This window comes from Bubalus bubalis, chromosome 13 (genome assembly GCF_019923935.1).
Source record: "Bubalus bubalis isolate 160015118507 breed Murrah chromosome 13, NDDB_SH_1, whole genome shotgun sequence".
Lineage (NCBI taxonomy): Eukaryota > Metazoa > Chordata > Mammalia > Artiodactyla > Bovidae > Bubalus > Bubalus bubalis.
The window spans coordinates 74,267,327-74,411,505 of NC_059169.1; the positions used below are offsets into that span (position 1 = coordinate 74,267,327).

At 42.9% G+C, this 144,179-nt stretch overlaps 2 protein-coding genes and 1 non-coding gene across 9 annotated transcripts; 2 read left to right on the forward strand and 1 right to left on the reverse strand.

Moving 5' to 3' along the window:
- Nucleotides 1–3,176: 3,176 nt before the first annotated feature.
- GPALPP1 (GPALPP motifs containing 1) lies at nucleotides 3,177–32,483 on the reverse strand. 5 transcript variants are annotated; one of them, XM_006053390.4, is made up of 9 exons: nucleotides 32,200–32,482; nucleotides 25,139–25,271; nucleotides 23,804–23,911; nucleotides 20,334–20,439; nucleotides 17,973–18,107; nucleotides 16,898–17,062; nucleotides 12,388–12,486; nucleotides 5,551–5,769; nucleotides 3,177–3,331 (listed from the first exon to the last, which is right to left on the reverse strand). In XM_006053390.4, exons 1-8 carry the CDS (start codon nucleotides 32,405–32,407, stop codon nucleotides 5,551–5,553), a joined length of 1,173 nt encoding a protein of 390 aa, XP_006053452.3. In that variant the 5' UTR covers nucleotides 32,408–32,482; the 3' UTR covers nucleotides 3,177–3,331. The 5 variants fall into 5 exon arrangements, with proteins under 5 accessions (XP_006053452.3, XP_025118799.3, XP_006053451.3 ...); XM_025263014.3 differs by lacking the exon at nucleotides 3,177–3,331 and adding an exon at nucleotides 3,345–4,672 and having other exon boundaries at nucleotides 32,200–32,483; XM_006053389.4 differs by lacking the exon at nucleotides 3,177–3,331 and adding an exon at nucleotides 4,744–4,931.
- NUFIP1 (nuclear FMR1 interacting protein 1) lies at nucleotides 32,427–71,017 on the forward strand. Of its 3 annotated transcripts, none has more exons than XM_044926829.2 (10): nucleotides 32,431–32,912; nucleotides 33,915–33,997; nucleotides 35,605–35,703; nucleotides 36,296–36,358; nucleotides 36,996–37,087; nucleotides 52,666–52,758; nucleotides 59,028–59,221; nucleotides 65,996–66,112; nucleotides 69,204–69,436; nucleotides 70,736–71,017. In XM_044926829.2, the coding sequence occupies exons 1-10, from the start codon at nucleotides 32,510–32,512 to the stop codon at nucleotides 70,850–70,852; spliced, it is 1,494 nt and encodes a 497-aa protein (XP_044782764.1). In that variant the 5' UTR covers nucleotides 32,431–32,509; the 3' UTR covers nucleotides 70,853–71,017. The 3 variants fall into 3 exon arrangements, with proteins under 3 accessions (XP_044782765.1, XP_044782764.1, XP_006053455.1); XM_006053393.4 differs by having other exon boundaries at nucleotides 32,434–32,912; nucleotides 37,011–37,087; XM_044926830.2 differs by lacking the exon at nucleotides 65,996–66,112 and having other exon boundaries at nucleotides 32,427–32,912.
- A 20,369-nt stretch (nucleotides 71,018–91,386) lies between these two features.
- Nucleotides 91,387–91,458, forward strand: TRNAE-UUC. The gene has a single exon. It is a non-coding gene; the product is annotated as a tRNA-Glu (tRNA).
- Nucleotides 91,459–144,179: the final 52,721 nt, after the last annotated feature.

A 144,179-nucleotide genomic window follows, 5' to 3' on the forward strand; every position in this document is an offset into this window, starting at 1 on the left:
GTTCACCACTGTGTTCTTAGCACCCAGAATACACCAGGGTATTTAACAAATGTTTACTGAATGAACAAGTGCAATATTTCCTCAAGAAATACTTAGGAAAATACTATAGGAAAATGATCTGAAAATTCAAAGGCTCTTTCCTTGATACTCTATGTCCAGATTCCTATCATTTAATGCTTAGCTTTTGTATTGCCAAGTATCTCCTTTGGTCACTTCCCCAGTTAAGGAAGAGAGAAATCCTGAGTCCTGTCTCCCTAGTCGTTTAGTTTCTGACACTGTGTAATACAAAATTAGAACTTAAAAAAAAAACTCATTTCTCCCTGGGACTATAAAGAATATATGCTTTCTGGAAGAATCTGAAAACTAGAAAAGGCAAACAAAACAAAACAAAAAAAACCCCTCAAAACAAAAAGCAAAACCCACAGAATCTCCTATCAACCAACCCAGGAAAAACCCTCCACTGTCATATAATCTTTCAATATGCAGAACGATGAAATTTTGGTTACAAAGCTAGTGTCAGCCCCTCTTGTGCCATCGTGCTCTTAAGAGCATTTCCAAATTGTCTATCTTATGTTTTTAAATAAATAGTTAATTTTTTATTTAAGGCTGAGCTATGTGGCATGAGGAATATTATTTCCCCAATCAGGGCTCAAACCAATGCCCCTTGCATTGGGAATATGAGTCTTAACCACTGAACCACCAGGAAGTCCCAAATAAGTTAATATTTGCAGTTATATTGGGATAATGAAAATCTGGCAAGTGAGTTGGGTTGAAAGACTTTACCCCCACAATGATCTGACTGGTTAGAATAAATCTTTACAGGACATTCTCTTTAAAAACATTGCCTGCTTCAGATAAGCTAATTAACATTAAAACAAATAAAGCAAAAATAAAAGGCCACAACTTCTCAGATATAGATGCATCTTTATTCATACATAAAAAATAACACCTCAGAAATACTTCTTTTCTAAAAACAGTCTTTTAATCATAAACTCAAAATGAAAAGATTGAAAGACAGTGTATAGCTTTTTAATTTTGCACACACTATAGTCACGGTAAATATTTAAGCTGCAAAAAAATATACCTCTCCAATAACAGGAAATGCATGACCTTCTGGAGCTGTAGACTAAACTTACACGATGGTTTCAGAAGTTAAACAACAACAACAAAAAATTAACATTCTCAAGTAGAAGACTTGGCATTGCTGTTTTATGGGTGACTCTCTCTAGCGACTTTCCCCATGTTGATTCTTCCTTTTAGGTATACAACTCAAGAGAGAATTTTCCTTTCCCTAATAATACCTATCACTGCCATGGAAAACAGGGAAGTGAAGTGATATGGGCTCCTGTAAACAGTCTAAAAACTATCTCCCATGATCATATGTTTCTAAGCAATAATGTTAACATCATCTACCCTATATAAGAGACAAAAAGTACCAAGATGTTTCAGGATCAGTTAATTTATATATAATGACTGATTATCTCTTCTGGAGCATGGAGCATGTAGGCCTTGGTACCATGTAAAGATCAACCTTATTTCTAAAAAATATCATTACTTCAAAGAACCATAAAACGTTCAAGTGACAAATGTCAAGAAGCTGCTACACCCAAACAAGATAAAAACTTCTTAGTAAAACTGTAGCTTTTCTTTTTCTTTGGGCATAGAGATTAATTTATGATATTTTTCCCGATACAAAAAAAATGTTATCTGATGAGACAGCTTTATTATGGGTGTAGCTACCACCTCTCACCTTTTGTTTCTTCTGCCAATTCCCCCACTTGCTAGAGCCATTGATTTACCGGTAATGTTGGTATTATTTGAAGCATCAAAATCTGAGATGACAATTTAGAGAGTGGAACAAAAATCATATAATTTCAGGGACAATGAACTTAAAACATCACCTTCACCAAACAGTAAAAAATGTTAAAAGTGTCTGCTTCACTCTTTGAACTTGAGTTGTTCTTTTTTCTTCTTTATTTTTAGGTTTCAAAAGAGGTCACAGTTCTACAAAAGTGGGCCAAGAAGTAAAGAAAATTAAAAGTTCTTAGAAAATGTCAACAATCCCAATTTTCTGCCAGGTGGAGCACAGACTTGATTTTTCAGGCCTTGGGCAGCTTTGAAGAGGGGAGGAGATGAAATGAAGACCACTTTTCCATACTGTGCAAACAGCTGTTTTGTTCTTTTATTTTCAGTGTTGTTATATTGGGTTTAGTGTCTCCACAGGGCGAAAAAACTCTGATTTGGCCTCACATTTTGTAAAACTGTCCTCAGGGCGGTATGAAATAACATTAGACCTATGGAGAAATCTGTATGCAGGTCAGGAAGCAACAGTTAGAACTGGACATGGAACAACAGACTGGTTCCAAATAGGAAAAGGAGTACATCAAGGCTGTATATTATCACCCTGCTTGTTTAACTTATATGCAGAGTATATCATGAGAAACACTGGACTGGAAGAAACACAAGCTGGAATCAAGATTGCCGGGAGAAATATCAATAACCTCAGATATGCAGATGACACCACCCTTATAGCAGAAAGTGAATAGGAACTCAAAAGCCTCTTGATGAAAGTGAAAGTGGACAGTGAAAAAGTTGGCTTCAAGCTCAACATTCAGAAAACGAAGATCATGGCATCCGGTCCCATCACTTCATGGGAAATAGATGGGGAAACAGTGGAAACAGTGTCAGACTTTACTTTTTTGGGCTCCAAAATCACTGCAGATGGTGACTGCAGCCATGAAATTAAGAGACACTCACTCCTTGGAAGGAAAGTTATATCCAACCTAGATAGCATATTCGAAAGCAGAGACATTACTTTACCAACAAAGGTCCGTCTAGTCAAGGCTATGGTTTTTCCTGTGGTCATGTATGGATGTGAGAGTTGGACTGTGAAGAAGGCTGAATGCTGAAGAATTGATGCTTTTGAACTGTGGTGTTGGAGAAGATTCTTGAGAGTCCCTTGGACTGCAAGGAGATCCAACCAGTCCATTCTGAAGGAGATCAGCCCTGGGATTTCTTTGGAGGGAATGATGCTAAAGCTGAAACTCCAGTACTTTGGACACCTCATGCGAAGAGTTGACTCATTGGAAAAGACTCTGATGCTGGGAGGGATTGGGGGCAGGAGGAGAAGGGGACGACAGAGGATGAGATGGCTGGATGGCATCACTGACTTGATGGACGTGAGTCTGAGTGAACTCCGGGAATTGGTGATGGACAGGGAGGCCTGGCGTGCTGCGATTCATGGGGTCGCGAAGAGTCAGACACGACTGAGCGACTGAACTGAACTGAACCAGTGATGTGGTCACTCAAGGAAAGTATCAGTATTTTCTCCCTGTTGGTGAGGTTACAGACATTCCAAGCATTATGGGAGAAACAGTCAATACTACAGGAACATCCCTCTCTATTTTACAGTGAGGAAAGCAAAGCAAAAATAAGTATTCAAAGACCACATTTTTATCTTAAAAATGCCAAAAGCTTCTCAAAAAATATATATATTAGGAATTTACATGAGGATGAGGAACTAGAAAACATCTCATCCGAAGAAAAAACATTATAACAAAATCAGTGAAAGTAACAGATACTTTTCTACAAAGTTTTGTGTTCAGAAAATATCACCCACTAAAAATGACATCTTCAATCAAAAGGCAGCTCTGTTCAATTCTGCTTAGACTAGGAACCTTTCCAATTTGCTCAGGAGAAGAAAATTCATCTTTTAAACAGTAACACTCTTGAGTGGGTTACTCTTATGGAAGTATCATTGTATTTGTATAGTCTAAGAAGTCTAAGAAGAAAAATCTGGCCCATAATCTGACTGAACAATTTACTCAATTTTCATGAAGCCTAAATGAACTAGGACTCAGAATCTTTCCCATTAAAACCATGTGCATCAAAACTAGAACACAGAACTAGCAGAACAATTGGGATTAATCTGTAAGAAAGTGTAACTTCCAGAATTTGAATTTAGGCCTAACTGTTGAGCACTGTCTGTTTAACATCTTCAGAGGCAGTGCTTGAAGCATCACAGACTTACCATCCTCCATCATTGAAATCCTTCCATTTTTATATCTGGGGAATAGGAGTTTGATTTTTTTTTAAAAAAGTTATTCATGGTTGATTGCAGAGATCTGTCCACAATGAATTAGCTAAAACATGTTACATATAAAAATGGGCCAAGTCAGATCATCCCAAAGCAGTTTCAAGACTTACAAAGCTTTGGTGAAGAACACAGAGCCTGGGTCTCAGACTTCACACCATCAAAGGTTAATGGTGTGACCTCTGAAGGCATCCTCTAGGATTACTTACTAAGGTTGGAAAAATCAAAATGGTTTTTCCTTAGCACATGAAATAATGCACAGGTCCCTCTTTGTGACACCAACCAACCAAAAAACCCAAACCACAAAGAAAAAGCTCTGATAGCCCAAACAAGCAAACTGCTAACAAAATAGAAAAAACCTTCACACCCTCTGTTTTCAAGTAAATGTTGTCTGTTCACTGACTGCAGTTTAGAGGGAAACCAAAATAGCTTCAAATTCATGGATTCACTGGGAGGATCCCACTCAGTCTCTCAGGGCAGGCTGGTGACATCTGATGGTGGGTTCGGGCTGTGGGAGAGACGCCCTGGATCGGCCTGAGCAGATCTTATGGAGCACTTGTGAGGGTGGGTGGGAGGATCCTAAAAATGATTATTTGAAGAAAAGCCCACATGTCCTCAGAAGCCAAAGACACATAAATAAAATTCTCCTCTAAAAAGACACACCAATTTTATGTTTTCATGTGACTTTAAAGGATGCACAGAACAAGGTAAATCTTTTTGGTTTTTTTAGACTAAAGTCATCCTCTAATCTTAAGAAACTCAAAAGAAAGGAATAAAGGTGGACAGACAGAAAAAAAGAGTATTCTTCAACTCTTCTTCATTGCACAGGGAAATCCCCCTGAAGTAATAAGAAAACTCAGTAAGTCGGAAAATAATTCTCATCTGAACAGTATTTTCCCTTAAAGCCACACTTTAATACTGATGTAGGTTTCATCCAATTAAAAATCACAAAGATTTTACGAAGCAACCTTAGCTTTTACGCAATCACAATTATGAACCCTTGTCAGTTTGGGCTATGTACGAGTGATGTAATGGCTTTGAACCTTAACTTGCACAGAATTTCTCAAAAGCAATGAACATCTTCTGTGATCTTATTTAATAACATAAGAAAATTGCTAAGAAACCTCATTCTTTAATAAAGCATGCATATTTACTCAAGCTTCAAATCACACTTTTCTTTGCTGCTTCTCACAAATGAAAAGCTTTTATTTCAGCATTCTGAATAGTAATGCCCCGTTAGGTTATTATCAGGACAAGTCTACTTTCCCAGGATAACATATTTTTTATTCCACAAGGCTGAATTTTCAAAATTCACACTTATTTAGAAAAAAAAAATCTGCAGGTTTATAATCTTTATTATAAAAGGAAATCAATTTTTACAGTTATAGGTAACAGTATTTAGAAAAAAAGTTCAAAATTTATCAATATGAAAATATGCCTTACTGATAGATACTTACTTATAAAAACATATTGCCTTTGCCATGTGAAAACCTGCTGTTTAGTTCTCTAGATTTCTTTATCAAGGCTTTTTTCTGAGCTTCATCAAATCGATGAACTTTGAGATCTGTATCACGGTCAAATGGTATTCTCTCTTGGGGCTTATTTTTATCTTCGGCAGCCTTATTCTTTAATTTTTTATGATGAATGTCCATAAGAGATTCTGACCTTTTTGATTCCTGGGGAGAGCAAGACAGCAGAAATAAAAATCTTAGTGTGGATATGTCATTGGCAGAATATAATAATCATGAAACAAAAGAATGAAGTGGTAATGGTGAACATTAAGGAAGGCTATTTACAAACCCCAATTGTTTTTCTTCTTTTTTAAAAAATTTTTTATTACTTTTATTTATTTGGCTGTGCTGGGTATTAGTTGTGGCATGTGGGATCTAGTTCCCTGATCAGGGATTGCAGCCAGGCCCCCTGCATTGGGAGCACAGAGTCTTAGCCCTGGGACTACCAGGGAAGTCCCCTTCTTTTTTTTAATACTTAAAAAAATTTTATTTATTTTGGCTGTGCCGGGTCTTCTTCACTGCATGAGGACTTTCTCTACTTATGGCGAGCGGGGGCTACTCCCGACTTGCAGTGTGAGGGCTTCTGAAGTGGCCTCTCCTGCTGCAGACCACGGGCTGCAGCATAGGCTTCAGGAGTTGTAGCTCGTTGGCTTCAGGAGTTGCGGCTCCCGGGCTCTAGGGCATGGGTCCAGCAGCTGTGGTGCACAGGCGTAGCTGCCCTGCAGCTTGCAGCATCTTCCTGGGCCACGGACTGAACCCATGCCCCTGCATTGGCAGGTGGATTCTTAACCCCTGGACCACCAGGGAAGTCCCTCAATGGTTTTTCTAAATTCGAGACAGCATCTCTGAAGAAAATATGTATCAGAGGCAAATTCAATTCAACCACAATAAAGGTATCTATGAACTCATGCCACATGATCAAAAAAGAACAAGATGGACATGAAACTAATGTTTAAATAACCATCATGCAAAGCATCGTATGATGAGTCAGTGTTAATGGGTGAGAAAGGAGCAATTACTTTCTCTCTTGGGAGCCTGATTAAAGCTTTGTGGATGCGCTGGTCCACGAAGCCTTTGTAGGTGGAATGAAAAAGACAGGCACCGCCAGCCTGAAGCGAAAGCACACTCAAAGCAGAAAAACAACGGCACAGAGAAGACAAAATCCAAGGCTAGTGCAGGTCAAGTCTGCATGGTCCTGGCATAGACTGTGTGCCAAGAGAATTTCTGTCCCTTTCAGCTTTCCTTATTGCCCTCATTCTCTTTCTTTTCAGCTGGGGAAGGTGCTCACATTTTCTTTTAAAAAAAATTGAAGTATAGCTGATTTATAGTATGATATTAGTTTCACATTTTCAAATATATCTAGGAGGATGAGGTTCGAGCAGAGGCAACTGGTTTTATAAATTAGAGATTCATCACAGACCTTTCAGTATTAGTTAAAGGACAAGACAGAATAGCCCTGGTTTGGAGGAGCAGGGCGTGAGACGCAGGAGTACGTGCAGGCAGTACAGACGAGCAGCCGCCCAACTGCTGTGTGTGTGTGTGTGTGTGTGTGTGTGTGTGAGCAGGATGTGAGATGTGGGAGTAGGTGCAGGCAGTACAGACCAGCTGTGTGTGTATCCATCCCTGGGGGCCACACAGAGTGGATTCCAAGGGGTATTGAAGGCACAGGGAATTTCAACGTTCTCTACCTGTGATTCTCAGCTTCTTCATGTAGCCTCACTTAAAATGGACTCGCCTGATAATGCATCTTGTGAGGATGTCTACCCTTTTATTACAGCCCTTTTCCATTGAATGAAGAAGAGGCCTTTCAGAATCTTATTAGAGAACACTGTCTTGGGGAGCAAGGCTCCAGAGCATCAAATAAAAAAACCTGCAATACTGGTATGAACGAAACTTCTAATCAAGGAACGGTAAACCCAGGAGGCTTTGAGCTATTATTCTGTGTCTCAAACATAATTTCTCTTAAAGAGTGTAATATCCTTTTGGAATGGTATTTCTGCTGCTGTTGGAATGTTTCTGAATTCAGATACACTGCAGAATGGGACAATGAAAGACAGGGTAAGTTTTGCTTAACAACCACATCTCTTCCACACCCTGTCTCCTGTCAGAGAACACATTTGAGAGCAAAGACATGAAGAGAGCTCAGTGAAAGCAAAATAACTGGTAAGAAATGTTGAAGGCAGCAGCATCTTATTTCATTAGAAGACAAATTCATGGCACCTACCCACCTACGGTACAATTCAGAAGTGTCATAGAAATGATCATAATCATATTTATTTGAACAGAGAAATGAAGTCAGACTTTTTCACAGAAAGCCAGCCTCACCTGTCTGATGTGACAATGAGATCTGACTTTGTCAACTAGGTTATGTGGTTATTTCCTATAAACTTAGCTCTAGCTGGATGCTGTAATAGTTAAGAATTTATTTAAATGAGCACTATTTCCAACTTCTCAATCCCTCTCATTTCATACACTGATCATTTCATACATCTTTAGGAAACAAATTGATTTGCAAGTTAAGTGCTTTCTAACTCTTTATTTTTCATGAAAGTGGAGGTGAAAAGAATCAAATATCGCTAAGAAAACATACCCTATCAATGCACAGGGCATGAAGAGACAGCTAAGAACGTAGCGCTGAATCTGGAGGAACCAGAGCAGCACGGACGGCGCTGACGCTCCCCACACTTGCTGACCACAGGCAGGTGACGATGCCCAAGGTTCCCGGCTGTGAAATTATGAGCCCTAGTAGCGATAATGTCCAAATGTTTGGATGAGGCAGGAGTTAGGTCATCTAAAGAATACAAAGGATCTAGTACCATATCGGGGTATGTAAGCATCAGTCAATAAATGTTAAGTATTCAATTTACTGAGCATTTACTATGTTGTAATCTGGACAACATCTAAATTTATAATCACTATAAATTAAATGTTATTATTGCCATTATGCGGATTTGGAAAGTGAGACTGAGAAATAAACCCTGTTCGGGGGCTGGAGAGTCGGGCACTACAGTCCTTCTGGTCCCTGTTCGCCCCGCCCTTCAGCATCCAGTAGGGGGCAATGCTGCCAGCTTGCACCCTTTGGAAAAAGAGGGAAACAGCCCTCAGCTGAGAAGTTACTAAATGTCAAGCTGTCCTAATTGCAAAAGAAAACAAAAGGGACTGATGTGAAAGAAAAATAAAAGTTGAGGCAGACTGAAAGTTGGGATATCATTAATAATTTTTTGTTAACAGATCATTCTAGGTTTAAGTACATAAATAGAAACTGTTTAAAGAACTGAATGACATCATGATAATGAACCGTGTTCCTTTCTTACCCACTGCTGTATGTGAACATGGTTTCCTAACTCTTAACCATATGACTCTTAACTATACAAATGAACTAAATAAAGAACATATTTGATGCTGAAATCTGTCTTATTCTAGCAGTAAGTAACATTCATCGAAAGACCAGAAAGTAGCTGGAGAAAAGGTCTTTCATTAAGATATAAGGTTTACATTTTACTTTTGACATTTAATAATTGCCAAAATCTGAGATATGTTTATATTGTTTTGATCAACTGAATTTACAACTTAATCCAAAAGGAAAGAAAAGTGTAAACATTTAGACTTTAGATACAGGAAATTAAAACCTTTTGGTTTCAATTTATGTGCATAGATTTGCTGAAGTGAAATATGACTTATCAAGTATAATCATAAAAGACTTTCAAGCGTAAAAGTGGATTCCATTAAGATAAAATTTGTGGCATAAGAGAAATGAAATTATGTATTCAAGGAGAAAAAAGGATGAAATAAAATTTCCAACTGTTAAGGAAGAGCTTGTTCATACATATTTTTAAAGGATAATAATAGATAATAAGTTGCTAAGGCATTTAGATTCCATCTGAAACACTGAAAAGAATAATAAAACAAGCTATAAATTGTATCTCTGCAAACTACTGAAACTTATAATGACATCCAAACTATTTTTGGATGTCCAGGAGAAGTTTTCTGAGGGGACAATACTCGGTAAATACTGAGTAAAAACACTTGAAAGGCCATCTCTCTCCACCCTTGACTGGTTGAAAAGAAAAACAGCTTCCTGAGCCCCATGACAGATGCAGTGAATCAAAACTGCCACCGTGGATCTCAGGAACCTGTGCTGTGAATATCCACCCAGGTTCTCACACAGGTGTCCCGTAAACAGATGGTTCTGTCTGGTGGTTTAGTATTAACAGAGGGGGAAAGAGAATGGAAAGCACAGGAGTAGGGTTAATCTGAGGATGGAGAACTATAATGGAGAATAAATATAATTATATGTGTACATATAAATGTAAAACATTTATACTGTAAAATTTAACCTTTTAGTGCAATTTCTCCACATTTTCCCTCCCTTCTTCCACTAATGAGATAATAATTCACTAATGAGACAATAAGGATGAAGGCAGACAGGCTATCAAGAGTTGGATGGGAAAGGCTGAAGATTTAAGAAAGAGCTGGAGGAAACAGAGAGCAGAGTTTGGAGAAACTGTGAGAAGCGGCAGAAGTCCTGCTTGCACTTCCTACAGCTGGTGCTGAGGAAAACGGTCTACGCTGATGGGCGAAACTGCAGAAGGTAACAAAAAGCGAGCACCAATGGACAAAGAAAAATGGTCAGTTTCCACTGACTGACCCCCTGAAGTAGTAAACTGAACACCAAGAAAGACAGAGGAATACATTAAGCCAGTAGACTATTATAGTCAATTCACACAATTCAAGTGGACTGTTGTTATGATAAAAGAAATGAGCTGTTGTATCAGTTTGTTTCAGGTGTGCCGTCTACCTGGTTTAGCGCAATTGCACTCTGTGGCTGACACAGAGGACCGAACTTATAAGTAAGTAATAAAAACATCTAGAAGCAGTTAGTTCACAGAAAATCACACCAAAAGCCAACTCATGTGAGATCAGTTTGCTACACAACCAGTTTGTTGATTTACCAAATTTAATAATTTAACAAAACGTGTATGTTTTATACTATTTTGTAAAAAGCTAGGGCAATTAATTTTGAATGTGATAGTTTCTCAGAAGCTTAAGAAAATTCATGCTAAGATTCTAATTGTTTGGTTTTTCTTTTGCCTTCCTGTGCTTAGTCGCTCAGTCATGTCCGACTCTTTTGTCTTCATGATCATATTTTATAAAGATTGTTCAATTTATCAATACTAGGAGGTGGTTCAGCCTGTAAACGGTATTAATATTTTGACAAGTAGGTCTCATAAGTAACCAAAATTTCACCATAAGACTCAAACCCTAATTTTTGGGAAGCATTTTAAAGTAAATTGCAGACATCATTACATGTTCTATATTTGTTTACACTGTTTTCTTTTGAAGTAATTTACATAGAATGAAATGTGCAAATCTTAACACTGCATCCACTGAGCTTTGCAACTTGAACTCCTAGCAATATGTGGGACGTATTTCCATCACTGCAGAAGCTCTGCATGTTCCTTTCTCGTCCATCTCCACACTCCCACTCCAACAACAACTATTCTGATTTTTTCCCACCACAGACATATTTTGCTTATTGTGGAGCTTCATATAAATGGAATCATACAGTGGTACATGTGTATGAAATCTTGGGGACAACTCCCTGCACTCAGCATAATCACTTTGAGATTAATCCACAATGTTGCATGTATTTGTAATTTGTTCCTGTTTATTGCCAAGTAGTATTTCATCATATATACACTCCCCCTCGCCCCCCTGCTTACTGATAGATACTGGGCTTATCAAAGAAATTAGATGTTATGAATAAAGCTCCTATGTAGATTCCTACAGAAGTCTTTTTAAGGCTATTGTGAGTGAAGCACTCTCAAGTCTGTGAAAACTTTGCTAACTATATTTTTAATGCTTATAGAACTTTTCATAACTAATGCACTGGGGACAGAAGGTAATTTTCCTAAATACCTGAATACCTTTCAGGAGCTGAAGGGTTCAGTGGTTTATTTATTCTTTGAGTGAAATACCAGGGTTTTTTTTGCTGTTTTTTTTTTTTTTTTTTTAAATGAGTAAGAGATAATTACAAAAAATAATTTACCCAATGAATCCTGACTGTTTTCAAATTTAAATTGAACCATATTTTAAAGTTTCATACTTTTATTTAAATCTTTACATCAAATATTCCAAATTGGCTTATATTTAGAAATGTATGAACTGGGATCTCTAGGAGTTAATAGGGCTCTTACTTTCTGATCATGTGCCACCCATCTCCAGGAATTGAATTTCTGATATATGAGTCAAGTAAAAAATGAACTGGGGTGGGATGATTTGGGAGAATGGCATTGAAACATGTATATTATCATATGTGTAATGAACTGCCAGTCCAGGTTTGATGCATGAGACAGGGTGCTTGGGGCTGGTGCACTGGGATGACCCAGAGGGATGGGATGCGGAGGGAGGTGGGAGGGGGGTTCAGGATGGGAAACACATGTACACCCATGGAGGATTCATGTCAATGTATGGCAAGACCAATACAATATTGTAAAGTAATTAGTCTCCAATTAAAATAAATAAATTAAAAAATATATATACATAACTAAAAAAACCTGAAAATATTAAGAGATGCATTAAAAAAGCCCACAACACGAGGATTATACATATATGTGTATATATATATGTACACACAAGAGTATTTTTCAGAACAGATGTATAGAAAAAGACTGAGATGAAAAACATATAAAAGAAAGAGAAACAAGAAAAAGAGAAAAAAATGAGAAGAGCATTAAAAGATGTAAAAAAAAAAGCAAGGTTATGCATTTTATTCTGACTTACATTGTATGAGGATACTTGCTCAGCCAATCTCTTATCCCTTCCTGATGGTATATACTCTTCATCCTTCTTACTGAATGACTTTCTTGCTTCTTGCATCTCCTGAGGAATGAACAGATAACACATTACGGAACCACATTATCAGGAAAAAATGAACAAGAAATACTATCATTTTAATTCAGATTAACAGGAGACTAGACAAAGCCAGGCCTGTTGATTCTCTTCCCACTAGAAATGGTAATATTCTTGGTAAGGGATCTGTTAGTCTCCTACTCTAACATTTTCCTGAAAACAAGAAAAAAAGCCCACAAAACCTCCATCCAATCAACTAACTGGATTTTATCAAACTCGGAGATGAGTCTGACAAACGGTAATAAAATGCAGATGAGAAAATAAGGCTTAAGAAGAAATCTTACATTACTGTTTTCAGAGCCAGGAAAAGCACTTTTGAGGGGAAAAAATAAAGAGAAAGAAACAAAAGGGGTATAGAAAAATAAAAATAAAACTATCTTTATTCACAGAAGACATATGAGTGTCACTGTAGAAAACTCCACAGAATCTGTTAAACAACTCTCAGCATTAATAAGCAAGCATAGCAAAGCTGGGGCTTCCCAGGTGGCTCAGTGGTAAAGAATCCGCCTGCTGATGCTGGAGACCGAGGAAGTGTGGATATGATCCCTGGGCCAGGAAGATCCCCTGGAGAAGCAAAGGGCAACCCACTAGAGTATTCTTGCCTGGAAAATCGCACGGACAGAGGAGCCCAGTGGGCTACTGACCATGGGGTTGCAAAGAGTTGGACATGACTGAGCACACACAGATGCGTGGCAAAGCTGCAGGATACCAGGCCAACAAACAAAACATACCAGCAAGGAACAATTAGAATTTGAAATTTAAAAAGATATACCATTTACTATAGCACACACACTGATGAAATACTTAGGTAAATTTCCAATAAATTTTGGTTAGAAAAAAAAAATATTCAGCAAAATACAGCCTCAACCAGGAATGAATAAGGCTCAGACAAAAACAACTGAAAACTATTTTTCTCAAAGCATGTTTTTATACTGTTGCTATTTGCTTAAGAAAGTCAAGTGAAGTGAAGTCGCTCAGTCGTGTCCGACTCTTTGCAACCCCATGGACTGTAGCCTACCAGGCTCCTCAGTCCATGGAATTTTCCAGACAAAAGTACTGGAGTGGGTTGCCATTTCCTTCTCCAGGGGATCTTCCCAACCCAGGGATCAAACCCAGGTCTCTCGCATTGTAGGCAGATGCTTTACCATCTGAGCCCAATTTTTATCTAAATAATGGACTAAAACAACACTGTACTTAATAAAGTAATGTTAAAAAACGTAGGAGTAGCTCATTTCTCATTTTTCCATAACAATTTTCCCAGAAACAGATTCTTTACTTGTAATATTAAGAGAAAAAGGATGTTCTGATAAGATGGAGGTGAAGACCTGACCTTCTAAGAGTAAATCTAGTCAAGACTGGGAGGTGAGATTATAACAGATCTTATTCAATTAGTTTATGCATAACACTTTCATTTCTTTCTAATCTTACTTCATTTAGGCCATGTTGGCATTAGTGGTAGGGAGATGAATGCTGGGGAATCAAATATAACAAGTAAGATGATAAAATAAATTTTTTAAAAAAGGAGGGAAATGATGGAAAAAACATACAAAAAGGATATTTGGAGAGAGAGAAAAAAAGGAAACTTGATGAAGATCCATTACAAAAATAAAAAATTAGTCATGACCTTTATAAAGGATTTCCCTGGTGGCTCCGACGGTAAGGCATCTGCCTACAATGCGGGTGACTGAGGTTCGATCCCTGGGTCGAGAAGATCCTTTTGAGAAGGAAATGGCAACCCACTCCAGTACTCTTGCCTGGAAAGTCCCATGGACAGAGGAGCATGGTAGGCCCATGGGGTTGCAGAGTTGGACATGACTGAGCAACTTCACTTTATAAAGGACAGCTCTGTGATACTTTCTGTGATAAATTCTACCACAAATATAAGTCTGCAGTATTACATGCTGTGATATAGTATCACATAAGATCTAAGGGGTATTGATAATCCCTTTGTTAGTCTGTTGTAAATATACAACAAAACACTTTCAACCATAAAAAGAATGACTAGATCTAAAGAACTCAGTCACAGGACCTAAAATCTTAAGTTCAAATTGTACTGGTTACTTTCTCTTCGTTCCATTTTTCTGTTTTATTTTCCTTTGAGGAAGACTTCTTGCATATCTAGCTGTAGGCTAGACATGTACTCACACACAATGAGGAACAGGAGGTCTGAAAAAAGCACAAATAAAAAGTCCATGTAAGGGATTTTCCCGGTGGTCAAGAATCCGCCTTGCAATGCAGGGGACACAGGTTCAATCCCAGGTCGGGGAACTGGGATGCCACAGGCATGGGGCAGCTGAGCCTGCACGCTACAGCTGCAGAGTGTGTGTGCTGTGATCAAAGATTCCACGTGCCATAGTGGAAGACTCTCCACGCAGCAAGTAAGACCTGAGTAAGCCAAATAAATAAATATTTAAAAAATATTTTTAAAAAATCCATGTAAGCAAGGGTATTAAGTTGTCTTTTTGGAGACAATCTTAAAGGTGAAATTATAAAAATGCCAGTAAGTTATTTTTATAAAAGACCAGTTAAGAAAGAGCAGGCAGGCATTCCAACACTAGTCATTCATGGTGTTGGCTCCCATCTTTTTTAAAATTTATTTACTAATTGGAGGATAATCGGTTTACAATACTGTGTTGGCTTCTGTCATATATCAACACGAATCAACCGTAGGTATATATATGTCCCCTCCTTCTGGAACCTCCCCTGACCCCTCCAGGTTGTCAGAGCCCTGGTGTGAGTTCCCTGAGTCATACAGCGAATCTCAACTGGCTCCCTATTTGACATGTGGTAATGTGTGCTTCCAAGCTACGCTCTCAATCTGTCTCACCCTTCCCTTCCCCTGCTGTGTCCACAAGTCTGTTCTGTCTATGTCTCCACTGCTTCCCTGCAAATAGGTTCATCAGGACCATCTTTCTAGATTCCGTATGCATGTGTTAATATACAGTATTAATTTTTCTCTTTCTGACTTACTTCACTCTGTGTAACAGGCTCTAGGTTCATCTACTTCATTAGAACTGACTCAAATGCATTCCTTTCTATGGCTGAGTAATATTCCATTATGTATATGTATTAATACCATGAATTCTTTATCCATTCATCTGTCGATGGACATCTAGGTTACTTCCATGTCCTAGCTATTGTAAACAGTGCTGCAGTGAACACTGAAGCCTTTCTCCATGGCGGTTTCCTCAGGGCACATGCCCAGCATGGGGCTGTGGGTGTGGCTCACTTCTATCCCCCATCTTCTGTTGCCTCTGCCCCCAGGTGTGGTGGTTCACCTCACCTGTCCATTATAACTCTCGGATTTCCTTGAGTCTTCAGGGCAAAAGAGAACGTATGGTTTTGCCACATATTCTGCTAAAATGAGGTGATTTCCACACATCACCCACATTTTAAGAACAACACTATTTCACAACCAATTCTTCATGAAAATCTAAGTGTCTTAAGGAGCTTTCTCTGTGACTTGTGACCAAACATGATGCTTGCCAGAGGAGACATTCAATTTTTGGTTATAGAATGAAAATAGAAATCTTCATAATTCCAGGTACTAATGAACAAGACAAACAGAGTTAGGGGCATGAATTAAGTAAGGAACTGTTTAATTTAAAACTGATAAGTTATAATCATAAGGCGCCAATTAGTCAAGCATTTAAGACAGCATTCACAACTCAAGGAAATTGGAATTTCTGATGAAGTGAATTTAAGGAGTTAGTACTGGTTGGATTCTTAACTTAACAATGGAATATTTCATAATACGTGTAGAAATCCAAGAAAAGAAAATCTAATAATAATGATGTATTTTATGCATAGTTTTTTCTTTTTTTGGTAAATTATTCAATGTATTAAGCAAAGGGCTTTTTTGCCTATCTTGACAGTAATGTGAAGCTCAGTGCACTGGAGCTACTGTTATTTTCCGAGACAGTCACTACCTATCACTTAACTTGCTAGGTTAATCTGTGCCTTGGTTTTTTCCAAGATATTTTAAAAGAAACTTTCACGGAGAGAGTATGACGTATAAAGACTGGGGGATTTGGAATCAGAAAGGTCTAGAACGGAATTACTGTTCATCACTTACCAGCATTTAATTCCAGAAAAAATGACCTCATAGGGGACAGTGTCTCCTTTCATAAAATGAGGTTAATAAACTTATGTCTCCAGGTTCTCTTGAGGTTTAATGAGAAAATTTGTTGGGAAATAGTATAAATGAATACACAGGAAGCAACTGGTGTCGCTTTCTTTTCTTATAACTTTCCTTCAAGGGAAATCTTTTCCCTTTGGAATCATAAGCTAAGAAACAGTACCCTGGAATAATTCTGCCTTCTATTTTTTTCAAAATAGAGCCAACATGGACAGAAATACAGGAACACACAAGCCCTCTCACCTTAGCTTTCCTTTCCCTGTCGGCTGGCGTGTCGGTCCAGACTGATCGGTCTCCAGATTTGCCATCAGCTCTTCTCTTGAAAGTTCTGGGCCCAAGACCAAAGTCTTTCATTTCTGGAGGAAGTTCAGTCATCCAAGATTCTCTCGTAATTGGTTTAGATGAATCCTTTAAGAGAAATAAAAAGTTAAACAAAAAAAAAGTATCCTGGAAAGTGTGGACATGTGTGCATATATGTGTAGAATACTACCTAAGTGACTATGCTTCTCAGCTGGGGCAGATGTTAAGAGAAAAAGACATTAGGAGAAAGACAAAGGCCCGTCTAGTCAAAGCTATGGTTTTTCCAGTAGTCATGTATGGATGTGCGAGTTGGACTATAAAGAAAGCTGAGCGCTGAAGAATTGATGCTTTTGAACTGTGGTGTTGGAGAAAGACTCTTGAGAGTCCCTTGGACTGCAAGCAGATCCAACCAGTCCATCCTAAAGGAGATCAGTTCTGAATACTCATTGGAAGGACTGATGTTGAAGCTGAAGCTCCTTTTAAAACTATGGCCATGTGATGTGAAGAACTGACTCCTTGGAAAAGACTCTGATGCTGGGAAAGACTGAAGGCAGAAGCAGAAGGAGAAGAGGACAACAGAGGATGAGATGGTTGGATCGAGTCGGCATCACCGACTCGAAGGACATGAGTTTGAGTAAGCTCTGGGAGTTGGTGATGAACAGGGAAACCTGGCATGCTGCAGTCCATGGGGTCGCAGAGTCAGACACAACCGAGCAACTGAACTGAAGAGAAAATGATTTAATAGATGGATAATTTTTCTTGTCAAATATGTTATAAATACTTTCATCTAATTTATTGTTCTTTGGACTTAATGTTCTCTTTTGCCATACTGTCATTTTTAATTGTGAAAATTTGTCAGTTTTCTCCTTTTATGGCTTCTGAGTTACCCTAGAGACCAAATTTTTATATACATACACATGCAGAAGGACATTTTTTAAATGTCTGTTATCAAAATTGAGATTTTTGATCTATGTGGTCGATTTCTCAGAGTAAAGTGTTCTGTGTATTTGAAACTTACGTCATCTCCTTTGGTCAGTTTTTCTTTCATTCTCTGGGCCCTCTTTTCAAACTCCGCTGTTACACTGGAGTTAACTGGTCCTTTGGCAGGCATCGGCCCAACAATGTCTTCCTCCTCACTGCTACCCATTTCCTTCTGAAACAAGACAGGACCTTTAAACCAAGAGTGGAGCGACACATTACAGAAAATGATCCTAAATTACTCAAAATTTAACTGAGATCGATAATCTGGAAACAGAACGAAAGAGCAAACACCGTGTCACTGGCTAATCACTGAGCACCTTTCCTGTGCCTTCGTCAAGCGCACCCAACAGGGACCACAAACCCAGGGCGTGGGATCTGTCCCACCTCGGCCCGTGTGTCCACGGCAGAGCTCATTAACTCACTTAGCTCTATTCCTGATGGACACAGATGTGGCCTCACAATTCCTCTGTAATACTCCAGGGAAGTGTTCAGAGAAGACAGAGTTGAAGCCATTCTCTTTCCTGGTACAGAAAGAGCTCTTTGGAAGAAGCAACACATGAATAAGACATTCTTGGAAGCTATATTAGCCTCCATGATTTCGTATGGTCCACTGAAACAGAAGTGCTGTGCAGTGCCTTCCAAAATGCTGGCCCAAATGCGTGCATTTGGTGCCCAAAGTGCTCTAGAGACACGATATTGTTGCAAAAATTGAATTCAAGTTGTTCTTGGTAAATCATTTTAATAAAGGGTTTTCACGTAAGACTCTGTGTTAGATGCTATATACACTAGGGTTTAAAATAGTCCTTGACCTTGAGAAGGAGAAAGGGTAAGATAAACAACAAGATGAATCACAAGATTCTTAGATCTTAAGATGTTTGTACTCCCACTGGGACCGGTAGTCTCTTCCTCTTATTTTTTCAACTACCAGGACCAGGTGAGTTAATTTGTGTTGTTTATACTTTCCCTGTTAACCACTCAATGGTAATTCTCTGTGGTTTCTTCTCTGAACTTTTACCGCAATTGTTCTCAGTACAATAACTGGTTAATTATACCTTGTCTTATGGCTGATTCTAAGCCACACACTCTCTCTCAATAACTGGATTTTGTCTCATTTGAACCTCATAATAAAACCGGGAAATAGCGGGCGTTTTGGAAGGTGGGAACAGAACTAGTTGTCAGATCGATTTCTGTGACTAATGCCTGACATACTTAGGTGTTCTACAATCATCTGTTGTATCATTCATTGAAAGAATGAGTAAATGCTGGAGTTCATGAGCTTAACCACTGAATTACATTTCCTTCAGTAACAACCTCTGTGGAACTGATGAATTCTCAGTGGAGATGCACAGGAGTCTATGAATTCACATATAGGATGGCACTGCAGAACAGCAGACTGAACAGTGATTTAAAGTCCTAAGAATTGGGCTCTGAGTTTTGGCTTTGCTAAGTAGAAACTGTGCTATTTGGAGTAAGTTACCCAATTTCTCTGGCTTTTAGCATCTCTAAGATACAGATTGTAATTATTTCATAAAGGCTTTGGAGAAGCTGAAAATAGTACCCATATATGGAGAAAATGCATTACAAAATTATATTCTTCAAATCTCAACCACTGTTAAGGACTAGCCCTCTGATATGGAGAAGGCAATGGCACCCCACTCCAGTACTCTTGCCTGGAAAATCCCATGGACGGAGGAGCCTGGTAGGCTGCAGTCCATGGGGTCGTGAAGAGTCGGACACGACTGAGCGATTTCACTTTGACTTTTCACTTTCATGCAGTGGAGAAGGAAATGGCAACCCACTCCAGTGTTCTTGCCTGGAGTATCCCAGGGACAGGGGAGCCTGGTGGGCTGCTGTCTCTGGGGTCGCACAGAGTCGGACATGACTGAAGCGACTTAGCAGCAGAAGCAACAGCCCTCTAATAAGAAAATAGACTTCCTCCTTGATTTTGGAATCACCGGCTCTTTCTTTTCAAAACATCATATACCCATGAGTGACCCTGTTAAATAATGGTACCAGAACTGGGTGGGACAAAGTTAATTTCAATATTTTACAATAATTATTTCACTATTTAAACATTTCTCAGCTTGCTCTCGTTTGCATCAAATCACAACGATTCCTTAAACTGTTCACTGTATTCTACTTTCTAGGACGTAAAAGCTTCCCTTTAAGGATGAGAAGCATGAATAGATCACACCCTGTCAACACATGACTGCCTTGTCATTTTCCTAACAGAATCTCAGGTCTGCGACAGCTTTTGACTTCGTCTACCTATGCTACAATCCTAAATTAGTATACTATGACACATCTTACATTACATTTGAGTCAAATGATTATAGTTATTACTATGTAAAGTCTTGAGTTCCTTACATCTTGTTCTTTAATAGAAAAATCCGCAAACCTCAGAGTTGAAACATGATGACACTTGTCCTGGATCACGTCTGCCCTTGTCACTCTTCTGTGGAGACTTAAGGAAACCAGGTGGTAGTGCAGGACCTATCATAGGCCTGAAAAATAAAACGTGCCTTTAAAAAGTCAGCTTTCAGTTGACTTTTACTTTTCAGTAAAAGCTCACACAAATAATAAAAAGCCAGATAATAATAACAAATGTGGAAAATGAGAATCTTATCCAATGTATTATTTTTACTCTGAAACTTAGTATTCATGTATGGATGTGAGAGTTGAACCATAAAGAAGGCTGAGAGCTGACGAATTGATGTTTCTGAACTGTGGTGTTGGAGAAGACTCTTGGGAGCCCCTTGGACTGCAAGGAGATCCAATCAGTCCATCCTAAAGGAAATCAACCCTGAATATTCATTGGAAGGACTGATGCTGAAGCTCCAATACTTTGGTCACCTGATGAGAAGAGCCGACTCATTGGAAAAGACCCTGATGCTGGGAAGGATAGAAGGCAGGAGGAGAAGAGAGGACAGAGGACGAGATGGTTAGATGGCATCACCATTAGACTTGATGGACATGAGTCTGAGCAAGCTCCGGGATTGGTGATGGACAGAGAAGCCTGGCATGCTGCAGTCCCTGGGGTTGCAAAGAGTCAGACACAACTGAGGCATTAAACAACAAACCTAGCATTTTTTCACTGAGTACCATAAAAAAATTTAATTTCTACACTTTAATTTTCTATTTATTAGTTAATGATTAGATGCTAAACCAGTAATTCTCAACCTTTGTGGCAGTGGTGTAAACCCACTTCCTAAAAGAACTATGGTAAATAAAAATAATGACCAAAAAAAAGAATCCTTATTATGTATTATGGACTCAAGTCTGTGAAGATCTTTTTATCTTGTGCCTTGGCTTTCAGTTTTGATAGTCACTGTCCACTGAAAAATACCTTAGTGGCATTTTAATTATAGTCAGAACTACTTAAGTACAAATGGAGTCTTAAGGACATATGTAGCGAATGCATACAACAGCTGTTAGTAATTTATTTATGGTTACATGTGTCAAGGCAGTATAAAAACCAACATTTCCTCCTCACTAACAACCCAATTATGATGTGGAAATGTGTTACAAAGAAAATAGTTCCTCTGAGACCCAGAGAGAAAGGAAAAGGTGGTATGCTAACCTCATTTCAACCAGAGAGTGCATTTTTCTGTTTCCCTAAAAAAGTCCTGGTTGGTGTAAGTTGCTCCATTTTCTACCTAAGCAAAATGATGCCCAAGGACAACACAAACTCATAAGTGGCAGACTGGAGCTTTTGCGTTGTTTGTTTTGTTCTCTTTTTGGCCACGCTGCATGGCATATGGGATCTTAGTTTCCCAACCAGGAATCAAAGCTGTATCCCCTGCATTGGAAGCATGGAGGCTTAACCACTGGACTGCCAGGAAGTCCCCAGAGTTGGAGTTTGAACCCCGGTCTATGTGATGTTAGAGTTCATTTTCTTTCAAGTTGCCCTATTGCCACAGTCTGAGGCAACTAACACTGTTCAAAAGAGAAAACTTGCTGAAATTCTGGGTCTTCGAAAGAGCAAGTGCTACTTTTTGTGTGGAAAAAACAAAAAGAGGAATGATATTTTCTACTCTTTCATACTGTTAAGTTTCTCCATTCTATCTTTGTTCTTTTCCAGACATGTCCCTGTGTTAGTGGAACCAACCAAGAGGGCAGCAATGTCCTAAGCTGAATTTTCCAGATGGCACTATGTTCAATCCGAGTCTTACACACAGGTTTCCCAGCAGGGCAAAAACAGCACTAGGGTCACAGGGTCTGGGTTCTGGTCCTGGCCACGTCGTTACCTCTTGTCTTGGTTCATAAAACTGCTATGAACCAAAACAACTGTACGTATGAAAAATGCGGAAGTGTGGTATTAAGAGATCAAATCAGTTGTCATTTATAAAGCATAAGGAAGTGCTGTAAGTTTTTTCTGAGTTTTTAGCAGATCTACAAATACAAGTACAGCTCAATTCTCTGGCCTCGGGGAATTTTGTGAGGATAAAATTACTAATACATACAATCTTAAAATATAGTAAAGGAACATAACCATGGCATGCTACAGGCTTATGGAAGGTTTTGCTTCCAATATATACTACCATCTGTTTATTTCAAACATATATTATCGTCAAGATAGAATTCTCAAGAAACTGCTATGCCTCTAATAACTGTTTTCTTGAAAGGAATGTTATATCCCAGCAGTCAGCAAGTTTCCCATAAAAAGCCAGGCAGAAAATGTTAGGCTTTGAGGGCCACATTCGGTCTCTGCCACATATTTGTCTTTGCATTTTAATGGCCCCCCTAATGATCATTCTTAGCTTGGGGGCCATACAAAAGCAGCCACGAATTGCCCAGCCCTCTTATTTCTTTTTTTTTTAATAATAAGCACCCTTTTATTTGCAGATACCATTACAAAAACTGTTTTATATTCACAACAAAAAGTGTTTTTTTGAGTTGCAGTCAGAGGTAATTCTTCCAGAAAGTTATATGAAAATTAGAAGCTGACGATTGTGATTACAACCTCTGAATATAAAATGTACCACAGCCTTTCCTACTTGTTCTTGTACACTGGGATATAGTGTTATGAATTATAAACAATTTGGTGTGCAATTTCATATTCAGCATTTAAAAATTTTGTAATTTCAAGAAGACAATATTTACTATATGTTTATTCTGTGCAAGGCACTACAGGAGAATCATATGTTTATATATGTATACAGATACAACATCTCAAGCAACATGACAATTCTGTAAGGGGTGTGTTGCTATCTTAATCCATGGATGACACATTTGAGGTTAACTGTGTAATTTGGTACATAGGGATTTGCCTGTTCTTTCAACAAATAATTAAGAAGATGTCTGAATTAGATCCCTGGTTGGGGAACCAGGATCTCATATGTCAAGTGATGGAGCCAAAAAAAGAAAGAAAGAAAAAAAAAAGATCAAATACCAGGATTCTAGTCATTGGCTATATGTGAAACTTTGTCAAAAAAAAAAAAAAAAGGGGGAAAAGGGTTATGTTTCACCCAGCCTATCACAAAACGCTGTTGTGAGTATCAAATAAGAGATGTGAGTGTTTTTCATGAATTGTTAAGTGTCATAAACGTGTAAATAATTAATTTTCTTATGTGGATTTTAAATTTTTTTTTCATTTCAAATTTATTTCAAATGTTATATAAACATATAAGTCAAAAAACAATTCCAGGGACTTCTCTGGTGGCCCAGCGGTTAAGACTCTGAGCTCACAACGCAGGTGGCCCAGGTTCAAGCCTGTGTCAGGGAACTAGATCACACGTCACAACTAATCGACCCAACGCAGCCAAAAAAATAAAATTAAAAAACAAAACAAACAAACAATTTCAGATAACTCTTTAATGAATTAACAGACATGAGAAAAGACTGTCCTGAAAGGGTACACATTCTTACCGTGGAGGAGAATCATCTTGCTTTTTAAATCCAGGAGGAAGAGCTGGTCCAAAAAACCCTTCATCATCATCATCATCATCATCGTCATCTTGATTTCTCCTTAGTTTTCTGAAAACAGTGTAATTTTATGCATGTATGTCAGAAGCTTTTTCATAGGGAAATTTTAATTTTTTAAAAATAAAATTTTATTAACTTCATTTATTAACATTTAATAACTTCATTTATTAACTTCAAAACATATTAACTTCAACTTTGGAGAAGGCAATGGCAACCCACTCCAGTGTTCTTGCCTGGAAAATCCCATGGACGGAGGAGCCTGGTGGGCTGCCGTCCATGGGGTTGCACAGAGTCGGATATGACTGAAGAGACTTAGCAGTAGCAGCAGCAGCAACTTCAACTTAGTTGTATAAACTCTGAAACAATAAATTTATCTTGCTAAGTTAAAAAGAAAAGCTACCACAGATCTTATACTAATCTTTTTCGGGAATTCACTTGAGGTCTAGAGACTGGTTACTTCTTTATAGCAGTAATGTATCAATTTTCTGTATTTTCTATGTTGATAAAGACTCTAATCAGTGAAATTTCAAATATTCTACTTGTGAGATATTTTTAAGCAAAGAATTTATGACATTGGCTTTTAAATTCACTTTCGTAAGGGTTGCTATTTTTGTCCCTTAGTCATTAAAATGCATTAAAAAAAAAAACCCTTGCTATCCAATAATAAAGATTTGATTTCTTATCTACATGGGCCACTGGTGAGTAAGGCTAGGTCAGAGGGAATTCTTCCTTTACTTAAACAAAAAGCACACACTGCACACATAAATTTTAAAAGCAGATGTATGGTTTATTCAGAATATTTAATCACTTCAATAATACCTTATGGAAAAATCCTTTATATAAGATGTTTATTGAAATTCTAGATCTCTCTGGAGCTATATACTACTAAGATACATTTTTCTGTAAGAGGTATAGTTCATGAGGAAATGAAATATGAAGTGATCTCTTCTTGTGCTGTATAAATGCAGGTTATGATAGCTCCTTGAGAAAGTAAAGTGTTAGTTGCTCAGTCGTGTCTGACTCTTCTGCGACTCCGTGAACGGTAGCCCACCAGGCTTCTCTGTTCATGGGATTCTCCAGGCAAGAATACCGGAATGGGTTGCCATTTCCTTCTTGAGGGTATGTTCCCGACCCTGGGATTGAACCTGGGTCTCCTTCACTGCAGGCAGATTCTTAACCATCTGAGCCACCAGGGAAGCCCCTTACCAGCTATTTACTCTAACCAATAAGTACCAGATTTGGAGCTTGGTTTACCATTTAATGTAAAAACGGACTGACCGTGCCGGTGGACCAGTGTCGTCTTCTTCAGATTCTTGATTTCCTTCTTCAGACAAAGAACTACTGTCCTCGCCGCTGTCTGATGATTCTGAACTACTGCTTTTATAATTAGGAGGCAAAGCCGGTCCTGCAACTGAAAAAGACGTCTTGTGTTTGTTGTAAGTAGTCACAACTGTTTCAGTGAATCTCTTAGCTCAGGGATCCTCAACCTTCAGGATGGAATGTCTGATGATCTGGGGTGGGGCACATGTAATAATAATAAAGTGCAGAATAAATGCAATGTGCTTGAAATCACTCCAAAATCCCCCCCTACGCCATCTGTGGAGAAACCGTCTTCCCCGAAACGGGTCCCTGGTGCCAGAAAGGCTGCGGACTGCTGCCTGAGCTGACATTTCACACTTTATTTCCTGAAATTCACAGCACTGGCCGGCTGTCATTTATTACGGACTTTAATCTCGTTTGCTCTTGTTCTGCGTATAGCAGTTTAGTCTTTGCAACTCCAGGAAGGCAGAGATCATGTCTTATACAGTGTTAACTATGAGAGTCACAAAAACTTTAAAACCTGAACTTACGGCAACAGCATGGAAGTTCCCTGATGTCTTACAGTTTTTGCACTGGTTGTCATTTTGGTTGGTGCAACTGCCAAATGGTTTCATGGTTTTTTGTTTTACTAACAGACAGCATATGGTAGATAATACATCACAGAGCTAACCAAACAACAAATCTGCCATTTCATACTTTAATTCGTTAAAAATAAAAATTCTTCATTCTGGTTTCTGACTAAGAATCACCACTTTAAAAAATATCTTTACTAGCATTAGCATACTTCTCAGTTAGTTTTCTGTTCAAGATGATTTCCAAGCAGACACAAGGGCAGACACACTCTATCTTTCCTGACAGAGACTCAGAGAAGGGAATGGAGCTGCACTGGGTGGGGATGCTGAGGCAGGGGTGATGGTCTTCTGGGCCCACGAACAGACCCACTGCTCTTTCTTTATGGCTCAGCAAAAATTATTACTGCGTGACGTTACACACATAAAATCGTCTCTGTCGATTCTGAGCAGGGATGCCAAAACTCTACTGCTGTAGTTCTCAAGCCCGGATGTTTAATAAATTCACCAAAATATTTTTTTAAAAAAGAGATTCCTGGGCCCTTGCCCCAGAGATTTTGACTCAGTTGGCCTGGTGGAGGACTTGGAAATATGATTTTCCAAAGAGCTTTCCAGGTATGTTATTCACTCAATATTAACAAAAACTTAAGAGAGACTTCTGTGCATTTACCTATTTAATTCTGACAACAATCTTATTAGGACAGTTGTATGACTTCTATCTCGCAGACAAGGAAACTGAGGTAAAGAGACAGTATCTCGCCCAATTTTACACAACTAAACAGAGGAGTTATGATATGACCCTCTTAGCCACTACACCAAATGACATTCAACAAAGGGTTAACATTCAACAAATATTTATTGAGTAAATACTTCTAGAGACATAACTTAGAAAATAAATTAAAAAGGTGACTGTGAACATGTGGGAGGGTAGTTTTAAAGACAGAGGTCTGGGAAGGTCCCCCTGAGAAGACATTTGTACGGAGACTTAAATGATGACAGTGGCCATGGAACAATCTGAGGGGAGAACATTCTAGATGGGGGAATCACCGCTGCGAAGGTCCTATGGAGAGAACAAGCCCGAAGTGCTTGAGGGACAAAAAGGCCTGTGTAGCTAAAGCAAAGTAAGCAAAGTGACAAGACAGAACCTGAGAGTATAAAGGTGTTAGTTACACTGTATGCTTTGGGGTCAGACTCTAGCCATCAATTCCAGCTCAGCTGCTTATTAGCTGTGTGATTTGAATGTTATTTAACCTTCCCATGCCACACCCTCCCTTTTTTCTTTTAAATAAGATTGACTGATTTTTGGCTGTGCTGCTGCATGTGAGATCTCCGTTTTCCCACCCAGGATTGAACTCGTGCCCCCAGCAGTGGAAGTGTGGAGTCTTCACCGCTGGACTGCCAGGGAAGTCCCTATCTTGACAAATTGGATGTTTTCCAACTTGTTCCATTTTCTTCTATATATCACTAAATAAAGGAAGGACTTTTAGAAAAAAAATGCTAAACTTGTAACACAGCATGCCTAGAAAAGAACAATCAAGCAGCAAAAGGCAGAAAACATTAAGAATTAAGGGACAGAACTCGTGTCTCCTACTGCTGTTTAAGATTGCAGAATAGTTAATGTCTTAGTATGTAAATGTTCCTCAACCATAAACGGAGATTACATATGACTTCTGATTGTGATGAATAATGCCTTTACTGATTTCTGGTTTATCTCTGTATTTAGTACTAATCCCAGAGAAAGCACCTTTTAGAATACAGCAAGAAGGGGAGAACACCACCTTCCACAAATAATCCTTTCTTCAAAATTCTAGGGGGTCATAGTTTAACATGAAAGAGATTAAAGTTAAAAGTTAAAGTGAAGTCGCTTAGTCGTGTCTGAACTGTGTGTGACCCTGTGGACTGTAGCCTACCAGGCTCCTCCATCCATGGGATTTTCCAGGCAAGAGTCCTGGAGTGGGCTGCCATTTCCTTCTCTAGGGGGTCTTCCTGCCCCAGGGATCGAACCCAGGTCCCTCACGCTGCAGGCAGACACTTTACAGTCTGAGGAATCCCTTGAAAGAGATTAAGAGATTACATTTCATTCCCATGATTGGTTCTTTCCATCTTCTTGTTTCTAAATATTAAGGAGGGAAGTTTTTTTCTTTTTTCCTTAATTTTTTTTCTCTTTTGCTCCTTTCTTTTCTTATATATGGGTGTTATCAATGTAATTTGTCGATTTGGCTAATTTTGGGTTGGTTCCAATCAAGATGAGGTTTTAATACTCTTTTGTAAAGTTCAAATGATTAAAAGGTTAAATGGGTTAAACATGTGCTGTATTATAACTAAGGGATAAACCTGCCTTGAATTTTTAAAGAAACATGTGGGATATATGTTTAAAGATGGGAATAAACAGATGAAGACAAAACTCCTCTGAGAAGAATGTAAGGCCTTATTTTTTTAAAAAATGATGCCAGGAAAAAGTAACATTCAGAATATAATTATTTATTTTTCCTCTGGGTTGTGTCAAAATAAATAATTATTACACAATAAAATAATACTAAGAAATGGTAATATTTAAAAAAAAATATTGAAAACATAAGTTGGTACAATATAAGCCCCATTACAGATTTTCTAATAAAACTGAGGATATGCCCGGCTTCACTTTTTTATAGGTATCATTCTTCAGAACCATAGAACGTGTCTCAAAATACTGTTTTAGGTGCCTGTAATGAACAACTCCATCTCACGCCTAGAGCGGTGATGTGCGTTATGAAGGCAGCTCTCCCACTGCAGTGGTCATTTTACCAACAGATTACAACTTCCGTAAGAATACAGATTACGCCTCACATATTCCATTACGTTCCCCTTGTAATATCTATCAGACAGAATTATGCAGACACAAAAAGAAGTACTCAGTATATAGCACATCAAACCTCTTTAGAGATCAGCGATTGATTATAACAGGAAACACGGACTCTGAACCCCAATTAAGCAAAATGTTATTCCCTCTAAAGCAATTCCATTCTTCTCACTAGTACATTTATACTACAAAAGAATTATATTATGTTTTCAATTTCAACAATAAAATTTTAGGGACTTGCCTAGTGGTCCCAAGCTTAAGACTGCACCTTCCGATGAAGGGGGTTAAATCCCTGGTAAGGGAGCGAAGATCCCATGTGCCTCTCAGCCAAAAAACCAAAACATAAAACAGAAGCTATATTGTAATAAATCCAATGAAGACTTAAAAAATTTGTGGAAATTTGTTTTCTCTTTTGTTTCATACAGACTTTCACAATAATCTTGATTTTGCCTGTTGATGGGCAAAGTCTAAAATATTTACCGTCTGGTCCAGGAAAAGCTCGCTGATCCTGTGACAGGCTTAAGTCACGGAAATATCAAGAAGGAGCATCCAAGTGTCTTTTGATGGGAGTAGGTAGTGACATCAGAGAAAGCTCCCTAGAAAGAGCGATGGGTGGGCTGAGGTCAAAGGACGAGACTGAGTTAGCTGGGGAAAGGGAGTGTGGGTTGGGGCAAACGTGGTCCATGCAGAGGGAAAAGCACCCGCAATGCACTGCAAGCCAAAGGGTCTGACGCATCCAGAAATGTGCTCAGAGTGGCTGGAGCCAAGAGAGGAGAGAAGGCGGGATCATGGAAGTGGGAGTGGGGTGGGGGATGTTGCTGTGAGGTCAAGCAAGGTCAGGACTGAAAAGAGTGCCTTGAATTTAGCAACAAGTTCCTGAGAAGGACTTCCTGAGTGGTTCAGTGGTTAAGAATCTGCCTGCCGATGCAGGGGACCTGGGTTCAATCTCTGGTCTGGGAAGACCCCACATGCCACCGAGTAACTAAGCCTGTGCACCAGAGCTACTGAGCCCATATTCTAGAGGCCATGAACCACAATGACTGAGTCCATGTGCAGCAACTACTGAAGCCATGTAGCCTAGAGCCGGTGCTCCACAATGAGAAGCCACCACAGTGAGAAGCCCACGCGCCGCAACTAGAGTAGGCCCGGCTTGTCACAACTAGAGAAAGCCTGCAAGCTGCAATGACGACCCAGTGCATCCAAAAATAAATAAATAAACAGAAAAAGCTATTAAAAAAAAAGGTGCTGAGAGACAACTGGTGGATTGTTTATTTTCACAGTGAAATTGGTGAGAGCAGTCTCAGTGGACTGGGAAGAACAGAAGCCAGGATGCAGTGGGTTAAGAAGAAAATGGTGAAGGTCCAGAGTTGGTCAGATAGACAGCAGCAGCTACAGGGGGTTGTGGAGTGCTCTTCATGAAGATGGGAACCATCTGAACGTTCCAGTTAAATGTCAAAGGCAAAGAACCTCCAGGAGAAATGAGGGAAGGGGTTTTGAGTAAAAATGGAATGATTAGCCTTGGAAGGAGGTAGTTCCCCTCTTCCACTACAATCAAAGAGAAGCTGAAAGAGCCAGGCAGAGATGCAGGCGAGTTTTTAGGCATAGTACCAGAAAAGTGAGGAAGTTTTTTAAAGATGGTATCTACTTTTTCTGTGATGGAGAGAGAGGCTAAAGAAGAAAGAGGAGGCTTTAAAAAGTTAAAGTTGATCCCTGGGGCAGAGAGCTATGTGGGAAAACATCACAGGATGGCAAGGCAGAGCTGAGGACCCAGCCAGGGAGGAGATTATGGTTTGTAGCAGCATTAGCCTGTGGAGGGGTGAGGTTTCATTTAGCAGCATGTGGAAGCCTGGGTGTGGTTCACTAGAGGTGAACATCTGGACTGAGCCAGGGTGGAAGTTTTGTCAGATGGATTTACAGAATTACTGGATGGGAAAAGGCAGTGGAAGACACTGACAAGAGAAGGGACGAATGGATGGACCACAGAGGCTAAGTTAAGCAGAGACAGAAACAATAAAAGGAAGAAGGCCCATCAGGACTGAGGCAGAGAGGCTCAATGAGACTAAAACCAAAAAATAAAAAAAAATGTGATGAGAGTAACTAAGCATATTAAAAAGCAGAGATATCACTTTGCTGACAAAGGTCTGTACAGTCAAAGCTATGGTTCTTCCAGTAGTCATTTGTGGATGTGAGAGCTGGACCATAAAAAGACTGAGCGCTGAAAAACTGATGCTTTCGAACTGCAGTGCTGGAGAAGACTCTTAAGAGTCCCGCAGACAGCAAGGTGATCGAACCAGTTAATCCTAAAGGAAATCAACGCTGAATATTCACTGGAAGGATCGATGCTGAAGCTGAAGCTCCAATCCTTTGGCCACCTGATGCAAAGAGCTGACTCACTGGAAAAGACCCTGAAGCTGGGAAAGATTGAAGGCAAAAGAAAAGGGCAGTAGAGAATGAGATGGTTAGATAGAATCACCGCCTCAATGGACATGAATTTGAGCAAACTCTGGGAGATAGCAGAGGACAGGGGAGCCTGGCATGCTGCAGTCCATGGGGTCGCAACGAGTCGGACACAACTTAGTGATTGAACAATGAGAGTAACCAAGGAAGACTGATGTACGAACGAGGGCTGAGAATGAGACTGAATTTTTCAGAGATGTGGAAAATACCTGGTGGTCCAGTGGTTAGGACTCCGAATCCGTGGTCTCACTGTGGAGGGCCTGGGTTCAATTCCTGGTCGTGGAAATAAGATCCCACAAGCTACGAGGTGCCTCCCTCCCTCCCCTCGAAAGTTTTCAGGAACGGAATAAGGCCCAGTGTGTGACTGCAAATGTAGCTGAGATGAGTGGTATGAAGGTCAGTGAAGATGAAGAGAATAAAGTCAGAGTAAGAAAGGCTCAGGTTCCACTCAGCTTCCACAAGGCAGTATCTGGATGTTGGGACTTGTCTCAAGAAAACATCTGCACCCCAGTTTTAAAACATGATCTCAGGGGACAATTCTCAACATTCAGTTTTCCAGAGTAGTCAAATAAAATTAATCTGGTCCATCTCAAACCTGTGGGCTAAATAAAAAATAGGGTTAACCCCACTTTTCTTCAATCATCGTTGAAGGGAACTTTCCTTGCTAAAATAAACACCCAACTTTTTAAAAACCATAGCGAAAACAAGATCTGGAAAGAAACCTCTAGGTGGAAACATGGCCTCTGGGTAGTCAAGAGTGCAAATTAGATTCAGGAATGGGAGGGTTATTCTTTCAGCTTTACTGTTTTCTAACTTCGGTCAGCCCCAGGCTACACATTAGAAAAAACACGAAAGGAGATGGATGCTCAGGGAGGGGTCTGAGAATCTTTTTTTTTTGGCAAATACGAGGTACCAGTTATGTGTTAAGACTAGAAGACTACTGAGTAATGGGTGGAGACAGCTATATCAACAAGTTATTTCAAAAATGTATTAAATACCCGTTGTATTTAAGTAGGAAAAAAAACAACAACAACAACAAACCCATGGGCAGAGAGGGGGCGTGACAGTTTGGAAAGGCTTCTCTGAGCTGACGCTGAAGTTAGGGCCAAAGGATGAAGGAGGGCCTGGCGGGCAGGTAAGTCGCCGGCGCTTACCGGGGCTGGAGTCCCGCTCCTCGTCCTCCGCCGACCCGCCGGCCTTGAAGCCGGGGGGCAGGGCCGGCCCAATCAGATCCCTCGCCATCCGCGGGGTCAGACACTGCAGACGCACAAAAGTGTCTCCAAGCCGAGTCAGAACTCCACGACTGGCAGCCAGCGAGCCGCCGAACGCTAGGGAAACTCTTCCGGCGCCGGCCGATGACATATCAGCTTGTGATTGGCTGATCCTTGCTATTGGCAATAACGGAAGTGACGCCTAAGGCTTGCTGCGCACTCGCACGCAGGGTTGACTACCAGGCGGGTGGCGATGGGCGAACCGGCTGGTGGTGCGGTTCCTCCCGCCGCGTGGTTCCCAGCCCCCGAGCTGACCCCCACACTGGGGCCTTTACGCGACCGAGCCTCGCGGCCGAACAACTGGATGCTGTGGGCGATGCCGCCGCCGCCGCCTTCGACGCTTCCCGCAGCAGGGTCCGAGCCTGCCTTAGAGGCACAGCCCCGCGAGGAAGCCCGCACTTTCCCCGGGGCACCTCCCCCCTTCGACGCCCATATTCTTCCCGGGGCGCAGCCCCCCTTTGACGCCCAGTCCCCCCTCGATTCTCAGCCTCAACCCAATGGCCAGCCTTCCTGGAATTTCCAGGCTTCAGCGTCACGGTACTGGACGCAGTCTCCTAGTGGTTTTCCTTGGCATCAGCAGCCCCACAGCACTCCAGGTAGGTTGTTAACGCCTCTCCGTACCACCCCTTATCTTTCTTTTCCATCCCTACTTCCTCCTCCTTTTCCACCCTTGTTCCCTCTTCTCTTCTGATACTGCCTTGCACTCTTGGAGTCCGGTCATTAATGTCTCACAGTTTGTTCCACAGTTACGTTTTCTTGACTTGTTCATTTAGTTCAGCAATTATTTGGTTAATTCCAACTATGAATCAGGACGTGAGGGTACAGCAGTGAGCAAAACATTCAGAAATCCTTATCTTAGGCCTTGACATCTCATGGTGTAAGATGACAGAGACAATAAACAAAATAAAGCAGTGCGTATTAGAAGGCAGTGAGTGCTGTGGAGAGAGAAAGTAGAGTCACAAGCAGTGAAGATTTAAATTTCAGTGTCAGTCATGAGTAAGGTGACATTGGAGCAGAGACTTAAGGGAGGTGAGGGATCAGTTGTTGTTTGGTAGCTAAGTCATGTCTGACTCTTTGCAGCGCCATGGACTGTAGCCCACCAGGCTCATCTGTCCATGGGGTTTCCCAGGCATGAATACTGGACTGGGTTGCCATTTTCTTCTCCAGGGGATCCCGACACAGGGATGGAACCCGAGTCTCTTGCAGTGCATATGTCTGGGGGTTAGCCATGCAGGCAGAAGGACTTGTAAGTGCAGAGCCTTGAGGCAGGAACTGTATGTGAATCACTATTCTTCCTAGAAAGGGTGAAAGTGAAAGTCGCTCAGTCCTGTCCGACTCTTTATGACCCCATAGATTGTAGCCTGACAGGGTCCTCTGTCCCTGGAATTCTCCAGGCGAGAATTCTGGAGTTGGTTGCCATTCCCTTCTCCAGGGGATCTTCCTGACCCAGGGATCGAACCTGGGTCTCCTGCATTGCAGGAGGATTCTAGAAATGGTGGGCTGCCACTGTTTTAACTCAAGTATTTATGACGTGCTCTAGCAAAATATTAAATAATCGTATAGTTTTTAACATTTATGAATCTCTTTTTGTTTTCCAGTTAAACACACTTATTTTCCACGAAAGCATGATGCAAGGGTCAATGACTTCAGTGTCTCTCCCAGAAGAAAACAGAAAAAAAAGGTATTTTTAAAGATGTTCTTAAATGTGACACTTTGGTCCCTATGTCACGGCTTCATATCTCATCTTTCATTACTGTTTCTGTTTTGCATTCATCATTGACACACCATAGCTTTGCTGTAAAAGTATCTTTAAGGGTCTTGGCTGTAAGTAAAAACTCAAGCAAAATCTTCTTGTGAAAAAGTGGAGAACTTGTACAAAAAGAAAACAGTCAATCCATTTACATATAGTATTAGGAGTAAATATGGGGAATTATGATTACAGATAAATGTAAATGTTATTGAACTTCAATGAAGTAAAAAATATATGCTGCTGTTGCTGCTGCTGCTGCTAAGTCGCTTCAGTCTTGTCCGGCTCTGTGTGACCCCATAGACGGCAGCCCACTAGGCTCCTCTGTCCCTGGGATTCTCCAGGCAAGAACACTGGAGTGGGGTGCCATCTCCTTCTCCAATGCATGAAAGTGAAAAGTGAAAGTGAAGTCGCTCAGTCGTGCCCGACTCCACTAGCAGCTTGGGAGGGGAAGGATGAAATGAAAAGTTTTTGTGTATTTTCAACCCTTGATTATATTCAGAAACTGAGCCTTAAAATAGACTTCCTTTATTCTGATGTAGCTTAACAATCTGGTCTTTTGACTTTTAAGATGTATAAATAATGTCATTATAATAAATTAAATAAGATCTATATCATGAAATTACTAACCTTCATTTTGGTATCAAAACTGTGTTGCTGATATTTACAAAATACTGTGAATGTGTAATATATTTAATAACATAATCTCAACATTGAACAATTGGAGTTTACTTCCTATATAGTCTTATCATTGTAATAATCTTTTTTGTTTTATGTTTAAACATAAAAATAGTAAATTGGGAATAAGAAAATAATATTTGCCTAGTTATTTTTTCTCATTTAGTTGTTTTATATATACCCACACACATTGTTTTATTTATCCTAAAGGAAGAAATGCTGTTTTTACCCTGAATATTTATTTTTAGGTTATTTTGACATACGCTCTACTGCATTTTAATTAGATTACCAATTTGAAATCTATTCATGGTTTATATTAACTTTGTTTAGATTTAAATTTTTTTTTTTTGGCCATGCCTTCTGGCATGTGGGATCTTAGTTCCCTGTGTGCCTGCTTAGTCACTCAGTCATGTCTGACTCTTTGTGACCCCGTGGACTGTAGCCCACCAGGCACCTCTGTCCGTGGGATTTCCTAGGCAAAAAATGAGGAGTGGGTTGCCATTTCCTCCTCCTGTGGATGTTCCTGACTCAGGGATCAAACCTTCATCTCTTGCGTCTCCTGTATTGTCAGGCAGATTCTCTACCACTAAGCCACCTGGATAGCCCTGAACAGGCAACAAACCTTGCCCACTGCATTGGAAGCACAGAATCTTAACTGCTGGACCTCCAGAGAAGTCTTAAAATTTTTATTAACAAACCAGGCTTTTTCTCATGTATGTGTTAAATAGAATCACCCCTTCATTAGAAATATATTCAGAAGTTTCTTCCACGTGTAAGAGTGTGTGAAAAATCAAAACCTGCATATTTTTACTGCTGATTGAGTTCTTAACCAAAGCCTAATGCTTCTTCATTTTTATTTGCAGAAAAGAAAGGAACCCATTTTTCACTATTTTTGTGATACCTGTGATCGTGGTTTTAAAAATCAAGAAAAGTATGATACACACATGTCCGAACATACAAAAGTAGGTTTCTTGGTTATCCTGATTTTATTTAGCAAAAGGGTGTATTTGGTAGAAATTCTGAGCTTTCTTCCTGTAAAAGTTTAGAGTTATCATAGAAATGTTGTTTGAAGACAAGTTGAGACAGTAACCCTGGGATTTGCAGTTTGAGGGTGGGAAGCCTCCACTTCAGGAGTTGGTGAGATGGCAGCAGAGGAGAAGGGAGGTCTGGCAGCTGTTGAGAAGTAAAAAAGCTAGGAAGTTCTTGGTTGGGTAAGTGCTCTTCAGTTTTTAGGAGTCATGCTTGACTTTAGGAAATAAGAACATTTTACAACATTGCTGATGTCCTGCGTTCACTCAAATGGAGAAGTGAGTGCTATGTGTTATTGTACTATATACTTCTAGAGTGCAAGTTAGTTTTGGAGTGAGTTTTGTCCTGCTATTTATTGACTGAACTGAACTGAACTGATTGTTGTAAGTATTCACGGATAATACCACATAGACAGGATACTAGGTAATAATGCCAGAATATGTCTGTATGTATAGTAGAAGGGTACATTTTTTATGGGAAATGTTGAATTGAGTCTTTTTTTTTTAAAAAAAAAACTCCTTACAGTGCCCTGAGGTAGAGTGCTCTTTTAGTGCACATGAGAAGATTGTCCAGTTCCATTGGAGGAATGTAAGTTGTTTTTCTTTTTGATACACGCTCTTTTTATTTCATTGATCTGTTATTGTCATAGCACTTTATTTACATAGCCTAATAATAAGCAACATTCATGAGCCTTTGTACTTGATAAGGCATTTTTATAATCCATTATTCAGTTTCGTCCTCATCATCTACTGTGGACTAGATAAATCTTGGCCCTGTTTCACAGATTTATAAAATGATTTGCCCAGGGCCTCAGAACTGATTCTTGCACTTGGGTTTCTTAGCTGCAAATTCTGTGCTTGTTTTACTAAACTGTGCTGTTTCAGATTGTTTTGTGTATTCATCATTTCTCTAGCTAACTCCCTCAACTATAGTCAGTCAGTCATATGAATATCTAATATTACTCAAGAAATTGATGACATTTGCTTTATAACCAAGATTATATCATGGCTTGCTTTTCTTTTTAATCAGTAGCACTAAAGACATGAAAAAAATAACTCTTTTTTCTTTAAAGGAAAAGTCATAATAAGGATGGATAAAACCTGCTTGCTTAGTTTTAAAATTGTCTCTGCTAGTAAATGTATTGTTGGGTACAGCGTCTTCATTATCCCCTGTAATTCTTGAGATCTAGTCAAAAGCGTACAGTATGCTTCCTGATATTCAGCAGGCCTTTTCCCCTCAGATGCATGCTCCTGGTATGAAGAAAATCAAGTTAGACACTCCAGAGGAGATTGCAAGATGGAGGGAAGAAAGAAGAAAGTGAGTAAAGAGTTCAGAACTTGTGCAGCATCTTTCTTTTACCCTGGCAGGGCTGAGTACTTCAAAATAAAGACCATCTGGCCCTAAGGAACAATTTGAAAAAGGAAATTTGGTCTTTTATAACATTGCAGATGTTCAGCTCAAAATGGCCAGTCCTAACTTTTGTTGTTGTTCTTCAGAATTGGCTTACAGTGACTTTGAGAGTATTGTTACTTGATGTATGATAATCACACAATTTTTATTATTGTAGTTTTGATTCATTGCATTCCCTTATAATCTTGCTGCTAGGAAATGGAACTGTCAACTGTATTATATGAGGCTATTATTAAATGTAGCTTTTGGTGGACCTAATAGGAACTCTTGATGAATAACTGATGTCATAATGGGACTTTGCTCTTTGAGAGGAGCTACTGTGTGGCCCCTCAGTTTTATGTTCAATACAAGGCAGTGATGGGTGGTGCTATGTTAAAAAAAAAAGGCATAATATTTTGCTATGTTTATTGTTTTGATTGTTTTTTAAAAAGTTGTTGAATGCTTGCAGTATGCTAGGCAGAGGGAGTATAGTGACAGGATAATCCAAGTGCCTGTCCTTACCTATAAAAAGACAGGGGACTTTCCTGGCAGCCCAGTAGTTAAGACTCCACGATCCCAATGCAGGCATCACGGGTTCGATCCCTGGTTGGAGAACTAAGATCCGGCATGCCACATGTCATGGCCTGGAAAAAAAAAAGGCAAAGACAAGAAATGTTTTCCTGTAATTAAAGTCTAAGAAATTTGAGCCTACCATGACAGCCTGTAGTTTTATACTTACCAGGGAGGAAAGCTTAGTAGGTATCTAATCAGAAATGGCAACCCACTCCAGTATTCTTGCCTGGAGAATCCCATGGACAGAGGAGACTGGCAGGCTGTGGTTTATGGGGTCGCAAAGGGCTGGACATGACTGAAGCGACTTAACCACCATCTCCAACTGGAACCTACCAGTGAAAAATCCCATGAAGATGCTGTTATATTGTCTTCTCAGGAAGGACCAGGATACCTCATCCTGAAGCACAAGACCAAATCAGAACTATTAGGGGATGATCAGCTGCACTTTTAGGTCAATAGCTGTTTTTCTGGAATTAAAAAATGAGAGCTTGAGATAGAAGGTTGTTGTTTACCGCTCTTTAGTTGCTAAGTCATGTGCAACTCTTTTGTGACCCCATGGACTGTAGCCTGCCAGGCTCCTCTGTCCATGGGATTCTCCAGGCAAGAATACTGGAATGAGTTGCCATTTCCTTCTCCAGGGATCTTCCCAACCCAGGGATCGAACCTGCGTCTCCTGCATCCCCTGCACTCTTTACTGCCGAGCCACCAGGGAAGCCTTAGTTAGGAAGAGTTATTCTCAAAGGTCAAAATACTTACAAATTTTAGACCAGCTGATTAAGCTTGTTCTTAGTTCAGCTTAAAGTTTTCAACTTAAATCCACTGTACGTATGCATACACAGTGCTATGTCAGGTGTTACACTATTATGTGAAAAAGCGAGTTACTGCCCTTTAAAGCTTTACAGGCAATTCTGAGGAAAACCAGCAAAAAGATTTAGAACCAACTGAGAACAAATAGCTTTCAGTAAATGCGTGTATAGATATCAGTTATTAATATTGTGCACAGACTTGGATGAGTCTGGACAACCAGAGGAAGTAAACCTGGATCCAGCCAGTCAGCATGGACTCAATGGATTTAATAGAATTTCAAGAGCATTTTTGGCCAACAAATGTAAGAATCTTGGCCACCAGGAGTAGGATGTACTAAAATGCTTTTTTCCTCATTATCTCCTGGCAGAATGTTATTTACCTTGTAAGACTTGCTTAAATGTCACTTCATTTGTCATTCTCTTCTTACTCTTCATTTCCTCTTAGCTCAGTGCTGTTGGAGCACCAGTCTGTAATGAGATAAGGAGCTTGTACCAGAATGTAAATCTATATTTTACTCCCTTCATTGAGAAAGTCTTGGTAAGAAGAGGTAGTCAGCTAACCTAAGTATTTTGCTTAGGGGCATAGTTGATTTATACCTGGCCTAGGTGTATGGATAGACTGCCAGTCCATGGACCAACCTACCATAAAGTATTGTTCACTACTTTGTGTATGAATACATAGCTCATTAATAGAAACAAAACAGCATTTTTTGCATTATAAGTGGCCCTAGTCTTCAGTCAGTTCAGTTCAGTTCAGTCGCTCAGTTGTGTCCGACTCTTTGCGACCCCATGAATCGCAGCACACCAGGCCTCCCTGTCCATCACCAACTCCCGGAGTTCACTCAGGCTCACGTCCATCGAGTCAGTGATGCCATCCAGCCATCTCATCCTCTGTCGTCCCCTTCTCCTCCCACCCCCAACCCCTCCCAGCATCAGAGTCTTTTCCAGTGAGTCAACTCTTCTCATGAGGTGGCCAAAGTACTGGAGTTTCAGCTTTAGCATCATTCCTTCCAAAGAAATCCCAGGGCTGATCTCCTTCAGAATGGACTGGTTGGATCTCCTTGCAGTCCAAGGGACTCTCAAGAGTCTTCTCCAGCACCACAGTTCAAAAGCATCAATTCTTTGGCGCTCAGCTTTCTTCACAGTCCAACTCTCACATCCATACATGACCACAGGAAAAACCATAGCCTTGACTAGACGGACCTTTGTTGGCAAAGTAATGTCTCTGCTTTTGAATATGCTATCTAGGTTGGATATAACTTTGCTTCCAAGGAGTAAGCGTCTTTTAATTTCATGGCTGCAGTCACCATCTGCAGTGATTTTGGGGCCCAAAAAAATAAAGTCTGACACTGTTTCCACTGTTTCCCCATCTATTTCCCATGAAGTGGTGGGACCGGATGCCGTTATCTTCGTTTTCTGAATGTTGAGTTTTAAGCCAACTTTTTCACTCTCCACTTTCACCTTCATCAAGAGGCTTTTGAGTTCCTCTTCACTTTCTGCCATAAGGGTGATGTCATCTGCATATCTGAGGTTATTGATATTTCTCTCGGCAATCTTGATTCCAGCTTGTGCTTCTTCCAGCCCAGCATATCTCATGATGTACTCTGCATAGAAGTTAACACCTTTGGTTCTGCTACCCTTTGTACAGTACCTGGAATTGAGTATGTAGAAAATAAGTATTTGTGGACTAAATGACTGTTAAAAGGTGCGGTATAGGAAGAATCTGGTGGCTCAGATGGTAAAGAATCTTCCTGTAACGCAGGAGACCCAGGTTCAGTCCCTAGGTCAGGAAGATCCCCTGTAGAAGGGAAAAGCTGCCCCCTCCAGGTTTCCGGTCTGGAGAATTCTATAGACAGAGGGGCCTGGTGGGCTACAGCCATGGGTTCAAAAAGACTCGGACTCGACTGAACAACTAACTTCAACTTAACATGAGAGGAACCCGTCTTGGCATTGATAAGAAGCCTTAGCCATGGCATAGTCAGACTTAGAAATCAAAGGAGTCAGGACCATGCCTTGATTTGACTTAATGAAGAATTCGAAGCAGTGCATGTAAAGTGTCTTATCTCCTCTAGGTGGCTTCTTTGCAGGTATAATGTTTTTCTCGTGATTCCACTTCACTCTAGCTGTTTTGTTTTTTGTTTGTTTTACTTGTTTGTTCTTTATCTGTTGGTTGTATCTTTTTCTCATTATTTTGCATGAAGGAGTGCTCACTTCAGCAGCACATATGCCAAAAAATTATTTTGCACAGAGGAATAATCAAACAGGAAGAGTTAGCTCCACTTCCTGATACTTAGTATTTGAGGCCCTGGTGATGATGGTATTGATTATATCCTGTTAGATGGATCAGAAGTGTCCTACCTGCAAAAGTTTTTCCCCACTGACTTTCTCCCACTGACTTTCCTCTGACTTTGGTCAGTAGGAAGTTGTTGCAGCTCAGTGGTGCTAGCCAGTGTTGTGCTGATAAATGTTTAATTCTTTTGAGGAGAATGATGATAGTTACTAGTTGGCAGTGATTATGAAGCAATTACCGGCTTCCCTGGTGGCTCAGAGAGTAAAGAATCTGCTTGCAGTTCTGGAGACCCAGGTTCGATTCCTAGGTTGGGAAGATCCCCTGGAGAAGGAAATGGCAACCTACTCTAGTATTCCTGCCTGGAAAATCCCATGGACAGAGGAGCCTGGCGGGTTACAGTCCATGGGGTTGCAGAGAGTCGGACACGACTGAGCGACCAACACACTACACTACACATAAAGCAACTAAGAAGTTAACTGTGTAAGCTGTTTAATCTCTCGAGTTTGGACTTCACTTAAGACAATAGGGAAGGTCTGAAATGAGTCGCTGATTTGCCATCTTTGGTTCTTTTATCTCTAGCAGTTGTTTAAATCACGTAAAACTGAGAAAGTTGTACCTATTATTAAACTTCTCCTCTGTCTGTAGCTGTATTACTCTCCCCAAATTCTCCACTCCACCTTTCTCCTCAGCGCATAAGAGGAAGGGCCTCATCTAGTCTGGAGGTGTGGGGTGTTCCTTGATGAAGGGAGGTTGAGCTGAACTTAGACCTAGTTGGGAAGAAATAAGGGGGGGCAGGGACTAGCGTTCAGACAGGTTGGCACGGGCATCAGTAAGAGACGATAGCAGCCTTTGAGAGATGGTAGTTGTAGGGACAGAGAGAAGGAGGTGGATAGAGAACACTTGGGAGATGAAGATAGGCACTGTTTGGCAACTGAATGATTGTGAGGTTGAGGAAAGAGGTTTGGAGGATACATCCAAGTTCCTGGGGTGAGGTGGTGCCTGTGACTGAGACAGGGACCCTGGAAGAGGATGGGGTGTGGGGGTGTTGCTCTGAGACATCACTGAGTATGAGGACATTCCAAGACACCTATTTGAAGATGCTTGCAGGCATTGTGACTCAGACCAGATTGGCTAGAGAGACGTTTGAAAATCACGAAGCCATGAATTCTGAAGACTTTAGGAACTAAGTTCCCAATCAGGTCCAGGCTCAATTCAACCTCGCTTTGTCAAGGAACATCCCACCCTTCCAGACTAGATGAGGGCCTCCTTCTTAAAGGCTAAAAAGGAGGGTGGAGTGGAGGATTGTGGGAGAGTCAAACAGCTACAGAGTAGAAATTGAAAAGTGGGTCCAGTTTTCTCAGTTTATATGAAAACTGGTTGGTTTTACTCTCTGTCAAGCTATATTCCCTTTCTACTCCACCTACAGAGAGAGGGCAGATAGTCTGACAGGGAGTGAAACCAAGCCTGCTGAGCAAGAGCCAGAGAAGTAGAAGAAAACTCAGAATGTGACCTGTCTTGAAAGCCAGGAGAGGGGAGGATTTCAAGACAGGAAATGTGGAGACAGTGCAGATTGCTGTGGAAAGGTCAAATAAAACAAGCCCCCAGAGTGACTGGTTTTGCAACCTGTAGGGCCGCCTTGATGCGGATTCCAGACAATTGCTCCTTGGCCCTTCTTGGGGTTTCCCGCCGTCTGTCTCTACAGCTTTCTGCAGCTCTCACACCCTTCCGCATGATTCTTAACAAGAGGGATTGCCATTATCGTGGCCACTGGGGTTGTGGTTCCACCGGAAGTGTGTATACTTTGAATTCCACTGACTATTTGAGACTCACAGTTTACCCTAGAGCTCATCTGGCATCTTTTTACCTTCCAGTTTCCAGGGTCCTTCATCTCCATGCAGTTTCTGCCGCTTACTTTCACGGTTGCACCATGGATATGATCTTCTGGACGTTCTGCCCTAGAAGTCCTAAAGTTGGGCTCACTCCTCTTTGAGCCTAACTTCTGTTCTGTGCAGCTCTCTCCCTATCCCTTCTGCCTCTGTGAACGGCACCGGTCCTGGACGAGTTGAGACCTCTCATCTCTTACCCCTCTTCCATCTTGGCCTCCTGCCAAGTTGAAATCACTTCCACTCCTCTCAGCAGCTCAGCTCCCTCATTCTGTTGCCCTTCATCACACCCACCGGCAAAAATCTCAGCTCTGCCTCGGTTGCTCAAGTGTTGTTGAAGAAAACCACACAGCTTAAGTGTGCTCTGCAGGTGAATATTCAGCAGTGTTATCACACTTAAGGAATTGATTTGACCAACAAGGTTAGTTTATTCTCTTTGCATTTGCTGTTTTTTCCCATGCAAAATTAGATGCTAATATGCATGTATTTCTTAGTTATATAGGTGACTATTTAGTATAAAATTTAAAAATAAATTTGTTAAGCTGATTTTATTTTAGCCAACTCAAATGCCAGTGAAAACAGAATGCCTTGGAACTGACAGTAGTATAAGGTGGGCTTCATACGTCTTACCTTTTCTGATTACCACACATTGCTTGCTTATAGGAACTCTTTGTCCCAGCCAGACTGTTTTTTTTCCTTTTATCATATCCCAAACAGGTTCTTTGAACTTTCAGCTTCAGTTTTGATCATGCTGCTGCTTCTAGAAAAATCTTACTTTTTCCAGCCTTGAAGTTCTGCTCACTGCTTTAGTCCAGCTGAAATCCTGCAAGCCTAAATTTGGGCAAATATTTTTCCTCATCTGTCTAGAGTAATATCTTTCCCTTCCTTGGATATCGTATCCCCTCTGCCTACCTGGTGTAGATGCCCCTTATTCTGGTACTGTTGATGAACTTTTTTGCTGCAGATCAGATCAGATCAGTCGCTCAGTCGTGTCTGACTCTTTGCGACCCCATGAATCGCAGCACGCCAGGCCTCCCTGTCCATCACCAACTCCCGGAGTTCACTCAGGCTCACGTCCATCGAGTCAGTGATGCCATCCAGCCATCTCATCCTCTATCGTCCCCTTCTCCTCCTGCCCCATCCCTCCCAGCATCAGAGTCTTTTCCAATGAGTCAACTCTTCGCATGAGGTGGCCAAAGTACTGGAGTTTCAGCTTAGCATCATTCCTTCCAAAGAAATCCCAGGGCTGATCTCCTTCAGAATGGACTGGTTGGATCTCCTTGCAGTCCAAGGGACTCTCAAGAGTCTTCTCCAACACCACAGTTCAAAAGCATCAATTCTTCGGCGCTCAGCCTTCTTCACGGTCCAACTCTCACATCCATACATGACCACAGGAAAAACCATAGCCTTGACTAGACGAACCTTTGTTGGCAAAGTAATGTCTCTGCTTTTGAATATGCTATCTAGGTTGGTCATAACTTTCCTTCCAAGGAGTAAGCGTCTTTTAATTTCATGGCTGCAGTCACCATCTGCAGTGATTTTGGGGCCCAAAAAAATAAAGTCTGACACTGTTTCCACTGTTTCCCCATATATTTCCCATGAAGTGGTGGGACCGGATGCCGTGATCTTCATTTTCTGAATATTGAGCTTTAAGCCAACTTTTTCACTGTCCACTTTCACTTTCATCAAGAGGCTTTTGAGTTCCTCTTCACTTTCTGCCATAAGGGTGGTGTCATCTGCATATCTGAGGTTATTGATATTTCTTCCGGCAATCTTGATTCCAGTTTGTGTTTCTTCCAGTCCAGTGTTTCTCATGATGTACTCTGCATATAAGTTAAATAAGCAGGGTGACAATATACAGCCTTGACATACTCCTTTTCCTATTTGGAACCAGTCTGTTGTTCCATGTCCAGTTCTAACTGTTGCTTCCTGACCTGCATATAGGTTTCTCAAGAGGCAGGTCAGGTGGTCCGGTATTCCCATCTCTTTCAGAATTTTCCACAGTTTATTGTGATCCACAGAGTCAAAGGCTTTGGCATAGTCAATAAAGCAGAAATAGATGTTTTTCTGGAACTCTCTTGCTTTTTCCATGATACAGCAGATGTTGGCAATTTGATCTCTGGTTCCTCTGCCTTTTCTAAAACCAGCTTGAACATCAGGAAGTTCACGGTTCACACATTGCTGAAGCCTGGCTTGGAGAATTTTGAGCATTCCTTGACTAGCGTGTGAGATGAGTGCAATTGTGCGGTAGTTTGAGCATTCTTTGGCATTGCCTTTCTTTGGGATTAGAATGAAAACTGACCTTTTCCAGTCCTGTGGCCACTGCTGAGTTTTCCAAATTTGCTGGCATATTGAGTGCAGCACTTTCACAGCATCATCTTTCAGGATTTGAAATAGCTCATTGGAATTCCATCACCTCCACTAGCTTTGTTTGTAGTGATGCTTTCTAAGGCCCACTTGACTTGACATTCCAGGATGTCTGGCTCTAGGTGAGTGATCACACCATCGTGATTATCTGGGTCATGAAGATCTTTTTTGTACAGTTCTTCTGTGTATTCTTGCCATCTCTTCTTAATATCTTCTGCTTCTGTTAGGTCCATACCATTTCTGTCCTTTATTGAGCTCATCTTTGCATGAAATGTTCCTTTGGTATCTCTGATTTTCTTGAAGAGATCCTTAGTCTTTCCCATTCTGTTGTTTTCCTCTATTTCTTTGCATTGATCGCTGAAGAAGGCTTTCTTACCTCTTCTTGCTATTCTTTGGAACTCTGTATTCAGATGTTTATATCTTTCCTTTTCTCCTTTGCTTTTCGCTTCTCTTCTTTTCACAGATATTTGTAAGGCCTCCCCAGACAGCCATTTTGCTTTTTTGCATTTGTTTTCTATGGGAATGGTCTTGATCCCTGTCTCCTGTACAATGTCACGAACCTCATTCCATAGTTCATCAGGCACTCTATCTATCAGATCTAGTCCCTTAAATCTATTTCTCACTTCCACTGTATAATCATAAGGGATTTGATTTAGGTCATACCTGAATGGTCTAGTGGTTTTCCCTACTTTCTTCAATTTAAGTCTGAATTTGGCAATAAGGAGTTCATGGTCTGAGCCACAGTCAGCTCCCGGTCTTGTTTTTGCTGACTGTATAGAGCTTCTCCATCTTTGGCTGCAAAGAATATAATCAGTCTGATTTTGGTGTTGACCATCTGGTGATGTCCATGTATAGAGTCTTCTCTTGTGTTGTTGGAAGAGGGTGTTTGTTATGACCAGTGCATTTTCTTGGCAAAACTCTATTAGTCTTTGCCCTGCTTCATTCCATATTCCAAGGCCAAATTTGCCTGTTACTCCAGGTGTTTCTTGACTTCCTACTTTTGCATTCCAGTCCCCTATAATGAAAAGGACATCTTTTTTGGGTGTTAGTTCTAAAAGGTCTTGTAGGTCTTCACAGAACTGTTCAACTTCAGCTTCTTCAGCGTTACTGGTTGGGGCATAGACTTGGATTACTGTGATATTGAATGGTTTGCTTTGGAAACGAACAGAGATCATTCTGTCGTTTTTGAGATTGCATCCAAGTACTGCATTTTGGACTCTTTTGTTGATCATGATGGCTACTCCATTTCTTCTGAGGGATTCCTGCCCGCAGTAGTAGATATAATGGTCATCTGAGTTAAATTCACCCATTCCAGTCCATTTCAGTTCACTGATTCCTAGAATGTCGACATTCACTCTTGCCATCTCTTGTTTGATCACTTCCAATTTGCCTTGATTCATGGACCTGACATTCCAGGTTCCTATGAAATATTGCTCTTTACAGCATGGGACCTTACTTCTATCACCAGTCACATCCACAGCTGGGTATTGTTTTTGCCTTGGCTCCATCCCTTCATTCTTTCTGGAGTTATTTCTCCACTGATCTCCAGTAGCATATTGCGCACCTACTGGGGAGTTTCTCTTTCAGTATCCTATCATTTTGCCTTTTCATACTGTTCATGGGGTTCTCAAGGCAAGAATACTGAAGTGGTTTGCCATTCCCTTCTCCAGTAGACCACATTCTGTCAAATCTCTCCACCATGACCCGCCCATCTTGGGTTGCCCCACGGGCATGGCTTAGTTTCATTGAATTAGACAAGGCTGTGGTCCTAGTGTGATTAGATTGATTAGTTTTCTGTGAGTATGGTTTCAGTGTGTTTGCCCTCTGATGCCCTCTTGCAACACCTACCGTCTTATTTGGGTTTCTCTTACCTTGGGCATGTCTCTTCAGGGCTGCTCCAGCAAAGCGCAGCCATTGCTCCTTACCTTGGACGAGGGGTATCTCCTCACCGCCGCCCTTCCTGACCTTCAATGTGGGATAGCTCCTCTAGGCCCTCCTGCACCGACCACAGCTCCGGGTAACTCCTCTCGTCGCCGCCCCTGGCCTCGGGCGTGGGTTGCTCCTCCTGGCCTCTGCCCCTGGCCTCAGGCGTGGGGGTGTGGGGTAACTCCTCTCATCGCAGCCCCTGACCTTGGACGCGGGGTAGCTCCTCTAGGCTTATGAGTCTTTAAAAAAAAATTGCAATCTTTAGAAATGTTAATACCCACACTTTATGTGACTGTTTATATCCCTTGGTGGCATAGATACAAGGGATGGTTATAGATGTTAATGCTGGGAAAGATTGTAAGCAGGAGAAAAGGGCAGCAGAGGATGAGATGGTTAGGTAGCATTACCGACTCAGTGGACGTGAATCTTAGCAAATTCCTGGAGATAGTGAAGGCCTGGAAAGAAGCCTGGTGTGCTGCTAAGAGTTGGACAGGACTTAGCAACTGAACAATAAGAACATAAATGTTGATATATGTAAATGAGGTTTGAAAATATTTTTATTGTGGCTGTAATTCTGTTTTGATACTTCAGAGTAAGTGGTTGGAGAAGTTGTACCGAGATTCATATTTTTAATTTATGTTATAAATTGTATATCATTGTTAAAGAAACTGGGCAGTGTTGATCTGATTAGTAATGCTAATTGGAATTAATATAATTAGTGGTACTTAAGCCACTGTGGTTTTGAACAGTAAATCCTCATCTCACAGGACAAGTTGTCCCTGAGGCAGACCAGACTGATGTGTGTTTGGATGCATTCCTTTCTGCAGTAGCTCCTCATGTGAATTGAGCTGTGGTTTTTGTGCAGCAAGTGCTTTAAAGGAAAAAATTCACTGGCTCGAGAAACTTACGGAATAGTAACACGTGAACTAGCTTAGGTAGTGTATGCTTATATAAAGTCCCTGGTGGAAGACCAGTTTGGTTTGCTAATATAATCAAGAAATCTCAGCCGCCTTTGAATTTATGTTAATATACATTATAGCTTCGAGTAACTTCCTGACAAGAGTTTAGTTTGAAATTAGAGGTAAATCTTCAGTATTTGGGGCTTCCCAAGAAAACTAAGATCATGGCATCCGGTCCCATCACTTCATGGCAAATAGATAGGGAAACAGTGGAAACAGTGGCTGACTTTATTTTCTGGGGCTCCAAAATCACTGCCGATGGTGATTGCAGCCATGAAATTAAATGACAGTTACTCCTTGGAAGGAAAGTTATGACCAACCTAGACAGCATATTAAAAAGCAGAGACATTACTTTGTCAACAAAGGTCCGTCTAGTCAAGGCTGTGGTTATTCCAGTGGTCATGTATGGATGTGAGAGTTGGACTGTAAAGAAAGCTGAGCGCCGAAGAATTGATGCTTTTGAACTGTGGTGTTGGAGAAGACTCTTGAGAGTCCGCTGGACTGGAAGGAGATCCAACCAGTCCATCCTAAAGGAGATCAGTCCTGGGTGTTCATTGGAAGGACTGATGCTGAAGCTGAAACTCCAATACTTTGGCCACCTGATGCGAAGAGCTGACTCTTTTGAATAAAGCCCCTGATGCTGGGAAAGATTGAGGGTGGGAGGAGAAGGGGATGACAGAGGATGAGATGGTTGGATGGCCTCACTGACTCAATGGACATGAGTTTGGGTGAACTCCGGGAGTTGGTGCTGGACAGGGAGGCCTGGTGTGCTGCGGTTCATGGGGTCGCAAAGAGTTGGACACGACTGAGCGACTGAACTGAAGTGGTGCTGGTGGTAAAGAGTCCACCTGCCAATGCAGGAGACGTGAGAGAGACAGGTTTGATCCCTGGGTCAGAAAGATCCCCTGGAGGAGGGCATGGCAACCCACTCTAGTATTCTTGCCTGGAGAATCCCATGGACAAAGGAGCCTGGTGGGTTGTAGTCCATAGAGTTGCAAAGAGTTGGACACAACTGAGGTGACTTAGCACAGTGTAGCATTCAGTATTTGAAAAGGCAAAGATTGTTTTATATATGACCAGAGTTACTGAAAAACAGGAGTAGACTCTTGCCCTTAAGATCCTCACTCTAGTAGGAGACATAAGAAGATCTATAAATCGCCAGGAGACCACAGGCACCAGAAGTCTTCATTTTTGTCACGTGGGGCTAACACGTCAGTCAAGGGATACCTGGTGTCTTTGGAAGGCAGAGCAATCAGATCATTTTGTAAGACTTCTTGTAAGAGGGGTCATGCCACCCCTCTCCCCACCCCAATATGTTTTAAGGTGGTATTTATTCTTTTTTGATGTGTAGTTCTGACAAACATATGGAGTTCTGTTCAATTAAAAACCTTAAGGCTTTCCACTAATAATCTGCAAAAAAAGAAATCGCAGCCATAAAAACTCAAAAGTGATTCTTTCTTCATTCCCATCTTCTGGGGGTACAAACGCTGTATGATTTGGCATGAGGGAAAATTGAGTGAGAGGTTCATTTCCCAAATCTGGCTTTTCAAGACTGAAACCCACTTCACAGCAGATGGGGTGTCCACTAGGTGGAGTAGTTCTGTGTTATTTATTTGAAGCAGTTAACTGGCTCTGAGGAAACGCTTAACAGTTGCGCCCCCAGTTCTTGCAGATTTCCAGCAGCGGGGGTGTGCTCCTGAAGAATGCTACATCTTTTTGAAGTTTGAAAAGACTTTGAAATAAAAATGTAGTCTGGTTGAAGCAGCTGTGGTTCAGTGAGAGTCCAGAGGGATTTTGTTTTTCTAGAAAACAGGCTTAAGGGAAAAGCCAGTGAGTGGGTGGAGGTTTGAGAAGGAAAGGGTAAGATGTAGCCAGAATGAGATGTGTGAAGATAATGATTGGTTCCCTGTTGCCCATGTATTGACTCTGGGGCTTAAGAGCTGTCGCTGGGGCCTTGTGGCTTAGGCAAGGGGAAGGCAAAGAAGAGTTAAATGAAAGAAAGGAAAAAAGTGTTATAGTTTTAGGGTAAGTTCCTTTTGGGGTGTTGGGGAAAGATGGAAGTAGGGAGAAAAGTGACAAAAATAGAGAAACCAACTGTGAAAATATCACTTCTCACAGTCTTTATAGCTTCATAACATCCGTTCTTTACCAGGAGATACTGAACTAAGCTTTATCATCATGTAACTGTGCGGTCAGTGTAAGACCGTTTGTGATATTTTGTGCAACAGTTCGCTGTGTTTTTGTGTACTTTAGACACCTGAGCTGTGTCTCTGTCCAAGATCCAGACTTTTCCTTAATCTTGTATCTCAGTAGTATGTTGCTGGAAGGAGCTTCCTGATGATCATATGTACAACTAGGTCTTATGTTCCTGGATTCCCATTTTGGGGAAAAATTTGCTTTCTAGTACCCTTGTTTTCTGTAGTTTTTAGTCTCTGTGTACAGAAGAGTGGTGTAACTTTGGGGAAGAAAGTTTTATTTAAGCACTGAAAAACAGAATCTTAAAACTTTGGAAGGGTTAGAAACAGCCACTACCTTTAGGAAAGTGATAACTTTAATCAGCCAGAAAGAAAAAGTGAGCTGTTTTAAAAGACTTCCAGCAAAGGAGTTTCCACAACATTCTTGATGTCTCATTTACAGGGTTCTTTCTTGTATCGCACCTAAAATCCATTTGCTGTAACAAATTCTCTATGTTCCTTATCATTGAGAAGCGCTTCACACCGTCGGCTTGCTTATTCACGCAGCACTGTAGGACCAAGTCCTTGGGTTTAGCATATAGCCCAACATGTTAAGTCAGGGTTGGTCTGCAATACTCAGAAGAGAAACGTTATAGAAATACAAGCAGTAAGAATAAGTGAATTTCAGAGATGTGAGAAGTGTTGAGTAGCTGTGCGTTACATGTGTAGACACTGTGGGGCCTGTGAAAGTCATCACCTTTTCCCTCATCATCTCTGCTTGTGTGGAGTTTGTCTTCAGATGGCGAACAGCTGTCGGCCATCTTCTCAGTAAGATCGTGGTGTTTTTGTCACTTCTCTTCCTTTTAAAGGCTGCAAGTTGTTCCAGTTCCTCTCATCTTTCTTCGGAGGTTTTATTTTTCATCCTGTTGATCATCTGTGAGTCCCTTCTGAATCCCTCCCAAGTTTGATTTTTCCTCAACATTCCTTTTCAGTTCAGCAGTACAAAGCTGGCTGTATCTCCCCGAGAGTTTCTGATCACTTTTGAGTGTCGTGAGAGGAGGACTTCACACGTACCTGTGCTGGAGTCCTTGTATTTGCTTTCTGAAAGTGTAGTCATGCGGTGCTGACTGGCTGTCAGATTTTTATCTCCTGTGACCTTGGTCTTTTCCTCTTATGTTTATTTATAGCTTGTACATTAATCATGTTTTATTTATGAAGTTTATTTTTCTTGGCTGGGTAGATTGCTTTGTCCTGTCCTCGCTGAAATCCACTGCTTTTTTTTTCTAATTACTTCACCGCTTACTCAATGTCATTTCCATTCTTATCTTCCAATGTGCCCAGCCCATGAGCTTCATATTGCGTGAGCTGTGCATGTCAGTGATGCAGATGTTGTAAAAAGAAGGGCGGAAACAGAGTCCTCGAAATAATGGCGGAACACCGTGTGTTGATGTTTCTCAGAATTCATTCTGATGAGCAGCCAGGCCGAGTGGTAGGAGAGCTGTCTGTGTTCGCCCTCCTAGGAGCTGTTCCTCTCGCCACCAAGGTTTGGTGCCTCCATTTCCACACAGCTGTGCCAAGGAACAAAGAAAGCTTTGTCGGAGCAATTCATCTTGCACGCTGCTGTCAGACTTAATCTCACTCACTGCCTTGTTCATCTCTCTCCCTGTTCGTAACTTTCAGTGGCTCCCCATCACCCCTGAATCAAAAATAGGCTTTCTAGTCTGACATTCAAGGCACAGTTGGGCCCCAGCCTCCCTTTCTGGTCTGATTGCCTGTATCTGTTTCATCCAAAATGAACCACTTGCCACTCCCTGGATATCTCTCTCACTTTGAGACCTTGGTTTGTCTGTGTTGTCTGCTCTGCTTAGAGCACTGACACTCTCCCATTGGATTTGTGTCTGTTGACACCATTTAAGGCCAGTGTCTTTCGTGTTCCTTTCTTTGTGGATTTCTTCATCTAGATAATGATCTTTCCTCCCCACCCTCCAATCTTTATGCTCCCAAGGGGGTGCTTATTTTATTCTGTACCTTGTTATAGTTGTTCTTTAGAAATAACCATGCTTTTCTTGTCCTTCTTGGTAGACTGTTTTTTGAGAAGTGTCTCTTCCTTATCCTGGTAACTTTGGATATACTTAGTAATTGTGTTTGCGTAAGTACATGTCTAAGAAAATACATTTTTTTCTTACGGTATTTATGGATATGTGCCAAATATGTGAATTATATCCGTTTTAGCACATTATATATTTGACTTGCATTCTGTTGTAAGTTGCTACCTGGTAGACGGACTGGCCACTGGTCTACATCATTGTAGACCTACTTTTTTTTACCCTTAAAAAAATCTAGAGTAGCATTGTGGTAGTCTACTTTTGTTACCCTTAAAAATATCTAGAAGGAATTAAAAGTTTATATTAATTTACTGTTAGTCATTTTTACTTAAACCAAAACTGTTAAATGCAGCAATTGCTTGACTGCATAATTAAAACTGTACTCTAAAAGCCCTTTTATAATGGATTCTTATTGTTTTCTAGAAACTACCCAACTCTAGCTAATATTGAAAGGAAGAAAAAGTTAAAACTTGAAAAGGAAAAGAGAGGAGCGGTGTTGACGACGACACAGTATGGGTAAGTTCCTGAAAATTGCTTGCACTCTCGATGCTCATTTAAATGAATGTACATTCTTACAAATAATAAAAAGAGGACACACCCAAATCCTAAAACCTCTATATTTTCAATTCTGAAATTTTTGCTTTTGTAACATTTTTGCTGAATTTTTAAAATTATGATTTAAAATAATATACCTATACTCATAGGTATCAGTTCAGTTCAGTTGCTCCATCGTGTCCAACTCTTTGCGACCCCATGAATTACAGCACGCCAGGCCTCCCTGTCCATCAGCAACTCCCAGAGTTCACCCAAACTCATGTCCATTGAGTCAGTGATGCCATCCAGCCATCTCATCCTCTGTCGTCCCCTTCTCCTCTTGCCCCCAATCCCACCCAGCATCAGAGATTTTTCCAGTGAGTCAACTCTTCGCATGAGGTGGCCAAAGTACTGGAGTTTCAGCTTAGCATCATTCCTTCCAAAGAACACCCAGGACTGATGATCTCCTTTAGAATGGACTGCTTGGATCTCCTTGTAGTCCAAGGGACTCTCAAGAGTCTTCTCCAACACCACAGTTCAAAAGCATCAATTCTTCTGCATTCAGCTTTCTTCACAGTCCAACTCTCACATCCATACATGATGACTGGAAAAACCAGAGCCTTGACTAGACGGACCTTTGTTGGCAAAGTAATGTCTCTGCTTTTCAATATGCTATCTGGGTTGGTCATAACTTTCCCTCCGTCTTTTAATTTCATGGCTGCAGTCACCATCTGCAGTGAGTTTGGAGCCCAGAAAAATAAAGTCTGACACTGTTTCCACTGTTTCCCCATCTATTTCCCATGAAGTGATGGGACCAGATGCCATGATCTTCGTTTTCTGAATGTTGAGCTTCAAGCCAACTTTTTCACTCTCCTCTTTCACTTTCATCAAGAGGCCTTTGAGTTCCTCTTCACTTTCTGCCATAAGGGTGATGTCATCTGCATATCTGAGGTTATTGATATTTCTCCCGCCAATCTTGATTCCAGCTTGTGCTTCTTCAAGCCCAGCGTTTCTCATGATGTACTCTGCATATAAGTTAAATAAGCAAGGTGACAATATACAGCCTTGACATACTCCTTTTCCTATTTGGAACCAGTCTGTTGTTCCATGTCCAGTTCTAACTGTTGCTTCCTGACCTGCATATAGGTTTCTCAAGAGGCAGGTCAGGTGGTCCGGTATTCCCATCTCTTTCAGAATTTTCCACAGTTTATTGTGATCCACAGAGTCAAAGGCTTTGGCATAGTCAATAAAGCAGAAATAGATGTTTTTCTGGAACTCTCTTGCTTTTTCCATGATACAGCAGATGTTGGCAATTTGATCTCTGGTTCCTCTGCCTTTTCTAAAACCAGCTTGAACATCAGGAAGTTCACGGTTCACACATTGCTGAAGCCTGGCTTGGAGAATTTTGAGCATTCCTTGACTAGCGTGTGAGATGAGTGCAATTGTGCGGTAGTTTGAGCATTCTTTGGCATTGCCTTTCTTTGGGATTAGAATGAAAACTGACCTTTTCCAGTCCTGTGGCCACTGCTGAGTTTTCCAAATTTGCTGGCATATTGAGTGCAGCACTTTCACAGCATCATCTTTCAGGATTTGAAATAGCTCAAGTGGAATTCCATCACCTCCACTAGCTTTGTTTGTAGTGATGCTTTCTAAGGCCCACTTGACTTGACATTCCAGGATGTCTGGCTCTAGGTGAGTGATCACACCATCGTGATTATCTGGGTCGTGAAGATCTTTTTTGTACAGTTCTTCTGTGTATTCTTGCCACCTCTTCTTAATATCTTCTGCTTCTGTTAGGTCCATACCATTTCTGTCCTTTATTGAGCCTATCTTTGCATGAAATGTTCCTTTGGTATCTCTAATTTTCTTGAAGAGATCTCTAATCTTTCCCATTCTGTTATTCTGTTTCTTTGCACTGATCACTGAAGAAGGCTTTCTTATCTCTTCTTGCTATTCTTTGGAACTCTGTATTCAGATGCTCCTATCTTGCCTTTTCTCCTTTGCTTTTCACTTCTCTTCTTTTCACAGCTATTTGTAAGGCTTCCGCAAACAGCCATTTTGCTTCTCTGCCTTTCTTTTCCATGGGAATGGTCTTGATCCCTGTCTCCTGTACAATGTCACGAACCTCATTCCATAGTTCATCAGGCACTCTTATCTATCAGATCTAGTCCCTTAAATCTATTTCTCACTTCCACTGTATAATCATAAGGGATTTGATTTAGGTCATACCTGAATGGTCTAGTGGTTTTCCCTACTTTCTTCAATTTAAGTCTGAATTTGGCAATAAGGAGTTCATGGTCTGAGCCACAGTCAGCTCCTGGTCTTGTTTTTGCTGACTGTATAGAGCTTCTCCATCTTTGGCTGCAAAGAATATAATCAATCTGATTTCGGTGTTGACCATCTGGTGATGTCCATGTATAGAGTCTTCTCTTGTGTTGTTGGAAGAGGGTGTTTGTTATGACCAGTGCATTTTCTTGGCAAAACTCTATTAGTCTTTGCCCTGCTTCATTCCGTATTCCAAGGCCAAATTTGCCTGTTACTCCAGGTGTTTCTTGACTTCCTACTTTTGCATTCCAGTCCCCTATAATGAAAAGGACATCTTTTTTGGGTGTTAGTTCTAAAAGGTCTTGTAGGTCTTCACAGAACTGTTCAACTTCAGCTTCTTCAGTGTTACTGGTTGGGGCATAGGCTTGGATTACTGTGATATTGAATGGTTTGCTTTGGAAACGAACAGAGATCATTTTGTCATTTTTGAGATTGCATCCAAGTACTGCATTTCGGACTCTTTTGTTGACCATGATGGCTACTCCATTTCTTCTAAGGGATTCCTGCCTGCAGTAGTAGATACAATGGTCATCTGAGTTAAATGCACCCATTCCAGTCCATTTGAGTACGCTGATTCCTAGAATGTCGATATTCACTCTCACCATCTCCTGTTCGACCACTTCCAATTTGCCTTGATTCATGGACCTGACATTCCAGGTTCCTGTGCATAGTGTAGTATGAGTATAATAATACCCTATACTCATGTGGTTTTCAAAATGATTTATATTAACAGGCCTTTTCTGTCTTTGTACCCTGGCTGAGCAGTTCTCCTTCTCAGAGGCAATCCATTTTATCTTTCTGGAGATATCTCATTTGTATACAGCACATAGATAATAGTCTTTTTTATTCTTTTCCTTTTTCGATATGGTCCTCCTTCTTGCTTTTTTTAGCCAAATAATAAATAGTCCTGTATTAATACATAAACAAGACTCCTCATTCTCTGAGGGTGTGTAGGAAGTGTAGGAATATCCCCACAAGGTCATCTTTTTTTTTCCCTTAAACCAGTTCTCTATTGACAGACATTCGTTTTCAATCTTTTACTAATAAAAAGTTGCCCTTATTGCTCTGTACATACATTTTATACGTGCAGATATTTCTGAGAGTGGGTTCCTAGAGGTGGATTTGCTGAGTCAAAGACATGTATTCATAATATTGATAGCTAACTGCCAAATATCTGTCATAGAAGCTATCCCAGTTTACTCTCCCAGCAGCAGTGTATGAGACGTCCCATTTCCCCAGTACCTCACCTTCATAGAACTTTTCACATTTTATTTTGTATTGTGTACAACTCCATGAATTTGTCCATGCATACATACCTACATACCTGTAACTTCCACATACGTGTAACTTCCATATAGATTAATAATATATAGAATATATTTACCTCACAGAGCTTTTCTCTCTTAGGCCTTCCCACCTAGTTCCATGCCTCCCCACAAAGGTAACCTCTTTTGATTTCTGTCATCATAGATTTATTTTACCTGTTCTTGGAACCTTGTATGAAAGTGAAAGTGGAATTCGCTCAGTTGTGTCCAACTCTTTGCAACCCCATGGACTATATAGTCCATGGAATTCTCCAGGCCAGAATACTGGAGTGGGTAGCTTTTCCTTCTCCAGGGGATCTTCCCAACCCAGAGATCAAACCCAGGCCTCCCACATTGCAGGCGGATTCTTTAGCAGTTGAGCCACAGGGAAGTGGAATCATATAGTATATCTTCTTTGGTGTAGTTTCTATGGCTCAACATAATTTTGTGCTGTTCATCCATATTGTTGTATGTAGCTGTAAATCCATTCTTAATCCATTCTGCTGTATAGAACTCAGTTGTGAGAATATATCTGGGTTGGCCAAAAGTTAATTCTGGTTTTCCTGTAAGATAGTATGGAAAAAAAGGAACAAACTTTTGGCCATGCCAATATATTCATTCTGCTGTTGGACGCTTGGGTTGTTTCCACTTTGGGCTATTATGAGTAAAGCTGCTATGAACATTCTTTTAAGTGTCTTTTGTGGATGTAAGTATTTGCTTACTCTGTGTTTAGTTATGATAGACACAGGCCGTTTTCTGAAATGGTTGTCCTGATTTATATGCCTACTGACTCTGCATCTGATTTCTCTGTGTCCTGTTCAATATGGGGTGTTGTTATACGTTATACCTTTTCTTCATGTCATGCCATTTCCCTCATGACTAATGATGTTGGGCATCTTTTTATATGCTTATTGGTCATTTTGATAATTCTCTTGTGAAGTGCCAGTTCAAGTCTTTGACTGTTTTTTAATAGAGTTGCTTTTCTTGATTTGTAGGAGTGAGTTACTTAGATACCAGTCATTTTTTGTATAGAGTATAGGTGGTGCAGATACAGTCTTGCAACTTGTGACTTACCTTTTTGCTCTTAATACATGTCTTGTTTTTTGTTTTTTCCTCTCATATGTTAGTCTCAATACCACACGTATCTGGGGTCAGTTGAGGGATATCTGCTGATCTTGACAGAGTCACAGCCAGGGGTTGGTTAGCTGTTGGCTAGGGTGCCTGTGTAGTTAACCATTTCTTGTAGCCTTCATTCTTGAGTGTAGATCATCTTTCTATCTGATACTATTTTTCTTTTGCCTAAAAGACTTCCTTTAACATTTCTTATAGTGAGGGCGTGCTGAAGATGACTTCTTTCAGCTTTATGTGTCTGAATAGATCTTTATTTTACCTTCCTATTTGAAAGATAATTTTGCTAGATATGCAGTTCGAGGTTAATGGTGTTTTTGATATTTACAGTACTTTAAAGATGTTGCCCCACTGTTTTCTTCGTGGCATGGTTTCCAAGAGAAATCTGCTGTTACCATTACCTTGTTCCTCTGTGTAAATACCTTTTATTTCTGGTTGCTTTTAAGATTTTCATCACTAGTTTTAAGTTTATTATTATATGCCTTAGTATTATTTTCTTACCTTGTATTATTGTCCATTGAGAGTATATGTCATGAACCTTTTTTCAAAAGGTCTTTTTTTTTTCCTGTGCATAGTTTACATAAGCATGTGCTCACATAATTATTTGTTTTCCTCTTAAGTGTAGTAATTAAGGTGGTTTGAGAGGGCACTTGATTTGAGCTAGCTGTAAAATTGTGCTTGGTCTATGATCTTTAAGTTTATCCCCCTGTAACATGAAGAGAATAATACTTGAGTTGGCCAAAATGTTTGTTTGGGTTTTTCCGTAAGATGTTATGGAAAAACCAGAACCTTTTTGGCACCCCAATACCTGTCTAATCTATTTCAAGGAGTTTTCATGAAGCTCAAACAAGAAACAAGGTAGCATGTTTGTAAAATCGTCAGAAACTTCAGGGCTCCTTAAAATTAAGTAGATAAGAGTTTACACACTTCGTAAAGTCTAAGGAATATTTTGTGTGCTAAGTCACTTCAATCTTTCCAGCTCTTTGCAGCTCTGTGGACTGTAGCCCGCCGGGCTCCTCTGTCCATGGGATTCTCCAGACAAGAATACTGGAGTGGGTTGCCATGCCCTCCTCCAGGGGACCTTCCCAACCCAGGGCTGGAACCCACACCCGCACTGGCAGGCGGGTTCTTTACCACTAGGGCCACCTGGGAAGCCCCGAGGAACATTTTATCTTATGTATAATAGGAATGAAAGAACGCTGCCAATTAAACTCACTTGCTGTTGATTGTACAACAGAGCCCAATTTAGAGGGATTAAATTATGGGAAGGAAACGTGCAATTGGGAATTGATAAAGTGTGATATATTGTGTATGTTCATTTAACATTCTGTCTTTGGAAGCCATTGAGTTTATTTTTTTCTGATCTCTTTAGTGTAGCACGTGACAAGTAATTGATTTGACAGCTAAGTTTCTTTTGCATTCAGTAATCTTTTTCAAATTTTTCTTGAAAGGTCAGTGCCTTTTATATTAAGAATTGCATTTTTCTTATTGCAGCAAGATGAAGGGGATGACCAGACATTCGCAGATGGCAAAAATCCAAAGTCCTGGCAAACATCACAAATGGAGAAATGGCCATGCTGAACAGAGAACAGCTGCTGGGTCAGGGAATCACTTGGGTGATTTGAAGCCTGAAAGTCCACTTGAGGCAAATTCAGACCCCCTGGGTGTGTTGGTAAACACTGACTCTGGTAAGCTAAATAGGAAAACACCGTGTTTTTAAGAGTATAGACAATGATGCAGAAGTTGATTCTTCACATCCTTGTGTATGGAAAGTTTAATGGCAAAAATGTAAAAAAGTAGAATGATGCTTTTGTTCCTAATAGTATCTTATTTAAAACCTCACTTTAAGAAACTTTTTATGAATCTTGGAAATGAATGCATGAAGCAGGCAGAATGTGGGAGAAAGATTATATTTATTGGGTAATTTGCATAGTATCATATAATCTTGGAAATATCTTAAGACTGTTTTGAATGTATTGATGCTGTGAATTCAGATTTACACCATTAAATGAATTTTCCCACCTAGAAAACAGTAATTCCAAGGGAAGCCGGTATTTATGCTGCTCAGCATGAACCTGGTCTCTTTGGGTAAATAACATTAATTCAGTATATTAAATAATACTGTTCTTCCTCACAGCATAGAATATATTTATATGTTTATTATTTATTCTTGAGTTCCCTCTAGAATTTAGGAGATATGTTTACTCTTGCTTACAAGTTGAAAAATTAAAGGACAGAAATGTTGCTGTCACAGAAAGATATCATTCAGCCTCTAAGGCTTCATTTCTCTTATGAAAAATGAAAACATCAGTGTAAATATGTTACCATCTTTCCTTCTAGTAACAAGGTGTGAGGCTTTATCTAGTTGCTAGTGCTTCTTCTTCTTCAAAGGCGTGTTACCAGTGAGTGGACTGATGAGTGATTGTTTGCCAGCAGGCCCTGCTCAGCTTGGGGGAAGGTGGCTTCTGCAATAATCACACAGCAGATTATTGAATGTAAAGGATGGGAAGAAATGGGCGGGGATGTGGCAACTGCTTCACTGACTAAATCAGGATGGAAAAAGATCTTGGCATAAGGAGATGTTGGGCTAAGAATGACAAGATAAAATTCAGTAGGAATAGTAATAATAAATGTTTTAACACCAACTAAGGAGAAGGCAATGGCACCCCACTCCAGGACTCTTTCCTGGAAAATCCCATGGACGGAGGAGCCTGGAGGGCTACAGTCCATGGGGTCACTAAGAGTCGGGCACAACTGAGCGACTTCACTTTCACTTTTCACTTTCATGCATTGGAGAAGGACATGGCAACCCACTCCAGTGTTCTTGCCTGGAGAATCCCAGGGACGGGGGAGCCTGGTGGGCTGCCGTCTATGGGGTCACACAGAGTTGAACACGACTGAAGCGACTTAGGCAGCAGCAGCAGCAACACTTATTAAGTAAGGTACTTAACTGTGCTCTAAGTGCTTTGTGTATAGTAGCTCTTTGCTTCATAACAACCTTTCACGTACAAGCAGTTGCTGCTTCCATTTTTGAACCGAGGAACTTAGAGTCGTTGACCTTCGTCATGCCGCTAGTTAGTCAGAGTTAGAAGCCTTACTCCTAGTACACGGCACTACCTCCAAATGTGAAGTCTGAATCTGGCCCCAAAAAGCAAATCTGTGTTGTATGGGTCTAGGAGAGTTGAGATGTGAAAGAGAGTTTTAAAAAAGCATCTTCTTATCCTTGCTGATAGCGAGGAAAAGGCAGAAGACATTTGGGGCCAGGGCTCGGTTTACTCTTGGGTACTGATTTTTTTTTTTTTCCTCCAAAAAGTATTGGAGAGTGCCCACATACTTATTCAAGCTTACAGCTTGTGACCTTGATGATGAAATACAATCTGTGCCTAAATAGAAACTTCCACGTCATTAAAATACTTGAAACACAAATATGAAGATTACTGTTATAAACATTAACTAACTTGAAAATTACATAATTCTTTGCTTTATGCAACTTTCTAAATGAACATTTGAAGAGTTCTGTAATGTTGAATAGTTTTGCCTTCGTATTGTTAGCTCTGGTTGGGCAATTCTGTTTTCCCATTTTTTAAAGAAGTGTTTCAGTGTGTGCTAGTCTGGTGAAGCACTAACAGAAAGATGACCATTTTACACTTGCCTGTATTTAAGCCTGTATCTAGATCTTCGAGAGACATTTTAGACCTGAGAGACAGTAGTTACATGCCTTTCATCCTAATAATAGAAAGCATTCAGTCAGGTTCCTAGGAGCAGTTGAGTGAGAGATATCAAGTCATTTTGTTGTGGCTTAATGGTGAAACCCTTACTTTTGTGACGGTCAGAGAGGAACATGTAAGGCACGAATACAAAAATCCTAAGAGTAAGCTATAAACTTGTGATGTTCTTTGAGGAAATCAGAATACCAACAATCAAATTAATGGTTGCTGGATTTTGTAGGAAAGGTTCCATTAAACTCCTGTTATCCTTTACTTGGGATTTCTTCTGGACTTTTATGCTTTACAAACCTAAGTTTCCGAGCACTGGTCTTTCAACTGTCCACTCCCAAGTATAGCTTCAGGAAACCACGTGTGCCCTTGTTTCACATACCCTAAGCATTCTCAGCGTCTCAACTCTCCAGTTATCAGTTTTACCTTGTTTAGAGAAGCTTTGTTTCACATGAGCCAGAGTCACATGTGGTGAGTACCCAGAACATAACTGAAGGTAATGAAATAGGAAAAGAGCCGTTCATTTGTGTGAACTCCTAGCTCTTACCCTTAGGAAGGCAGTTAGGAATAGTGGGCTGTAGGGCACTCCTAGTACTGAGTACACCAGCCACCCAGGTTGTGGTTTTAACATCTGTCTAAAATTCTTTGCTATTCCTTATTCCAAGAGATAGAGCCTAATTTCTTTCCCCTTGAATGTGGGCTGGACTTAGTGACTTGTTTCTAGAAATCGAATAAGGAAAGAGAAGAATAGTAACTTTATGGTGGGGACCACCAAGTGGTTACGGCTGCCGTCACCAGTAATAAGTCGGGTTGATGTGTACCCCGTGATACATGACGAGAAGGACACTACCTAAAATCCATAACCTCGGTCTAATCATCAGAAAACATCAGACCCACCTATGGGATATTCTGCAGTAATTGACCAGTAGTCTTTAAAAACAGTCAAGTTCGTGAAAGGCAAGCAAATACTGAAGAATTGTCACAGATTGGAAGAGGACACAGATCAAGGAGTCCGGAGACCGAATGTGATGTGCTATGGTGGATTGACTCCTAGAACAGAAAAAGGACATTAGTGGAAAAAAGGGTGAAGTTACAGCACAGTCTGTGGCTCAGGTGGTAGTGCTATCCCCGCGTTCATTTGTTAGCTGTGGTTATATAAGATAATATTAGGGGAAGCCAGGTGAAGGGCTTATGGAAGATCTTGGCACTAGCTTTGCAACGCCTGTGTAAATCTAAAATGGATTTAAAATATAAAGTCTAGAGAAAAAGGAAGGCAGAAAGAAGGGTTGATATGTAGGCCAATTAAAGCTGTGCAGTCCACTTCTTGAATTGGGGGGAAATACTTGCCTCCAGGTTTCCTTTTCCTGTGTTTTCTTTATAATTCATTTTCTGATTATAAAAATGATGCAAAAAATGGGGGGGAAAAAGGAAAAGCATAAGATAAAAAGCAATATACTTCCTTAACTTATGGAGACAGCCACTGCTCACGTTTTATATCCCTCAGTATTTTTCTTAGATACATATATGTGATTTTTTTAAGAAGAATAGAATCATTTTATTGAAAAAAAGAAATAGTCTCTGAATGCAGATGAAGCCAGGTCTCTGTTATGGCCCCACCTTGGCACAGTTTTGTCATTCTGTTCTCGTTACCCGTTTTGAACTTGTCCTTATTTAACTCATTCATGCAACAGTTTGCTCTTCAAATATTTGTTGAGCATTTATGTACTGTTCTAGGCTCAGAGGATATAGTATACTGAACAAAGCCAAACCCCTTCTCTCTTGTACCTTATGTGCTGCTTGGGGAGGCTACAATAAATAAATATGGGTTGATATCCTTCATGAGGACGAGTAACACCAAGGGAAAGGACTGAGAATGGCAGCTGGAGAAAGGAGTGTGCTATTTAGTATAATTAGCGAAGGCATCTCTGATAAGGGGATACTAAGAATTCTGAGTGAAATTAGGAGCTGAGAATTGAGAGTTTTCCAAGCAGAGAAAGCAACAAGTGCAAACACCCCATGGGGAGAGCATGCTTTGTGTACTTGGGGAACAATAGGGTTGGAGTGGAGTAAGGCAGGAAGAAAGTGGTGAAGGATCAGCTCAAATAGGGTCTTGTCTAAGGCAGGAAAGGACTTGGGACTTTACTCTGAGGTTGAGCAGAGAGGTGATGTGATGTGTTAAAGTGGCGAATGGACTGCAGAGGTGGGCAGATCACATCAGGCTGTTCTTTTAGGAGGGTGCTAGAACTGTCTGGGTAAGAAATGTTGACTTGGATTGCAGTTGTAGGAGTGAAGCAATCCGTGTGATTCTGGATATATGTTCAAAACAGAGCTGACAGTGTTTGTTGCTGGATTGGATATGGTATGTGAGAAAGTGAAGAGTCAGGGTGATTGCTAGGTTTTGCTGTAACCATTGAAAAGAGCTGGCATTTACTGAGATGGAGGCCAACTGGCAGGCATGTTTGGAGGAGAAATCAAGTGTTTTTTGTTTTGTTTTGGGGCATGCTAACCTTTGAGATGCCTGTTTGATATCTAAGTAGAGATGTTGAACAATTAGTTTATTCTGGGCTTTAGGGCAAAACTGAAGATATACAATTGTGATTTATTGGCCTCTAAATAGTACTTTAAGATTTGCGATAAAGTGAAATCATAAGAGGAGAAAGAGGCACAGAGGGAAAGCTTGCTGAGGATTGGACCCAGGGACAGCTCAAGAATTTTGAAGTTGGTCAATGAAGAGAATTTAGTAGGGAGACTAAATTCTGGGAAAGGAGAGCCAAGTGAAAGGGTTCTGGAAGTCACATGAAGGTCTCCCGTTGACCTTGAACAATTGCAGGGGTTAGGAGCGCCAGCCCCCCACGTGCTTGAAAACTAACCTGTAGTTTGCCTTTCATGTAATGTGGTTCTTCTGCATCCACAGCCCTGAATCCATGGATTGAGCTAATTGCAGGTTGGTTTCAGTAGTATTTCGTATTGAAAAATAGCTGTGTGTGAGTGGACCTGTGAGCGTCAAGCCTGCGTTGTTCAAGGGTCGGTCGCACTGTCAGATGTTGTCACTAGGTTAAGTAAGATGAACACCAACAAGTGACCTTTAGACGTGGCAACACAGAAGAATCCGGTGACCTTGGAAGAAAAAGTTCACTGGTGTGGTGGGCCTGAAAGACAGATTGAAGTAGATTCTAGAGGGTCAGATAGTTGTAGGAAATTTCAGGCCCAAGCAACTTCCCCAGTGAGTTATATAAATAGTTGGGGTTTTGCTGTGAAAGGGAACAGAGAAATGGGCTGTAGCTGAAAGACATTTCTTGGCATTATTCTTGACCGTAGAGAGAGTTTGGTAGGATGACTTAATTTTCAGAAGACTTTATATATCTGTAGGAGATATTCTAGCCCACTAGTTAATACTTGGGATTTAGAGTCAGGTAGCCAGGATTTAAATTTGCCCGGCTGTTGTATTGTTCTGTTACCTGAGTGATCATCCAGTTCAGATTCTCTTGAATTTTGGTTTTATCACCTGTAATTAATAGTGAAGGTGATACTTCACAAACGTTAAATGAGCTCATGCTTTTAAAGAGCATTATTTAGTCATCTGTATTGTACTTTTTGATGCTTCTACATTTTGGCATATCATCATTTAAACAATGAGATGAACAGTCTCCACACTAATATTGTTGCAGATTCTGTTTTATCCACTAGTCATTTATAAATAAAACTGCATATTTTCAATTCCCCTTTATTAATTTAGGAGAAAAGATAAGAAATTAGCTCAGAATTGACGAGGAGCAGTTTTTGGAGTGGGTGCTGGGCAGTGTGGATTGGTGGAGAGGGGCTCTCACTTCATCGACCGGAAGGTGGTCGTTCCGTGCTCACTTCCTTTTTCCTGCGGGCGTGCTTCGGTTTCCCTTGGACCGACTTGCTGAACGTTTAGTACTGTCTTGAAACATTTTCTCTTGGTTGTGGGGTTGAGCTGGTTCATTACACAAGCAAGTTATTGTCTTCATTCTCCCACCAGGCACTACTGACTTTTTCAGAATAAATGTAATACACTTTCAGAGGTGCCAAAAATAAATGCAATAGGTGGTATCCTGGGGCCACAACTAAACTCGCTGGGCTCTGATCAAACACTTCACCTTTGGCAGGCTCTTAGTACTCGCTAAATTCTCGTGCTTGGCTTGTTTACTTACGTTCTTAGAAGTTCTCAACAATAAAAATTTAGGGCAGATTCAGTGAGGCGTTATATTTATGCCTTTAACTGTAGAAAGGTTGAAATACTACTTGTACCCTCTAAACCAGTCTTGAAAAGAGTGGCCATTTATATTTTATTTACTCCAAATCTAATTTTCAGAGTCTATGATCCTAGTCCAGTGATGTTAAAAATACATTTATGGCCTTCCTGGTACTGTAATAAAATGAATTAATAGCATAAAATAAAATAATAACAAAGACTGTATAATTCATTTAGAGAAGACTGAAGTTCCATAACCAGTGAAGCCTGCTAAGAGACTTGAGTTGCATATAGCTTCCATTTGCCCCTCTGTTTTCTCTTTGGGGCAGATAGCTTCTCTGACTGTAAAGATTTAAACCAAGGGGAAAATTTTCAAGTCTCCTGGGTTTCTTTTTCAGGAAGATTGAGGACATGATCAGAAAGTGCTTTCTTTTCACTAACACATGAGGGGGTGGGGGCTGTCAGCTTTCATTTTTATGCTGGTAGATATTTTTGAGGTACAGTTTCATTCTCAGTGCTTCCTGTTTCAGAGTCTGACAAAGAGGAGAAACCGCAGAGTGCCGTCATACCCAAGGAAGTGACGCCAGCGCTGTGCTCCCTGATGAGCAGCTACGGCGGCCTCTCGGGGTCCGAGAGTGAGCCGGAAGGTGAGCCGGCTCCGGTGGTAGCCGTGGGTGTGCGTCGCTCCGCTGGCCTTTGATGTACACTGTGCATCAGTAGCATCCTTTCGCGTGTATGAATCTGAGGACGAGATGTGTCATGCACATTCTTAAGTTGAGCCTCAAATTCCTTTCTCATTTGATTCAGAAGTTAACATGGGATGAAGGGAAGTGGGAGAGATGGAGAACTGTGTTGCTCCTCTAGGAGAAAGGGGCAAAAATAACATAATGAAAGAAGAGGAAGGGGAAGAGATATCCACTAGTGAAATCAGAGAAAATTCTAAAAGATAAAGCAAAGGAAGTTAATACTCCTTCCCACTCTCAAGAACCCTTGTCTTAACACGTTTCGCACCTTTTGAAGCTGGAGAGGGGTCCTTTATGACAAAGAGGATGGTAAAATTCCTTACCTGAATATGGGGCATCGCTCCTTATAGAGCACATTTACCTAAGCTGTCTCATTCGGAGAACACAGGAATCGTATATGCTTGTGTTGCATTAGCCTGTGTATTTTAAAGGTTGGGAGACATGGAATCCTTTTGATAGTGTTTCTGAGAAGTTAATGTTATTCAGGATACATGTTTTAACCTGAAAAGGTGACGACAAACTCCCCCTCCCCCCAAAAAAAGCAGTGGTGATAAACCAACTCAATATCTGGCGTCTCTTCTGGGCCTCCTAACAGGGCTACGAGTGGGCTTGGCAGTATGGGCAGCTCGAGCCAAGGTTCACGCCAGTAACCCAGCGTTTGTTCAGTGAATAACCGTGTGTCCTGTCGCGCCTCTGACCCTGGCTGTGCATGGTCGTTACGTCTGGGCTTCAGCAGCCACGAGAGAATCCTGAGTGTGTCTCACATGCGGCATCACAGTAGGGGCTCTACCGAGACAGGAACAGAGGGTCTTCAAAGTGAAAATGTCAGATGAAAGGGAGGTTTAAGTGTAATTGGATGAAGATGGCAGGAGTTTTAATGTTGACTAAGCTAGAGAAAATCAATGTTTATGTAGTTGGAAGATGCTGAAGAAGGAAGAGTTGGGCTTTAATATGAAAATTAAGGTTTAGATCTGGTTATCTATAACATAGTTGTTTTTTTTTTCCTCTTTTTGAAAGGCCAAGCTTTACCATGTTAACTGGTTAAAGGCTGCTTGAATTTTGAAATATAATCTGCTTTGGTTTTATCAGAGGAGTCCTTTACAGATGGTTGCCTCCTCTTCTTCTTTTTTTTTTTGAATTTTAAGAAAAACAGTATTTAGTTCCTTACTCTTGTTTCTAGTACACTGATATGAAGATGAAGTTATTCTTTAAACACATATTACGTTTCCTGCTTATCGTGTGTATTTATGACAGGTGATAGCAAAGAAAGCTATTACCAGATTACTGAATCCCATAAAAACAAGCCATACAAATGCTTTCCTCTCTCATTCCTAAGATAAGATATTTAATAGTTTTATACTCATGTCTTCATTTTGAGACTGCCACTGTGAGAAGGCAGAGAGGAAACTGGAAGGGATCAAGTTTTCAGCCCTTTATTTTATAGACGCTGAAGCTTCAAGAGGATACACTGGCAAAACTAGTGGCAAAGCTGATGTAGAGCTTAGGTCTAAAGAAGCCAACTATATTGCCTTCCATTGCATCTTTCTTTGTGTGGCAATAGGTGGTGCATAGCTATTCTTTTGACTTTGTATGAATTCAGTTTGACTGATTGTCTAAAATGTCCTGCCTTCAGGAAAAATTCCTTGCTTCACATTCCTAAGCCTTAAGAATTATTTTATGTAATTTGAATTTGCTTTTATTAAGCCATCCAGGTCACTAGCAGATTTCTAGCTTGCAGTGTTACTGGGCTATAGATTGGGATAGGATATTGACACAGCAGGACTTTGCAATAAGTGAAACAAGGAAATTAAAGTGAGCCTTCTCTGAACCATGAAATAGCATCTCTGTTGTTTTTGTTTCAGTCGCTAAGTCATGTCCTAGTCGCTAAGTCATGTCCTACTTTTGTGACCCCATGGAGTACATAGCCCGCTGGGCTTCTCTCTCCATAGGATTTCACAGGCAAGAAAATTGGAGTGGGTTGCTATTTGCTACTCAAGGGGATCCTCCTGACCCAGGGATTGAACCCACGTCTCCTGGAGCTCCTGCATTTCAGGCAGATTCTTTACAGCTGACCCACTGAGGAAGCCTGTGGTTATTAACCGTTAGTGTGGTTATTAACCGTATACTACTTTCAGTATGATGTCTCAGGGAATAGGGAGGCCTGAGGAGGAGGAGAGAGAGAGGAGCATGGCAGGTAGGGGGAGCAGGCAGAACACAACATTGATAAGTTGATTGTCTTATATGGACATGGTTCATGGTGACCCCAAACACTTGTAATAGTAGTATCAAAGATCAGTGATTACACATGCCCATAACATATAATAATAGTGAAAGTTTGACACACTGAGCAAAAATCATCAGAATATGATGCAGAGACACGAACAAACAGTGTTGGAGAAATGGTGCTAACAGACTTGGCCAGTGTTGCCACAGACCTTCAATTTGTACAAAATGCTGTGTCTCTGAAGACCATTAAATCAAAGCACAGTAAAATGAGGTGTTCCTGTAATTTAAGAATTTTACAGCAGTATACTTAGATTTTCCTCTTCCCTCCCTTTGTGCTGTTCTCTCAGGTTTTAGTTCTGTGGATGCTGATAAGCCCCACATACATTGTTGTTACGCATTTTTGCTTTCAGTTGTCAATTACCTTTACAAAATTTTTTCAAATGAAAAAGGTCGTTTGTATTTATCCACATATTGACTGTCTCTGGCCCTCTTCGTTCCTTTGTGTAGATCCAAGTTTCCATCTGGTATTACTTCTTTCATAGGGATCATTTTCCATAGCTCTTTGCAGTATGCAATCTCCTCAGTTATTGGCAGTCATAGTTCCCAATTTGAAAAATTGTGTAATACACTGTACATGCTCAGTTTTAAGTAAGTAACTGTTACGGCTGGGGAAGGAGATTATTGTGGGGGGTGTTTTTATTGGTTATTTTTGGAAGTTTTACCTGTTTTTTAATTTGTTATTTTTGTGTTGATTTTTCATCACATGTAGAAGCTCCCATCAGGACTGAAGCAGACATGCTGGCAGAAGACCAGGTTCTTCATAGCAATACTCCTAAGAAACCAAGTCAAGATGTTAAAGCAACTGTTAAAAATTCCTCAGAAGCCAAGTGTGAGAGCCAAAAGAGAAGTTTTAAAAACACAAATCCTAAGAGGAAAAAGAATGATCTCAACTATCGAACATTATTTGAACCAAGAACACACCATCCATATCTCCTGGAAATGGTAAGTGGTCTTTGTGTTCTCATGTCCTGAGAATAGAGCTGCTGGGCGTGTGTGTGTGTGTGTGTGTTTTAAGGTTACCAGAGACATATGCTCCTTGAAGAGTTATGTATGTATCAGTTCTGAAACTGCCTTTGGAATATAGCTGATACTCAGTAAGTGTGGAATAATTACAATTTTCAAAACTGCTTAAAATAAAAGAACCCAGGCTTAGGTCGTTGGTAAAGTATATCGAAGTGTACTGACCTTTTTTAAAATTTTCATTGAAAGCACAACTAAATACAGTGCAGGCTAAAGGGAGAAAAAGGGTTTTGTGTGTTTCTTTTGTGCTTGCTTGACTTTATTCTCAGTGTGATGTGCTCAAAAGCTTACGATTTTTCTTTAAATTATAAAGAAATAGTGCCTCTTTTGATTCTGGGTAATGGACATTAAGCTGTTCAAAGATCTGAGCCTTTCATGTCTAAGAGTGATGGAGATACCCTGGAATCTCTAGTGGGGTTGCGAAACTGCCTGGTGACGCTCTGCACAGAGTCGGGTTTCTGCCTGGTTAGGGAGGCGCCTGTGCTGCAGCTCGAGTGCTCTGTGACTGCAGACCGGCATGGTGCATACAGACGCAGTTGCTTCTTAATAAAATCGATCTGAAATGTACTATTTCGAAAATTTTGGTGCTATGTAAAGGAAACTGCATTTTTAAAACGTTTTCCTTGTAAGTGGTATATTAAATCATCTGTTTACTGAAAGTTCCTCTGTGAGTGTTTCTGAACTACGTTGACATCAGAAATAAAATGAGTAGTTACATTATTCTTTTTGGCAAATCACATGTGATTCCTTGGTTATGTATTCTAGATACCAGGGATTTTCAGTTTTCTTTCAATTACAGTAAGCACAGAAGTGGGAAGTCCTGAAAGACCAGGAATGTTGGGATTATTTACTGCTAGTTTCATTATTACTATATTTACTGTAGCTCCATACCAGTTTCTATACTGTTTATAGATTTGGGTTTGGGAGGATCCTGTTTAACTTGGTTTTTAGATGTAAAGAATTGTAAGCTTCTAAACCTAATTTTCCCATCACTTCCTTGATACTCCTGGAGAGAACCTTGGATACTACTGTTTAAATCTCGATAGTTTTGATTAAAAGGAGATATTCTTACATTGTTTTTTAGTGAAATAATTAGTAAATATAATACAAATCTTTATTATTCCGTGTTCTTCATATAGAGAAGGCACATAGAATATCTTAGATGGTATTTTTTGTATGTATTTTATTTAAAAGCTAATCTTTTTCTTTATTATTTTTTAGCTGTTAGCTCCGGACATTCGACATGAAAGAAATGTGATTTTGCAGTGTGTTCGGTACATCATCAAAAAAGACTTTTTTGGACTTAATACTACTACTGTGAGCACTAAAGATGAATAGGTACACACGTCTGAAGCATGTAGGATAGTAACAACCTCAAGTTTGTGGGTGAAAATTCTTCTTTTTTCAACTGGATTTAGTAATTAAATTGTAAGCCTCATGGGCTATTGTGTAGGATTTTCGAGTCTTTGACGCTATATAAATAAATAGCTAGTTGATTTTTAAGCCTGTCTGTATTGTTGGGATCATATGTAATATTTGCTGGCAGAATTCTACTTTGTATTTATTGCTGTTGTATAAGGAAGTCTACTCTTGGGCCAGATAAGAATTGAAGATGCTGGTTTACTGGTAAGGAAAAAAACTTTTAAATTAAGCTGAGGAGAACTGTAGGTTGTGGAGAGAAATACAGTCATTTTGCTTTTAATAAATGGGAGAGGAAGAGTCATTCTTTAACCCCTGCAGAAGGAGGGTATTTTAAAATAAGCCAGAGCAAATTAATACGATGAGAACATCTTGAAATTTAAATTTCTGCTGTTTATTTCAAAGGACATGTTGACATTCACCTATTGGCAGCTCAGGTATTGATCATTTGAAATATTACAGATACGGCTTCTGTTTATGTTCAGTTCAGTAGAAGTGCTTCTTTTTGGTATGGTTCAGAATTGGACGTTTTAAAATTTTTTTCCTTTGAAAAAGTATGTAAAGTATAGTACTTGATGAAGTTCAGTTAATTTTTTACAGCATAAACAGTAATTTGTAAAATATTACATGAGTTTTAAAGAATTAAAATTTGCTTATAAAGGTAATAATTGAACCTTAAAATATGTTTTAAATAAATAACAGCTACTAAGGTTTTTTATCTCCTGTAATGCCAGAGGTTCTGGTCTTTTATGTTCTAGTCATTTGTGCTAGCTAGTGCTAGAGCTCTACTCTGTTTTTTTAAATGTATTTATTTTTAATTGAAGAATAATTCCTTCACAATATTGTGTTGGTTTCTGCCCTATTATCAACATGAGTTAGTCACAGGTATACATATGTCCCCTCTTTCCTAGGGCTCCCTCCCGCCTCCCACCCCATCGCACCCCTCCAGGTTGTCACAGAGCCCGGGTTTGAGTTCCCCGAGTCATACAGCAAATTCCCCACTAGCTGTCTGTTTCACATGTGGTTGCATGTGTGTTTCCATGCTCCTCTCTCCATCTGTCCCAGCCTCTCCCTCCTCCTCTGCCACCCAGATCTGTGTCTGTTCGCTATGTCTGTGTCCACTGCTGCCCTGCAAGCAGGTCCGTCAGCGCCACCTTTCTAGATTCCATATAGATGCATTAATCCATGATATCTGTGTTTCTCTTTATGACTTATTTCTCTCTGTATGATAGGCTCTAGGTCCATCCATCTCATCAGAACTGACTTAAATGCATTCCTTAGAGCTCCTCTCTTGACATTCAGCCAAAGGAGCTAGATTTTTAAAATTTAGTCTCTTGTAGTTGGAAAATTAATTTTACTTGACATCGTGATTATTGAAATCCACGAATCTTGACTTCAAGAAGTAGGGCAAGAGAGCTGATAGCAGCCCTCTGCCCCTTTTGCTCCTCTACATCTGCAAGATCCCATCCCGAATCCTGGAACATCTGGTACCTAACACTGTGACATCACAGACCTGAGATTAACAGTCATATTGACGTCAATGTCTCCCAACCTGGTAACAACCATACAGACCTTTTTATTCTATTTTACTCTCTTTCTCCAAAGAACCCTGTATTTTGGAAAATTACCAACTGGTTCATTCATTAATTCAGTTCATATAATACTTTAATGGAGTAAAAGAAAAATGAATAAAACCTTGCATTATTCAAAGATGTTACTCTTAACTCAGTTCATCTCAACAGGACAGAGAAGTAACCAATATTACAAACTGATTTGATATTCAAATTTTGACTAGTCTGCAGTTTTATCTCAGGTTAGCATGCAATTTCCATAGGTTTCAAATATATAAATGAATTCACAGACTCCTAGTCTATTTTCAAAGAACCATCATGTCTCCAGGGGCTTTGACAATCACTGCTCTAAGGTAAATTGTGCCAAGTTTTATTTTCAGTCTTTCTTGTTTTCTAATAAATGTGGTAAAGACTGAAAATAACCCCACTGAGTACTGCCCTGGCTGTGTCCAACAGTGTTAAGCTGTGGTGACTGTTGTTTATTTCTAGGGGGTAATTTCAGATTCAGTTCACTTTATATTTAACCCAGGAATTGCTTAAGTATGTTTACAATTCCCAAGCAGGTAGAGTGTAACCTGTATGGTTTCTGCTTTATGGAATGCATGGTCAATATTTGTAAATATTCTTGAGTTTTGAGGGGAGAAGGGTGCCTTGCCTGTTCTTTTTTGGATTTACGTTGGTAATTGTCAGACCTTCTACATTCTTGATGTCCATTTAATGAATTGGTTTCAGAGATGTGAAAGCATTTATGTGACTCTTGGTGAGTTGTGCTTTTTACAACTATGAGATATTCTTTTTTGTCCTTAATACTTTCTCCATTGGCTTCTATTTTCAAATCAGGTTTAGGGGAGTTCAATCTAAGAGTCTCTGGGAAATTTAATCCATTCATATTAATTGAAACAGTTGAAATGTTTGGACTGTTTCTGCCATTGTATTTTCTGAATATTGTGCTTGTTTTTATTTCACCATTTTATTGGCTTGATTGATTGTTGTTTTTTCTCTTAGTGCTTTGAAATTAATTCAACGTATTGCTGTTTCTTTAGGGGTTACCTTTTTTCTCTATACTTATTAATCAGCAGCCATATTTTGCACTCACTTCCTAATTAAGTCAGTTACTTTAGCATTCCTTCACTTCCCCACCTGGATCCTCTTCTCCTGGTACAATCCTGTGAGTTTTTTTAGATTCATCTCTATTATCTTTGTGTGTGTGTGTTTGTGTCTTGACATTATGTATCATTACTTAGAAAACTGTTAGTTCACTCTTTCCTTCTCACTGCCTTTCCCTTTATCCCAGGGTTAGTTGTTTTGGTTTATTGCAGCATATCATCAAATAATTAAATGCTGAATCCTCATTTCAATTAAAAAAAAAACAACACTAGGGTATTGCTAAGTCGCTTCAGTCGTGTCCGACTCTGTGTGATCCTATAGACGGCAGCCCACCAGGCTCCCCCGTCCCTGGCAGTCTCCAGACAAGAACACTGGAGTGGGTTGCCATTTCCTTCTCCAATGTATGAAAGTGAAAAGTGAAAGTGAAGTCGCTCAGTCGTGTCCAACTCTTAGCGACCCCATGGACTGCAGCCTACCAGGCTGCTCCATCCATGGAATTTTCCAGGCAAGAATACTGGAGTGGGGTGCCATTGCCTTCTCCGAGTCTAGGGTATTAGGTTCAAAATCGAACGCATGATCGCTAGTATCCAGTATTGCTTCTTGAAAGGCAGACAGCAGTCCAATTCTCTATCTTTATTGGCAAAAACTTATTTTTCACCTTCATGAAAAACCTTGGGTTTTCTTTTTATGCTTGGAGTCCTAAAATTTCACCAATAATGCTCAGGTATGTGGGATATAGTATATGTCATTCATTCTACTTACATTATGGTCCTTTCACTCTGAAGAATTGTACCATTCTTGGACTAAGGACAATTTCTAAAACGATTTATTTTCTTTCCATTTTTTCTTTTGTTTTTTCTGGACTTAACCAGTGAATATGGAACTTCGTGACCTGATCCTTTCACTGGACTTAAATAATTTGTCTTGGTCTTTTTGTTCTATTCTGAAAGATTTCTCTAGATGTTATCTTCCAAGGACTCGCTCTGTAGTCCAGTGGTTAAGACTCCAAGCTTCTACCGCAGGGGCAAGGGTTCATTCATTCCCTGGTCAGGGAACTGAGAGCCTGCATGCTCTGCGTGGTGCAGCCCACCGCGCACCGCCCCGCCCCCCCACCCCCGCCCCAGCAAAATGTTATCTTCCAAATCACTAATTCCCTTTTCAGGGAATTCCCAATTCATTTTTTTGAATTGAAATGAGGATTCAACATTTAATTACTTGATGATATGCTGTGATATGTTACAATCATTTAGCTTTTCTGTTTAGTTTTTAATATGTAGTAATTTGTTTTCAAATATTCAAGATTGCTTTCTTATTCTGATTGCTTTTTTCATAGGTGTAGTACCCTTATATTTCTAAGGATACCAGTGAGAATGTTCATGTTATTTTCTGTTCCTTGAATTATTTGCTTCCCCATTGATTGTCAGTTGTTCTGTTTGTTCAGTTTACTGAACAATTATCTTACTGCTAATTGTTGAAAGAATCACTTTTACATATGAAAGAGAGTCTCTTGATTAATGGGTTGGCATGGATTTTTCCCAGATTTGTATAAAGCCTTGTTTGCTCCAAAAGATGTTTACCTTGACTGAGAAAAGGAAGCTTTGTTCACACAGATTTTTTAGAATAGAGGGGGGAGTGGGCAAAAAAATCTAGGCTCTTGGCGTCACTCCCACCTCTTTGCCAAAATACCATGAGTTTTAATCTGAGGATGGAGCTTTTCTCCAGGGCAGAACTCTTATCTGCCACTCCCACCAACCGCTTGGTTTTGGAGGTGGGCAGGTTTAGGACTTAACTGTTGCAGCTAGTCCCTGGCTTTCTGTCATTTGTTGACTCGGCTTAGAGTGCCTCTGGACTAACTTTACCTTTCCTGTGGTTGTCTCTGGGGCTGGTTTGGTTGGAGGCCTTCCTCTTGTTTCTTGTCAACCTGGTCAGCTTTCTTTAGTTCAGTTCAGTTCAGTTGCTCAGTCGTGTCCAACTCTTTGTGACCCCATGAGTTGCAGCATGCCAGGCCTCTCTATCCATCACCAGCTCCCGGAGTTTAGCCAGACTTATGCGCATCGAGTCGGTGATGCCATCCAGCCATTTCATCCTCTGTCCTCCTGCCCCCAAAACCTCCCAGCATCAGGGTCTTTTCCAATGAGTCAACTCTTTGCATGATGTGGCCAAAGTATTGGAGTTTCAGCCTCAACATCAGTCCTTCCAATGAATACCCAGGACTGGTCTCCTTTAGGATGGACTGGTTGGATCTCCTTGCAATCCAAGGGACTCTCAAGAGTCTTCTCCAACACCACAGTTCAAAAGCATCAATTCTTTGGTGCTCAGCTTTCTTCACAGTCCAACTCTCACATCCATACATGACCACTGGAAAAACCATAGCCTTGACTAGACGGACCTTTGTTGGCAAAGTAATATCTCTGCTTTTGAATATGCTATCTAGGTTGGTCATAACTTTCCTTCCAAGTTTCCTGGTCAGCTTTATAGTGGTTCTCAGACTTTGGTTCATCAGAATCACTTGGGGGCCTTGTTAAAACCAGATTGCAGGGCTCTGCCCCCAAAGGTTATAATTAAGAAGAGCTGGGATGTGGCCTGAGAATTTGTACTTACGGCAGGTTTCAGGTAGTGCTGGTGAGTTTTTTTTTGGAGGGGGGGTGCATTTTGAGAACCACTTTGAGGAACTTAGGAGTTTCTCAAGCCACTGGTTTCCTGATGCCGTCCTTTATCTTATATTTCTTCCCTGTTGTAAGTATTCAGTTGTTTTTAAAAATGATCATTTCAAGGAATTTGGAGCATAGGGAGAGAGTAGTTGATTGTTTTAATAAAAACTTTTACCTCTTTTTTCACTCTGCAGTTTTTTGGGTAAGTATCTTTATTTTTTTCTCTCTCTCCTTTTTGTGGCTTTTTTTTTTTTTTTTTTTTAAAGTAATTTTTACTTGTTTCACCATGTGGCACGTGGGATCTTAATTCCTGGACCAAGGATCAAACCCTCACCCTCTGCATTGGAAGCGTGGAGTTTTAACCATGGAACAGCCAGGGAAGTACCTGTGGCTTTTTTTAAAAAGCATTTTCTTTTGGAAAATTTCAAGCACACGTGAAAGTATGTGACGTATAGAAAGAGAGTGATGTAGTGATGCCCTTCTTCCCACCCACCCTGCAGCGTCAGCACTTCATCTGTCTGTGGCCGGTCATGTTCAGTTACGCCTTAGCCATGCCAGCCCACCTTACCTCACCCCACCCCACTGGAGGCTAATACGAAGCTTATGCTCAAGAATCTTACTATTTTATCCCTGTATATTTTAGTATACATCCCTAGAAGATAGGGATTTGAAAAAAAAAAACAACAAAGCTATCATTTATAAATTAACTCCTTACAATCAGATAAGCTTCTATAACTTTTTATGATAACATAGTTGAGATCATCCTGTATATTTCATATTGTGCCTCATTTTGTGTATGAGAAGTGGAAAATACATTTTGGATGTATTTAAAAGCTCAGCCTATTTCTTGTATTTACTACACCTTCCTCTTTTCCATTACAAAATGAGAGTTAAATTCTGAGGAGGACAGTATGTTTGAATTTAAGTGTGAGGATGGTGGCGCTCTGTGGAGCTCTTCCCCACTGCTGGGTGCCAGGGTCAGTGAGTCCTCAGGGAGGGGGGAGGCGAGACCCCCGCTGATGGACCCGCCAGGGCAGTCTTTCTTCTGAGGGTTTTCTAATTTTCACAGCCCACACTCTGAATTAGCATTTGAAAGTTGCCTTATTCACTTCCTTTGTCTGGTGACTGCTTGATGTATAAGGCTGAAATGGACTGAGAGATCGCCAGAAGAGAAGCCACTTCTTCTAATGGAAGCTGAGCTCTGGAGGGCAGACTTGCTCCTGAAGTCTCTTGTTAGCAGACCTGGAGGCAGCTTGGGAGTGACCTAGCAAACGAAGGATTCTTTCTTTCTCAAAATTGGAAGAGAGGAAAATCAGTAAGTATGGTTAAACGGAGTAATAAAGAAGACAGATACTCGGATGCACAGACAAAAGACCCCAGCTCGAAGTTGTGCTCTTTAGAGCTGTACGCCTAGAGACTGTGTGTGCAGGGCAGTGTGTCCTGTGAAACACGCACTGGTGCGGCTAATGTTTGGGACACTTGCTGGGTCTTCTCATAAAGAGATCAAGTGGGACTTCCCTGGTGGTACACTGGATACGAATCTGCCTGCCAGTGCATGGAACACGGGTTCTATCTCTGGTCTGGCAAGACCCCACCTGCCACAGAGTAACTAAGCCCCTGCACTCCAACTACTGAGCCTGTGCTCTCGAGCCTGGGAGCCACAACTGCTGAGCCTGTGTGTTGCAACTACTCAAGCCCGATCGCCTAGAGCTTGTCCTCCGCAACAAGAGAAGCCGCCACAATGAGAAGCCTCCACACCACAGCTAGAGAGCAGGTCCCACTCCTCGCAACTAGCAAATGCCTGTGCAGCAACAAAGACCCAGCACAGCCAGAAATAAATAAAATTAATAATAAAAAAAAAGCAAGTCTCTTCAATTGGTCCTCTGTGTCTGGCTGACTTACATAAGTCTGTACAAATCCTGGAAAAACTGTGACATCTTCGCTTCAGGATCTTTCACCCCTTGTATGAAGGTTTCCACATTCCAGTTTCTGGCAACTTGATTTCTGGTTATTAGGAGGGAATACCGTCATTTCCTGGGTTCAGTATTTGCAGTTCAGTATCCGCATGTTTTTCTGCTTATTTTTGTGCTTTAATTTGTAAAGCCAAACTACAGGTTTTGAATTAATATCTTCAAAGGCACAGTTATTTAATCAAGGCTCCCTTTTTTTCCTTCCTATGCACTTTTCTCCAATTTCTTAAAACTACTGAAATTTCTTCCTTGTTTTTGGGGGGTTTCTTTGGCTGCATGGCATGCAGGATCTTAGTTCCCCGACCAGGGATCAAACCCGCACCCCTTGCAGTGGAAGCATGGAGTCTTAACCACTGGACTGGGCAAGTCCCACTTCCTTGTTTTATTGGAATGATAGCAGCAGCCACTTCACAATTCTGGTTTTACACAATCAAAGATTGCTCCCCCTAACCATTAAACTATCTGAAGATAACCAATAATTGAGGCCTTTTTTTTTTTTAATGTTAGTGACCACTCATTTTTTTTGTCCCTTTTCACTGGCCTATGGCCTTGTATCTTGAGTGAAGTAAGTCACCTCATGTGAAGAGTTGACTCATTGGAAAAGACCCTGTTGCTGGGAGGGATTGGGGGCAGGAGGAGGAGGAGATGACAGAGGATGAGATGGCTGGATGGCATCACTGACTCGATGGACATGAGTTTGGGTGAACTCCAGGAGTTGGTGATGGACAGGGAGGCCTGGTGTACTGTGATTCATGGGGTCGCAAAGAGTCGGACACGACTGAGCAACTGAACTGAAGTCATATATCATTATCTTGTTTGAGAGTTTCTGAGACATGTAAAATTACATACAACAGACCAGTCAATGTTATTGGCAGATGAACTGCATAAATCCCAGGATATGGAAGAATTTAAAGATAGGGAAATTCTTAAAAATTCTGTTGCTTGAAAATAAATCTAGGATTACATTTATGGTTTCAACTCTGGAAATATTTTTTTTAGTTTTTGTTTTTAGACATCGTCTCAATTCTTCCCATATTTATTTGTATGTTTAAAACACTGCCAAATCACTGTGATAGAAATCTATTTCCTTGCAAAAGCAGGAAAAAGAAAAAACTGATTTAGATCCATATTTGTGTTACTAGGCTGGGCACTTTTCTTGTGAATATTTTGGAATGTTGGGGACATTTTCAAGAAATAGTTTTTTGACCACAACTAAAATAACAATGTTTGAATTTGGTAAGCGCCTATTAGAGCTCATGTGGTTTTTGGTGAGTATGATGATGAGACGGAGACAAGGAGACATTCATCAAAAAGCATCAAAAGAAGAACTCTCTGAAAGGTACTGTTTTAAAATCAAAGAGCTGAGAAGATAGAAGATACGAATCAAATTACATACCGAGTTTGGCTTGTAGAGTTTGTGGTACTTACGCCCTTAATCACCTAGCAAGGAAAAGTGGCATATGAAGATTCATTGCTCACCATGTCAGATGCTGAATGACTTTTGATGTCGACCAGTGGCACGCACATCAGGCTGATCACCTGAATACAGGTTCCCACCCTGAGATTCTGGGTTTTATAGATATGGGAATGTAGCCCAGGAATATTTTAACAAGTTCCTTAGGTGATTGGGATGATTGGACAGGTTTGAGAACATCTTATGCAGACCATTCTGTGTTTTAGAAGCCCCTGCAGGATGTCTTGCTTGTTCCAATACAGATTGCTGGATCCACCTCCCAAGTTTCTGACTCACAGGTCTTTGGTGGGTCCTGTGTGTATGTTAGTCAGTCATGTCCGACTCTTTGCAACCCCATGGACTGTAGCCTGCCAGGCTCCTTTGTCCATGGGATTCTCCAGGCAAGAATATTGGAGTGGGTTTCCATTCCCTTCTCCAAGGGATATTACCAACCTGGGGATCAAACTCGAGTCTCCCTCATTGCAGGCAGTTTCTTTATCACCTGAGCCACCAGGGGAACCCGTTGGTGGGTCCTGAGGGTTTGCAGTTCTATTAAGTTCCCAGGAGCTGCTGCTGCTAGTGGCCCAGGGACCACACTTTGAGTGCCACTGACACAGACTACTCCCCAAGGCTCCCCAGTCCCCGACTGGTCAAACCCAACAAGGAAACAACAAATTGAGTTCTATGGCAAGTTTCTCAGTTCGTGTTCTACTTGGTCATTTTTATCCTTTTGTGTGAGTGTTAACTGATGAAACTTTGTCTCCATGAAAAATTTTGTGGTTTTTGTTTGGTTTTTGGCCAAGCTGTGGAATCTTCGTTCCCCCACCAGGGATCGAACCCACCCCCCCTGCAGTGGAAGCACAGAGTCATAACCACTGAACTGCCAGGGAACTCCCTCTATGGAAAGTTCTGAGTGGAAAGAAGATGATGTTTGTTGGCTAGGATGGCTTGGTAGTAGAATGGAATGTGTAGATCTGGGCTAAATTCCCCATTTTTGACCTTGGTTTTATTGTGACCTTCGGCACCTGATCTCTCTGCTCTCCAGCCATTCTTCCTCCTGCCAGGAGGCCTTTACTCCTGTCCATGCCTGGAAAGTTCTTCCCTTTCTCCTATCTTATTGCTTGCTTTGACTTGGATCTCTGCTCAGCCCTCACTTCCTCAGGAAAGACTTCCCTGGCTTCCCCAAGTAGGTCAAGTCCTCCTTTTTCACATACTCACACCATGTACCTGCCTTTCTCAGCATTGCCAAAGTTGTGGTTTTATATTTACTTGTGTGATTGTTTGATTTGTACCTCTCCACTAGACTGTAAGCTCTGGGACTTACACTGTAAAAAATTAAAAAAAAAAAAAAAAATCCATTTGTGTTTCCTATTGTGTTCCAGCTGCAAACACTATGCGTGGTGTGTAGGAGTTGAATGAATGACAATGAATGGTTACATTATACAGAGAGGCAAAGGCAGGGTGGGCATTTCAAAATAGGCTGCATTCCTGCCTTGGGTTTCTAGAAGACACCCTGTTATAACAAATTCTTTATTTTGCACGATGTACTCGGTTTCTGATATTTGCCAGAGTCATGACAGTACAACTACTATTTATCAAATGCTTCGTATATATGTCAGGCATCAGCTATGATCTCACACTTGACATTGATCTAGGAGGTCAAGAATCTTAGTCTATTACTATCTAGGGCATTACTTTGCTCTAAGGAAATGGCAACCCACTCCAATATTCTTGCCTGGAGATTCCCATGGACCAAGGAGCCTGGGGGGCTACAGTCTATGGGGTCGCAAAAAGAGTAGGACATGACTGAGCGACTAAACAACAAGATTCTAAAAGCCAAAGTGTACTGTAAAGATATCTATAGATAGAGGATAGATTTCCTTAGCTCTATAGTAAGGATAAACAGCAGAAAGCAATTTCATGCTCAAACTAAATCTCTAAGGTGGTCTTTGAGGATGGGTGGTTTCCAGCTACAGTAGTCCCTCCTTTTCCACTTTTTGTGGTTTTGGTTACCTGTGGTCAACTGCAGTCCAAAAATTTAAATGAAAATTCTAGAAATAAACAATTCATATGTTCTAAGTTGTGCGCTACTCTGAGCAGCATGAAGTCCCACACCGTCCTACTCTGTCCTGCCCAGCATAGGACCCTCACATCATCACAAGAAGGAGGGCAAGTACAGGACAATATGACACTGTGAGAGAGGCCAAGTTCATGTAACTGTTATTACAGTATATTGTTAAGATTGTTATATTTTATTATTTAGTTACTGATGCTAATCTCTTACTGTCCCTAATTTATAAATTAAACTTTATTGTGGGTATGTGTATATAGGAAAAAACATAGTATTTATAAGGTTGGGTACTATCCATGCTTTCTGGTGTCCACTGGGGATCTTGGAACATAACCCCCAGGCATAAGTGAGGGCTACTTTACTTACAAATAATGACTGTCCCCTCTATATAGTTAAATCATATAATGGGCAACATTTGGACAGTGTAATCACTTTCTAGGGACAGGATGGTTTAGTTACTGGTCAGAAAAGACTTGACTAACATTTATTTATTCAAATTACTTCCATGCCAATGAGAAAAGAGATTGATATCCTGTAATTTAGAAAATTTAATTTAGAAGCTGAAACTCCAGTATTTTGGTCATCTGATGCGACCAGCTGACTCACTGGAAAAGTCCCTGATGCTGGGAAAAATTGAGGGCAGGAGAAGAGGGCGTCAGAGGATGAGATGGCTGGATGGCATCACTGATGCAGTGGACATGAACTTGGGCAAACTTCAGGAGACAGTTAGGGACAGGGAGGCCTGGCATGCTCCAGTCCATGAGGTTGCAAAGAGTCAGACATGATTGGGCAACTGAATAGCAACAACTTAGAAAAATCTAGATTCAGAGAGGCTGAATGGCACTAAAGAAGAAAAGGGAACCCTGGTCCAAAGACTCGACTATTCTAGGTCCTGATAGATTACTGGTGTGGAAACATAAGCAGTTCAGTTACTCAGCTGATTGTCCTTGCTCTGTGCTCACATGCAAGCTTCAGTAAATGTTGGGAGACCATTCTCCTAGGGCCTCTTGTGCTTCCTTTTTCAAGGATCTTTCAATAGCAGCCAGCCTTAAAAAGAGATGTTTTTCTAAAGCATGGGGCAGATGTGCTTACTGCACATTATAAAAATATCTAGGTTCTCTAAACTCATTGTCCCTCTGACTCAACCCACTGCTTGTACAGGCGTCGCCTAGCCCTGTTATCAGTGCCTCATGAGAACTGGGGCTTGAAAAAATAATGGGAATGCTGACACTTGGTTGTACTGTTGGCATGAGCAGAAAGCCCTTTCTCTCCAACCCAGGAGTTTGGGGCTTCCGGCACCCATGAAACCTGGCCAGGCTAACTTGTGGTCATGTTGGCTCAGATGTCCTTTTCCCCATGGAAGTGATAAAAGGAACTGATTTGCTTTTATTTTCTGACGTAGTTCTGATTCTTTCAAGTTGAGGGCCAGTCCCTGGCCTTGAAGGAGCACGAATTAACAGAGATAAATAAGGACCTCTTGGAAGATAGCAACCAGCATTTGTGTTCTTAAAGAAGTGTTGACATGAAATCAGACTGAATGAGTTCCTTTATTGGACTTGTATCAGAGTCCACCAGGCTTCCCAAGTGGCACAGTGGTAAAGAATCTGCTGCCAGTGCAAGAGATACAAGAGACGTGGGTTTGATCCCTGGTTCGGGAAGATCCCCTGGAGTAGGAAATGGTGACCTACTCCAGTATTCTTGCCTGCAAAGTTCTACGGACAGAGGAGACTGGCGGGCTACGGTCCATGGAGTCACAAAGAGTTGGACATGACTGAAGTGACTGAGCACACATATCACAGTCCATCAGGAGACAGAAACCACAGCAGGTATTATAGTAGTGAAAGTGAGAAAGAAAGTGAAATTGCTCAGTCGTGTCTGACTCTTTGTGGACCCATGGATTGTAGCCTACCAGGCTCCTCTGTCCATGAGATTTCCCAGGCAAGGATGGGTAGCCATTCTACTGGAGTGGGTTGCCATTCCCTTCTCCAGGGGATCTTCCCAACCCAGGTCTCCCGCATTGCAGGCAGATGCTTCACTGTCTGAGCTTTAGTAGTGAACTTAATATAAAAAAAAATGGTTAGTTAGGTATTAGGAAAGAAAAAAGGCAAAGACAGGACATAGGTGCCATAGAGGTAAGAATTATAGGAAATAGTGATCATCCCTAGTGTTGGGTTAATACAAGAAGAGGCTGGGATTTTTGAAACCTAGCAGCTTGGTGCTGCGCCCTGACTGAGGACTCTGGCCTGGAGGAGATCCTGCTTTGTTGGTCCTGCTTCTTCAAAAGCTTAAACGGGAGACTGGGGAGCTGACACTCCCACCTCTGCTGAGGGCATGCTGGCCAATCAGTGCTGGTATCTCTGAGCAAGGAAGGGAGGTGGTGTGTTGGTTCTGGAAATGTTGGAAGCAACTGCTGCTACTTAAACCAGCAGTTGCTGCTAGGATGAATTACAGTGTGGTCATGGGGCTTAACTGGTGGCTCAGACGGTAAAGAATCTGCCTCCAATGTGGGAGACCCAGGTTCCATCCCTGGGTTGGGAGGATCCCCTGGAGAAGGGAATGGCAACCCACTACAGTAGAATGGCTACCCATCCTTGCCTGGGAAATCCCATGGACAGAGGAGCCTGGTAGGCTACAGTCCATGGGGTTGAGAGAGTGGGACACCACTGAGCAACTAACACTTTGACTTCTTCCATGGTCACCCTCAGAAACTGGAAGCAGTCTCCCTCTAGCACTCCCTATTGGCAGAGCCAAACAGGGAGCCTGCTGGAGAGGGTAGCATGGTTCCAGAGTGATGCCCCAGCATCACAGAGTGGTTTTGTTGTTCAATTCTCAGTAGTGTTCAACTCCGCAACCCCATAGACTGCATCACACCAGTCTTCAGCATCCTTCACCATCTCCTGGAGCTTGCTCAAACTGATGTCCATTGAGTCATTGATGCCAACCAACCATTCTCATCCTCTGTCATCTCTTTTTCCTCCTGCCTTCAGTCTTTCCCAGCATCAGGGTCTTTTCTAATGAATCAGCTCTTTGTATCAGGTGGCCAAAGTACTGGAGCTTCAGCTTCAGCATCAATCTTCCAATGAATATTCAGGATTGATTTCCTTTAGGATGGACTAGTTTGATCTCCTTGCAGTCCAAGGGGACTCTTGAGAGTCTTCTCCAACACCACAGTTCAAAAGCATCAATTCTTTGGCACTCAGCCTTCTTTATGGTCCAACTTTCACATCCATACATGGCTACTGGAAAAACCACAGCTTTGATTATATGGACCTTTGTTAGCAAAGTAATGTCTCTGCTTTTTAATACGCTGCCTAGGTTGGTCATAGCTTTTCTTCTAAGGAGCAAGCGTCTTTTAATTTCATGGCTGCAGTCACCATCTGCAGTGAATTTGGAGCCCAAGAAAATAAAGTCTGTCTGTTTCCATCATTTCCCCATCTATTTGCCATAAAGTGGTGGGACTGGATGCCATGATCTTTGTTTTCTGAATGCTGAGTTCTGAGCAGAGGAGAGAGAGAACTAGCACAGGGATTTTAAAAGCCTGTTTGACTAGAGGTTAGGTGGTGGGAGGAGGGAACGATTCATTTCCTGGGGACAGCTGGGCAATTGCCTCAGGAGTCTCCAGCATTACCTTGAACTTAATATTTTTCTCTAGGTCAGGGAAGGGATCAGCCAAGGACAGCTGACTTGGAACTCCTGTATTATTACTTGGCAGCATGGGCCTATTTTGCGGCGTACATTAGGTGGAGGCAGGAGGAAACGTATTCAGATGATCCAAGGAGATAAACCCATTGCAACTTTATTAGATTACATATGGTTTTATGGCCTTGTCACAAAGCTTGTGTAAATTCCCATGTCTGACCCACACCCTGATAATGACCGATATCTTTTAAGCTAGAACACCACAGATGTTTGATTATATCTCACCCTTAACTTGTGAGCCACATGATTTCATTGTCTATGAGCTGATTTTATAACCTGTGAAGCATGATGTAAATGAGAAGTGGTTTTATTATTTGTATCCTTCCTGGTCCTTAACTGAGTTCCACAGAAGTGATGGATTTTTGTACCCAAGGGAGGATTTCAGAGGCGATAAAGAGAATCAAGAGCAAAGGCTCCGAATTTACAAAATTAACAGAGCAGTTTTATACTTTTAAGATTTGGTGTTTACAAATTATGGCCCCCCGACCGTTCTTTTAGAAGCCAGAATTTGGATCCAGGTAAGTTGGGTAAATATCTCAACAGAGAGCTCTAGTCCACGAATTGTCACTTTTAAAGCAGCAGTGACTGGGACTTCCACAGTGCTCCAGTGGTTAGGAATCTGCATTTCTAGTTCAGGGGGCTCAGGTTGGATCCCTGATCAGGGAACTAAGATCCCACCTGCTCTGCAATGTGGCCAAAATAAATAAATAAATAAATAAAATAAAAATAGAATAAAACAGCAGTGACTGACTTGGACCATGTATTTGGAAGTTTCCAATAACAGACTTTTTTTTTCAGAATCCATTTATATTAATTTAATGGAATTTATTTATAGTCTGGTACCATGAACTGGATAAAAGCTCATACCATACCAATCTTTCATGGTAGATAACTAAGTTTTAAGGTGTTCTAGGAGTCAGTCTAGATCTAGGTAAGGAGTACTGTCGTACGAGATGCTGTTACACCAGCCTTTATTATACTTAACCAGTGTATTTTGTTTGGATTGTGAATGTGGAGGGCTTATTTCATTCTACTCATTGCCATGTGACTTTTAGATTAGTAGTTATAAGTGAGAATTTAATTAATCAGTATCTGAATAAATAAATATATATATATATAAAATAATTTTGGGTTTCCCAGATGGTGCTGGTGGTAAAGAACCTGCCGGCCAATGCAGGATATGTAAGAGACGCAGGTTTGATCCCTGAGTTGGGAAGATCTCCTGGAGGAGGGCATGGCAGCCCACTCCAGTATTCTTGCGTGGAGAATTCCATGGACAGAGGAGCCTGGTGGGCTACAATTCATAGCCGGCCAGGGGTCGCAAAGAGTTAGATACGACTGAAGCGACTTGGCATAGCACAGCAGAACTTGTAGTCAGTTGCTTTGCCCCTTGGGTGCTGGGTTGAAACCAAGACTATTCCCCTGGGATTGACTGATGGGTTGATTACTAAATGAATGAATGAATGAGTCAGGTAGGTGACCACTTAAACATTTGCTGAGTGTGCCTGATGTGGCAGGAAGGATACCACGCTGTGGAGGTATTTTTACCTGTCTGAGGGAGCTGCTTCTTGCCAAGCGCTGTGCCAAGAATCTGGGGAGACAACAGAGTGAGACCCAGACTGTGCCATCAGGAGCTTATCTGCCCTGGAGAGAGAGGCGGGGTAATACATCCAGCCCACTGACTGAGGGGTGGGCCCACAGAACAAGACCTAACCCAGAGTCGGGGGTTCAAGGGTACTTGTCCTGAGTCCTAGCCTGAGTAGGAGATACTAGACTTGGGGTGGAGGTGAAGGGCAGGGTTATATAACCTAAAAAAAGCCCTGAGGAAGCTCTGTTATCCCAGTGGCCTCCTGAGTTCAAGTCCACTTTTAGAAACTGAACCAAGTGTTAGGCCATGAAGATTAACTCACCCCAATTGGTCAGCATGGGCAGGTGCTGTTACCCAAAAGAGCTTTGAGGTTAACTTAATGCCCTAGGCTGGGTCTGTGCCCGCCAGAGCTCTCCTTGGGAGAGTGGAACTTAATTGGCATTTATTTTCGATGCCCTTATAAAGGGTGACTCCTGGGCCCGCTGAAATGGAAACCATCCGAGCTCCTAAATGACTGGCAGGCAGGGGACCTGAATTGCACTCTCCGCTTTGGTTAATCTAGATGCCCAGCAAGTAGAATGTATTTGGGGCTTTTTTCCAGGATCAAATGTATCAAATGGTGGATGAAATGGGAGAGCTGCCCAGTGAGAGTCAGCCTTAGATGCATGGGAACAGGAATAGCGGTTCCTTCTGTCAACAAGGAGGCTTTTTTGTGTGTGTGTGTGTGGAACTAAAGAAATTCAGCTCACTTACTGGTCTGGCTAAACTTCAAAAATGTGTGTTTTTTCCCTACTCCCAGGAACATTTTGTTCATACTGTTGGTTAAAAGGAGGCAGCTTTCACACAGAAGTACAGCAGGAAGTATTTAAGTTAGATAAAAGGAAGGACTCTTGGCAAAAGGAGTGACTGCGGGACTGGGTTCCCAGGGGGATTATGGAATCTGATTTTTATTCATGGGCTTTCCTATTAAATAACTTAAATAATAAGGGTGGCTAGGCATAAGCCTATGTCACCATTTTTTAGAGGCCTGTGCTTTGAGATTCAGAGGAAATGAACCCACAGCCCTGAGGTGGCTTTATGGGGGTTGAGCTGGCCTTGGAGTTGGGGTCAGATGTGGGAAGACGAGTAGGGATGGTGCAGAGTGAAATGGAACAAAGAGATCAGGGCAGGACATCACGAGGGGCAAGTGGAACAGAGAAAGCAGGGTGACCGGCACGTGATTGCTGAAGAGCAGGCATGAGAGGATAATATTAGCAGGTTATGTGAGGGCTGGGTTATAGAAAGCTGGGAAGGTTTGGGCAGGGAATTTATAGATTTTACTCAACAGGGGACTGGGCCTTCTCTGTTGAGTAAAATCTATAAATTCCCTGAGTGGTAAAGAATCTGCCTGCCAACGCAGGAGACTCGAGTTCGACCCCAAGGCTGGGAAGATCTCCTGAAGACAAACGACAACCCACTCCAGTGTTCCTGCCTGAGAAATCTCATGGACAGAGCAGCCTGGCAGGTTACAGTTCATAGGGTCCCAAACAGCTGGACATGACTTAGCACCTAAACAACAACAAAATGACAACTAGGGGTCATTTTTTCTCCCCCCAGGTTTTTCAGCAGGAAAAGGAAATGATGGAAATTGTGCTTCAGAGGTCATGGCCTTTTAGAGGTTGAAGGGAACTTGGGGTCACGTAAGGGTTTCTCAAGCTCTAGTGGCATCTGAGTCATTTGGGAGGAGCGGGGGTGGTGTGCTTGTTAAAATTCAGACTCCCGGGCCCTGCTCCTAGAAGTTCTCATTCGGGGGCTCTGGGTGGGGTTGGGAATCTGCAGTTAAACAAAGGCAATGGTGCTCCTGGTGTCACTGGTGTAAGACCTACACTGGGCGGCCACTGCCAGCCTTCTGGGAGACACCGTCCTAGGGGGTCCATGCAAGGAAGCCTCCGGTGAACTCATAGAGAACCACTGAGAAAAGAGCCCTAAAACCTAAAGAGCCCTAAAAGAGCGAAAAAGAGTTCAGGCCCAGAAAGCAAGAAGTTGACTTTTGGTGGCAGCAGGCCAGTAGGAAGTTTCAGTCTCCCTTTCTCGTGCTCTCCACACGCTCCAATCTTGGAGGGCCTTGAAGCACTGATGGGGGGAAGGCCGAAGAAAGAAATGAGAAACAGAACACACCCTCTTTCCTGGACAAACAAATCCTAGCCCAGAGTCCATTTAACCAGCTCACTATTCTTAAACCAGTACAGCGGTTCTCCAAGGTAATAAGCCCTGCCTTGGAGCATCTGCCCATTTCTTTGGTGTAAATATTCTCCACCACCATGGCCATCTACCAATGTGATGTCAGGAATACAGGGTTAGAAAGAGAAGCTAAAATAAGATCTTGTGAGCTGGCAGGAGCCTAATCCAGTTCATCCCTGTTCCTAACCTGAAGTCATGCCCAAGCTGGGGTGGTGGGAAAGAACTATCTAGAATGAGGAGAGTTGCTAAATAGTATATTGTCCTGAACTGTGCTTTATTGTTTAAAGGGACCATAGGGGAACCTCCCTGTTAGTCCAGGGCTAAGATTGCTGCTCTACCCCAGCCAGGGCCAAGGTTGGCTCCCTGGTCAGGGAACTAGATCTCACATGTGGGAGACAGACACATAAATAAATATAAAAATAGTAAATAAAAATAAAATAATATAAAAATAAAGTGACCATAGGGATTTTGGTAATTACTCAAGTTCTCATCCAATGACAAGGGGAAAACTGAACAAATTTCAGATTGAGGATAGTTTAAGGGGCCAGAGAAATTTACAGTTTGGTTATATCCTAAGGATGGTGCCTGTCTTATGGATTACTAGGGGAACTTTTATCTTTAAAACTGGTAAGATACTTTTCCAAAAGAATTACCATGTGGAAATACAAAATTGAAAGGTACATGTGAACTCTCAAACCTCAGATTGAGAACCACAGATGCGGGATGTTCGGTAGTTGATGAGGTTTGTTTTGGAGATTTTTCTTTACTGTTCCGAAACAGATGTCCGCCAGAGGAAAGCAGCTGTCTCACTGATTGCAAAACAAACAAGTGAAATTGTTCAAAGATACAAAAAATGGTACAGGAAGAACCCCCAAGACGTGCACGAGACCTGCCACATAGGAATACTATGAACGAGCAAACAGACTTGAACGTGCAAAAGAGTCGGACACGACTGAGCGACTGAACTGAACTGAATTGAACTGAACACACATAGTAGGTTTGCAGCCAGTAGGTTGTGACTTTCCTTGGGCGCTTCATTGCATTTCCGTGGTGTTGGATGTTGACTCCCTCTGAGGGAGCATCCTCCGTGTTAATAAATGTAAGAATCACTTCTATTTCCCCTCTGACGAATGTCACAAGGGAAGCCTTAGGCAGCCTCAATGAAGGGGAGAGCGAAAACCTTCTAAGACCCTTTGGCAGGTGGGGGATGAGGAGGAAGTAAATGAGAACCAGAACCAGCTTTAAGTTGGGCTCCAAAAGTGTCGGGCGCTCGTGCAAACAACTTCTGGGTAGTTGAAGCCGCCTCGAGAACACCAGGACCGCAGCTCTCCCACGCGGGCTTCCTCATCCCGAGGTTGACGGAGGAAGAAAAACTGCACCCGGCGAGATGCTGCCGAGACCGGACGGGGAAACCACGGGGACCCTCCATCCTCCGTGCCTGCTTGCAACGAGGGACTTTCTCCGGTTTTAAAAACTACGTTCACAAGCCACCACCTCGCCCTTTCAACGGCACAAATAGACCTGGAATGTTCCAGGCAGCCCCGTGTCCTGTATCTTGAGAGGGGAAATTTCTGGGCCGGGATGGGGCCTGCATGCGGCCCTGCACGGCGCGGAAGGGAGAAGGGCAGACCCCCGGGTGCCGGGGACACTCGGGCTCGGCGGGCCAGGGGACGCAGCTCCGGCGCTTCCCCGGGCGCCCGGGCATGCCTGGAGCTCGGCGAGCGGGGCATGAGGGCGGGCGGCACCGAGGCGCGTCCGTGGCGCTCCGGGCGGCTGCCTCGCAGGGGCCCCGGCGTCCAGCACACGCCGGCCTCTGTGGAAGCGATTTTACGTCTTCACCCAAAGCAGTGCCAGCCCTCTGGTACTCTGCCAGCTTCTCCTGAGGAATTATGAATAATGACTCATCAATCTAGAATCCGCGTAGACGCGGTGTCTAGAATCAGGAGACCGGATGAGATCATAAAGGACGCGAACGTGTACAGAAGAGATCCGATCGCCGCCGGCCGTAAAGCAGCTCCGCATGCGCAGAAATAGGTCTGCCAGCGGATGTCGGAAGGGGCGGGGCGGGAGGAAGCTGAGACTGAAGACTCAATTTGTCTAGGTTTGCACCGGTAGTCGTCGTCTCCCACATGGTCTAGCGGTTAGGATTCCTGGTTTTCACCCAGGCGGCCCGGGTTCGACTCCCGGTGTGGGAACGCCAACACCTTTTTGGACAGAAAACGAAAATAATTCATACACCCCTAAACTAGGGGAACACTGGTGTTTTTAGAAAGAGCTGTAACCCCATTTCAGAGCACCCAGAGGAAATTGAAGCTGAAGAGAATCGGGGTCTACCCTAGAGTGAGTGGTCGTACAGCCCACTGAAAGCCGGTCGACCGGCAGGAGCAAACGGAAAGGAAGTAACTCGAAAGAGTGCTGAGTTTGCTTTTGAAATAAGTCTTTAAATCCGAGGAGCAGGGAGTCAGCCGGTCCTATGTTAAGATAGATCTTTCAGTTGGTTTTCCTGCGTAATTTCTCCTTGTACCGTAAATATGGAACAAATGATCAAAAAGTGCTCTTCTTCGGAAAAAAAAAAAAAAAAAAAAAAGACAAGACACATTGTAAGACATTATAGGCTTTTAAGTTGCCTAAAGCCATTCCTTTGAGAAGGACAGCAAGATTTTCAGAAAAGTCATATTATTGAGGGCACAGTAGTTCAGAGTACAGTCTACTGTGTTTTGTGATTCAAAAGCTCACTGAAGCAGTTATCGTGGGGGGAGAAGGGGAGGAAGGAAAATAGAAAATTATATTATTACACATATTGAGGAGTGAGGCAATGGCAAAAAACAACACTTTATTCTCACGCCCTGTTTGACACATTCTGTTTTTAAAAACTTCAGGAATTCATGATACACTCAATAAGCTCTCTAGAGTTAGAAATGTTAGTACTGATGTGTGACAAGACAGTTTACAACTGTTACCCAAATAAGTGCATCTTCTGCTGTAATCGTTTATCTTGCTTGCTTCTCCAAACATTTGCTGCTAGGAAAAACCTCCAGGCATTTAGAAGCCACACTTCTGTCCCACTGGTGTTGAACTCTTTGAAGCTTCCCCAATTTGTTCTTAGACTACCATTAACCCTGAGAAACGACTGTGAAAAAGACTTGGCATCCACATAACTTTGTTTGAAATTTGCTCTCTTTTTAAAGTCCTTTGGGATTTTAAGGGGGCACAAATATGTTACTTTCAGTGAGAAACATACTAGGTTAAATATATGCTTATTCAAAATTTCTAATAAAAAGCCTGGAGGAGAAATTGATCATCAGCAGATGAGCTGCATTTATTAAATCGAGTAGGACAGAACAGATAGGAAAATATAAAACCCTGTAATAATAACAAGTATTTATTGAGCACGTACTATGAACTTGGATAAATGTTTTACATACTTTTTTTCAATTTAATCCTTATTTTGTTATCAGATAATATTATTATGTCTGTATTAACCAGGGGCCCAGTAGGAAACTGATGACATTCTTAACAGTTTAATAAAGGGACTGCTTAGGTTTTGTTGAGGTTCTAGAAAAGCAACAAGGAATAATGCCGTCTCCAGGGCTCCTGGATCTAAAATGAGTAAGGGGAGGGAGGATGGCTGCCAAGGAGGAGCTGTGGTTTCTGTTTGTCTTAAAACTTGCTTTCTTATGGCAAGTGAGTTCCATTCACATGAAGACTGTTAAATCCACTCATCCTATGAATCATTCATTTTCCATAAAATAGATCTATGGCCTCACAGATGTGACAAAAGCATCCTTTGGATGAATATGATACTTAAGAGACACAGAGCATAGTAGATGCCTCTATAGACATGTACTTAATTAAATGAAAACAGCTTTAACTTGGTGGGGAAATATTTGCTTGAGTTTTATTTGCCATTTTTATAACTTTGTATTTTTTGCAAAACATTTTGCCATCAGATCAGATCAGTCGCTCAGTCGTGTCCGACTCTTTGCGACCCCATGAATCGCAGCACGCCAGGCCTCTTTGTCCATCACCAACTCCCGGAGTTCACTGAGACTCAAGTCCATCGAGTCGGTGATGCCATCCAGCCATCTCATCCTCTGTCGTCCCCTTCTCCTCCTGCCCTCAATCCCTCCCAGCATCAGAGTCTTTTCCAATGAGTCAACTCTTCACATGAGGTGGCCAAAGTACTGGAGTTTCAGCTTTAGCATCATTCCTTCCAAAGAAATCCCACGGCTGATCTCCTTCAGAATGGACTGGTTGGATCTCCTTGCAGTCCAAGGGACTCTCAAGAGTCTTCTCCAACGCCACAGTTCAAAAGCATCAATTCTTCGGCACTCAGCCTTCTTCACAGTCCAACCCTCACATCCATACATGACCACAGGAAAAACCATAGCCTTGACTAGACGAATCTTTGTTGGCAAAGTAATGTCTCTGCTTTTGAATATGCTATCTAGGTTGGTCATAACTTTCCTTCCAAGGAGTAAGCGTCTTTTAATTTCATGGCTGCAGTCACCATCTGTAGTGATTTTGGAGCCCAGAAAAATAGTCTGACACTGTTTCCACTGTTTCCCCATCTATTTCCCATGAAGTGATGGGACCAGATGCCATGATCTTCGTTTTCTGAATGTTGAGCTTTAAGCCAACTCTTTCACTCTCCACTTTCACTTTCATCAAGAGGCTTTTGAGTTCCTCTTCACTTTCTGCCATAAGGGTGGTGTCATCTGCATATCTAAGGTTATTGATATTTCTCCCGGCAATCTTGATTCCAGTTTGTGTTTCTTCCAGTCCAGCGTTTCTCATGATGTACTCTGCATATAAGTTAAATAAGCAGGGTGACAATATACAGCCTTGACGAACTCCTTTTCCTATTTGGAACCAGTCTGTTGTTCCATGTCCAGTTCTAATTGTTGCTTCCTGACCGGCATACAAATTTCTCAAGAGGCAGGTCAGGTGGTCTGGTATTCCCATCTCTTTCAGAATTTTCCACAGTTTATTGTGATCCACACAGTCAAAGGCTTTGGCTTAGTCAATAAAGCAGAAATAGATGTTTTTCTGGAACTCTCTTGCTTTTTCTATGATCCAGCGGATGTTGGCAATTTGATCTCTGGTTCCTCTGCCTTTTCTAAAACCAGCTTGAACATCAGGAAGTTCACGGTTCACATATTGCTGAAGCCTGGCTTGGAGAATTTTGAGCATTCCTTGACTAGCGTGTGAGATGAGTGCAATTGTGCGGTAGTTTGGGCATTCTTTGGCATTGCTTTCTTTGGGATTGGAATGAAACTGACCTTTTCCAGTCCTGTGGCCACTGCTGAGTTTTCCAAATTTGCTGGCATATGGAGTGCAGCACTTTCACAGCATTATCTTTCAGGATTTGAAATAGCTCAAGTGGAATTCCATCACCTCCACTAGCTTTGTTCGTAGTGATGCTTTCTATGGCCCACTTGACTTGACATTCCAGGATGTCTGGCTCTAGGTCAGTGATCACACCATCGTGATTATCTGGGTCGTGAAGATCTTTTTTGTACAGTTCTTCTATGTATTCTTGCCATCTTTGTCATAGTTTTCATTAATCATCTCCCTTATTAGTCTTTATATTCATAGACTATTGTGAGCTACAAATGCCCTTTGCAATCATTTAATGGAGCCTTTCATTTTACCCATGAAGCATTGGGTCCTGGATCTTATGCTTCGAATTCCCCAGGTTTGGTTTTTAATTTATCTTTAAAATATTTATTGATTAAAAAATAAAATATTTATTTACTTATGGCTGCACTGGGTCTTCCCTGACACGCACAAGATTTCTCCAGTTGAGGTGGGCGGACTTCTCATTGCAATAGCTTCTCTTGTCGCAGAGAACGGGCTCTAGGATGTGCGGGCTTCAGTAGCTGCAGCGTGAGGGCTCAGAAGTTGTGGCTCATGGGCTCAGTATTTGCCGCGCAGGGGCTCAGTTGTTTCCTGGTATGTGGGATATTCCCTGACTGTGGATTGAACCTGTGTCCTCTGCATTGGCAGGCAGATTCTTAACCATTGCTCCAGCAGGGAAGTCCTGGGTTTGGATTTTTAGATTATGTATCTCCCTAAATTGAATCTTTCATGGTGTCCTTGACAGACACCACTCCCTCTTGCACCACTGGGTGCAGAGAAGATAAATTTGAAGAATTTGGTTGTATCTTGCTTTTGGTATAGCTGCAACAACACAGTTGTAACATCTTTCTGTTTGAAGTTTTGAGTTATTAAATTTTTTTAATTCACCATATAAACATTTCTAGAGAGTGATGATCTTTGGGACATTTGAATTAGTTGTAGGTTCTCAGTATATGGTCATAAATTTTGGGGGAGTCTGCATAGATTTCACTTTATGCCTACTCACATGGGTACATAGAGTCACATAGATTTGTATGTATGTTCCCTCAGAAATATATGCTACACATAAAAAATGTCCTAACGAATTGCAACATTAACACTTCATATTAATGCAGGAAAAGGAAGGCAAATATGAATTTTAACTTACCCACGTTGTAAAACTGAACAACCTGGAAAAACACTGAATACTTGGAAAATAACTGGAACAAATAATCAAAAAATCAATTTGCAAACACCTAGAAGACCACAGGGTACTGGATAATCATCCCGCATAGTTTTGTGAAAAACAAAGCTGATCAGATGAATCTAATTTCCTTTTGTCACAGAGTAACAGGCATGGTGGACGGAGGAGCAGTCAAGATAATCTATCCTGATTTAAGAAACCTTGGGATTTTGTACTTTGTTGTACTCATGAAGAAGATGTAGGTAAGACTACTGCTGTCTGGCAGGGACACATTCAAGCTGAAGTTTGGGGCGCAGCTTCATCTAGATAGGCAGCTTACCCTCGTTCTATGCAGCAATGACTCGATCCTCCTTCCTGAGTCTTTTCTGCCTGGATTCCGTTAAAAAAAAAAAAAAAAAGTGTTAATTCAGATTCTCTGTGCAAATGACATCATCTCTCAGTTCCTCAGTTTCCTAGACTGTAAAATAGGGGGTAATAATCAGATCTATCTTATAGGTTGTGAAGGTTAGACAAGATAATGCATATAAAGGGCTTGGTCCAGTTTTGGGCCAATGACCACTGGTTAACATCACCACCATCATCATTTCTTTCTCTACTTTTAATCACAATGTTAAATCTGATCTTTTCTACCTCTTCAGTGATGCCAAGGTATGTTCTTATCTATTTCTCCTGCCACTGTGCTGGGCAGATCGTCTTGTTCCCTGCACTGTTAAATAAGCACCAAATTGGTTTCTTTGACCCCCTATCTCATCCAACTTTTCTATCTTACATCCTACTGTGCATTGCAGCACAGAGCTGAGGGTGCTGCTCCTCTGCATGTCGGGGCTTTGACCTGCTGTGTGCTCCCAACCTACCTTTACAACCTAAATCCTACCACTTCCCTCCGTGCATCCCAGTTTCCAGTTCACTTCTCAGTGAGCCCTGTATCTGGCTTTTGCTCAACATTTCCTCTGCTGAGATGTTCTTGTGCCCTTTCCCTAAATATCTGCATCTTATCCATCCTTTAAGGCTTAATTCTAATGTCCTGCCCTTTGCGGAGCACCTCTTACCTCTCCTGCTAGGAGACTCCTGATGGGAATGTGTTCTCGTTCCCCTTAGCATCTTATGTACCTCTCTTCTGATATTAATTCCTCTCTGACTTCAGGTCTTAGCTTAGATGTCATTTTCTCCCTAAGTCTCTGCAGCTTCACTGGCAGTGGGGGAGATGCTTTGCTCTGCATGTTTCTCTCTCAAAGCCCTGGCCAGGCACCCCTCTAGAGCGCATGCTCTAAGACCAGTGCCCTGCAAGCAGTAAATACTTAATACACATGTGTAGAGGGAATGTGTGAGCCAGACAAGAACTGTATTGTCTCAAGGAACATCTTAGGTTCCAAGTTACAGAAAACCACTGGCCGGAGAGAGAATGATTGGGTTATGTAACCAAACTGTGGGAAGTGGGGTGGTGTGGTTGGCCTCAGGGACAACAAGAACCAGTGTTCCCTCCCTCTGTCTCTCTGGGTGTCAGATTTATTCCACCTATTAGGGACCAGCTATTTCCACATGGCAGGGATCTGGGCACCACCAGCTCCATATTCATTTCTAACAGCTCCTCCAACTAAGAGGGAAGCTCTTGGTTTTCTTAGTTTTTGTTGGAAAGTGCTGGGGAGGAGTGTGGCCTTGCCTGGGCTGTGTATCCTCCTGATGATTGATGTGCATAGGGTATTGTGATTGGAAGCCTTCCCAGGTGGCTCAAAGGGTAAAGAATTTGCCTGAAATGCAGAAGACCCTGCTTCGATCCCTGAATCAGGAAGATCCCCTGGAGAAGGGAATGTCTATCCACTCCAGTATCCTTGCCATGACAGAGGAGCCTGACGGCCTAGTCCACAGGGTCGCAAAGATTAGGACACGACTGAGCGACTAACACTTTCATTAGAACCACATGGTGGAGAGGAAGGACAAACAGGGACTAAAATTAAGCCAGAGAGGGACATTCCTGGTTAAGATTCTGTACTTCCTGGTTAAGATTCTGTACTTCCAATGCAGGAGACATGGGTTCGATCCCTGCTCAGGGAGTTAGGATACCACCTGCCACATGAGTTAATTAAAAAAATGAGTTAATTAAAAAAAGAGACAGAGACAAAGCTATGATAAAAAATTAAGCCAGAGAAATTAAACACTGGTGATGGTTGTATAACTTTGTGGATACACTAAAACCCACAAATGTAAAGGCTGGATTTTATGGTATATGAATTATATATCAATTAAAGAAAGAAAACAGAAAAGAATTAAGCCAGAGATAAAATTTTGTTGGCAAAATGAGCACTTTTAATTCCTTTTACTTGAGCTACTCATTATATTCAGCAAACATTTGTAGGCGTCTATTATGGCCCAGCATCCATTTAGATTTACAATTTAGTTGCGGAATCTTCCAAACACACAAACACATGAACAGGGTTAGCAGTCTGGGTTTCATTCTAAATGTGATGGGAAACTTCTGGAGGCTTACACACAGAGTGGGTTCCACCCTCCAGGATGAGACTTTCTGGATTTGAGGGGCTTCGAGAATCTTCTGGCCAGTTTCTCTGTTTGTGGTCAGCATCAACCACACTTTCATGGGAAGATGAGAAATGATTAACAGGTCTTTGAAATGACTTATATCACCTCATTTTCAGAACCCGGCAACTTTGTCATAAAGTGTCCTTGTGGACCAACCTGGATCACATTATACTTTGTTTTCAGCCCATTTGCCTGTGAGCCAAACTGCAAAGTTTGGAGGCACAGTCGTCAAGACTGCCCTCACTTTGGATGCTGTCCTTGAGTTTGGGGCCTTGCCAAAACCACTCTCAGGTTTGATGATGTGCTAGAAGGACCCACGGAACTCAGGGAAAGCTGAAGCACTCACAGTTGTGGTGTGTTACAGGAAAAGGAGACAGACTGAAATCAGCCAAAGGGAGAGGCACAGGGCAGAGTCTGGGCCAACTTTCTGGTGTCCTTTCTCCCCTGTAGAGTCAGGATGGACTGCGTCCTCTCCTCCAAAATACTGATGTGTGACACTATGCATGGAATATTGCCAATCAGGGGTGCTCACCTCAGTTTTTTGGGGGGTTTCATTATATAGACATGATGGATGGATTGATCTCCCATGTGGTTAAACTCATTCTCTAGGCTCCTTGATAACATGTGACCCAAAGCCCCCTTCCTAAATCCCATGGTTGGTCTTTCTGGCTCGGCCAACTCCCTAAAGCCATCAGGTGTGGCCTGCCCTTGCCCTAAACAAAGACCCTCTTATCAGGTCCCTCCGTCCTAAGTCGCTTCAGTCATGTCCCACTCTTTGCGACCCTATGGACTGTAGCCTGCCAGGCTCCTCTGTCCATGGGATTCTCAAGGCAAGAATGTTGGAATGGGTTGCCATTTCCTTCTCCAGGGGATCTTCCAAACTTTGGGATTGAACACGCGTCTCTTACGTCTCCTGCAGTGGCAGGCAGCTTCTTTACCACTAGCTCCACCTCGAGACAAAGATTACTTTCCAGAAGTCAAGGGCAAAGGTCAGGTATCTCTTTTGTTGTTATTCAGTCGTTCAGTTGGGTCCGACTCTTGGCAACCCCATGGACTGAGGCACTCCAGGCTTCCCTGTCCTTCACTATCTTCTGGAGTTTGCTCAAACTCATGTCCACTGAGTCAATCTTTCCTAGCATCAGGGTCTTTTCCAGTGAGTTTGACTCTTCGAATCAGGTGGCCAAAGTATCGGAGCTTCAGCATCACTCTTGCCAATGAATAGTCAGGGCTGATTTCCTTTCAGAAATCTCTTTGGGCAAGGCCAAATTATTTACTATGAACCATTTTTTCCCTAGTTTTCTCCTCAATGGAAATGGAGGAGACAGGATTGGTTATGGCCATAAATTGTTTGCCAAAATGTAGGTAAGTGCTCAGGGCACTAGCTCATGATGACTGCTTTCTCTATCTTTTTTCACAATTTCCTAAGGGTAATTTTCCTATGCTCAGATGGTAAAGAAACTGCCTGCAATGTGGAAAACCTGGGTTCAATCCCTGGGTTGGGTAGATCCCCCGGAGAAGGAGGGGCATGGCAACCCACTCCAGTATTCTTGGCTGGAGAATTCCATGGACAGAGGAGCCTGGCGGGCTGCAGTCCACAGGGTTGCAGAGTTGGATACGACTGAGCAACTGACACGAGGGGAAGTTCCACACCGAGAGGTGAGGAGGGGCTTTGGGGAGTAGCAGGTTTTCTCTGAGGCGTACATTGTTTGTCTGGCCGCCTCACCTCACACTCTGATCTTAAAATGAAAACAATGCCCCCTTGGGGAATGTCTGATGCTGGACGTTTCTGTCTCATCAGAACCACAGTGAGTCTGAGGGGTGTCATCTGCATTAGAATTTCCACTGGAAGCTCAAAAGCAAAACTGCACTCGCGTGCAGAAAATGGAGGTCTGTTAGGGTTCTGCCTGGAGCCTGCAGCGTCTGACAGTGGAGCTGGGGTGCTCACCTGGCTATTATCAAGGGACCCCACCCCCTCCCCTCAATGGGTGTGACCTACATTTGCCCAACACCTAGAGCAGTCTGGTGGCATCATTGCCTTTGGCCCTGACTCACGTATAAACTTAAGTGAAATGGAGTATTTCCTTCCATATCAATAAACAAGGATGTCAGTCATTAGGGATACCGGCCCTCCAAATGTGGATTTCTGAGCCTAGGAGGAACAATGTCTGTTATCTGGCAGCCGCTGTACTGTTGCCACTCCCTACCGTGAGCGAGGGAGTAAGGATGTGAAAAATCAAATTGCAGGATGACTGCAGTAAGCCAAGATTTTTGTGCCATCCCATACACAGAAAAGCCCTAAATTCCTTGAGATATCTGGTTTTCCTTCATTAATAATAATCTTCCGATGTTCAGACTACCTGCCCCTGGCTGCAAACTTCTATATAATCTGACTCCTCCCACCCCCAACCCCATCCCCAGACTAGTTCTCCCAGGATCACTTGAGATGCTGTCTCCCAGGCTTGAAATCCTAAAAATTCTCACCGAAAAGAACATAACTGTCAGCTTCCGGGTTGTGACTTTTTTTTTTTTTTTTAAGTTGACACTTCGAACGTCTATTTGCCAAAGGCAGAGAGCTCCATCATTTATTTCTTGCCTCTGGGTAACTCTGTTCGGTGCTGTTTTCCATTCTAGGCTCAATACAGAAGTTTGGGGCTGCAGGGAGGGTGCAGAGGAAGGCAGGAGATTTCATAAGCATCAGTGTGTTCATTGAGTCTGAGGTGGGCACAGTGAAGCTGCCAGTTATCAGAAGCTGGAGTAATTTTCCATCACGGGGGCTCGTTAATGTCCTGGGATTGGAGTTAATGGATTCAGGGGCATTGAAGAGAGTGGCGCATTAAGGGGAGTGAAGCAGGAATAATCAGAATTTGGCAACAGCTCAGCGGTGGGGTGTGAAGGGCAGGGGTGATTTGCTGACAACCCTAAGATGATAAGCATCCCGGGAGAGACCGAGAAGTGGGGCAGAGAGAATGAGATTTGTCTCCTCTCACAAATTTGAGGCACTGCGGGGACGTCTGAATGGAACAAACAGAGAGCGCAGGCAAGCCAGGCTGGAACACCTGTGAAAGCAGACACCTCGGGGGGCAATTGTCGTGGTCAGGCAAACAGGAGGCTTTGAGGCTTTCTAATGAATGGTGCCTGGCTGTTGCAAGCAGCAGTGTGGTGGAGTGTGTGTGTGTGCTGGGGAAGAAGTGAGAGATGTTGTCGTGTATCTGGAGATATGTACACTTTTGTACATCAACCTCTAGCCTTCAGTGACACATTGCTCAAGAGCACCAAGGGAGCCCTGCACAGCTCACAGGGCCTCCAGTCATCATAAACTCTGGTAGCTTTCTGGCAGATGGCAGTAAAGCGTCTTGAGAAAGGTGTGAATTTTCCAATTTGAGCAAAGGTACTATGTACGCTTCCAGGGGCACTGGGGTGTTTGTCAGCCTTCTTCTTTTTTTCTGACTGCACTGAGTGGCTTGTGGGATCTTTGTTCCCTGACCAGGGTTCAAACCCATGCCCCCTGCGTTGGCAGCACAGAGTCTTAACCACTCGACCACTAGGGAAGTCCCCCCACCCTATTTTATTCTTTGTGACCCCATGGACTATAGCCCATCAGGCTCCTCCATCCATGGGATTCTCTAGGCAAGAATCCTGGAATGGGTTGCCACTTCCTTCTCCAGGGGATCTTCCTCACCCAGAGATTGAACCCATGTCTCTTGCATGGCCTGCATTGGCAGGCAGATTCTTTACCACTGGTGCCATGTGGGAAGCCTTTTTAAATTAAAATAAATAAAGCCTGCAGAATTTCTAATCCCTTCTGATCTTGTTACATGATGTGAAGAATCAAAGACCCTGAACTACTATTTTATAAAGTGGGCACTGTAATGTTGGCATGGTGTTTCTTGTACATGTTTTGTGTGTGATTGTGGGACATGCTGGAAAGTTGAGTTGGTACAAATTTCATGGAAAATTGTTTAGCATGCAATACACATCAAGAGTCATAAATATGTTTCTTCCTTTTATCTGCTTATTATACTTTTAGAAGATCCCCTGGAGAAGGAAATAGCAACCCACTCCAGTACTCTTGCCTGGAGAATCCCATGGAGGGAGGAGCCTGGTAGGCTACAGTCTATGGGGTTGCAAAGAGTTGGACACGACTGAGCGACTTCACTTTCACTTTTCACTTTCATACTTTTAGAAATCTACATCCAGGGAAGAATCAGAGAAGAGCAAAGATACAGACTGCTGAACAAGGATGCTTTTTTTTTTTTTTTTCCTTATAGCATCATCTATCATTAAAAAAAATACTTGAAACAATAAAAAAAAGTCCTGTAATAGAATGAATGAACAAATGGTACGCCCATCTGGTGGAATATTGTACAGCTGATTATTTACAACCAAGATTATCTAATGACATGGAAAGAAGCAGAATCCCAAACTCTATGTATACTTTGAGTCCAACTTTGTCTAGAAGGCAATACACACATACCTAAAAACAGGAAGGAAATACCAAACATTAACAGAGGCTATTTCTGGATGGCACAGTTACGTTTAATTTTTTTTCTTTTATTTATTTCAATTCCCCAAATTGTTTTTGAAATGCGTATATGATTGCTTTCGTAGTCAGGAACTTTTCCCCAAAGTAATACCATACAGTTTGGGAGTCTGGATTGAGTGTCATGAGATACCCCATGGTAAGCTCTCACCAACCCCCAGCACAAGGGCATTTCAGAGCCATCCAACACTTTGTGGGTCTCTATTTGGTGCTCTTACCCTTTAGATGGGGGTCCTGGGCTGACCCCTGCAGTGGGCAATGCTGGCATTGAGGGACAAGGCTTCAAGCCCACTAAGGACCCCTTCGGGCTCTCATCCAGGCTGACGTGGGTGGTCCACCTTCTCATCAGAAAACAAAATCTGAATGCCCAGGGTCTTATGCAGGAAATGCCATTTTAGCTGGAAGTGCCTTCCCAGGGCCTACCAAGCAGGCGATGCAAGAGATATGGGTTCGATCTGTGGGTGGGGAAGATCCCCTGAAGTAGGAAATGGCAATCCACTCCAGTTTTCTTGCCTGGAAAATTCCTTGGACAGAGGAACTTGGCGGGATACAGTCCATGGGGTCGCACTTGACATTCTTTTAGGAAACCAGGATTGAACCATTCACTGACAGCTCTTTGCAAGCGCTGAAAGATTTTAAAGCACAAACCTAGATCTCATTAGTCTTCTCCATCTGGTAACTTTCCTCCTGATAGAGTGCTCCCTTTCCTTACTGCTCTTTTGCAAATGAAAATCAGAGTGGCTTAAAAAAAATTATTTTCAGGTGGATTTTTGATCCATTGGGTGTAGAAATCCCTGAGATACTTATCAAAATGAAATTCTATATCAAGAATCGCAAAAATTGGAATTCTTATTTGAGGTTAGCAGAAAAAAATGGGTAATTTCACAAGGTAGGGAGAGGCCAATGTCAGATATGACAAATTAAAATAGCAAAAAGAGAAAATTGAATTCATTTCTATTAGGCTCAGTAATCACGAAAGCATAATAACTTGGATATTTAGAGCGAGCTCTCTATCTTTTAAATATGCTCTTTTTTTTAATGGATTAAAAAAAATTATTTATTTGGTTGTGCCAGGCATTAGTTGTGGATCTAAGCTGTGATTCCCGCTCTGGATCTTCCATCTTTGTTGTGGTACGCAGGATCTTTCATTGCGGCAGCGAACTCTTAGCTGTGGCCTGTGCGTTCTAGTTCCCCAACCAGGGATGGAACCCAGGCCCCCTGCACTGGTAGCTTGGAGGCTTAGCTACTGGACCCCCAGGGAAGTCCCTTAAACATGATCTTTTGAGGGAACAAAACATTGACATGTATATGTAGAAAGTCATTCGGCTTTCAAGAAAGTTAGACCCCAAAAGTTCGTAACTCTCCAGTCTCCAAGGACTCTTGTCCTCAGGCTGAGACCCCAAAGGGCAGAGACCTAGAGGAAGGGGAATGTAGCGCGTGTGACTGCAGCTCTCATCTCAGGTGAACAACTGTTAACATTCAAATGTTCTGCAGCTTCCTGTGTGTATACAATTATTTCAAAATAGAAAGTTAAAAGAAATTAAGTGAGAACGAGAAACATTAGAAGCCTAAGGAGTGTAGCTTCATTATAGTAACCTTTGCCACCATCCCTAGGAATATGACATAAAGGTAAAGTTAGATGCTGGTAAGTGGAGGGTAACTGGCTTGGGGGTAAGGGGGAGACAGGATGCAGAGAGACTAGAAGAAACGACTTAGGGTCCCACTGTTCCACCACTACTACAGGACAGAGGGGGCAGGAGTTGAATTTCTGTGAAAATTTTGGGAGAAGTGTTAGTCACTAGTCATGTCTGACTTTTTGCGACCCCATGGACTGTAGCCCGCCAGGCTTCTCTGTCCATGGGATTCTCCAGGTAAGAATATTGGAGTGGTTTGCCATTTCCTTCTCCAGGGAATCTTCCCGACCCAGGGATGGAACCTGGGCATTCTAAATTAAGGGCAGTTTCTTTACCATTTGAGCTACCAGAAAGCCCTGGTATTATGGGATGGAATATTATGGGGAGGGGTATGTGAGTGTTTTGGGGGGAGGGGTGATGCTAGAGTTGGTTGTGTGGGTTTTGGGTTTGGTTTGGTTTTCGTTGGGTTGTTTACGTTTAGATGACTGGGTGCAGACACGCGTCTCTGGCATTGCTGTTGAATTCCAGTGTAGACACACAAGGTCTTCTGTCCTTTTCTCCCCACCAGCTGCTAGCTTGTTCCACCCAGGGCTGAGTTAGGTCAAACAAGTTCAACAATTCCTGGAGATGTTCTGAGGGATCAAGTGTGCAGCCAATGTAAGATTCTTTTTTCAGTTGGTGTCATGGATTCATTCTCCAACTTCTGCTTGAGCCACAAGCCACTGGTGGATAAAATGATCTGTGACTGGATGCGGTGCCCATGGGGTGCTCTTCCTTTACTGGTTCTGTTTGCCCTGGAAGCTGAAGCTAGACCCAACCTTTTCTGGCAAGATCCCCAACTGGCCTATATTTTTAAAAAGCCAGCAGGTCTGGTCAGAGAACCTTAGCTGCTTCCATGACACTTTTTGAGCACAGAAACTGGTTCCATGCACTTAGCGGTTGCCCAGCGCACAGCTCTGAATGGAGCTCTTCCCCAGTCCTTCCCATTGGCAGCCAGAGCTCGCACTCCTTTTCTGGCAAGGATGCCCTGCACGACTGCCTGTACCCAGAGACCTGGCTCTGCTCCCTAGCAATTCCACAAGGCTCTCGCTCTGTGATGGTAAACATGGAGCAGCCTAAACTTTCCCAAAGCACTGGGATCTAAAACAGAAAGTACCTGGGGCCCTGGTGACAAGCAACAGAGTCCCCCCTGCCGCTCAGCAGAGAGCTTTTAGAATGTAGAATAAATCTGGCGCTGAAAGTTTGGTCACAGTGATTGCTTCAATTTGGGGCATGAATATTTCAAATTTCTTCTCAAGGCTTGGGCAACTGCATAAGCTTTCTTTATTTTGTCATCTGTAATCATAGGCAAACAGCTAGTTTTATAGAGGAGTAAAGCTGGGCAGTGAATCAAACAGCCCTGGTGCACAGCTTCAACTTGACATAGACTTGGAACTGATTTTATTGCCAGTGTGTGATATCGGGGGGAAATTCTGTATTTTCTTCAACTTACAGTTCTTTATCTGAAAACCAATAGAAAATGCAGTGCCTGTGTGATAAGGTCAGTGAAAGAATAAGCAAATAAACTAATACAAAGGCACCCACTAAGCACTCCAAAATCTTCCCCCTACCTTCTCTCCTTCTGCTCTCCATCCCCTTTTCTCCGTCTCTAGAGTGGTAATTTTCAAACTATTTTAATGTCTGGAACTTCCTTTTTTTTTTTTTTTGCTCCCCTGCGCTGCATGCAGGATCTTAGTTACCCAACCAGGATGGAACCTGTGGCCCCTGCAGTGGGCGTGCGAAGTCCTAACCATTGGACTGCCAGGCGGTTCCCATGTCTGGAACTTTAAAAGCATTTAAATGTATATGTATGTAGAACCCAGGCATAGAAAATAGATAAAACCCCCAAGCTGCCACAGAAGTACCTGACTGGTCCTGTCTTTCCTCAGAAGTTTCTTGCAATTTAATCCTTGGGGATGGCCTTTCTCCTTTACTGGGGAACCCGGGGGGAGTTGCTATTCAGTCACTAAGTCATGTCCGACTCTTTGTGACCCCGTGAACTGCAGCACGCCAGGTTTCCCTGTCCTTCACTATCTCCTGGAGTTTGCTCAAACTCATGTCCATTGAGTCAGTGATGCCATCCATCTCATCCACTGTTACCCCCTTCTCCTCTTGCTCTCAATCTTTCCCAGCATCAGAGTCTTTTCCAATGAGTTGGTTCTTCCCATTAGGTGGCCAAAGTATTGGAACTTCAGCTTCAGCATCAGTCCTTCCAAAGAATATTCAGGATTGATTTTCTTTAGGATTGACTGGTTTGATCTCCTTGCTGTCCCAGGGACTCTCAAGAGTCTTCTCCAACACCACAGTTCAAAAGCATCAATTCTTTAGTGCTCAATCTTCTTTATGGTCCAACTCTCATATCCCTACATGCCTACTGGAAAAAAACTATAGCTTGACTATACAGACGTATGTCAGCAAAGTGATGTCTCTGCTTTTTAATATGCTGTCTAGGTTTGTCACAGCTTTTCTTCCAAGGAGCAAGAGTCTTTTAATTTCGCAGTTGCAGTCACCATCCACAGTGACTTTGGAGCCCAAGAAAATAAAGTCTGTCCTTGTTTCCATTACAGGGACAGAGTCGGATCGCTGGTCCCTGCGATGCCCACCCTGCCTCTCCTGACCCTTTCTACAGTCTCCTCCCCTTCCTTAGATTCAGGCATCTGAAACTTCCTAGGGAGGGCTCCATTGTGTTCTGGGTTAAAATTCATGCATTTGGGGTTTGAATTCTTTCCGCTTTGGTGTTTGCTCTGATGAACTCTCTATCTGGAGAGGAGGCACCACTGGCTGACCAAGGGCACTCAGCAAGGCTGAGACTTTATTGGTTCAGCTGCAGGGAGAGCTGTGTGAGCTCCAGTTTAGTGCCCAGGTAGCAGAAAGCAAGGAGGTGCTCAGTGAGCACAACTCTTTACTTGGGTTTGAGTGTTTATCTGATTTGTCGTTTGTCGTTTGCACACATGCTCAGTCATGTTAGATCTTCACGACTCCATAGACTGAAACCCACCAGGTTCCTCTGTCCATGGGATTCCCCAGGCAAGAATACTAGAGTGGGTTGCCATTGCCTTCTCCAGTGGATCTTCCCCACCCAGGGATGGAACCCACATCTCTGGCATCGCCTGTATTGGCAGGTAAATTCTTTACCACTGGCGCCACCTGGGAAGTCACTACCCGAATTGTATTGGCACCTAGAAAGGGCTGATGGAATTAGGCCCGCTGGTGCAAGATGGGGGCATTAAAGGGTAACTCACAAAACGCTTGGCTGTGACCTGGGGACCTGAGCTCCTGTAGGACCTGCTCTGATGGGTGTGTCTGCCTCCCAAGAGTGAGGTGGTCTCGGTAGGAGACCTGATTCAGGGGGCCCGCAGCTAAGCAGGTCCCCGCCCACCCAGAGCCCGGAAGTCCTGGTGGGTGCCCCGCCCCATCCCACCCCAGGACCGTGCTCTGTCCCCGCCTCCTTCTCCTGTTGGCTCAGGATTTCTTTTCCTGCAGGACCAACCCTGGCCTTTGGAGAAGGGTCCAGGGGAGGGGAAAAGAGCTTCTCCTTTTTCTGTGGCCCCGATCATAGATCGCTTGGTCTGAAGGGTGAGGACTGCCTGGAGTCCTGCCTTCAGCCGGGAGTCGGAAAGCACAGTAGTGCTTTCAAGATCTCTGTCATCGGTAAACAGAGCCTTTAAGCTCTGGGTCTGGCGTGTTCTCTCTTCTGCTGGGCCGCCTGTGGTTGCCATGGATATGGCTTTGTCTCCGGAGGCCTATAACCAAGGAGGATTTAAATCCTCGTGGGTCAATATTTCCATAAAACCCCGAAAAAAAGGGAAAAGGAAAACTTCCTTGAACAGCTCTAACATACCCTTAAAGCATATGACCAAAACAACAACAAAACCAGCAGGCTTTCCAGAACCCATAGGGACACACATTTAAAAAAACTACTCCGAATTATGAAGATGAAGCCCACTTAATGTCTCTCTGACTGCAACAAGTGAAAATGATGGTATTTCCCAGTAGGTGTTTTGGACAATATAAAGCTACTTTTTTTTTTTTTTTTTAATGCTAGTGCTTATATTTCAGAATGCCTCTAGAGTTGCCTTTTTTACAATGTGCCATATTCCAGCAATAAATGAACCTGTGTTTCAGGCCAACAGGAGCTGTTTCTGTCTGACACAGGAGGTTCAGTGACACTGGGGGATGACTATGGAACATGGGTAGATTGAAAAGGCTTAAAAAAAAAAAAAGGGAGAAGAAGAAGAAAGACTGTGTCCTGCTCAGTAACTAAAGAGCTCTGGAGTCTTTGTTTGAAAACACAGGCAACGTTCTCCTGGGATTCCTCATAAGTTACTCGGGAGAAAGCTGCTGTCGCCTGGTGAAACGGAGGTCAGGGAGCCGGGGAGCAGCCACAGTCCCGCCATGCCTTGGTTCTTTGCTCAAGAGCCTCATCCTTTTTAATGGGCCGCCTTTTGTGTATGTTTCTTTGTGTCTCCAGGGACCTCACTGCTTCGGCCAGGGAAGCAAGCTGTGGACTTTGGGGCTGAGGACCTCGGTGGAGGTGCCCACAGCTGGGAAAGAGCTGTTTCCATAACAGCATCCTCGCCAGCAGCACTCAGCTGCCCCCTACTCCTCATGGTACCAACTCAGGGTCTTATCATCTGTCCCACTTGCTGCCCTGTTTATTGTCTTGGGAGCAAGACACTCCCAATAAAGAAGTTGTGTCTGGGTTGCAATTACCCAGCGACCCTTTTTTTTTTTACTGAATTGGGGCAAAAAGTGACGTTCATTTCCTTTCCGTGTACTTGGGTTTTCCCATGTTGGTACTTCGTAATATCCACAGTCTCCTTGCTTGCCTGCCTTAGGCATTCTCCCCAAACCTTGCCTGTGCCGGTCACCTGGCAACCGTTGGGACTTCCCTAGTGAAGGTTAGGACCCTCTTGCTCTGACTCCAAGTGCCTGGATTGGAAAGGCCTTGGTGATGACTAGGAACAGAGAGGGCAGTGCAACGGCTGGCAGGCTGCCACCAGGGTCAGTGGTGGCTTGTCTGGAGGGGGAGCTCAGGCTTGAAACTGCCTCTGGTAGGTCCTGGGAGAAATGGTTTACTCCCAGGCCAGCTTGCTCCCATCCTGCTGCCAACTGCCTGGGAGGCAGTGGTGGGGTGCCTTGGTGGTGGGCCAGTGAACAGAGATTCAGCTTTTTGGCTTGATGAGGTCAGTTATGGGGTGGGTCTGGGAGCCCTAAGAAAACTCCGGGGTGATAGGAGGAGTCCCTGGATAAACAGCTGCTAGGTTCTCTGAACCACTCTATAGACCCTCAGAGGACTTTTGACCCCATGCATGCTGAGTCCTAACTTTTTGCAGCACTATGGACTGTAGCCCATTAGGCTCCTCTGTCCTTGGGATTTTCCAGGCAAGAATACTGGAGCGGGTTGTCATTTCCTTCTCCAGGGGATCTTCCCAACCCAGGGATCGAACCTGCATCTTCCTCATTGCAGGCGGATTCTTTACCACTGAGCCACTGGGGAAGACTTTGACCCCTATGGCTTCCATAAGGTTCCTCCAGGGCCACCACCAGCAGGGAGCAATTTCATGAAAAAGCTGGGCTACCCTGGTCCTGACTTAACCCCAAGCTGAGAAAGATCATTTTGATCGTGACTAAAAGGAGTTTCCTGATGTTCCGAGTTCATGAACGGGATAGAGAGATGCTTGTGATTTGGATTTGAGGAAGATTCCAAAAGGACCCGGGAAGGTTATGAAGTTTTATGTGATATGCTATCTGTACCGGTACTGAAAACATCACGCGGAAGAAAAGGAAGAGGCAGCTACAAGAACCAACGTGCTGGTGAGGGGAGGCTGTTAGAGCTCTGATTTCAGATGAACACAAACAAAAGCTGGAAGGAGGGGGACGTAATGAAGGGTGTCACAAAAGAATAGCAGGAATCTGTATATTAGTGTCAGGAAAAGCTGAAGTCCAGAATATGCTAAGACTTGTGAAATAGCAGCTGACATGAGGATAATGCTCCATAGTTTGCAAAGCATTTTCATGTAAATGATCACATGGATCCTCACAATAATCCTTGGGGGATGGGGCGGGTAAGAATTATTATCCTCAGAGCATGTGGGGGACGTCTCGGAGGCGAAGCTGGGATTTGAGCCCAGATCATTTCAGGCCAAATGCTGGGTCTTTCCATGACTCCACATCTCTTTCTGTATATTTTTACATCTCTAAAAGTATATTTAGAGAAAGATGGGGCAGGGCCATGCTTAGGGAGCCACTGTCCCACAGGCGGGTGATAGGAAGCAAGACCAGCAGGTTCTTCAATGCATCATAAAGCAAAACCATTTTTAAAGGCTGGAAAAAATGTCTCAAGGCGGATGAGACCTTCCAGGGGGGTGAGTTCTCCAAGCCTCAGGTCTGGATGTTGTAGATATGTGTATGCTGCGTGTGCTCCGTCGTGTCTGACTCTTTGCAACCCCGTGGACTGTAGCCCACCAGGCCCCTCTGTCCATGGGATTTCCGAAGCAAGAATACTGGAGTGGCTTGCCATTTCCTTCTCCAGGGGATCTTCCTGACCCAGGGATCAGACCCAGGTCTACCACATTGCAGGCAGATTCATTACCACTGAACCTCCGGGGATACCAGACATTGTAGATGGCAGTTTCCCAAAAGGACCTGAATTTTTCCTGCATGACACTCACTCCAGAAATTACCTGCTCAGTATCTGTGTTCCCCGCTAGACTTAGCTTCTCAAAGGCAGGGACCATGGTCATCCTGTCCATCATGTTGTGGCCATCGACTGTTCAGGCATTGAATGAGCAACTGATCACAGACCTGTGAGCAGTCATTTCTGGGAAATTATGGGAGGTGTGCCACAGAGAGAGGTGGAAGTCATCGTGATTTACAAAAAGGAGAAAAGGCAGGTTCTAGAGTCTACTTACCAATTAGCTGACATTAATCTCGAGGTATTTACATTCATGTCAAAGATAAAACTGAGGTCCAAAGGCATAAAGCTAGTCCTGTGAGCCCATCTCACTCAGCCCAGAGACTTGATCAGGAAGCATCTGTTTTGGGTTGCTCAAGACTGAGGTCTTGAGGGTCCATCTGATCCACAATGTGTCATAAATGCAGAAAAACGAGATTTTGAGGCAAGAATAGTCTCTTTTTTTAGGCATTAGATCTTGCTTTTACAGTGAATTGTTCTGTTAAGTATTTAGTCTTAGAAGAGGAAGTTTCACTTTCTGCTTGTGCTGGAAGATACATATTTTGGAGAAGTTCTAAGTGGATACATTTAATACCAAAGTTTAGTGAAGCTTTCAATTGTCAACCCATCTCATCATCACCATAGTTACCACACGTCAAAGTGTAAACACAGGTAGAGACCTCTCTAAAGGACTTTGAGATCGTGAGGGACTGGATTCAACTGAAATAGATTTTCAGACATTTCTTAAGCTCCTCTTTTCTTGGGAAGGACATTGATTAAGGGTGGACCTCCCATTTCCTCTTTTCCTGATTCCAGGCCCACCTTTCCAACTCTGCTGCTGCTGCTGCTAATTCGCTTCAGTCGTGTCTGACTCTGTGTGACCCCATGGACTGCAGCCTACCAGGCTCCTCCATCCATGGGATTTTTCCGGGCAACAGTACTGGAGTGGGGTGCCATTGCCTTCTCCGCTAAAGATACTAATCCTCCTCAAAGGTGTAGTTCTGGGCCATCGGTCTTGAGGGGCCATCTGATCCACAATGTGTCATAAATGCAGAAAAACAAGATTTTGAGGCAAGAATAGTCTCTTTTTTTAGGCATTAGATCTTGCTTTTACAGTGAATTGTTCTGTTAAGTATTTAGTCTTAGAAGAGGAAGTTTCACTTTCTGCTTGTGCTTTACAACTCTATGTGTGGACTTTTAAGGGCTAAAAGGAGTCTGAGCTAACCCCATCTCATGCCCTCCTCCTTATTCATGTCACTGAAGCCAACAAGGGTCTTCTGTCTGCCCCTCTAAACACCAAGCGTGTTCCCACCCCAAGGCACTGGCATCTGCTGTCCCTTCTTCCAGAATTCTTCCCCAGGTCCTTATCCCCATGACCAGCTTGCTATCATTCAAGCCTCAGCTCTATCAGGCTCCTTGGGGAGAGGCCAGCCTGACCCACTCCCCATTGTATTTTCTTCATCATGCTTTCATCCCAATATGAATCTACTCTCTGTTCTCCCTGTTCTAGGTCCCCTTTCCTCTCTGTCTCCTTCCTGGTTGCTCTTGTTTCCCTTCCTCATCTGTCTCCCCTAAAATGGGAGCTCTGGGAGGTAGGGAACTTGTTTGTCTTGCTCTCTGATGCATCCTCAGTGTCTGGGATGGTGCCTGAGCAGGTGCTCCACACATGTGTTGTCTGAACGAGCTGACTCGCCCACATTCTTTCTTGGCTGCTTCTGTTGGGAGCCTTCAGGACACTAGGGTCATCTATTTTCAACAAATGGAGAAAGGGAGAAGGCCAGTGGACACCACTGAATGCGCTTTGACATCGGCAAAGAGTATTCATGCTTCAGGGGTCTCTGATAAGCTGAAAGCAAACCACAGCGACAGGCTCAGATCACAAGTTCTGGAAGCATCCTTAAGTCCGAAGGAACGGTGCTCTGTCTGGGTGCAGTAAATGAAACCTCTGGGGAAGCTGAGAAAAGGGAATGGGGTGGGTTCCCTCTGGGAACATAAAGAGCACTGCGGACTGAAGGTAAGCCTTCTCAGGGTCTCTCAAAATATCCTTTACTCAGATCATCTTGGACCCCCTGATGAATTCCCGTGAGCAAGATCAAGGTTGGAAGGAGCTAAGAAAAGGCCAAGAACAGGTAGGAGAGAGAAGCTTGGGTAGCAGAGGAGGCAGAGAAAAGCAAGTCTCAGGAGGTACCGGCTCAAATTGAGCATTTCTGCTGGTTTTATTGAATGATGTAAGCATACCCGCTCTTTACCTTTGGCAAAATGGGGATGGTACTGCGGACATTTTTAGTGGAGAAGGTAGGAACGGGTGAGACTATCAGGTCATCTTTGGGAGCCAGACCCCAAATAACAGTCAGTTAAATAAGATAAGAAGTGTTCTGTCACATGGAAACTCTCACATGAGCCTAAAGCATTAATGGCTTGCAAGGCAGTGATGGAGTCATTGACCCAATTGCCTTCAATTTTTTTGTTCTGCCGTCTTTGGAATACTGCCCTCATCTGCATGATGGTCACTGCCTCATCTGTATTTAGACCAGAAAAAAGAAAGAAGGGGAAAGACACTCACGTTACAAGCTCGTACATATCTTCCATTCACATCTTATTGGCCAGAACTTTGTCTCATGGCCATACCTCAGTGCAAAGGAGTCTGGGAGATGTGGTTTTTAACCAGGGTGGCCACATCCCAAGTGAACATTCTACAACCACAAAGAAAAGGATATCAGGAGACAGCATATCTGCCATGGGTGACTGGAGGAAGTACAGTCAAATGCCTTGTAAGTGCAATATTGGCTTTCCTTTGCAACTGCCCCAGGGGACGAAAATCAAATGGAAATTGAGAGATTCTCTGCCAGGTCTTTGCAGAGCAAGGAACTGCATGGATTTTGATAAACAAAGCAATGAAAATTTATTCCTAGAAAGCATATTAAGCCCACTGATAATAAACAAAGCATGTTAATGCCATAAAACAGAATTGGAGCAATTCTGAAATCTTCATGAGAATGTAGTGGCTACCAGCTAATTTAGCTAATCAGTCAGGATACTGCTTCTTGCCTCCGCCCTCAACCACTTAGAATTAACTCTAAAGCAGGTCCACTGTGGAGTCTGGATCTAGAAATACTGGAATGTAAGTGTTGCAGGAAATGTGTGGCAGGCAATTATTCACCCGGTGTACAATTACTAAAACCTTGCCCAAAGCGTCATGCTGGACTGTGGGGGTTCGGCAGCTCTGCCCTTGAGAAGGAGAGAGATGTACCTTGAGAGTTCACTAACAAAATGCCAGCCTGTGAGTTCATCCATTCACTCAACAGATGCTTACTATTATGAGTCAGACTCATTGTGAAAGGGATGAAAAGCTAATCAAGATTTCTGGCCTCAAAGTGCACATCCTAGAGTTAAAAAAAAAAAAAAGAAAGGAAGAAAGAAAAAAGACTAGAGGGACTTCTCTGGTGAGGAAGCTACTCATGCAAGGAGCCAGGCAAAGAAATGGGGAAAAAGCTTGGGGTGTGAATGGATCAGCAAGGGTGCTAGTGTGGCTGGAGTGAACTGAGTGAGGGGAGAGGGAGGTGAGCTGAGACGGAGAGGAAGGGGCTGGGCCCAGAGGGTTTCTGGAAGGCTAGGAGCTTTAGCCGGTCCTGGAAGGACAGATAAGGTTTAAGTCTGAGAGAAGGGGAAAACGTTTTCAAAGCAGGGAGAACTGTGAAGGGCTTGAGCAGTGTAAGGGCAGGCTCAGGGTAGTAGATGAGAAGGGTTCTTATTGGGAGTAGGGGGTAAAGGCTGGAAAGAGAAACTGGGGAAAGTTCTAGAAGGTCTTAAAGGTCAAGGAGCTTAAATTCTCAAAGATAATGTGCAGCCATTTAAGCAGGAGTGAAGCATGATCAAAATGTGGTTTTAGAAACATTTTCTTGGTACTGCACCAAGGCTTCTTAATCTTGGCACTGTTGATGGATCTTTTTTTTTTTTTTTCTTTTGTGGTGAAGAGCTTTGCTGTGCATTGAAGGATGTTTAGCAGTATCTCTCGTCTCTAGATGCCAGAAGACCCCCTTCAGGCATGACAACCAAAATGGTCTCCAGATGATTGCCAATGCTTAAAAAAAAAATTGCTTTAGTTCTTTTTTATGTTTTGGTTTTTGAAAATCAGATTTTTGGACTTGAAGTATCTTGGTAATTGACGTTGCTCCTTCCACTGTAATTGTGTGGACATAGGAAGGAGAAATTTTAAGTAGTGGGAAGGCAACCTTCGTTAGAATTAGAATTCTTGAATTTTATTTGAAAATTTAAGAAAAGCTCATATGATGTTTATACAAACAATTTTTTTTTTTTTTGGCCCTGCCATATGGCATGCAAGTACCCCAACCAGGGATCGAACCCATGCCCTCCTGCAACGAAACTGCGGAGTTTTAGCCCCTGAACTACCAGGGAAGTCCCACAGATGAGTTTTAATTCACTCTAAAATGAGGCTGTGAAAGCCCTAAGGGATCTTCCCTCCGCACTTGACACTGACATTTCTACTCTTCTTACCATATGCACCTCTCTTCTCTGACAAGCAGCCACCCTAGAGCAGGCCCTGAACTTGGGAGGTGGGAGAGGCAAGGCACAGAGGGAAAGGGCTCTTTTCTAAAGAGGAGCTGTGTATATTGAGCTGAAAAATAAGCATTAAGGAGGATTGTTGTGAAATATTATTTCAAGGCCCCTAGGTTTAAATTAGCATTGTGTCAACTCTTTGGGATTAAAAAACTCCCAAATTAAAATACTGTAATTTTTCCTTCTCCCCTACATGATTTTTGAAAGATATGCAAAGAGAATATGAAGAAATCCAGACATGGTTTTTTAAAAATCCATCTTCTGGACTTCCTGGTGGTCAGAGGTTAAACATCGTCTGCTGGTGCAGGGGACATGGGTTTGATCCCTGGTTTGGGAAGATCACGTATGCCATGGGGCATCTAATCTGGTGCCTCCAACTACTGAGACCGAGGCCCATGCTCCACAGCAAGAGAAGCCGCCACAATGAGAAGCCCTCACACCTCAACAAAGAGGAGCCCCCGCTTGCTGCAGCTAGAGAAAAACCCACACACAGCAACGAAGACCCAGCACAGCCAAGAATAAAGAAATAAAAATTTAAAAAACTCTTTCTTTCTATGTCTTTCAAATTGTGCATTGGGTTGAATAATGTCTTCTCCAAGTTCATGTCCATTTGGAGTCTCAGATTTGGAAATGGTCTTTGCAGATGCAGATAGTTAATAAGATGAGAGCATCCTGGATTATAGCGGGTCCTAAACTCAGTGAATGGTGTCCTTAAAGGAGAGGAGAGAAGGCCCAGGGACATGCTGAGAAGGTCACGTGGAGATGGAGGTGGAGATGGGAGTGATGCATCTGTGAGATGCCATGCAGATTGGCTGGTGGCGCCAGAACCTCAGAGGAGGCAGGGTAACATCTTCCCCCAAAATCTTTGGAGAGAGTACCTTGATTTTGCACTTCTAGCTTCCAGACTCTTGCCTGGAAAATCCCATGGACGGAGGAGCCTGGTAGGCTGCAGTCCATGGGGTGGCTAAGAATCGGACACGACTGAGTGACCTCACTTTCACTTTTCACTTTCATGCATTGGAGAAGGAAATGGCAACCCACTCCAGTGTTCTTTCCTGGAGAATCTCAGGGACGGGGGAGCTTGGTGGGCTGCCATCTGTGGGGTCGCACAGAGTTGGACACGACTGAAGCGACTTAGCAGCAGCAGCAGCTTCCAGAACCATGAGAAAATACATTTCTGCTGTTTAAAGTCATCCAGCGTGTGGCAACTTGTAGATACCCTGGAGATCTGGAGTGGCAACCCACTCCAGTATTCTTGCCTGGGAAATCCCATGGACAGAGGAGTTTATGGGGTCTCAAAGAGTCAGATGTGACTGAACAACTAACATACAGTAGTCCCTGCAGCCCTAGGAAACTGTACAAAAGGTCATTTTATAACTGCTTTCAGTTTTTTTTTTTTAATTAACACTTGGGCTTGCTTCTTCCTCCTTGGAAATGCCTGCTTTTCAGAACTAGCTTAACTTGCAGCAAAAGGCTGGCCTTTGCCCTGTGCTTGGCCACCAGTGGAGTGGCTTCAAACGCGACCACTTAGACTTCAGTTCCCGCTGCACCCAGAAAACACAGCCAAGAATTCTGTGCGCCAAACAGGTTTCTGAATGGAAGCCCGCAGGTAGCAGTGATGCTTCCTTGGGCCGCCCTCTGCCTCGATGGGTAGTGGCTCTCAGTCTCTGGAATGAAGGTTAGCGACCTCGTTAGAGATATCACACCCCTAAATTAAAAGGGAGAGGGGGGGCGCTTCTGGCTGGGTCCCAGAGGAAATCGGGAGAGGTGAGTCAGTGGATCATGGGGTGGGAATAGAAGGGAGAACTAAAGACTCAGGGGAGGGGAGCGCCTGGGGAGGGGGGAGAAAGGGGAGCAGGACAGCTGAAGCCTTTCAGAGGAGAGGGAGAGGGCCTTAATTTACCACAGGTCAACACAGAAAAGCAAGATGACACAGCATTGTTAATGACAGTGTTTCTGTCACTCATCCTGATGGTCATCATTATGTCTATTATGCAGATTTGGTGGTTAAGGTGCCGTCCTGCCAGCCTGCTCCCGAGGGGATTGATGCCGGCGGGTTAGCATCACCAAAGAGAGCCCGTGGGGTCTGGAAGCTCTCACTTGTAATCTGACAAATACATGAAGTTTCTGATAAAACCAGCTCTTCAAATTAACTAAAACAGGTAGACATTTTTCTCCTCCTCTCAGCCATGTCCTTACTATGTCCTGCGTTTTTCTGCTGATGGAGGAGGCTAGACATTTGCTGGGCTTGATTTTTAGCAAAAAAAAAAAAAAGAAGAAAGAAAGAAACAAAGAAAAGAAGGTTTGCACACATTTTTTAGAAGTGACTGTATTGCTTGTCTTTGTTCGTAGTGATGCTTTCTAAGGCCCACTTGACTTCACATTTCAGGATGTCTGGCTCTAGGTGAGTGATCACACCATCGTGATTATCTGGGTCATGAAGATTTTCTTGTACAATTCTTCTGTGTATTCTTGCCACCTCTTCGTAATATCTTCTGCTTCTGTTAGGTCCATACCATTTCTGTCCTTTATCGAGCCCATCTTTGCACGAAATGTTCCTTTGGTATCTCTAATTTTCTTGAAGAGATCTCAAGTCTTTCCCATTCTGTTGTTTTCCTGTATTTCTTTGTATTGATCGCTGAAGAAAGCTTTCTTATCTGTTCTTGCTATTCTTTGGAACTCAGCATTCAGATGCTTATATCTTTCCTTTTCTCCTTTGCTTTTCACTTTTCTTCTTTTCACAGCTATTTGTAAGGCCTCCCAGACAGCCATTTTGCTTTTTTGCATTTCTTTTCCATGGGGATGGTCTTGATCCCTGTCTCCTGTACAATGTCACGAACCTCCATCCATAGTTCATCAGGCACTCTATCTATCAGATCTAGTCCCTTAAATCTATTTCTCACTTCCACTGTATAATCGTAAGGGATTTGATTTAGGTCATACCTGAATGGTCTAGTGGTTTACCCCACTTTCTTCAATTTCAGTCTGAATTTGGCAATAAGGAGTTCAGAATCTGAGCCACAGTCAGCTCCTGGTCTTGTTTTTGCTGACTGTATAGAGCTTCTCCATCTTTGGCTGCAAAGAATATAATCAATCTGATTTCAGTGTTGACCATTTGGTGATGTTCATGGGTAGAGTCTTCTCTTGTGTTGTCGGAAGAGGGTGGTTTTTTTTTTTTTTTTTTTTGCTAAAAATCAAGCCCAGCAAATGTCTAGCCTCCTCCATCAGCAGAAAAACACAGGACATAGTAAGGACGTGGCTGAGAGGAGGAGAAAAATGTCTACCTGTTTTAGTTAATTTGAAGAGCTGGTTTTATCAGAAACTTCATGTATTTGTCAGATTACAAATGAAAGCTTAAAGCTCAACATTCAGAAAATTAAGATCATGACATCTGGTCCCATCACTTCATGGGAAATAGATGGGGAAACAGTGGAAACAATGTCAGACTTTATTTTTTGGGCTCCAAAATCACTGCAGATGGTGATTGCAGCCATGAAATTAAAAGACGCTTACTCCTTGGAAGGAAAGTTATGACCAACCTAGATAGCATATTCAAAAGCAGAGACATTACTTTGCCAACAAAGGTCCGTCTAGTCAAGGCTATGGTTTTTCCTGTGGTCATGTATGGATGTGAGAGTTGGACTGTGAAGAAGGCTGAGCGCCGAAGAATTGATGCTTTTGAACTGTGGTGTTGGAGAAGACTCTTGAGAGTCCCTTGGACTGCAAGGAGATCCAACCACTCCATCCTAAAGGAGATCAGTCCTGGCTGTTCATTGGAAGGACTGATGCTGAGGCTGAAACTCCAGTACTTTGGCCACCTCATGGGAAGAGTTGACTCATTGGAAAAGACCCTGATGCTGGGAGGTTTTGGGGGCAGGAGAAGAAAGGGATGACAGAGGATGAGATGGCTGGATGGCATGACCGACTTGATGCACATAAGTTTGGGTGAACTCTGGGAGTTGCTGATGGACAGGGAGGCCTGGTGTGCTGCAGTTCGTGGGGTCGCAAAAAGTCGGACACGACTGAGCGACTGAACTGACTGAACTGTATTGCTTGTCTAGAAAACAACTCAGAAATTCACCCCAATTTTATGTGAGGGATGGGGATGGTGGGGTGGGAGGTGTTGGGTAAATGATCTCCAGGGCAGCCAGGGAGCAAACGTTGCCTGCTGATGGCATGGAAACATTTACTACATTTGAAAACATTTATTTAGCACTTACTGTGTGTTAAGCACTGGTATAGGGGCTTTGGATTTAGAATTGATTTTTCTAAAGGGAGTCTACAACTTACTACAAAAACTGATGATTAAATGATTCATTCATTCATCAAATAGTTCCTGAGTGCCATCCATGTGCTATTTACTTAGTATTATATTAGTCGCTCAGTCGTGTCCGACTTTTTGCAACCCCATGGACTGTAGCCCACCAGGCTCCTCTCTCCATGGGATTCTCTAGGCAAAAATACTGGAGTGGGTTGCCATTTCTCCTCCAGGGGACCTTCCCAACTGTACATAAAGGAGACTTCATTAATGTGCATTAGAGGATACCCCAGGTTAACTGTCATAGAAAACTGTCTCTTGAGCCTTTAAATTCTATACCAATTCTACACCTCTGGTTGGCCAACTGTTTTTTCTTTATTTAGGTTTTAAGGTGAATGACCTGGGGCTATTTGTTTCCATCAACCTGACTGCAAATCTAAAGGCGCAGTTGAAATGTCTATTTTTCTTGCCATCCTCAGAAGAGATTGCTGCAGATCTACTCTATGATTCTCATTCTTTTCAGCTTACAATACAAATAGCTTTTTTTTTTTTTTGAGGTACAAGTAAAACTGAGCTGCCGAAGGTCCTACTTTCTCCGGGTAAAAGAGAGGAGGCACATGTCCTGTGGATGGAGGAGGCGTCCATTTGGCCTGAAGTAGCTGAGGAAGCTTTTTCAACACAGCTATCCATAAAAGTGTGGAAGACACTGAGGAGGTCTGCTGACTGCTTTTAAAAGAAAACATATTTATTTAACCGTGCGGGTGTCTTAGTTGCAACACATAAGCTTGTCAGTTTCGGCATGTGGGACCTAGTTCTCTGACCAGGGATCAAACGTGGGCTGCCTGCACTGGAGCTCGGGGTCTTAGTCCCTGGACCAGCAGAGGGGAAGGCCCTAATGACTGCTTTTTTTAACTGTGACTTTGCAAAGTTTATGTGTGGTGATCATCACCATCATACTTCCTAATAACACAGAAGTGACCTGACCCAGGAAACACAGCCTCTCAACAGTGGCCATTTCATTTTATTCTGTTAATTTTTTGGCAGTACTGTGCAGCAGGTGGGATCTTAGTTCCCAACCAGGGATGGAACCCACGCTCCCTGCGGTGAAAGTGCAGTCTTAACCACTGGAAGTCCCAAAGGACATCCCAAAGTGATGTTTTGTGTTACCCATCTTCTCGGTCTACTCACTTCTGCTATGCATATTTGTCCAGCCTCCAAGTGTCAACCCCTTCCTGCTCCCTGATGACCCCAAATGCACGATCCCTGAGCGCCAAGCCCTCTGTCTACCTCTAGCTGGATGTGTCCACTTCCCAACCTTGGTGACCAGGGTCTGCCAGATCCCTTGCCCAGCCTGGAGCTCTCTAACAATCCTCGTTCCCTTCCTCTCATGCTAAATCCTTCTCTGAACCATGCCCTCATCTCCATAGCTGTGCACAGGACCAGAGCAGAAGCTTGTCCTTACCTGCTTGGCCTCTGGATCTGCCCAGGACTTGAGGAGCCAGGGGAGGCCCTGGGTGACTTCCTGGCATCTCTGAGTTGTCCCCCCAGCTGCCTCCAACACGATACCTGGCCCCTGGTCCCTGATGTGGGCAGAGACAGCGAGGGCTTCCTTTACTTAGCCACTCCCTGGAGGTCTTCTCAAGCTCTCAGACCACCTTTACTAGGAAACTGAGGTGCGTTCCCCTGGCTCCTGGATTTCTAATTCTTTGGCTGTGAGGATCCATTAGCAACGTTCTCTGAGAACTCAACTGAAAGTGCAGTTTGATTGCAGCTGAGTTTGGGATAGGAGGTTAAAAGGAAGGGAGGAAGGCGGTTGGTCCCTCCTGGCCTCAGAGGTCCTTGGCTCCTGGAAGGGCTTCAGGCCACTCTGTCCTCTCTGCAGGGGCCCCCGCTTCCAGCCCTGGGGCTCCCTCTTTTTGACCACAATGCTATTGTTTCCTGGGCAGCCAGCAGCCTGGGAGACAGAAGGCGGGAGGCTTGGCCTGGTGCACTGGTACTGTGCGAGGCACCGTGCTTGCCCCGCTTCTCCTGCTGAATGAGCTGTGTTCGCTTAATGCTGGGAGGCAGCATCTCTGCCCCGTGGTCATACTCAGGGCCTCTGAGAGTAGCGCTCCTTTACATCTATCCTCTGCTGGACCTCACTTGGTGCCCCACCTCCTGTCTCACCATCACCACACAATGCAGCCATTTGAGAGCCATCACTCTCAAAGGGTGTCCCCCTTCAGTCCAGGCCTGCATTTTAAACTATCTTTTCTATCAAGACTCAGGTGACACAGGTCTGCCCCCTTCTCTGCCCTCATGGAACATGCTGAAGTCAGCCATGAGCTGTTATTCCACACAGCGGGGCTCTTGACTGCTGAGAAGCAGCACTTGCTACTTACTAACATTTGAAACCTATTCTAAATATTTCAGACTTTCTGTACGGCCATGGAATTAATTTTAGATTTAGAGCCTTTATCGAACTTCTAGAAGAGCCCTCGTAGACAAAAAAATCTAGCCCCTCAATTTGAGACTCAGAGATGTTGAAGCATTTTCCTGAGGTCACACAGTGAGTTTGGAGCAGGGCCAATAGGAAAACCCAGGTCTTCTGAGTCCTAAATAGAGGCCCCTTCATCATACTCTGATCTTTAAAATAATAACAGAGTTAAGTAAGGAAGCCAATCTCTAAAATGACCAAATATCCAAGAGAACAGTCAAGTATGGTCATTTGCCTAATAGTGAGCAATAGTTACCGTTATTCAGTTCCTTTGTTCCATTAAATCTGTAGAAATGAAGCAGTTAAACTCTAAAAGTAGGGGTTTCCCTGGTGGTCCAGTGGTTAAGAGTCTGCTTTCTAATGGAGGGGATGTGGGTTCGATCCCTGGTCAGGGAACTAAGGTTCAACATGCTAAACCTGCACGTCTCAACAAAAATCTTTCGTGCCTCAACTAAGACCCGATGCAGCCAAAACTAACAGACAAATGTATACAAAACAACAACATCAACAAAAAAAACACACCAAACCTTCAAAGCAGAAACCAAGATCTCAGGGAAAAGAAGGACAGAAAATAAAATCTCAAAGAAAAGAGAAACTGCAATAGAAATGGTGAGTCACGGGAGCTTGACTACAGAAAGCCATCAGAGTGTGAAGTGGAGCAGGGCCATATGATCCTTGCCCCCACGTGCCCAACCTGCCTTTTGTTTATAGAAGAACTTTAGCCAAAGAGTAAGTTTAATCAGAGAAGTGAGAAAATGCAGGAACCAAGAAAAATAGTCAGAGAACCAAACAGTAATAGTTTAGTTACAAAGCAACGTCAAGGACGTTTAGTTCCTCCTTGAGGGTTACAGATGATATTCTGAGCCCTTTCCTGTGAGCTGTCTTGTAGATACTGAAGCTCCCACCAGGTGGAAGAAGTTAAGTCGTGATGACTAGACTGTAGCCATGACATAAGCTGCCACAGTTCTGAGAACTGGCCTCAAAGAAATGAGAACAAACCAACCCTGAAACTAAAGACTAACTGTACTTAAAACAATCAAGATGACGCTGATCAAACCACTGCATGACTAATTTCAAGATGACGATCAGAGCTGACTACTGTGTTTGCTGGTAGCCCTTTTCCTCCATGTATAAAAGTTCTCGCTCACTGATTGTCCTGGTTGGGAGCTGGCCTTTGGACAGGTGTCCACCCCCCCACCCTCTGTCTGCCACCATCCAAAATAAAGCACACTTTCCTTTCCATCAACCTTGCCTTTTTATTGGTCTTTGAGTGATGAGCAGCAGGACCCCAGTTTATAAGTGGACATGCAGGGAGGCTGCAGAGTGTATTTGAAAAGGTGGGAACTCTAAACTCTGCAAGACAGTTTTACATCCCAGCTTTAGCATTTACTAAGTATGATTTGAACCAGTGAACTAGTGAAGTTGCTCAGTCGTGTCCGACTCTTTGCGACCCCATGGACTGTAGCCTACCAGGCTCCTCCATCTGTGGAATTTTCCAGCCAAGAGTACTGGAGTGAGTTGCCATTTCCTTCTCCAAGGGCTCTTCCTGACCCAGGGATTGAACCCAGGTCTCCCAAATTACAGGCAGACGCTTTACCATTTGAGCCATCAGGGAAGCCCAAGTGTGATTTGGGGGTAGCTAACTTCTCAGAGCTTCAGTTTCGTCCTCTGTGAAATGAAGCTAACATCTGTACTGGAATGCTGATGTCGTGATAAAGAGAATACATATAAGCACACCCAGTGGTGACTTGTATGCAGTAAGCACTCAGTAAGGGGTAAGATTTGTGACCATAACACTTAAATTAGAGGGGAGACCCTGGTACCTCTGAGACAAGCCCTGAGCAGTTTTAAAAGAGGACTGGAAGATCTCTGTCTCTGGCACCTAGTGTCCAGAAACCCAATTTTCCCACCCAGGATTCCAACTGGGCAGGCCTCCAGGCCGCAGGGGGACCCAGATGGACCAGGTGACTTGGGTTTGTCCTTCCTGGTGTGTGTTGAAAACTCTTCTTTTCTGTTCTCCTGTCTTCTAGCATGGAGGTTCATAACTGGGAGGCTGATTTTGCCCCCCTGGAAATATTTAGCAACGTCTGAAGACATTTTTAGTTTCACCACTGGGTTAGGGTGAGGACAGGATCTAGTGGGTAGAGACTAGGATGGAGGAGGCTGCTCAACATCCTACAATGCCCCGAACAGACCTCTCACAATGAAGAAGCACCCAGCCCCAAACGTCAATAACGCAGAAGTTGAGAAACCCTGTTCTGCTACATCAAACTGTGTCTTCATTTATTTAAGATGAATGTTCAAGTCTGTTCAACTTTGTATTGGGTGCAAAGCCAAACTTCACAGAGGATGGGAGACAGGGCTCTGAGTCTGGGGCTTCTTAGTTTGTATCATATGATGACTCTGTTTTAACCTCTGTTGTAACTGGTGAGGTGGAGAAGGAACTGGCACCCCACTCCAGTATTCTTGCCTAGAAAATCCCATGGAAGGAGGAGCCTGGTGGGCTACAGTCCATGGGGTCGCAAAGAGTCGGACACGACTGAGTGACTTCACTTTACTCACTTCATACTTTATCACTGGAGAAGGAACTGGCAACCCACTCCAGTATTTTTGCCTGGAGAATCCCATGGACAGAGGAGCCTGGCAGGCCATGGTCCACGGGGTCGCAGAGAGTCGGACAGGCCTGAAGTGACTGAGCATGTAACTGGTGGGGAACCGGGCTAGGCTGTGGGTTTCACTCTTCAGTAGACATCTCTCGTTTCCTCTCCACCTCCCTCTGGTAGTAGCATCCTCATTGTCTGTGAGACACTCACCTTCCTGCACCTACTCTCCCTGTGGTTTGGGTGGAGCTGACTTCAGGTGTGGGAATGTTGTCCTATACATGGTTGGTTCAGCAATGGACACTGGCCAGTTAGAAGCAGGGGAGATGAAATTCCAGTATGTCTGTGAATTGTGGGGAGAGGGACTGCCTTTTTTTTTCTGGATGCACTGAGAGCAGAGGATATAGGCTTTAAGATGCAGAAAGGCATCTTGCTATCAGGATCACGTATGTGAAGATGTACTCAGCAGAGTACTCACCAAGAGACTCAAGAGATGTTAGGCATTCTTGTTATTATCAAATGTGAGGATAAAGCGAATGGTCTATTTTGCACCTTTGAAAATGAATTTTCCAGAAACACTGACAGGGAATCAGGGTCTTTCCTTCTATTACTTATTCCTCAACTAGAGTTATCCTCCTTTGTTCATGACGCCACAATTAGTCACCACTGGAGAGGATTATAAAGTTGCAAACTGAAGATTAGGATTTCAGGTGAGATGTAAATGGGAGAGAGTGGCCATTTCAAAGGTTTTTTGTTTGTTTGTTGTGCGTTTGTTAATGACATTTTCCCTTGATTTGGTCAGTTAGCTGTTTCAGGCATATTTTCTTCTGCATTCCTAGCTCCTAACCCCATGTCTGACACCAAGTTGATGTTTAGCATGTCTTTGGTGTGAATTATTTTGTCTGAGCCCTACATGTCCATCAGGTACCAGGGCAAGTGTGATGGTTTGGCATATGAGAAAGTAGATGACAAATACCAGATGTGGCCCCTGGAGTGGGCACGGAAGGCTGAGCAGAGACGGAGTTTGATCTGATCTATCTATTTATCTCTCTCTCTATATATATATAATATATTGATTTATTTATTTGGCAGCGCTGGGTCTTAGCTGCAGCATGCAGGATCTTTGATCTTCGCTGTGGCACGTAGGATGTTTAGTTGTGTCCTGTGAACTCTTAGTTGCGGCATGTGGGATCTTGTTCCCTGACTAGCGATCGGACCTGGGCCCCCTGCATTCGGAGCATGGAGTCTTAGACAGTGGACCACCAGGAAGTCCCGGAACTGATCTTGAAGGGGAGAATGTATGTGTGGATATGGCAGCTTGTCTCATTGTCCAGTGAAATGGATCTCCTAGTGAAGATCCCTGTCCTTGGCTACGTGCTGGAGAGAAGTTTCCTTCCTTCAGAGCCCTCTGGGGGAAAGTGGGATTTAATGGTAGGTCTTTGAAACCTTTTTGAGATGGGAGGAAAGAGCATTTCAGCGCTCTCAGCCGTTTTCAATCATGCATGAGGTAAGGTCTTGAATATACCTTTGATGGAAACCATTCCTTTTTTCGGCTTCCCAGGTGGTAAAGAATTTGCCTACCAATGCAGGAGACACAGGAGATGTGAGTTTGATCCCTGGGTCGGGAAGATCCCCTGGAGAAGGAAATGGCAACCCACCGCAGTATTCTTGTCTGGAGAATCCCAGGGGCAGAAGAGCCTGGTGGGCTACAGTCCATGGGGTCACAAAGAGTCGGACACGACTGAGCATGCACAGATTCCTTTTTTTAGGGAGATCCACCCGAATGGGCCGTTTAATTGAGAAGTCAGAGATGCCAGCAGTTAGTTGCTGCTCTTTGTAACAATACAAAGGCTGTGGGAATTCCCTAGTGGTCCAGTGGTTAGGACTTAGTGCTTTCACTGCCAGGGCCGGGTTCAATCCCTGGTCAGGGAACTAGGATCCCATAAGCTGCTCGGTGAGGCCAACACACACACACACGCACACACAACAACAACAACAACAACAGATATAAAGGCTATCTTTGTATAGGTGGGGAGAGGTGTATCTCTGCAACTCATATTTCCTTTGGGACAGACCTACCCCGTGCAGTGCCTGCAGACCATGGTGCTGTGGAGTTGAGTGTGTTAGGTCTGGCTCAGCTGCTTGCAAACCACGCAGAGCTGAGAGCCCAAGCCCACAGGGAGAGGACGCTGCATCACCTTGGCCCCACGCTGGAGAGGGGGCAATGCAAACGCTGGACTGTGTTTGGCCAGTGTGCGCTGGTCCTCCTCTAGGTCTCAGAATAATCCAGACTTTAAAACATAATACAATGGAAGCAATTATACTCCAAAATAAATGAATAAATAAGAAATGGGGGAATTCCCTGTAGTCCAGTGACTAAGATTCCAAGCTTCCCATGCAGGGGCCCTGGATTCGATCCCTGGTCAGGGGACTGGATCCAACGTGCTGCAGACTAAAACCTGGCACAGCCAAGTAAATAAATACATAAAAATAAACATAAATAAATAAAACATAATAATACAGTGGAAAATAGAGCTGTTGACCACTAGAGTTGCCTTGGGAGGGAGGTGTTCCTTTGAGAGAATTCATCCAGTTATGCCTTAGAATTTGTGCAATTTTCTCGAGGTATATTGTATAGCAACAAACATTTATAGAATTAAGAAAAGAGCGGTCCATTCTTTTGGTAATTTTTGCTAATTTAGGGAGCAGAGACACACTTCAAGCACTCAATGAATATTAGACGGATATAGCCTGGGCGTGGAGAGGGGGGTTTCCCTGAACCGAGTGGACTTTGCCACTGCCATCCCGAGGAAAGAGGCAGTGTGGGAACCGGAAACAGGAAATTCGCTAGGCAGGCCTTCTGTGGGGTGGGAGAAACTCACCCCTTTCTCCAGACCTTATGATCCTGGGGACTGAGGTATTTTGGTAATTCAATAATGGCTTTTAGCTAGACAGGAAAGAATCTTGGAGGGGAATGCTTATCCACCCTTAAAAAAATCTGTGCCCTATTTGATAAACATAAAAGTGTCATTGACGAGAAAGGAGAGTTTTGAAGGATACCCAGAGACAGGAAGACTGAGGTGTGTCTGGGAATTCAGTATAGAGTGGCTTCAATTGCACGGCAACTTGGTTCTGCTGCTGCTGCTAAGTCGCTTCAGTCGTGTCCGTCTCAGTGCGACCCCACAGACAGCAGCCCACCAGGCTCCCCCGTCCCTGGGATTCTCCAGGCAAGAACACTGGAGTGGGTTGCCATTTCCTTCTCCAATGCATGAAAGTGAAAAGTGAAAGTGAAGTCGCTCAGTCATGTCTGACTCTTAGCCACCCCATGAACTGCAGCCTACCAGGCTCCTCCGTCCAGGGGATTTTCCAGGCAAGAGTACTGGAGTGGGGTGCCATTGCCTTCTCCGTGGTACAGACTCCTGGAATCGCCTAGAAAGGGCATTGGAGTATTCTACCATTCACACTGTCAGTCTCCTTGTGTTGTGGGCTTCTTCCCCTAGATTGCATGTTCTCTGAAGGGCAGGCATCAAGTCTACAGCTTTTAGCACATCACTTGGGCTTAGCAGTATCTGCTGAACAAATGCTTGAACCTCTGTGCTCACCTGTTTTGTGAGGTGTTTCCCCGTCTAAGCAGTCTTTTCCTAGAGACTCACCTTTTTATCCCCAAGGCCTGGCACAAGTCTGGGGCTCTGTAGACATTTGGGGGCCTAATGAAGTGTTGAAGTTTGATCAGTGATAGACAGGTCCATCACTGGTGCTAGAAAACAGGCGGTAAGAAGAACCTCAAGTCCTCAGAAAGCAGAGTGAACAGGGAGCATTTAGAGTAGAGTGCATCTGCGTATGGAAACGGAAGCACGCAGGACCATTTTCCTAAGCCTAGTCATTCACAAGCATCCTCCTTGAGACCAAAACAAACACTGAGTCTGAAAGAGAAAGGTTAGCAGGGCAAGAATAACAGATTCTTTCAGGATGGATTCATTTCTCTTCTGCCTGAACTGACTCACTCTTGGGGGGGCTGGGGAGCACTTGTGCCCTGGAGTGAAGACGGGAAAATGAGATGCTAATTTTACTACTTGATTTTATTTCTCTTTTAGGCCATTTGGCTGCTGCCAAGATTTCTCTTTGCTCCCAGGGATGTTAAAATAGCAGCAGTTGTTGATATATTTAAGGCTTTAGAGCCCTTTCAGAGTGTCATACTACCCTAGTTTCCCCCAGAGAAACATAATATTCCTGGGGGCACACAGAGTTTGGTGGCCTTATAACCACAGTAGCTTCTATTTAGGGGGAATTTATTGTATGCTGGTGGCCGAGACAGTAAAGAATCTGCCTGCAATGCAGGAGTCCCTGGTAGGTCCCTTAGCAAAGGGACTGGCTATCCACTCCAGTATTTTTGCCTGGAGAATTCCACGGACAGAAGAGCCTGGTGGGTTACAGTCCATGGGGTCAGAAAGAGTTGGACACGACCGAGCGACTAATACTTTCTTTCTTTTTTTTTTTCTTATCATGCACCAGGCAACAGGCTAAACATGACATTGAATGATCTCGGCTATCACAATTTCCCCTTAGACAGATGAAGAAACTGAGGCTGGAGAGTTTAGGAATCTTACAGGTCACAAAGCCAGTAGGTGGCAGACCTGGGACTTGAACTGGGCAGCAAGCTTGTGAGGCTTTCTCAGAGGCTTCCTCATTGACTGGCTCCAGGGGAGGAGAGGGGTTGTCATTCTGCTGGATTCCAAAATGGTGAAGGACGTATCAGAGTATAGGAAGTTTCCGGGGGACCCTGGAGCCCTGTGAAGTCCTGATCACTTCGCAGGGGTGCTATGTGCTTGCTGTCCCTTGCATCTCTTTAGGACCGTCTGGGTTCTTTGGCATGGCACCTGCTGCTACTGAGACACAGTGCTCTAGAGGTCCCAATGTGGAGTTGCAGCAACTGCTACGACCCCATCCTTCTAACTCTTCCTGTGGCTGGAGTTTCAGGTTTTCTTGGCTTTACCTGTCTCTTGTCCCAGTGCCATGGCATACGGGCTCCAGTTGACGTCAGATGGGTCCAGCAGTGCTTGCCTATGCACACACTGGCCACCTCTCACCTCTCCCCTCTCTCCCCGACAGGACACCTCGGTTGATGTCTCCATGAGACCTGCCTGGTGCCCACACACGTGCGAGCTGAAGGTGCAGGGGAGTCCCTGTCCTGTGGGACACACCTTCAATCAGTGGGAGGCGAGAATCGATGAATAAACTCTCCCCCTCCCCACACTAACATGGGCAGACTTTAGATGCTATTGCGATGATTTCTCTGTGAGGACAAGGACCAATTCTGTAGCTTGTTGGATAATACTGATGGCTTAATGGGTATTAAAGAAATGTATTGATACTTGATGAATGTCAGCATTTGTACTGAGTGGAGGGAGGCAGTTCCGTGACTGGTATCCTTGAATTGATCCTCCCCCTGTCTCCCTTGATCCCGCTTCTTGTAATCCTTAGGGGATTATATTCCCTAACAAAGTTTTTTATTTTTAGAAATTTTTATTTACTTTTAATTAATTGATCTTTTATTTGAGTGTAATTGCTTTCAACATTGTGTTGGCTTATGCTGTACAACAAAGTAAATTATCTAGCTATGTGTCTTCGGCCTCTCTCTCATCCCACCCCTCTAGGCCATCGCAGAGCCCTGAGCTGAACTCTCAGCAGCTTCCCACTAGCTATCCATTTTACACATGATCTTGAATATATATCAGTGCTATGCTTTGTCCCACCCGCCTACATCCACAGGTCCGTGAACCAAAGTTTTGAAGCATCTGAGCCCTCTGCCACGGACTCTTGCTTTCTGGGGAATCCTGGCTAAGACAGGTGGCGAGGTCAGAATATTTTCATATTTATTCATGGTCTCTTGGGGACAGCCAGCATACCCGGTATGCACACAGGTTTGTGGTTTTGAGTTAAGGACCAGACTCACTGAGATGGAGTGGAAAGCTGTGGGTCTACGGCCTGAGGCTGGGAGGTAAGCCATAGAGCCTGACCTATATCTTCCTTCAAACAGCTTTCCATTTCCTTCTCCCCACATCAAAGTCACCTGTAAGTGGCCTCCCTGCATGACTAAGAAGTTTCACCAAAGGTCAGGCGCCACCCACTCTTCTTAGGCTGCTTTGTGCCACTTTAGGGAGAAAGGTATGTGACATTTGTCTTCATGCTTATCTGATTGAAACCTGACTCCCGCCACCCCCCCCCCCCACCCTGAGCGAACCAGGAGCAGCTTTCATTCACTGGGAGCACAGACACACAGCATACGAGGAAGACGCGAGAGAGCTGCAGCGGCGTCTGAGACCCTGCAGACAGACAGATGAGAACTCCCAGCCAAAGGGCAGGTTTAGGGCCAAAGTTTCTCACCACGTAAGGCCGTATTAGGTGGTCATCAGGCTGAAGAGAGGGGGTCTGATATGCTAGCAGCCAGTGGGTTCTGGGGACTCTGGGTCCTTGGCCATCCAGCTGGGGAGGAACTGAATTTATCCAGCAGTACGTGTCCTGTTGCTGCTGGCTGCCCCAGAGAAACTACTGGAAGACCCTCTCTGAAAATGGGGCCTATGGACTTCCCTGGTAGTCCCATGGCTAAGACTCCGAGCACCCAATGCAGGGGACCCGTGTTCGGTCCCTGGTCAGGAGCTAGATCCCACATGCGGCGATTAAGAGTTCACATGCCTAACTCAAGATCCCACACGCTGCAACGAATAGCAAAGATCTTGAGTGCCACAACTAAGGCCTGGCGAAGCCAAATAAATAAGTACAATAAATATTAAGAAAAAAATTAAAAATGGGGCCATTTGATGGCAGTCCTGAGTCTTACGGAGATGTGAGAAATTCAGTACCAACAACCCCTAAAATCAGTACAGCTAAAAACCATTCACATGCTTACCACGTGGCAACTGTGAAAGAGATGGAAGTGAATGTAACCGATATGCGTTGCTGCACAAGCCTGGGGCCAGGGTCAAAGACTCCAGCGTCTTATTCATTTGTGTATAATGGTTCATAGCATAAGTTATATGTGTACAGTGTTATATTTCCGCTTCTGCATACACCACAGCACGCTCACCACCAAAGCTTCAGTTTCCATCTGTCGTCATATAGCCGACTCCTTTACCCATTGTCCCCCAGTCTCCCTTCCTCTGTGTGTTTGTTTTTGGTTGGTGTGACTTCTTCATTTATTTTGTTTTTGCTTGTTTATTTTTTTAGATTCTACATATGAGTGAGATCATAAAGTATCTGTCTTTCTCTGCCTGACTTATTTCACTTAGCATAATAATCCTCCAGGTCCATCTACATTGTATCAAGTGGCAAGAATTAATTTTTTTAGGGCTGAGTAATTTTCCAGTTTGAGGTAGTTTATTTTCGTGACTGATGTGAGATAGTGATCTAGTTTAATTTTTTTTTTTTTGCATGTGTCTGTACACTTTTTTCAACACCATGTATTGAGGAGACTATTCTTTTTCCATTGTATTTTCTTTGTTCCTTTGTTTGTATATGAGTGGGTTTATTTCTGGGCTTTCAATTCTGTTACATTGATAATATGCCTGTTTTTCTTTTCTTTTCCTGCCAATGCCATTTTACTTTGATTACTATAGATTTGTAATATAATTTGAATCAGGGAATGTGACTCCACCAGCTTTGTTCTTTTTCTCAAGGTTGTTTGGCTATCTGGAGTCTTTTGTGGTTCCATATTTATTTTAGGATATTTTTTTTTTGGTCCTATTTCTGTGAAAAATGTCATTGGTGTTTTGATAGGAATTGTATTAAATCTGCAGATTGCTTTAGGTAATATGAACATTTTAACAATATTAATTCTTCCAATCCATGAGCAGAGAATATCTTTCCATTTTTTTGCATCTTCAATTTATTTCAACAATGTTTTACAGTTTTCAGTGTACAGATCTTTCACCTCCTTGGTTAAATTTATTCCTAGGTACTTTATTCTTTTTGTTGCATTTGTAAATTGTATCATTTTCCTAATTTTTCTCTCTGCTAGTCCATTACTAGAAATGCAACAGATTTTTGTATATTGATTTTGTACCCTGAAACTTTACTGTATTTGTTTACTATTCCTAATAGTTTTTTTTTGGTGGAGTCTTTAAGATTTTCTACATATAAAATCATGTCAATAGCAAGTAGCAACAGTTTTCATGTCATCAGAATAGTAACCGTTTTACTTCGTCCTTATCCAATTTGGTGCCTTATTTATATTTCTTGCTTAATTGTTCTGGCCAGGACTTCCCAGGCCTTTATTTAAAAAGGCTGAAAGGATCCAGACCTGCTTCTGCAGGCTGAGCGGGCAGAAAGTGAGCCTGATCAGACCATCCCCACAATCGGTCACTATTGCCACACCAGAGCCACTGTTGGACACAGTTCTTGCATAGCTCCACCCTCTGCTCAGATGGTTCCCCAGCTGGTCCTTACCCAGTCTTCAATGGTTATTTGAAAGATGACAGCCCCTCTGAGCTGCAGGGGCTGCTTACCTTCTACGGCGTGTTCACCTGTGGTCCCGAAGCAAGGCAGCTGTGCAAAGTGGCTGGGTCCTGGGGGGATTAGCATGCCAACACCAGCCTGGCTGCTGCCTTTCTTTGTGCTGAGGGGGCCTACGTCCTTCCCCAGCCTTCCTTGGCTTTCCTGCTGAGCACCATCTTGAAGCATGCTACCATACTTGCCATTCTGCTTGCTGTTTTGAAACTTGAATTTTGGCCTGGTGTGTCCCTAGAGAACTGCTGGCTATATCCTCTGGTATGTGTTGTTCAGAGCCCTGTGTCTGACCACAGATGGTCCCACTGTCCCCTTCCTTCTGGGCTGCAGATGATTTCTGCCTCTATGTACTTTATGGTAACTTCTATAACTAAGAAGACACCCCAGATATGATTCTCAGAGGGGATGATGATTCCCCTTAAGGTGACCTGAAGCTCTTCGCAGGCATGGGATGGATGCCATAAAGTATAAATATCCCTCTCAGCAGGTAGCTATGTAATCCCTGCCTCAAAATGTACCATTTTGCATCAGAAAGAAGCATATTGGGACTTCCTCGGTGGTCCAGTGGCTAGGGGCCTGGGTTCCATCTTGGTAGGGAACTAGGTACCGCAGGCTGCAGCTAAGTGTTCACATGCCACAACTGAAGATGCTGCATGTCGCAGCTAAAAAATAAAAATGAGGGAGATCCTGTGCGCCAAAACTAAGACCCAGTGCAGCCAAATAGATAAATAAGTATTTTTAAAAAGAACCATATTCAGCAGAAGTGTAGACAGAAAACATCTACTGAAATGACATCAAGCTGGAAAACAAAGTCCCTGTTTTTCATTATCTGTGTTGAACATTCAAAACCATTGTGACAAAAGGCAGTGAAGTGTCTGTTCATCTGTTCACAATATTTCTCTGGTGTTTGAGTTTGCAAAGAGCCCTTTGCTAGCTTAGTTATAAGAAGTAAGGTCGCTTGCTGTCCTGGGATTCCTGAAAACGTGCAGGGAAGAACCATTCTTCTCAGGTGTCTGGGGAAGTCTCAGATCTCATTTCTTCTCTGTGTGTGCATAGGAGCTTTCTGACCCCATGGACTGTAGCCTGCCACACTCCACTGTCCCTGGGCATTATCCCCAGCAAGAATAATGGAGTAGGTTACCACTTCCTCCTCCAGGGGATCTTCCTGACCCAGGGATCAAACCCTCATCTCCTGCAGTGTCTGCATCAGCAGGCGGATTCTTTACACTGAGCCACCAGAGAAGCCGTCTTCTTATCTAGTGCATCTTTTTTTTTTTTAATCTTTAATCTGGCTGTGCCAGATGTTAGTTACAGTATGGGAACACTTAGCTGTGGCATGTGGGATCTAGTTCCCTGACTAGGGATCGAACCTGGGCTCCCTGCATTGGGAGCATGGAGTCTTAGCCACTGGATCATCAGGGAAGTCTAATGTAGTGGTGTGGTGGTGCTCATTTGTGTCTGACTCTTTGCAATCCCTGGACTGTAGCCCACCAGGCTCCTCTGCCCATGGGATTATCCAGGCCAGAAAACTGGAGTGGGTTTCCATTTCCTCCCCCAGGAGATCTTCCCCACCCAGGGATCAAACCCACATCTCTTGCGTCTCCTGCATTTGCAGATGGATTCTTTACCATTGCACCTCCTGGGAAGCTCTGGTAATGTGACAGGGTGAATTTAAAGTTGATAACATTCTTGTGGACTGAAACTTTTTAGGAGTTATTTTCAAAGCTTCACTGAACATCCACAAAGCTGAAGATATCTGAGGATGCCAGTTTTGGTCCTCATCAGAGATTTTAGAGATTCCTGGCTAGTACCTATTTCTTCTGAAGACCACAATGAGCCAACTAGGGAGAAATTCTCTTGTTTTACGTTCAAGACTTTGTGCTGAGTTCCCAGTAGAAAAGGCGTTGACCCTTCTGGAAGCCTCCTCTGCTCCTCCGTGTCCAAGAAATCCCCCTAAGGAAGTGTGAGAAAGGCGAGGACCAGCCTTGAATTGATTATGTGTTATATGGATATTTCAGGGCTGGCTTCTCTAGCAAAATACCTCCACCCAGCTGGGCTCCACATGTAGAAAAGAAGGGCCCTTTTATAAAATACCCAACACAAGATGTTGACCTCTTGAAATCCTTCAGCCAGACTATTTCAAAGAGTGGGTCTTGTCAAAGGTCACCTAAAAATAGAAAATGGTAAATAAAAGTTAATCAAAAAGGGCTGAAAGGACATCCTCTGGCCAACTCCGGGTGATAGATCACCCAGGATCGTGTGAAGCGAAATGTCCTGCCTGTACCTCTGACTCATTGCCCCAGAGGGATGACTGCTCATCTGAATCCTGGGTCTGGGGGTTGGGGGTACCTTGCATTCAGCCACTTTGCTCAAGCTCTGATATTCTGAGCACTAGCCCAGCCAGGCTCTTGTCAGCTGCTCCCCCACAACCATGAACCAGATGCCATTTGGTTTTGGGGATTTTTGCTGAAGTCAGGTTGCCCATAGTCTGCCCCTCAATGCTTTCTGTGGCTGTTTTGCCAGCTCCTCCTCCAGCACCCATTCAACCTCAGATGCAGGCATCCAGGTATGAGTAACAGGGTGCTTGGAAAATTAATTTAAATTCAGAGTGGCCATCATTTGTCAAACATCTATTATGTGTCAGAGACTCTTCCCCCACCCCTTGCGCATGCTCAGTCGTGTCCGACTCTTTGTGACCCCATGGACTGTGGCCTGCCAGGCTCCTCTGTCCATAGAATTTTCCAGGCAAGAATACTGGAGTGGGAAGCTATTTCCTTCTACGGAGGACCTTCCCAACCCAGGGATCAAACCTGTGTTTTCTATGTCTCCTGCATTTGCAGGTGGATTCTTGACCACTGAGCCACCTGGGAAGCCAAAGGCTAGAGTCTAAAAATATAGCTATTCTGTAGATTGGGAAGCCAAGATACAGTTTAGCCTCAGAGCAGAGTTGGAAACCAACAAAGCAAAACAAACCACAGCAACAAAGGCCACAGTCCAGCCACCAAAAATGTAATTTCAAGCAAATATGTGTGTGTGATTCATGCACATCCCTAAGTGGGATTCTGGCCCTTATCTGAAAACACCCGTGTTGTCTCTTCTCCACTTTCTTTTCACCCCACAAGTATCCCATGTCTCTCTCAAACTCCCCGAAAGACTCTTCTCTGCTCCGCCCTCAGGCTGCTTCTGTTTGACCTTGTTCCTGCTCTCAGCTCCTGGTTACAAAACCCAAAGGGCCAGCTGGGCAGAGGCAAAGCACACGCATGGGGTCCCAGGGCTGTCTTCAGTGGAGATGGGACAGGCTTGAGCTGAGATAGGATGTTCCGACTTTTGGTCCTGCCCTACAAAAAATGAGGGCTTCCAAGGTGGTGCAGTGGTAAAGAACACATCCACCAATGCAGGAGACTCAAGAGAAGTGGGCATGATCCCTGGGTCAGGAAGATCTCCTGGAGAAGGAAATGGCAACCTGCTCCAGAATTCTTGCCTGGGAAATTCCATGGACAGAGGAACCTAGTAGGCTACACAGTCCATGGGGTCGCAATGAGTCTGACTGAGTGACTGAGCACGCACGCAGCACACATACCACCAAAATGAAAACCATCTAGCTCTTATCTCAGTGGAGATCACTGTTGGGACTTCCTGGGTGGTCCAGTGGCTGGGACTTCACCTTCTAGTGCAGGGCGTGTGGGTTCAATCCCTGGTCAGGGAGCTGGGATCCCACATGCCTTGAGGCCAAAAAAAAACCTCCAACAAAAGCATAAAACAGAAGCAATATGGTAAGGAATTTGATAAAGACTTTGAAGAAAATGGGCTTCCCTTATGGCTCAGCTGGTAAAGACTCTGCCTGCAATGCAAGAAACCTGGGTTCGATCCCTGGGTTGGGAAGATCTCCCAGAGAAGGGAAAGGCTACCCACTCCAGTATTCTGGCCTAGAGAATTCCGTGGACTGTATACCAGTCCATTCTGAAGGAGATCAGCCCTGGGATTTCTTTGGAAGGAATGATGCTAAAGCTGAAACTCCAGTACTTTGGCCACCTCATGCGAAGAGTTGACTTATTGGAAAAGACTCTGATGCTGGGAGGGATTGGGTGCAGGAGGAGAAGGGGACGACAGAGGATGAGATGGCTGGATGGCATCACTGACTTGATGGACATGAGTCTGAGTGAACTCCGGGAGTTGGTGATGGACAGGGAGGCCTGGTGTGCTGCTATTCATGGGGTTGCAAAGAGTCGGACACAACTGAGCGAATGAACTGAACTGATAGTCTGTGTGGTCACAGACAGTCGGACATGACTGAGTGACTTTCATTTGAAGAAAATAAAGGTCCACATTAACAAAAAAAAATCTTAAAGAAAATAAAAAAGATCACTGTAATTGAAGACTTGAGCCCTAAACAAGCAATTTAGAGTGAAAAGTGAGTTGCTTTGGGATCCTGGAGAGATCAAAGGTAGCCCAGGAAGGAATAAGGCTTAAAAGATGAACCCAACTTCTACGAATTTGGGGCAAGTTGCCTAAATTCTCCATGCCTCAGTTTCCTCCTCAGTAACCTGGGGATGATACATGAGATGGCTGTTGTAAGCCTTCCGTGAATAAAAGCAAAGTGCTTGGTTAGGGCTTGCCGCAGAGCTCAGCAGAGCTCGACAGACATCTAATTAGTACATGGCTATGTTGAATAAGCACATTCCTGGGGTGTCGTCACAAAGCAGCTTTGTGTTTTCTCCCACATCCCCGGGGCATCTGGATGAAAAGTCTCAGGACTTTTCTGGTCGCTCTGAGGAAATGCAAAGCTGTAGATTTATTTCACACGCTGACATCAGAATGTGCGTGCTGCTCAGATACATTCTAGCCTTTCATCTTGGTGCTGGGGGGTTGGCCGGGCAAGGCTGAGGTCAGCTTTCTCTCTCTTTCGAGCTCACTTCCTCCCATACTCACCAGGTTGTCCCTGACCTCACTGGGACGGAGGCTGCAGAAAGGGAGGAGAAAGGGGGGTGGGATAGCATGGACGCAGCTGCCACTCACTGCCAGGAACTGACTGTGGGGTGGCAGCTGCCTAGAGCTGACTTGTTCTCTCCTAGCGCGTCTGTAGGGTCTTCGGAGAGCCCCCTCCCCACATCCACTCATCACCAGGGAGGTTTTTGTTTTAACATATATTTATTTATTTGACTGTACTGGGTCTTGGTTGCGGCATGTGGGATCTAGTTCCCTGATCAGGGATTGAACCTGCGCCCCCTGCATTGGGAGCGTGGAGTCTTAGCCACTGGACCACCAGGGAAGTTCCATCGCTAGGGAGCTTTGCCTATAGCTGCCTTCCCTGAGGCAGAAGTAGCTCTAGTCTGCCCTTCCCAGGCCCTCTGGATTCCAGCGAGTCCCCCTCTGGCAACCCCAACCCCATACAGCCACCTCTTGCCCAACGCAGAGCTGGTCCTTGGGATGCTCTCGGACAACTTTGCCGCAACCAGCTCTGGGAGGGCAGGCATTTCCCCTGCTGTCAGGCCCTCTTCAGCTTCCTCCACCCTGGACAGCTGGTGCATAGCATGGGAGGGGAGCCCCCCCGACGCCCACTGAGAGCAGGCACCAACCTCCTCCATCCCCAGCCCCAGACCGTGAAGGGTTTGCCTCCTCCTCCGAGGGAACTCCTGGAAGTTCTGCCCTCTTGAACTGAGGGAAAGATGGATCTAACCGCTGTGTGTTCCCTAGGGCGGGACTCCCAAACAAGTGGATGCTTACAAGTCCTCTTCACAAGCCCTCTCTTTCCACAATGCTCCCTGGCCCTCACTGTGTGTGTGTGTGTGTGTGTGTGTGTGTGTGTGTGTGTGTGTGTATACGTGGTAGGGAGTCTGGGTCCCCTGGCGGTCCTTGACCCCTCACCCTTGCCCAAGGTTCTCGCAAAACTCAGTTTCGTGTCTTTATCTGTTGCCTCCGCATTTCAGCTGGGACTTGAACTTCCTCTGCAGCAGTTAGAAACCATCACGATCCTTGGGGTGGCAGGTTACGAGCAGGCGATCCGCTGGACGGTGGTACATGTTGGGGAGGGTGGAGACGAAGCGGCAAAGGTGGGCAGGGGCTTGTGACTGCGACCCTTGTCTGCTCAGGTCTTGCCTTGGGTGCAGGAGGAGAGGCCCCCGTCTCCTTATGAGAATAACAAACCTGTGTTTACTGCTAATGCTAAGCCATACACGTGTCTCTAATACACAGCTTCTCATTTAAGACTCACACCATCTCAGTGAGAGCCTGGTTATGGTCTTTCCATTTTCACCAACAGGACCCAGGTGCAGGAAGCTAAGTGCCCAGGGTCACACACTAGGAGGTAACAGATCCGAGCTTATAATTGGCCTTCTGTTTCATTACACCAGGAGACCTGGAGTCGGGGGAGGGGGAGGGCCACCATTCTGCAAGCTGGCGCTGGGCAGGGTGTTGTCCCTTGGGAGGAGGCAGCTGTGGGAGCCACCTGTGCCCAGAGCGGCTGCCTGTGCTCGCAGCTGTGGTGGACGTTCTGTCCTCCACACCCACCTGCCAAACAGAACTGGCTGAGCTGGGCAAACACGGGCTGTGACTTCACTCTCCTTGCTTCACACCTGATATCTGAAAGATCCAGCTAGTCTTGCCCAGCCTCTGAGCCTCCCCACCCTGTGATCACATTTCCCACATGGCCCAGTGCCTGGTTAAGGACCTCTTCATCCCCCAAAGGGCCCCGGATGAGCGCCCTCTATCTTCCAAAGAGGGAAGAACAGGCTTTCAGCAAAGAGGTAACCCACTTCATCCAAGACCCTCAGGATCCCCCAGCCTCGGCAGCTGCACTAACCCTTTGGCTACCACTGTCTCTGGAAGTTCACTCAGGAATTATCGTCCCCTCTCTTCTCTTCTGCATAGTTTTTTTTTTTTTTAATATTTATTTATTTATTTGTCTGTGCCAGGTCTTAGTTGCATCACCCAGATCTCCGATCTTTGTTGAGGCGTTCAGACTCTTAATTGGAGCATGTGGGATCTAGTTCCCTGACCAGGGATTGAACCTGGGCCTCCTGCATTGGGAATGTGGAGTCTTAGCCACTTGACCACCAGGAAAGTCCTTGCATAGTTTTATTTTAATTCCTTACGTGATAGGAATGGGGAAGATTAGAGATCTCTTCAAGAACATTAGAGATACCAAGGGAACATTTCATGCAAAGATGGGCACAATAAAGGACAGAAATTGTATAGACCTAACAGAAGTGGTTCTTCCCTGGTGGCTCAGACGGTAAAGCGTCTGCCTACAATGCCTACCATGTGGGAGACCCGTGTTCAATCCCTGGGTCGGGAAGATCTCCTGGAGAAGGAAATGGCAACTTACTCCAGTATTCTTGCCTGGAAAATCCCATGGATGGTGGAACCTGGTAGGCTACAGTCCATGGGGTCACAAAGAGTTGGACACGACTGAGCGACTTCACTTTCTTTCTTAACAGAAATAGAAGATATTAAGAAGAGGTGGCAAGAATACACAGAAGAACTATACAAAAAAGATCTTCATGACCCAGATAACCATGATGGTGTGATCACTCATCTAGAGCCAGACATCCTGGAAAGTGAAATCAAGTGGGCTTTCAGAAGCATCACTAAAAACAAAGCTAGTTGAGGTGCTGGAATTCTAGTTGAGCTATTTCAAATCCTAAAAGATGATGCTGTGAAAGTGCTGCACTCAATATGCCAGCAAATCTGGAAAACTCAGCAGTGGCCACAGGACTGGAAAAGCTCTGTTTTCATTCAAATCCCAAAGAAAGGCAATGTCAAAGAATGTTCAAACTACCACGCAATTGTACTCATCTCACATGCTAGCAAAATAATGTTCAAAATTCTCCAAGCCGGGCTTTAGCAGAACCAAGAACTTCCAGATGTTCAAGCTGGATTTAGAAAAGGCAGAGGAATCAGAGATCAAATTGCCAACATCTGCTGGATCATCAAAAAAGCAAGAGAGTTCCAGAAAAACATCTACTTCTGCTTTATTGACTACACCAGAGCTTTGGCTGTGTGGATCACAACAAAATGTGGAAAATTCTTAAGGAGATGGGAATACCAGACCACCTGACCTGCCTCCTGAGAAATCTGTATGCAGGTCAAGAAGCAACAGTTAGAACTGGATATGGAACAACAGACTGGTTCCAAATAGGAAAAGGAGTACATCAAGGCTATATATTGTACCCTGCTTATTTAACTTATATGCAGAGTACATGATGAGAAATGGCAGACTGGATGAAGCACAAGCTGGAATCAAGATTTCCAGGAGAAATATCAACCTTAGATATGCAGATGACACCACCCTTATGGCAGAAAGTGAAGAACTAAAGAGCCTCTTAATGAAAGTGAAAGAGGAGAGTAAAAAAGTTGGCTTAAAACTCAACATTCAGAAAACTAAGATCATGGCATCTTGTCCCATCACTTCGTGGCAAATAGATGGGGAAACCATGGAAACAATGAGAGACTTTATTTTTCTGGGCTCCAAAATCACTGCAGATGGTGACTGCAGGCTTGAAATTAAAAGATACTTGCTCCTTGGAAGAAAAGCTATGACCAACCTAGACAGCATATTAAAAAGCAGAGACATTACTTTGTCAACAAAGGTCCATCTAGTCAAGGCTATGGTTTTTCCAGTAGTCATGTATGGATGTGAGAGCTCGACAGAAAAAAAAGCTGAGTGCCAAAGAATTGATGCTTTTGAACTGTGGTGTTGGAGAAGACTCTTGAGAGTCCCTTGGACTGCAAGGGGATCCAACCAGTCCATCGTAAAGGAAATCAGTCCTGAATATTCATTGGAAGGACTGATGCTGAAGCTGAAACTCCAATACTTTGGCCACCTGATGTGAAGAACTGACTCATTGGAAAAGACCCTGATGGTGGGAAAGATTGAGGGCGGGAGGAGAAGGGGACAACAGAGGATGAGATGGTTGGATGGCATCACCAACTCTATGGACATGAGTTTGAGTAAGCTCCAGGAGTTGGTGATGGACAGGGAGGCCTGGCATGCTGCAGTCCATGGCTTCTCAAAGAGTCAGACACGATTGAGCAACTGAACTGACTTAGGTGATAGAATCATATGCCAAAGGAATGGGTGAGAGAGAGAATTTATATTGTCATCTCTAGGAGGGTTATATGACTTTTTGTTTTAATTAATCTTTGTTTCTAGCACAATAAAAACAATATATATATTGTTGAAAAATCAGAAAATATAAAAAGTAGATGCTGCTGCTGCTGCTAAGTCGCTTCAGTCGTGTCCGACTCTGTGCAACCCCATAGACAGCAACTTACCAGGCTCCTTCGTCCATGGGATTCTCCAGGCAAGAACACTGGAGTGGGTTGCCATTTCCTTCTCCAAAAAAGTAGATGAAGACAAGTTAAAAGATCACTCATGAGCCTTCCTTGTACCCCAAGATTTTTGTATATTTCCTAACAGTATACCCAAATATATAAAGCCTATCTACAGACAGGCGTGTCACAATACCATTTTTAAATTTAATTTTATTTATTTGGCTGCACCACATGTTAGTCGCGGCATTTAAGATCTGTTGTTGTGGCATGTGGGATCTAGTTCCCTGATCAGGGATTGAACCTGGGCCCCATGCATTGGGAGTGCAGAGTCTTAGCCCCTGGATTACCAGGGAAGTCCCTATGTCAGAAGATTAGAATTATATAGTATGTGTGTGTCTGTGTGTATGTGTTAGTCACTTAGTCGTGTCTGACTCTTTGTGACCTCATGGACTATAACCTGCAGGCTCCTCTGTCCGTGGAATTCTCTAGGCAGGAATATTGGAGTGGGCTGTCCTTTCCTTCTCCAGGGGATCTTCCCAACCCAGGTTCAAAGATCCTGGGTCTCCGGTATTGCAGGCATATTTCTTACCATCTGACCTACCAGGGAAGCCATTATATAGTATAGACTGTATTGTAAGCCTCTATTTTCCCTACTTATCAGTATATCACAGGCATATCCCCATAGCATTGAGCTCAGTGAACTTTTAAACAATTCTCTATGGCAGTTTTCACATAGCACTAGAAAGACACCAGATGAACCAAAATAGTGAGGGGATAAATTGTGAACATCCTCCTGGGACCTCCCCTTGGTGAGACACAAGTCACATCTTAGCAACCCAGCCTGAAAAAGCTGACCCTACTGTGCTGTTAAGGCTCAGAAATCTCCTTTCTTTTCTTCCTTAAAAATAAAGTTGAACTGAGTGTCCCCAAGTTCTCCCACACCCTATGACCCACAATGAATGGGTCCTCCAAAGGAAACTTATACCCTTGCATTCTTCCCCTTCCATCTGCAAGTTCTGGCCCTTAGCCCTCCAAGGCTCCTCATCTTTTGTACCTTTCAGTGGAGGCTGTAGGACCAAACTCCATCCCAGATCGCCCACAATTAAAATATGCGCAACTCTAATGAATTCCCTTTCACATAAGAAGATCACTTGGCCCATTGAATGATGGGACTTTGAATCAGATTTCCAATAATAGATGAAACCCTGTCACCTCACAATGTCTCAAAGGAAAGCTCGCTTGCTTTTAAATTCAAGTACAC

Bases quoted from the DNA above. Each gene is read 5' to 3' on its own strand.
- GPALPP1 (XM_006053390.4), bottom strand. From the start codon at position 32,407: ATGTCATCGGCCGGCGCCGGAAGAGTTTCCCTAGCGTTCGGCGGCTCG. The intron at 25,272-32,199 runs GTAAGCGCCGGC...CGTCTTTTTCAG, and splicing joins GGAGCGGGACTCCAGCCCCG to TTGCAGGACCGGCTTTGCCT. The intron at 12,487-16,897 runs GTGAGAGGGCTT...TTCATTCCTCAG, and splicing joins ACAGGGAAAGGAAAGCTAAG to GAGATGCAAGAAGCAAGAAA.
- NUFIP1 (XM_044926829.2), top strand. From the start codon at position 32,510: ATGGGCGAACCGGCTGGTGGTGCGGTTCCTCCCGCCGCGTGGTTCCCA. The intron at 36,359-36,995 runs GTAAGTTGTTTT...GATATTCAGCAG, and splicing joins TCCAGTTCCATTGGAGGAAT to GCCTTTTCCCCTCAGATGCA. The intron at 37,088-52,665 runs GTGAGTAAAGAG...ATTGTTTTCTAG, and splicing joins TGGAGGGAAGAAAGAAGAAA to AAACTACCCAACTCTAGCTA.